The sequence below is a fragment of the Pseudonaja textilis genome, chromosome 6, assembly GCF_049901715.1.
Source record: "Pseudonaja textilis isolate UNSWEBS1 chromosome 6, rPseTex1.2, whole genome shotgun sequence".
Lineage (NCBI taxonomy): Eukaryota > Metazoa > Chordata > Lepidosauria > Squamata > Elapidae > Pseudonaja > Pseudonaja textilis.
The window spans coordinates 46,785,291-46,919,853 of record NC_141995.1 but is presented as its reverse complement, the minus strand read 5'-3'; the positions used below and the strand labels follow the sequence as shown (position 1 = coordinate 46,919,853).

The 134,563-nt window shown below is 41.8% G+C and overlaps 1 protein-coding gene across 2 annotated transcripts; it reads left to right on the top strand.

Moving 5' to 3' along the window:
• The first annotated feature begins 17,743 nt into the window (after nucleotides 1-17,743).
• Nucleotides 17,744-56,940, top strand: DHX15 (DEAH-box helicase 15). 2 transcript variants are annotated; one of them, XM_026699760.2, is made up of 14 exons: nucleotides 17,744-17,910; nucleotides 25,305-25,647; nucleotides 28,466-28,659; nucleotides 29,314-29,473; nucleotides 30,765-30,983; nucleotides 35,450-35,617; nucleotides 38,450-38,536; nucleotides 39,666-39,815; nucleotides 41,684-41,792; nucleotides 45,476-45,667; nucleotides 48,945-49,067; nucleotides 50,820-51,010; nucleotides 53,933-54,102; nucleotides 56,355-56,940. In XM_026699760.2, the coding sequence occupies exons 1-14, from the start codon at nucleotides 17,840-17,842 to the stop codon at nucleotides 56,470-56,472; spliced, it is 2,295 nt and encodes a 764-aa protein (XP_026555545.1). In that variant the 5' UTR covers nucleotides 17,744-17,839; the 3' UTR covers nucleotides 56,473-56,940. The 2 variants fall into 2 exon arrangements, with proteins under 2 accessions (XP_026555545.1, XP_087792631.1); XM_087936505.1 differs by lacking the exon at nucleotides 17,744-17,910 and adding an exon at nucleotides 18,130-18,303.
• Nucleotides 56,941-134,563: the final 77,623 nt, after the last annotated feature.

Genomic DNA, 134,563 nt, shown 5'->3' with positions numbered 1-134,563 from the left:
GCCTCTCTGTTAACCCTTATTACATTCTTGGCAGGACTAGACTTCCCATCTCTAGAACTTCTCTGGAGTTGCTTGGTTGTCCATAAGAGGCAGAAAGAAAAAACTTTACCTTCTAGATATATTTGTTGTTGTTGTTGTTGTTGTTGTTGTTGAAGATCAAAAATAAGGTTTTGATGGCAAAAACCTCAAAGCTTCAAGATGACACATTTCACCCATTGGATATTATGGAGAGCAATTGCCTCCCGCTGCACAAACAGTGTATTTTGTATTCTTACAATAAAGTATCTTCGGTCCTTACATAATCAGAAAAGTAGAATAGACCTTTCATAATAAAGAGAAGAGCAAAATGCTAAACCAGGACATTTTAACAATTCTGGGCAGGACAGATAACTCTGAAATCCAATAAACAATTTCATTTTATACATTTATTGGTAGTGTACGACAAACATTTATCTAGACTTGGTATTTACACTGCCCGACATTTCGGCACTAAGCATATTCCAGCATGCCATTTTCATTCACTTCCTGTCGGAAAAAGAGCCATAGCAAGAACATAATGTTTTTGCAGAGTGGAATGAAATGAAGTTATCTAGAAACTAAAACTGCTTTTCTTGCTACTTCTGCTATGATAGAGGTTTTTCGACACCCACATTTTCACACCAGACAATGAAAAGAGATAAAGAACAATGAGGACAACCACAAATTAGCTCCTTGTCTTTCTCAAATCCATCAGGGACACAACAACACCCCTCATTAGTAAATCCCCAGGCTTAATTAAGACTGGATAAAAGCAGCAATCCAACAAATATGTGAATCATCGAGGATGAATTTATATAGCATAAAAGGTAAAAGTAACCCTCCTTGCACATCTGTCTAGTCATTTCTGGCTCTAGGGGGCAGTGCTCATCTCTGTTACAAAGCCAAAGAAGAGACAGGATACTGTCTCTAGCTCTGTTCTCAGAGGGAGAGACAGAGAGAGAAAGAGAGACTTTTGGCTTCATGCAAGGAAAGCAGCAGAAGCAGCAGAAGTCTTTCTTTCTTTCTTTCCCCCAAACTCCACCAGGAATGAGTAGAATGAGCTGAATAGCAGAATGAGCTGGCACAATCTCTTGGAGCAGGAGGCCTTGCAGGGTCCCAAAGACTTATTTCTGGCAGAATTTGGGGGAGAGAAAGAAAGACTTTTGCTGCTTTCCTTGCGTGAAGCCAAAAGCAGAAGAAGAAAGAAGTGGAAAGAAGCAGCCCGGAGGCTAGGCCAGGCGTGTTAGGGTAAGTGGGGCAAGTTGTCCCCCTTCCACCCTTTCCCCACTCCCCTCCCTAACTCGTGATGTTCACAATGCAAGCCTTGTGTTCCCATGGACCATGTGGGCGGTGCAGCCTTGTGTTCCCGCGCTGCCTGGATTAATTGCTTTGTGGGTGACATTTCTCTGTGGACCACCAACATTTTCTCATGGACCACCAGTGGTCCCTGGACTACTGGTTCACTGACCATTGATCTAGTCCAACCCCCTGCCCAAGCAGGAGACCCTACCCCATTTCTGACAATGGGCAGTCCAGTCTCTTCTTGGAAGCCTCCAGTGATGAAGCTCCCACAACTTCCGAGGTTAACTTCTGTTCCATCCGTTGATGGTTCTCACTGTTAGATAAAAATCTCCTTATTTCCAGGTTGAATCTCTCCTTGATCAGTTGCCATCCATTCTTCCTTGTCTGGCCTTCGGGTGCTTTGGAAAACAGACAATAAGCAGGCACAGGTTTTTTTTTCCAGCAAACAAATCTGTGCTTTGCATACTTAGTGGGGGGAAAAGTCTTATTTGTTTATGACAGCAGTTGTTGGATGTGTTTAGAGAGTGAGCTGGCCAGAGGGTTTGTTGATCCCCATCACAAACAGACCCATTCCACCCACAATGTGACAAGAAGATTGTCTTCCAGTTTTCTGGCAGCTTTCCAGACCCTTCCAGATGTTTGATTCTTGCACAATGAAAACAAATGTTTGCACAGAACTGAAGAGAAATTTTCTTAGAATGGCAAGTGGAGGAAAAACGAATAATTGGGGAACCGGAGCGGTGCTAGGCTTCCAAAGAAGAAAGCATGAAGCACAAAACCGACACCTGACCTTAAGCGAAAATTCTGAGGTGATGCATTTTTCACCTTGTAATTTCTTTTCCACCCCCTTGAGCCAACTTGCAAGGGACTGTTACATCTTTTGACTGGATTTTTTATTTTAAAAAAACCAGGCTTCCAAACAAATGTGAAGGTCACGGCCATCCATCCATTTGACTCTCCTAGGCAAAACACTTCAGAAACTTCAGTTGATCCAGGATTAACTCATCAGCTGATTAACTAGGATTAATTATGTCTTGTCGTAAGGTTCCCGCTACTTGGTCCCAATCCACTGGCTGGATGAGAGAAGGGAATGAAAGGCAGTCTTTGGCTTATGGCAGCAATTGAGCCCAAAACTCTGGTTGCTAAGTGAGATGTTTGTCCGGAGAGTTTCATCCTTGTTGTGGTCCACCAGCAGCCTGTGGAACTGGCAGTGGAGTCAGACAGTGGGGAGGAACATGGGCCAGTCCGGGAGTCTGGGGAGGACTTGGACGAGATCCCTGCCTCCAACACAGAGATGGTGTCATGTCCCTGTTGGAATTTGATTCTGAGGGGGAGGTTGAGCAGCTGACAGGGAGTTGAAGGCTCCGGTGCTGTGGAGGAAACTGGGGTAAGGCACAGTCCGGCTGGGCATTCAGAGGAAGACCCAGGCCCATCCCTTCTTCATCCTAGGGCATGCAGGGAGTAATGGAGAAGGAAGAAACGTGAATGGCATGGTCCACGGGGGAGGAAAGGGCCCTGATTCCCTTCATGGGCTGCAGCTGGGAACACAGTGTTTAAAAAGGACATTTGCGCACAGCTCCTTGCTGGAAGCAAAGCATGAATTATCTTGGTTTGTTAAGTCTTACCTGGGTTCTGGTGTCCTCCCAACTGTGTGTGCCTCGTTATCTTTTGAATTTGGGCAATTCCTTATCCTGCCCTGTCTCGTTAATTGCTGCAGTGGTGGTTTGTATTGGTTTTTATTTATAATTTATAAGTACTTTGGGTTCAGACTGAATTTTTTCCCTTTAAAAACTGTTCTTGGGAGAGTTTTCTTTTCTCCAGCCAAAGATAACTGGATATTGGGGGCCAAATTGGAGGTATTAAAGGGACTTTACCTACTTTGGTGACTTTGTTGCTTTTGTGCCATGCCCCTTTGGGGCATCACAGACGGGGCCAGGGCCATCTGGGACTTATGTGCTGACTCTGGAGCCTCCAGAATCTGACAGCAGTGAGGCCGAGGAACAGGGGGATCCTGTGCCCAGTGTGGGCCCACATGAGAGTTGGGACAAGCCGATTTGCTGCCAGCTGATCGTCAGAGTTAGGAGTTCGTCCAAACTGGTCCAAAGTGGTAGAATCCCACCCCAAGCCTAGGACTGTCTTGGCTTTTTTGGCAGCTGCCGTACGTGGCTGGTTCCTATTGAAGTGACTATCTACTAGGTACCATTTATGCTATACCAGGAGAGAAGACCAGGACACATACAACTACCCACTACTTCCTGTTCCTTTGCCATGATTGTGAGTTGCGGTGATCGTATTTGAAGACAACACCAGGTCCAATAGGAATCTTGGAGTCTGAACTTGAAAACTCTCCTGGCTTCACAGTTTTTTCCCCAACGCCATCACACTACTAAACAAGTAATTCCCTCAACACTGTTCAACTATTACAAAGTCTTCATTACTATTACTGTTAATCTTCTCATCCCTCCTTATCGCCCATCCCCTCCCACTTCTGACTGTATGACCGTAACTTTGTCACTTGTATCCTTACGATTTATACTGATTGTTTCCTAGTATGATTTGATTGCTTATTGTACCCTATAACTATCGTTAAGTGTTGTACCTTATGATTCTTGACTCTTGACAAATGTATCTTTTCTTTTTATGTACACTGAGAGCATTTGCACCAAGACAAATTCCTTGTGTGTCCAACCACACTTGGCCAATAAAGAATTCTATTTATCTTCTATATATCTATCTTCACGGGAAGGTCAGAACCAACCTGTTGAAGCTGGAATGCCTCGGAGGGAGAAAAAAAGGAATTGCTAACCCAAGTTGAATGCTAGCTGACCAAATGGCATTGGATAGCATATCCCAAATAAATGGAGACAGCAAAAAGGAAGCCAGGAGCGTGTCAGGAGGGGCAGGGGGAGAAAATACAAATCCTGCGATCTATCTGTATTTCCTTACAACCACTTGACGAGGGCTAGGTTGCATCAAGGACAAGAACAGTTGACCTTTATAGAGGGTGGTGGGAAGTTTTTGCAGGTGTCGGCAGGTAGCTTTGTCCTTTGTTAGCATTTCTGGAAGGAAATATCCAGGAGAGAAACATTTTGCACAACCATGGATTTTGGAGGGCGGTAGGGGGGAAAAACGGAGGGCGGGAATTCCAGGACCACAAGAGAGAGAAGGGAGGTGTGGGAGAATAGTAGAACAAAAAGTGGGTGTTTGGAGGGAGGGGGAAAAAATCAGCCAGATTCCTTTCGCTCTTCCTGTGCTTCTGGTGGTTGCTAGCTAAGCTTGGCTTTCTAACCATGGAAACGAGTGCCAGAGCAGGCTGGGTAGCAACCTGGCGTAGAAAATCGCGGTCCCGTTCCTAGAATTTAATCAGAGTGAGATGCATCTCTCTGTTGAGGGCAATAAAGAGCGTTCAGGATTAACTTTCAGGGTAATTAACACGGGGTCTATACTAGAGTACAGAATAACAGAGTTGGAAGAGACCTTGGATGTCTTCTAGTCCAACCCCCTTTTCAAAGAGGAAACTATGTACCATTTCAGACAAGGGGCTGTCCAGTCTCTTTTTGAAAACCTCCAGTGATGGAGCATCCACAACTTCTGGAGGGAAATAGTTCCAATGAATTGTTCCAATTGATTAATTGACAGGATTTCTCCCCCTTCATTCTAGCCTGAATCTCCCTTTAATGATCTACCATCTGTCCTGCCCTTGAGTGCTTTAGAGAATAAGTGGACCCCCTCTTCTCTGTGAGTGTAAGAGCCAGAGTTGTGTGTATGTGTGTGTGTGTGTGTGTGTGTTTTGTGTCAACCTGTCAAACCCACTTGATCAAAGTTTTAAACTCCTTTTTATATATATAAAACATGGCTACTATCTCATCCTCTTCAGCTATGATTCATAACCGGTTTTGTTCAGAGTATTGCAGCGTAAATTCAGCACCAGAAAAGTAAACACAGGTAACTGAGGCTTCATTTGACGTCTTTATAAACACATAAAGTAGATTTTACAATACTAGGCATAGATTTCTCCAACGTGGAGCAAACTCAAACAGAAACAGAGATGTTACAGGTTCAGAGCAGAACAGCAAGTCAACTTCAGCAGACCTCAGTTTCACTTTAGTTCAGCAGGCAAGCAAGACACACAGCAGAGGAGAGAAGCAGTTTCATTTTCAATAGACAGACTCAGAGACTCAACATAGCTTCAAAGCTGCCAGAGCTTAATATAGAACCACATCCAGGCTACCTCTAGTTTCAGTTTCCAAACAGTCTTCATTGGCTGACTTAGTTACCGTGCTCTATTCCAGTTCATGAATATACTCTGACAAGTTTTTTCCTTCTCTAGAACTCCCTTGTGTATACATACAAACCTTATTATGTAGTTCTATAGGAATGTTCAGGTTGGGCCAATATTTTTTATGCAGCAGCTGAAAATGATCTCAATGTCAAAATAAAAAAGTTGATCAACTTTTGGACAGCTTATCATCTGTCAATCTGAATGCCCCAGGAGTGGTTTTGAGAAAATATAGAATTGTCACTGTTAGGAATATGAGTCACCTAACAGCTATTTGGGTTAGAAATATATAAACCAGGATAAACATTTTAAAACTGTATCTTTAAGAAAATGCAAAACTGTAATTAGGTGTGGTTTCTCAAACCACCATAAGATGGAGCCAGGGTTGTTTTAGTCTTAGCCTTAGTCTCAGAAGAGAGTGTGAGTGTATCTCTGTTTCCTTTTGTTGGAAAGTATTGCCGTTCCTTCATTTCTTCTAATTGACTGATATTACTGGATTTAATGTAAGTCTGTTACTGAACTGTTTTTTGGCACTGGACTTTGATATTTGGATTATCCCTGGATTGAAAAAGCTGACTGATTTAACTGTGAATGACTTTGGACTGCCTATTTTTGTCTTTACTGAACGTTTCTGGAAGTAAAAACCTACATTTACTGTACAGTATATCTGTGTGCTGTATGTGTATTATTCAAACACTACTCTCTATACGTCTCCCTGTATGCACTCTTTCTCCTAACGGGGAATTACCTCAATACTGGTTATGGGCCCAGGCCATACCAGGCTCAGATAACTGAAAGTTAGTGTGAATACACAGTACTGTATACAGACAGCTGTTTACTGTTTAATTGTGGTTTACTATCCTGATAAAGATGGCACAAGTCACTTCAACAAGTCTATCACTGATAACCTGGTTGCACGGAACAAACTATGTTTCCTGGTCTATGAAATGCAGTCTACTTCTGCGTAAAGAAGGTTTATGGAATGTAGTTCAAGACCCACCAGACGTAAATGCTTGGGATCCAGAAAATGAGGATGATGCCAAGAAGCTTGCTGACTTTAAACAGAACAACAAACGAGCTCTTTGTATAATTGGACTAACACTGAGTGATCAGCAGCTAGTCCATATTCATGGAGAAGAGTCTGCTGCTTAGTGTTGGGAGAATTTGAAGAGGATTTATGTTCGTGACAGTGTAGGTGCACACATACATCTTACACGTAAACTGGGGGCATATCCAATGCTTTGAAGTTGAGAGGGAATGAGTCTCAAGAAGGAGGGAACTTGGGTGACGAGATGAAACTATATATAAAGTATATTTTGGAACTCAAAGTTGTGGCTTTTTATTCGAACCTGCTTGTTGAGGTTCTAAAAGGTCGCCAGCACTTTGCAAACTGTCTATTATTTCTTTTTAATAAATTATTTTTGTTTTCCAATGATCCAAGTTTCTTTTGTTGGCTTTGGGTTATTTGCAACACCATCACGCTTGGATAGCATGACATGATGAATGAAGAAAGGCCGCTCCCTTTATTCCCCAGAAGGCAGCCCTGTTGATCTGTGAAGCAAGGACCATTTGGGGTGAAAACCCTCATTCTGCAGAGAGCTATCTCTATCAATGCAGCAGATGATAAATGCAAAGTGGTGTGACTAACCGACTGTATGTTTTATTCACAATAAAAAAAAAATACTGCCTTTGATGATGCTAATAGATCGTTTAAAAATGAACCATTTTGAAAAGCTGAAGCTTTAATACACAGATACAAAATGATGCCTTCAAAATGATATAAATCACAGAGAGGCAATAACACAATTAATTTTCATGCCTGTCTTTGTGACTTACTTAGTCAGGCCACCAATACTAATCTTGCTGGGTAATTAAAAGAGAGTAAATACCATTTGCCCAGCCATTTGTTGCAGATGCTGAACAAATTCTGGGCTTTTGTCAATAAGAATTCCTTGGTTGTATACAAGCTCAATGGCAGTAACTGGGAAAGGGATCTTGGAATCCTAGTGGATAACCACTTAAATATGAGCCAGCTGTGTGTGACGGCAACCAAAAAAGCCAACACAGTTCTAGGCTGCATAAACAGAAGATATAGAATCAAGATCATGTGAAGTGTTAATACCACTTTATAATGCCTTGGTAAGGCCACACTTGGAATAGTGCATCCAGTTTTGATCGTCATGATGTAAAAAAGATGTTGAGACTCTAGAAAGCGTGCAGAGAAGAATAACCAGGAGGATTAGGCTAAAACATATGAATGGTTGAGGGAATTGGGTATGTCTAGACTAATGAAGAGAAGAACTAGGGGTGACATGATAATGCTGTTCCAATATCTAAAGGGTTGCCACAAAGGAGAGGGGGTCAAGCTATTCTCCAAAGCACCTGAAGGCAGGAGAAGAAGCAATGGGTGGAACCCAAGGAGACAAGCAATCTAGTGTTGAAAGATGTCAAAATGCCTTTCTTTCGAGGATTCGATTTTCCCGCTGAGAGAGCTCCAGCGCAAGGACAACTGCTTGAAAGCTGGATCTTTTTATTTTTCAGGTGGAGAACAGTGAGAAGTCTGCGTTCCTGGGCTAGCTAGCTTCTTATGGTAAGTCCCTAGTTTTTTATACCATTTTCTCCCTTTGTAAGCTGATTTTGTGTGAGTGTTTGTATTTGTGCCTAATGTTTCAAATCCTGTTTGAGTTTGTCTTTATTTCTGCCGGAGGGCAAACTCCACGGAGTGGCCAGATTGTATTATTGGTTTTCTGTAATCTCTTTTAGCTTTAAGATAGTTTTTCATATTTGTTCTGTGGCAATCTCCTGTCTGTCCCTTTTGTAATTTATATTTTGTGTCTTTGGTTTGTTTGTTTTGCTTATTTGGTATGACCTGTGTTTGTAAGGGTTTTCTAAATTATCTTTTGTTTCCTTTTCCTATTTGTCTAGTTTTCTTAATTACTTAGGCTTTTGTCTATAGGGATTCTTTAATACTTTTTATTTGATTCCTTTTCCTTTGTAAGTTTGTTTTCTGGCTGACCTGATGTTCCTCTTGGGCTTTTCCTGTTTTTTGTGACACAACTGCCTTCGTGAAATTCCCTTTCCACACTAGAATGAAGGAGAACTTTCCTGACAGTGAGAAAAATTAGCCAGTGGAAGGACTTGCCTCTAGAGGTTGTGGGTACACCCCCACTGGATTGGACAGCTTTTGGACAGTGGCTGTCCAATGGATATTTGGGGGGTTGCCAGAAAGAAGAGGGGGGTCAAGCTGTTCTCCATAGGACCTGAAGGCAGGGACAAGCAATGGATAAAAACAAATCAAGGAAAGGAACAACCTAGAATTATGGAGAAATTTCCTGACAGTGAGAAGAATTAACCAGTGGATTGGTTGCCCTCCAGAAGTTGTAAATGCTATAACACTGGATGTTTTGAAGAAGAGATTGGACAACCATTTGTCTGGAATGGGATAGGGTTTCCTGCTGAGCAGGGGGTTGGACTAGAAGACCTCAAGGTCCCTTCCAACTCTGTTATTGTTATTCTTAAGCAGTTCCATAATTAATCTTACTCGTTGGTTCTTCATACGTATTATGATGCCAGGGGAATGAATTCAGGTGTGTTTTTGTTGTTGTTGCCATTGTTAAGCTTTTGTTTAATTTAATTTGTTTAATTCAACGGGGCTTCCAAGTGACTATCCCAAATTGGCAAGCATATTGCCTGTTCTACTGGTAATCAGATGGTAGCAGAATACTTTGGCTGTCCGTTCTCTAATTACTCACAGCTTATTTAGACTCTGGTTAAAGGGTGACAAGAGATACAAAATTGTTGTGGGGATTGGAGAAGAGAAATTATTTTGCATCGGATACGGCATTCATTCCTTCTTGGTCTAGAATTACATCAGTTCCTTCTCCCTTCCTGATGAGCTTCTGTTTGGATGGGATGGAATATTGTCTTTTTCATGATGACCCTGGAAACTGACATTTTAGGGGGTTGGACTAGAAGACCTTCAAGGTCCCTTTCAGCTCTATTCTAATTGATCAGTGTGATATGAGAGGGGGTGGAGAGAGTATTTTCTCTCTTTGTGTATGTATTTGTGTTTGTGCGCACATGCTCTTGCATGCCATTTGTTTTGGCCTGCTGGTTGTTGTTTCTAAACAATGAATCTGCTTATTTGAGTACCGACTCTGTGTGATGCTAAGAAGTTAATTTAAAGTTATGCAGCTAGCCTTTGGAAAAACAATGTCTGTTAAATTTCACAGGTCCGAAACCATGCATTCGTATCCAATTTCTATTGCATCTGCAAATAAATGTGCACCATATAAAAGTATATGGTGGTAGCACCGCGTAACTGTTGGAAAGACAAACACCACTAACTGTTAGGAAATGCAAATTTCAGGATGCAGCCTTTAATATGTGGTCAGAATGGGAGCTGCAAAGAAGCAGTTAATCATCTCTTGTTTTGTGATTACTTACTTGAAATTCCAGCCTTTGCTGGCACATTTCATTCCTTGTAATTAGTTGAGGCACAGAATTATAGAGGTCATGTTAAGACTTGTTGGAAGAAAAATCCAGTCTGGTTCCAAGCCAGGAGAAAGATGCTGGAAATAAAATAACTGCAGGAAAGAAAGTATCTGTTTATTTGGCAGTCTTATGATTCAGTGGGGGAACCAGATTCATTTAACCAACACATTACTAACTTAAGAATTGCAGCCATTTAATCATTTAACCACAGTGTCCGGAAATTGGGCAAAACTCACTTAATGCATGTCTCATTTGGTAGCAGAAGTTTTGTGCTCAATCGTGGTTGTAAGTCGAGGATTAACTGTACGTAGCTGTTCTATCTGCTGCCTGCTACAGAGACACCGATGCCACAGAAAACTTAAAAATCAACTAGTAGCTAATGTTGCCTGTTGGGAAAATGTTTCTTATGTTTTCTCCTCTCTTTTCTGCCTTCCTCCTTCCTTCCCCATATATTACTGCCTGCTTAGTTTTCTAACTCAGTTTTCTTGGCATCTTGATTTGGGTTTCCTTTCCTCGTTGTTCTCCACACAGTCCATAAAGCCTTGTACAAATACAATGCATATTTGGCAGCTTTCAGGGAGAGTTTCATCCACATCAAAGGGCTAAAGAGCGTACCAAGCAGCACAGGTGCAGCATGAGAAAATACCACCTGCCAGCATCTCCGAGGAGGGTGATTCGTTTGTGCCCCATTGGAACAGAATGTTAAAAATGTTTGCACCAAGACAAATTCCTTGTGTCCAGTCAAACTTGGCCAATAAAGAATTCTATTCTATTCTATTCTATTCTATTCTATTCTATTCTATTCTATTCTATTCTATTCTATTCTATTCTATTCTATTCTATTCTATTATTTCTATTCTACTCTACCCTATTCTTTTACCTGCATAAGAACAAAGAAAAACAACTGTGATGGAGGAATGGGGTTTGTCCAGTCTAGTGAAAAAGACTAGGGGTGACACGATAGCTGTGTTCCAATATCTCAGGGGCTGCACCAAAGAAGAGGGAGTCAAGCTATTCTCCAAAGCACCATAAGGCAGGACAAGAAGCAACGGGTGGAAACTAATCAAGGAGATTTTCAGATTAATATCCTTTGGTGTAGTTGTCCTGAGTTAACTGTTTTTTAAAAAAAAAAATTGTCTGAATGATTGACATGACTCAAGGAGAGAACCAGCTGAGAACTAAGGAGGAATTTCCTGACAGTGAGAAAAATTAATCAGTGGAACAGCATTCCCGCCAGAAATTGTATGAGGGAAGCCAGATAGGATTCCCTGATGCAGGTATTTAAAAAATAGAATAGAATAGAATTCTTTATTGGCCAAGTGTGATTGGACATACAAGGAATTGGTCTTGGTGCAAATGCTCTCAGTGTACATAAAAGATACATTCGTCAAGCGTCAAGAACCATCAGGTACAACACTTAATGATAGTCAAAGCAGAGGTGGTATTCAGCAAGTTCTGACCAGTTCTGGAGAACTGGAAGCGGAAATTTTGAGTAGTTTGGAGAACTGGTAAATGCCACCTCTGACTGGAGATTTTACAGTAACCATCCCCTGCCACACCCACCAAGCCACACCCACAGAACTGGTAGTAAAAAAATTTGTATCCCACCACTGAGTCAAAGGGTACAATAAGCAATCAAATCATACTAGGAAACAGTCAATATAGATCGTAAAGATACAAGTGACGAAGTTACAATCATACAGTCACAAGTGGGAGGGGATGAATGATAAGGAATGATGATAAGGTTAATAGTAACAGTAGTGCAGACTTAGTAAATAGTTTGACAGTGTTGAAGGAATCAATTGTTTAGCAGAGCGATGGTGGAAAAAACTGTTCTTGTGTCTAGTGGTACTGGTGTGCAGTACTCTAAAAAGGGGCTTTGATCTTATAGTCACTGTGATGCCATCTTGACATTTTTTGAATCCCCTTGTCCTTCTGCAGATCCCCCCACTGTTCTAATTATTCCTCTGAGGCTCTGTGGGGGTTTGGAAGGGCTGAAGGGTTGCACATGTAGTGAGGGGAGAGGGGGGGAAGGGCAGAAGGGGGGAACTTGCCTCATGTGCCTGGCCTGGCCACTGGGCTGCTTCTTTCCACTTCTTCTGCTTTTGGCTGCATGCAAGGAAAGCAGCCAGTCTTTCTTTCTCTCCCCAAAACTCCGCCAGAAATGAGTCTTTAGGACCCTGCAAGGGCTCCTGCTCCAAGAGGCTGTGCTGGCAAAGACTCATTTCTGGTGGAGTTTGGGGGAGAGAAAGAAAGACTTTTGCTGCTTCTACTGTTTTCCTTGCATGAAGCCAAAAGTCTCTCTCTCTCTCTCTCTCTCTCTCTCTCCCTGAGAACGGAGCTGAAGACGGTATCCTGTGATCCCAAATCATTGGTAGGAAAATGGGGGGGAGGATTTTCCTGGAGACTTTTGGGGGGATTTTCCAAGGGTCTCTGGTCTTCATGATTTAAAATGATGAGTTTGGTGGTCCCTGAGGTCCAAAAGGTTGGCAACCCCTGCACTAGATGACCTCCAAGGTCCCACCCAGTTCTGCTTATGGGGTTTTCATTTGAAAGCGGGAGCAGAAAGGGCAAGAATCCATCTGCTGCAACCAATGGGAGGTTTGCTGGAGGTTTGCATCTTTGGCTTCTTTTGAGGGTCTCTGTCACAAATGATTACCCATCCACCCCCAATTATTGGCCATCCCTGGCATGGGTTACTCCTCTGGGTTTTGCTTGCAAGCAGAACAAGGAACTCCCCACCCCACTTGGCTCAGAGCATGCCTTCTAAGAGAGGGCCGGTTTCGGGGAGACGCAATTCAGTGACTGCAGCGGGGCCGAGGAACACCACCCACCGCCTCCCCTCCCCCTCCGGAGCAGCCAGAGAAAGCCCCTCCCCCCCTTTTTGCGCAGCTCGGAACCCTTCCGCGGGGGGGCGGAGTTTCCCGCCGGACGCGTCCTGGGAAAGGACCCGGCCCGCTCTTTACTTCTCTCCCCCCCCGCCCCCCCCCGCGCGGCGCTCCCGGTGGCGTCCGCAGCTTCCTTCCGGCCGCCATTTTAGCTGCTCGCTTGCTGTCTGGGTGGGTATCGCCGCCGCTTCCTCCGACAGCTGAGGGGATTTTTTTTCTGACTCCCAGGCCGGTCGAGGCGGGAAATAGCCCCGAAAGAGGAAGAGGGCGAGGAGGGGAGTCAGGCCGGCGCTGGTTTCGTTCGGAGGGGCCGAGCAGGAGCTCCAGCGGCGGCTCAACCAGGGCCAAATTTGGGGGATGGGGGAGGAGGAGGAGGGCAGCTCCCCTTCGGTTCTTGGCGCAGCCTTCAGAGAGGGAAGAAGGGCTCCCCCGTGGGGTCCCTTTTGCCCCGCCTGACCCTCTCCTATGGGTCGTCGTCTGTATCTTTCACTTTCACTGGAAGGGAAGGTGGAATGGAAGAGGATTTACAAAAAGAATAGAATTAAAGCAAAATTAGAATGGAATAGAAAAAAAATAATTGGAATAGAATAGAAAAATAGTTAAATAGAGAAATAATTAGAATAGAATGCAAAAATGATCAGAATGGAATAGGATATGGAATAGGATATAAACATAATTAGAATAGAAAAATAATTGGATTGAATAAACTATGGAATAGAAAAATAATTAGAATAGAATAGAAAAATAGTTAAATAGAGAAATAATTAGAATAGAAAAGAAAAATGATTGGAATAGCATAGAAAAATAATTAGAGTAGAAAAATAATTGGAATGGAATAGAATATGAAATAGAAAAATAATTGGAATAGAAAAATAATTGGAATGGAATAGAATAACTATTGTCACTGAATGTACACTAATCGGCATGAAATGAAATTTTGTTGCCTACAGCTACGAAAGTTGGTGTCAACATGCTGGAAGGGTTGCTATGCTGGCAAAACATTTGAAGCCTCTTTTCTGTCAGAAGATGGGCCACATTTTTAACTTGGACTCTTAAAGCCCTGAATGTAGTAAGGTCTCAAAATATTCTTTTCTGTAGGGGTTTGTAAATCCAGCTTAGTGAGGGCATTGATGTGGCATCCTTTCACAGCCTTTGTCGGAGGAATTGGTAATAAACTACTGTTTGGTATATTGCTTGGACTTGTTAAAGAGGAAGTTACCCTGTTGGTTTGTGTGAGTAAAGCAAAGATGAGAATGGTTCTGGCTTCAGATACCTTTAAATGTTAGGGTGCAGTGGCTTCCCTGAAAGCGAAAAGTTTCTTTTTCTAAATTTTAGTTTGAAAGAGTGAGGCAGTTGTAATAAAGTACTATCTGGGTCTTTACCCGGGCCTTTGGGGAGGGAAGTAAGACCCTCTTTAATTATTAGGTTTACTACCTTTTCTACACACATACACCCGCTGAATTTTGTTACAAGGTTCTTGGATTGTTGGGAGTCATCCAGGGTTGCTGAGAACCTATCAGCATGCAACTTTCATAAATTATTGGCTGTTCACAACAATGTAAAATCACAGCTGCCAGTTCTTTAGTGTTGGCCTTCATAAACATTGACTTCTTCCCAACAACTTAGTATGTCATAATGTATCAGTGTAGTAGATGTGTGGTCTTTTGTAATTGATAGGTGGAAATTTTTCCTCCCCATCCCCAAGAGAATTCCAATTCACTGTAAAATAGTTTGGAAGTAACCAGCATAAATAGCATCTACCATCTTTAATACACATCAAGACAAACTCCTTGTGTGTCCAATCACACTTGGCCAATAAAGAATTCTATTCTAGTCTAACCCTGTGGTATTCAAACTCTTCCCTGTGGCTCTCTAAAAATTATCCAGAGATTTTAACTTGACAGTTTTCTGTGCATGTTGTATGAAATGTATTATAACCTTAATTGTAACATTTTGCTCAAGTAAAATATATTACATGAAATATACTATTTCCACACTGATTTTTCACATTGAGAAGCGCTCCTCTGGTGTCTCAAATGTGAGAACTTCCACCATAATCCGTAGAGGAGACACTTTGCTTTTTATGTATGACTTTTACACGTTCTTGTAAACAAGGGAACAAATGAAAATGGCTCAGACATAAATATCGGTATCTCTTCAGCAATTAACTGACATTATGAATGTTAGCGATCTTCCAAGCAGAATAGTATTGCAACTGTCTTGAATCTCATTAATCACTCAGCCTGTTGGAATGGAGAAAAGTACTCATATTTTTTTTCATTGTCTGTAGCATAGTGAATATGGAAAAATAAAGAAAATCAGAGTATTGTCTGAGAAGGAAAGAAAGAAAGTATTAGTCAAGCATGGTGACAGTAAAGGCTACAAGGAGAGGTGGTATTGGTGCATTAAATGAGCAGGTGGCATGGAGGGGTGCTTTCTGAGGCTCTCATATCCTACATGTCGGCTGCAAGCAACCACATCTGCCAGCGCATAGTCCAACAAGCTTAGCTTGTTCTGCTAAGGAAAGGGGTTGGTTAAGGAGAAGAACCCCTTCAGTGAAAGAAGACCAGCTTTTATCTGGGCTATCAGACTCCTGAATACAATATAACATCAGAGCTAAGCAGTATGATAGACTCGCAGGGCCAGTGCTAAATGCAACCTGTTCACATTGGTGCAATATAATGTAACATTACACACATACACATCTAGAGGGTTGTGTGTCTTGTTATGATTTACCGGGTAAGGGATTTTCTTAGAGTTATTGAGCCATATGTGTCGGGAGGGTGCACCAAGGGAGGATCAGCCAATCTCATTGTACACAGGTTGTAAATCTATATATGTATAAAACAGACCCCTCAGGCATCATCACAAAATCTCCAGAACCATAAAGCTTACAAACTTGAAATTTGGCATTATATTCCTCTTGGCTTCTAGGGGCTCACTAAGAAAGGATTTTTTGAAATGACTATCAGAACTATTAGTATTTCCTATTATTATTATCATTATTATTATCATTATTATTAACAACAACACGCTCTGATGCTAAAGAGTTCTATTCCCCCTCCCCACCTACAAAGAAATCTCTTCCAAATGCAAAACACAAGCAGAGGAGAGGAGTTTCAGTTTTAGTTTCACAGCACCAAGCAGCTTTAGTACAGAACAGTTGAGCTAGGCCATGCCCAGGCTCCTTGCTATCCTTGCTCACACAGCAAATGCTGTTTCAGTTTCCAAACAGCCCTCCACTCTCGCACATTGACAGGAAGCTTGCCAAATGAATACCAATGGATGCTGGTAGACAGAGGCAGAATTCCTCCTTATTTTCCTCCCAAAAACTAAGCCCGACCACATAGTTTCCTAGCGAAGCACAGGTATAGAGCTACAGCTGTGAAAAAGTCTTGCATAGCAGGCTGTACAGTATTCCAAATGGACCAACAAACAGTGGGCCAAGGTCATCTTCAGTGATGAGCAATTTCTACTTGACTGGGAATCAATGCAATAAGTATGTCAGAGGATTTCTAGCTGAAGAATTTAGACCGTACTGCCTGAATCTATCTGTGAAGCATCCATTGCACGTGATGATCTGGGGCTATATCGCTGCTTCTGGTATTGGTCAGATACAAATCGTGCAGGGAATCATGAATTCCAAGCAGTATGCTGAAGTCCTGGAAAAGACCATGCTTCCTTCAGCTCAGCAACTTGTAGAGAAGGACTTTTACTTCCAGGATGACAATGCTCCTTGTCATCGAGCCAAGTCCATCCAGCAGTGGATGAAGAAGCATGGTGTTTGACTCCTGGATTGGCCAGCTCAAAGCCCAGATTTGACTCCAATTGAGAATTTGTGGGACAAGATTGGTTACGAAATAAGCAAGAAGCATCCGAAGATCCACGTGCAAAGGCTTATACAATCTATGCGGAAGGGATGCCGCCTGGGAATAACCAATAAAGGCTGGCCAATTTCATATTAGTAACCATGTTTGCTTACCTAAATGGCCCTTTTCAGGGCCACAAACAATAAAAATGTTAACAAAACACTAGCATCGACCTTAGTAATTGCAACACGTATGCCACTGGGTATGCATGAGTTAATCTGTTTTCATAGTCATCGTAAGCATGCATTGTAAGCATGCATTGTAAGCATGCATTGTAAGCATGCATTAAAATTCACAATCCCCATCGAAACAGCACGAAATTGCAAAAAGCTTATGCTTTTCACTTAAAAACCACCAGTATTTATTTAAATATAACTATTTGCATAGCAGTTAGCATAAAATATCATAAAATCAATGTCCTATCCAAAAAATGTCATAAACCGCAAACAATAAAGCTTGCAAGACTTTTTCACACAGCTGTAGTTGACAATAAAGGGTTGAAATTGCAAATTTGAACATTTGAATGGACCTAGAGCAGTGGTTCCCAACCTTTTTTTCGCCCCGCACCCCTAAAGAAATTTCACTCGAACCTCGCACCCCCTGAAATAAATAAAAAATAAAAATGCCAACATATAGCCAATATCCTATTATTTACCTGGACTTTTCTCGCACCCCCTGGAATATCGTCTCGCACCCCAGGTTGGGAACCCCTGACCTAGAAAAGAGCAAAGAGAGGGGGAAAAAAGTCTTGCCAGCTGCCCCAAAAGCAGCCCGGAACCTTCGCGCGGGGGTGCAGATTTCCCTCACCGGACGCTTCTTGGGGACGGACCCGGCCCGCTTTTCTTTGTTTCCCCCCTCCCTTTCACTCTCTTTTCTACCGCGCGCGGCGCTTCCGGTGACGGCGTCGGCTTCCTTCCGGCCGCCATTTTATCTGCTTGCTCGCTCACTCGCTCGCTCTCCGGCTGGCAGGGTCGGCGTCTCCCGCCGCCATGTCCAAGCGCCACCGACTTGACCTCGGCGACGACTACGGCTCCAGCAAGAAGCGCGCCGCCTCCGACGGGTGAGGGGAGGTCGGAGTGGGGAAGGGAGGAGGGAGACCGAGCGTCCTCCCCTTTTGGCGCGGGACCGTGTTTGTTTGTGTGTGTAAGGGGGGAGGGCAATCAGCGTCAGGGCCTGCGGAGGGAGGGAGGGGCTCCCAACGCGCCTTTGAGGCCCTCCCGAAGAGGAAGAGGAGGAGGGGGAGGAGCAGGAGGAAGAGGAAGGGGTGGGGGGCGGGAGCGGGGACAGCCTTTTAGGCAAGGCCGGGCTGGCGGCCATTCCCAGTCCGCGCACGTGCTCGCCCGCCGTGATCTCGGGCCTTTGGAGGCTCCTCCTTTGGGTTGAGAGGTCTTCTATCGGTCCCCATGGGGCAAGCCTATGCTGTCTATCATGATGCCCCTATGATGCCTTTAAGGTGCCTTTATATAGTGTCTTTTAAATGCCTTTAAAGTGCCTTTATAGTGCCTTTTTATTTCCTTTATAGTGTATTTATACACTGTCTTTTTAATGCCTTTATAGTGTTTTTATAATGTCTTTATATAGTGGCTTTTTCATGCCTTTATAGTGTTTTTATAATGTCTTTATATAGTGGCTTTTTAATGCCTTTACGGTGCCTTTATATAGTGGCTTTTTAATATCTTTATATAATGTCTTTATTTCCTTTGTGCTGTCTTTATATGGTGGCTTTTTAATGTCTTTATAATGTCTTTATATAGTGTTTTTAATACCTTTGTAATGTCTTCATGATGTCCTTGTAATGTCTTTATAATGTCCTTATAATAGCACTTACACATATACTGCTTCATAATGCTTTACAGCACTGTGAAGCAGTATGTAAGTCTAAGTGCTATTGCTTTACAGCAGGAAAGGAGGAAAGGTAGGAAGGGGGAGGGTGGAAATTGAAATGATAGGGTAGGGAGAGAGGAGGAAATGAATAGGAAAGAAGGAGAAGGAAGGAAAATAGCAATAGCATTTAGACTTATATATCGCTTCACGCCGCTTTATAGCACTTTCTAGGCTATTTACAGAGTCACCCTCTTGCCCCCAACAATCTGGCTCATCATTTTACCAACCTCAGAAGGGATGGAGGGCTGAGTCAGTCTTGAGCTGGTCAAGAATGAACTGCTGGCAGTAGGCAGAGTTAGCCTGCAGTGCTGCATTCTGACCACTGGGAAGGAAGGACTAGCAATAGCTTATATGCCACTTTACAGTGCTTTACAGCCCTCCCTAAGCAGTTTACAGCCAGCTAATTGCCCCCAACAGTCTGTTTTTTTTTTTTTTTACTGATCTCGGAAGGCTTGAGTCAACATCGGGCTGGTCAGGATCGAATTGCTGGCAGTGGGCAGTGAATTAGACTGCAATGCTGCTTTCTAACCATTGCATCACCAGGGCTCTTGCATACTTATAATGTTTTGGTCTGCCAGAGATACAGAAATCCACGGTCCACAGCATGGTCTGACTTGTTAAGACCAGCCTTGGAATATAGCATCCAGATTTGGTCTCAGCATATTATACCAAAAATGTTGAGACTCTGGAAAGAGCGCAGAGAAGAGTAGCAAGGAAGATCATTGGGCTAGAGCAGGGGTGTCCAACCTTGGCAACTTTAAGGTGTGTGGACTTCAATTCCCAGAATTCCCCAGCCAGCATGGACACCCCTGGGCTAGAGGCTAAAACATACAAAGAATGGTTTCAGGAATTGGGTATGGCCAGTCTAGAGAAAAGAAGGACTAGGGGTGACATATTTTCCAGTATTTCAGGGGCTGTCATGAAGAAGAGGGGCGGGTCAAGCTATTCTCCAAAGCACCTGAAGGCAGGACAAGAAGCAACAGATGGAAACTAGTCAAGAAGAGAAGCAACCTGGAACTAAGGAGAAATTTCTTGACAGAACAATTGATCAGTGGAAGGACTTGCCTCCAGAAATTGTGGATGCTCTAACACTGGATGTTTTTAAAGATTGGGCAACCATTTGAAATGGTATAGAGCAAGGGGTTGGACTAGAAAACCTCCTAGGTCCCTTCCAATTCAGTTATTTTAAGTTTTTAAAAACATTTTGTGTAGGGGGTTTGTAGACCAAGACGGGGAGAAAGTAATTTTTTAAAAAAAACAACAACCCTATAATACCACGTATGGAAATCATTGCCACCAGACAAAATAACTTCAAATGAAAAAGTTGGAAAGGTGAAGACAGTGGCTGCAGTAGCTGCAAATAAGGTCCATAGTCTGTGTTTGTTTATGCTGCCCATCCCACCACAATGCCACTCTATAGTTTACACAGTTAATGGTAAACATGACTTGAGAAAGATTGTTCAAAATGAAAAGCCAATCATCCTTTAGTGAGGGAAGTGTTCACTTTGCATAGCCAGGTTTGTATTGGGTACAAATTTGTAGGCCTTGGTTTATAGTAGTAGCTAATAATTTATTAAACTCATATGCTGCTTAACTCTTGTTGTCTCTGAGTGGTTCCCAACAATAGAAGCTTTCAATAAAATGAGATGAAAGATGGCAGGTGATGAGGCCACCCAAGGCCAGGGCTGAAGAGCCAAATAATACTCCAAAGGTGCTTTTTCCAAAAGTCAACTGGACTTTAATTTTTGTTTCAAAACATTCCACTTCTCATTCAAGAAGTTTCAATTGGAAACAAAAAATACATTTTCAAAGGGGGAAAACAAAGTACAGTTGCCTTTTGGAAAAAGCATCCTTGGGATAAGCAGGACCTGGATGATTGAAAAACTCCACAGACATTTATCCAAATGGTACATTGCCACAACTCCACTTTGGTGATACAATAAGACAGGGGTCTTCAAACTTGACAGCTTTAAGACTTGTGGACTTCAACTCCCAGAATTCTTCCTCTAGTCATGTTAGCTCAGGAATTCTGGGGGTTGAAGCCCACAAGTCTTAAACTTGCCAAGTTTGAAGACCCTTGCGATAAGATAACATTAAATTTGGTCAAACTTACTTTTGAAAATGTCCAGATAGTCCTGTTCCACAAGTTAAATGTATAACTCGGGCCCATTTAACCACTTGTAAGTCAGGTTTCCGAACTTTATTTTGTGTTTCCATGGAAGTTTTGTTGCAGGGAGTTTTGTGTTTCTTTCAACACATTTCCACTTGCAGAGCTAGTTAAATTTCAGATCCACAAAAAAGATTAGTTGATGAGGAGCAGCAAGAGAAATTTCTGGCATCCCTGATAACTTGTCTTCAGCTTTTATTCTTTCATACAATTGCAAAGAAAAGCGTAAATAATTTGCAATATTGACAATATTGTCAGCAGGATTTGTTTTGTTATTTTAGGGCCAATTTTCTAACTATTGGAATTCCTCAATGATTTTTTTTTTAAATGGTGAACAGAAAAGTTGGTACTTGGTTAAAACTTTAGTACTTTCCAAGGATAATGGCATCCTGTGCCAAAACAGCTTTTTTTCTTGTGTCAGTTGTTATAATTTTGGTCTTAATTGGATTTAACTTTTTATTCTTACTTATTTTTATTTTTGCTTTTTGCATTCTTAAAAGTTGATTTTTGTTAAGATGGATGTATCTTTTCCCAGTGCACCTTTTAATAAGGTATTCATCCAAAAACTCAGCTGAGGAAAGTTAATGAATGTGATGCCCTATCACTTTTAGTTTATTCTTTGGTTAGTGATTAGTATATGCAGGTTTAATAGGAACCTTGGCCTCATAAAAATACTGTAGATAAAAGAGAATCTGAGCAGGTTAATATTTTCTTCTTTATATGGTCCTTGTGTTTTTTTCCAGTTACAAATTTCAAAAGCTGCTTGCTTTGAATTCTATTGTGGCAGTCAATACAGATTTTTTGTGGTCATTTAATGATTTTAAAAAATAAGCCACTGAGGCGTGAGCAACCCTATCCCCTACTCCCAATATAACAATTACAACCCTACATTTTAATTAAGGCAGAATATTACTCCCTTTCTGAAATTAGAGGGAACACTTGTGGATTGACTTTCCCCCTTGGATTAACTTTTTTGTGTGTGTAGAAGAAAAGCTTCCTGCTCCAGAATCAAAAGATGAAGCAACACATTTTGTAATTTCTATTAACGGCCCTTGGTTATTATGCAGTCTGTTGATATTTGATCCTGGTGACTAGGATGCCGGTTTGTGTAGCAGTTCGTATCAGGATATTTAAAGTCGTGGGTTCTGGGAATCAAACACTCTGAACCTTCTGGTCTGCCTGATACAAGAGGTATAGTGTTCAGCACAACTGGTTTTGCAGTCTGCCCTCTCAAATACCATAAGTGATGAAAATGTTGTCTATGGAAGTTCTCAGTCATACAGATCATAGTTGTCCCAAAGGTGCTTTTTTTCAAGAGGCACCTGGATTTTCTTGTTTTTTCTTTTGAAGATGTTTCTCTTCTCCTCCAAGAAGCTTCTTCAGCTCTGGCTTGCTTTGGAGGTTTACTGTGTCCTAGGGTCTGGGGGGCTCCTGGTCCTGGTCTCCTTTTCTGAAATCCTCCCTCCCAGGTGTTTGTCCCAAATTTATAGTTATCAGCGAGGCGGTGGCCCATCCGTGAGGTTGTCTCAAGGCCTCAGGCACTGCTTTTCTTTTCCTTTTTTTGAAGATGTTCCTCTTCTCAAATTCTGTGGTGGGGAATGGAAGAATTTATATTCCTTGCAGACAGCTGGTCATTTGAGGCCACCTCCAAGTGGCCTCAAAAACTCTTTAAAAGGATGTAAATGACCAGCTGCCTGCAAGGAGTATAAACCCTTCCATTCCCCACCATCCAGTCAGAGCTGAAGAAACTTCTTGGATGAGAAGCGAAACATCTTCAAAGAAAACAAGGAAATCCACTTGCTTCCTGAAAAAGCACCTTTGGGTTTGTTGATTTCTTCTCTGGTGTTTGAATTAGGCAGGGAATTGATGTAGCTCATTCTCCCCAGATATTTACAGCTCATTCTAGCATGCTTTTAAATACTATTTTATCATGTCCTGTTACTTTCTTATGGTTTAAACTTAAGCCTGTAAGTATTTGTACAGAGCTCTGGACATTTAAACAAGTGGTAATGAAATGGAAATAGGGAAAATTATATACCTAGCTTTTTAAAATTAAAACTCTTAAATATTTCCCCCTTTGTGGTTGTGAATTCCACCCACATCCTTTCTTGTTTCAACTGTTTTTATGACTGAATGTAGTTTTATAGTCTTGAACCCCCAAAATAAATTTTGCCCATGCAGTTATATACTTTTTTTGGTTAGGAAATAGCATTATCATTATTGTTCTATAATATTCTAGAGGTTCAGTCACTGCAGTTTTATCTACTTTTGGTTGTGCCTCATATTTCTGTTTATACCAACACTTAAGGCAGATTACCATATGACCTTTATTGGATCACCAATAACAACAATAAGATCCTAGGCACTAAATGGGATTTTTTTTTAAATTTCAGAGAGGAAGTTTGGTTAAAAAAAATCCCAGTTAATTAAATCTCCATTAATTTAAATTGAATAAAAATCAGAAGATGAACATATTATTCAATGCTTTTATTTATACCTGTATAGCTACCCACCTGTGCAAGTTACGGCTCCAATAAAAACACCAATTCTTCTCATAACTTAATTTATAATTTAGCATTCTTGCTCCAAAGTATCATTGTTTAAAACTGTATATTAATAATAAATCTTTGAATGCTATATTAATATAAATACTTACTACAGAAAAGGAGGAAGATACATAAGTAATATCCCAGTTTGAAAATAGGTTAAAATTTGGGTCTGTTATATACAGTGATGTTTTCAACTTTGGAATTAATGGGAACATCTGTCAAATATGTTGTTCATGTTTGATATTTTGGACAGATTTATGTTCCTGGGGTACTTGGAAAATATCCCATCAATCTTCTCTTGTCACAGCCAGCAGAAACATTCCTTTCTCTATCATTTCCCCTGTTGTTTCATTTTATATAATTCAACTTGGTGGGCTGAAAAAAAAATGCTTTAAAGGATTTCTGATATGAGAAAAGCCACCAAGGAAGTACATTGGGGGGGAAAAGGAAGCTGCAGTACAGAAATATTTCCCCTGAGCAACATCTGTGTAGGATATTCAACATATGTTTATTGCATTTGCCTCGTTCCATTAATGGTTGAATTTGCAGTTTGGAGGCTGATACTCTGATGGCCTTGGCTTGGTTTGGCTTTGTACCTTGAATAAACTTAAACAGACCACAGATCTGGTACTCTGTGAACATAGCTTGTGATTGAAATGTGTAAAAGCATAGTTACACCATCATTGCTTAAGACAGCACACGAGTATCTTCAGTCACCAAGTTTAACAAGCTTTGGTAAAGTTATATGTTGCATACAGAAGGAGAATGATGTATAATCTTTATTATCTATATATATAAAAGAGAAATACCACTCAGCTTCATCTCAAAATCTCCAGAACCCTAAAGCCTACAAACTTGACATTTGGCACGTATGTTCCTCTTGGCTTCTAGGGGCTCACTAAGAAAGGATTTTTCCAAATGACCACCAGAGCATTAGTATTTCATATATTATTAACACGCTCTGATGCTAAAGAGTTCTACTCCCCCTCCCCACCTGGAAAGAAATCTGTTGCAAATGCAAAACACAAGCAGAGAGGAGTTTTAGTTTCAACAGTTGAGCTAAGCCATGCCCAGGTTCCTTGCTGTCTCCTTCTTGCTCACACAGCAAATACTCTTTAAGTTTCCAAACAGCCCTCAACTCTCTTACACACTGACAGGACACTAGCCAGATGAATACTGATGGATGCTGATAGGCAGAGGCACACTTTTTCCCCCCTTACTTTCCTCTCCCAAAACTAAGCCTGATCACATAGTTTTACAGTGAAGTACAGGTATAGAGCTAGTATATATTAATAGTAAAGTTGTTCCCTTTTCCCTCATTTGGATGCAGGAGTGAGTGCCTGCATGACCCAAGTTCTTGGCTTATGATCCCAGCCAATGCAAATATAATGGCAAATTGATAAAATTCTGTTACAATAGCTCATTTGGTATGCATGCTCTTGCTAAATAATCAAAAAAATGAATCAAAAAATTGGATGGGGGGTTTCAGTTGGAGGATCTCTTGATCAGTGTGTCAGTTTAAAACCAGAAGTACATCCCAACACTTATTTTACAAAGATTGTAGCTAAGCTACCGGATTTTCTGTCCCCGAAAATCCTTAATTGGAGAACGTGATTGATGACACCCAGCTTGTGAATGTGCTTAATTGGAGAATCTGATTTATGACACACCCAGGGGAGGAGGGGGGAAACAGGGTCACAGGTGACTGTAAATTATGTATGCCAGAGTTGGCTTCATATAGGTCAATGTTGAACACGTTGGTCCTAATAAATCTTTTGGTTTCTTTTGAAGCTTGGCTCGAGGGCAATCGCTGGAATCCTGACACTGTATGTTTTTCTCCTGAAAACCATTTAGGAAGGACCGGGATCGTGACCGGGATCGTGATGATCGTTCCAAAGACCGGGACAGGGATCGAGAAAGAGACCGTGAACGGGAAAGAGATAAGGACAAAGATTTGCGTCCTTCAGCCAACTCGGCTCTCCTCGCCGGAGTTGGGTTGCCCCCTTTGAAACCCACCATATTTCCACAGGGTATCAACCCATTCACAAACCTGCCACACACACCTCGCTATTATGAAATCTTAAAGAAACGCCTACTGCTCCCAGTGTGGGAATACAAGGAAAGATTTACCGACATCCTCATCCGAAATCAGTCCTTTGTGCTGGTTGGTGAGACCGGTTCTGGTAAAACCACGCAGGTGGGTTTTGGTGCAGCCGTTCTTAATTTTTGCAAACCCTCGTGCGCACCCGTATGCGGCGCTCCGCGCTCCGTTTGAATGTCTCTGGAATTATTCAGCCTGCTATTAGCAATATTTCCGGGTCCTTAAAGTAATCCATTGTGCACTGACACATCTCAAGACTTAGCCTTTTGAGCAAGATCTCTTAAATGAACCTTTTCAGTTGTTTAATGACTAGAAAATGATGCAATGAGTTTTCGCTATCTCTTCCCTCTTTCCCCCCACTCGCCCTCCAACTCTGGCATTTTGTCTCCATCTTCAGGGTCTCTTCTGTTTTCCTAAAAGGTTCAGTGCAATTTGAACTTCTGCTAATCTATAAAGATCTGCTGTTCTGGTTTCTTGCAAAAGTTAGGCTGATCATGTAGCAAAATGAATGATAAAGTGGTCCGTTCCCCCCTGACTACTGACTGGCTTAAAAATAAAACCAGAATGCCATTGCTCGCATTCTTAAATCTAAAAAAATCTTGTATAAAACTGTTGGATATGAGTCCTCAGAGCAGAGTTAACGTTACTGAGATAACATTGCCCTGAAAAATCTCCATACAAGAAATATGGGCGTTCTGGGATTTCCAAAAGCAAGTAAAACACGGTGAATATTGCTCAGAGAGAGATCATCATAGACATGAAATATTGAAGTGCCTTTGCAATAGTACGTGCCTGACTGGTCTCTCCTCATGACATCAGTTTTAGTATTCTCAATCCCGCAGGTGTCAGAGGGATTGTTGACGATAAGTGCCATGTTTGGACCTTTTCTTAAGGGAAGAACTTCAACATACCTCTTTTTTTTTTTTTTTTGCATTGTATGAAAAAAGAACTCTTTGGGAAAGGAAAGATTACAGCACAGTGAGTGGTGAGGTGGCGTAGAAGTGCAGCTCTTGCCTCGCAATCAGGAGCGTGTGTATTTAATCCTAAGTAGAGGCAGATATTTCTCTCTTTGGGCACTGCGCTGACCCAAAGGGGCGTGACACAAAGGCAACACAGTCAGATAATTAGGAGGGGTCCCTTTATTAGCTCCAACTTCAACCCCAGTGTCCTGGTTACCTTCTGGGCTGGAGAAAATCTCTCCCAGGAACACCCTTTGGCTGCAGAGAATCAAGTCCAAAACGTGGTCAACAAAAACTATAAGTCCAATCAAGGCAAAATGCAGCAATTAGTCTGGCAGGGTAAGAAAAGGAATTCCAGATGTGAAGGCATGGCAATAACTCAACATGGTTGGGAAGACACCAGGAACACAAGATAAACTCAAGTTTGTTTCCAGCAGACCCTGCTCTCAGCTTGCATCTCTTTTAAACTCTCATTCCCAGGTGTGGCTAAAGAAGGGAATCAGGGCCCTTTCCTCCCTCATAAGCCATGCAACTCATGTTGCTCCCTTCTCCATTCCTCCCTGCGTGCCCTAGGATGAAGAGGGGGTGGCCCTGGGTCTTCCTCTGAACCCCCTCTCCCTTGTTCTACCTCTCCCCTGCTCTGCCCAGCCAGACTTTGCCCTTCCCCAGACTCCTCCACAGCCAACGGAGCCACAGTCCCGCTCCCTGTCAGCTGTTCATCTTCCTCCACAGATTCAGACTCCGACAGGGGCATGACAGGCACAATGAGAATATATATTGCTGCGAACGCTGTATTGGCAACAGGAAGGGCATCTGGCCAGGAAATGCTCAGCTCCATTCAGGTGCCCCGACTGCACCCCGAGGCAATGGATTACGGGGTCATTAAAAGACAAGAAAAATAAAGATTACAGCGCAATAATACATCCCATTCCAAATGACAGCGAACACTTGCATTACCTCTAAGCCTAAAACAGGTTCTCCTTGACTTAACCGGGTTTTTTTTAGTGGCCATTCACACAACGGCACTGAAAAAAAATGACTTATGAACGTTTTTCACACTTAACGACCTTTGCAGCATCCCCGGGGTCCCATGAGCAAAACCTGGGGGCTTGGCGAGTGACTCGTATTTATGACGGTGTCCCCCTCTCTGCGACCCTCTTGCAAGCAAAAAATTAACGGGGAGGCCAGATTCATTTTGCATCCAAAGTTCACACCTGCAGTGATTTACTTACCAAATGTGGCAAGGAAGGGTGTAAAATGGGGCAAAGCTCACTTAAGAAGATAACATAAATTTTGGGCTCGCTTGTGGTCCTAAGTTAAGGACTACCTAGATTTAGCTTTGAATTCCGTAATTTGATTGTATTCTCTACGTATGCTATTGGCAAATGTCGACTAGTCTTTTTGGATGAAGAATGGTGTCTGTCTTAATACTGGATGGTTGTGCTACTCTATAAGGCGGTTGTTTTTTTGGTTTTTTTGCAAGTTTATTTACGGAGGCTTTATAACATTTATGAAGGCTTTCTTTTTTTAGGCTAATGGAATTGCAAACCCTTGTTACTCAGGCTCCGTGACCACAGCACTTTGAACAATAACTTACATGTGTGTGGCAGATTAAATATTTATCGTTAGTTATTAAAGATGGGGTTAAATGGATCACGTCTAAACCTTTATTACAGTTGTATATTCATAGTCCGCCTACTGGCACCTTTTAAATGTGCTTTTTAATTTGTCGTCTTCCTTCATTGCTTAGCTCGGTTGCTTTTAACTTACTAATAGTGTAAATAAAACTGACCTCAGGTGACGTCTTCTCATAGGTCTTTCTGGAGCACAGCCTTTGTTCTTCCCACCCGTTGTTTGATTGGAGCAGATCTGTTTGCCTTTTACTTCAAAGCCAGCCCTAACATCTTCCTAAGCCTCTGTAATAACTGGGACTCCTTTCTCTCGCTCCCTGTTAGATCCCTCAGTGGTGCGTGGACTACATGCGGTCGCTGCCAGGGCCAAAGAGAGGCGTTGCTTGTACACAGCCGAGGAGAGTAGCTGCAATGAGTGTGGCCCAGCGAGTTGCTGACGAAATGGATGTGATGTTGGGTCAAGAGGTCGGTTATTCTATTCGATTTGAAGACTGCAGCAGCGCCAAAACGATTTTGAAGTAAGTATGTACCTGGATGTGTTTGAGCGGTGCCTAGAGGGGGAGCTCTCGCCTCACAGTCAGGAGGCTATGAGTTCGATTCTCAGTAGAGGCAGGTATTTCTCTCTCTCGGCACGATGAGAATGTATCTGATGGGAAAAAACACTCCGCACTGGTGACAGGAAGGGCATCCGGCTATTAAAACACTCTGCTAGCTCCTTTCAGTTGCCCAGACTCCACCCCGCAAGGGATTATGGGGTCATTAAAAGAGGATGGTGATGATCGAAGCTTCACTCTCTCTCATCTGCTCCTCTGAATATTAATTGCCTGCAATACAGATAGTCCTTGAATTATGGCCACTACTGAGCCCAAAGTTTATGTTGCTAAGTGAGACATTTGCTAAGTGGCCTTTGCCTCCTTTTACGACCTTTCTTGCCACAGTTGTGAATTGAGTCCACTCAAGTATCTGCTGAACAAAACTCCACATGGGCGACAGGAAAGGCATCCGGCCATTAGAACACTCTGCTAGCTCCTTTCAGTTGCCCAGACTCCACCCCGCAAGGGATTATGGGGTCATTAAAAGAGGTTGATGATGATATACCTTGAAAATGAAAGTGAAATGAGAGAAGCAAACATTACTAGCTCTGCAATTCATCTACTGGTTTCCCACTCAAGGTATATGACCGATGGTATGTTACTGCGTGAAGCGATGAACGACCCTCTGCTCGAACGTTACGGGGTAATCATTCTTGATGAGGCCCACGAAAGAACGCTGGCTACGGATATTTTGATGGGTGTTCTGAAGGAGGTGGTGAGGCAGAGGTCTGATTTAAAGGTCAGTGGAATATATCAAGCCGGAGGTTTTTTTTGGGGGGGTGTTCGATGCAGAAAAAAGAAAAATGTGTTTTGTTTCAAGTCTGAAACAAGTTATTGGGTTGAGAAAAAATTGGCTGCTGAGACCCCTTTGATTGCGGCTGGATGGTTCTGACTCCCAAAGTCATTTAACAGAATCACAGAGGTGGAAGGGACCTTGGAAGTCTCCTAGTCCAGGGATCACCAACCTTTTAGACCTCAGGGACCACCAAACTCGTAATTTTAAATCCCGCGGACCAGAGACCCTGGGAAAATCCCAAAAAAAAAGTCTGCAGGAAAATTCCCTACCCCGGTTTCCTACCAATCGATCCTTCTTTATTTGGGATGGCTGGATACCGTCTCCAGCTCCATTCTCAAGGGGAGAGAGAAAAAGAGACTTGGCTTCATGCAAGGAAAGCAGCAGAAGCTGCAGAAGTCTTTCTTTCTCTCCCCCAAACTCCACCAGAAATGAGTCTTTGCTGGCACAACCTCTCGGAGCAGGAGGCCTTGCAGGCTCCCAAAGACTCCTTTGTGGTGGAGTTTGGGCGGGAGAAAGAAAGACTTTTGCTGCTTTCCTTGCATGCAGCCAAAAGCAGAAGAAGAAAGAAGCGGAAAGAAGCAGCCCGGTGGCCAGGCCAGGCGCGTGGGGCGCATGGAGCAAGTTTCCTCCCTCCACCCTTCCCCCCTCCCCTCCCTACCTCACATTGTTCGCAATGCAAGCAATGCAAGCCTTGTGTTCCCATGGGCCATGTGGGCAGCGCAGCCTGAATTAATTGCTTTGGGGGTGGCCTTTCTCTGTGGGCCACCAAAATTTTCTCATGGACCGCCAGTAGTCCCCAGCCACTGTTCTAGTCCACTGACTGGTTAGTGACTGGAGGGTGGTACGATGGCCTAGAGAGGAAACTCTCGCCTCACAATCAGAAGGCTGTGAATTCAGTTCTAAGTAGAGATGGGTATTTCTGTCTGCACACTGAGAATATATCTGCTGAACAAAACTCCGCATTGGTGACAGGAAAGGCATCCGGCCAGTAAACACTTTGCTAGCTCCATTCAACTGCCCAGACTCCACCCCACAAGGGATTATGGGGTTATTAAAAGAGGATAATGATGATGATCGGTTAGTGACTGAAATTCCGGTCCTAATTGCAATTGCGAGTCAGTTACCGGCAGAACCAGATTTCATTTTTTTTTATGTTGTACTTCTGAAATTTACGACTCTGTTCCATGAGGTCCAACTTTCCATTCTTCCTGTCTTTTTATGTTTTTGTTTTAAGGTGATAGTTATGAGCGCTACTCTAGACGCTGGCAAGTTTCAGATTTATTTCGATAACTGTCCTCTCCTCACGATTCCTGGTCGTACACATCCGGTGGAGATTTTTTATACTCCAGAACCAGAAAGGGATTACCTCGAAGCGGCCATTCGTACAGTAATACAGATCCATATGTGTGAGGAAGAGGAAGGAGACCTCCTCCTTTTCCTTACTGGACAAGAGGTATTCCACGCTTTGTGTGTGTCTCAAATTTTGTATGTTTTGTATGTTCTACCCTTAAGATATTTTCCTTCTTCATCCAGATGATTTCACCTTTCAGGGCAAAAGTTGGCATGTTAAGAGAAAGTTGGCAGTGATTTTAAGTTTTTTAGATTTGAAAAGGTAGTAAAGAGTTAAGTCAGACCTATAAAAAACAACTGTAAAGATCAGAAAATGCAAGAAAACATGTTAGATTTTCAGCATCTACCGTTGAAGTATTTTAAAAAATATTTTTTTTGAAGATCTTAAGATGACCCTTTAATTGCCCTGGAATCAAATAGAGCTTTATAGCTAAAGATGAGATTCTGAATTGTGCTGAGAAACAAATTGAAAGAGATCACTTTTTAACAAATGTTAACAGGCGTGTATCATTCTGAAAATACCTCTGAATACAAAATAACTTTGGGAAGTTTCAAAAACGAATACTGGTTTTCAGGAAACCAATCTATAAATGTATTTCAAACTCTGAGACCTTTTCCTTTGCCATTTTGATTTAATTATAGTTCTTTTTCATTTTGTTCTCACCGGTATAAGCAACTTAATTCTTGAGGTTAAGTCAATTCTTGAGGTTAAACAAGCAGAAGGCATGGATATATTGCTAGTCTTAGGGGCCAGGTACAAAGATTTATCACAGTGCTTTTGAACAGGACTGTCAAGTTTCCCTTTGCTCATCCTACACCCAGTGAAAGCTTTTGGATCAATTTGGCTTAGATCATTGCTTGAAACAATATGTTAAAAAACCACCAGTTTTGATGTTGGACAAACTGGTATTTCTTTTTCTTGCATAAACTGAAGCAGATTTATTTAAACTCCCACCTTGTGAGTACTCTGTGTGTGTGTGTGTGTGTGTGTGTATGTGTGTGTGTGTGTGTGTGTGTATGTTTTCTGAGGTTCTCTGGGTATTTGTATGTGGATCTTTGGTTGTTCGGGTTTTCTCCCGCGTAAGATTCGAAGTATCTAGGCAACGTTTCGATGAAGTCTCATTCATCATCTTCAGGCTTCTGTCTCCGGCTCTGTGCTTCTCAGAGTGATGTGAGATTGCAGCTGCTTCTTCCTTTTAACTGCTAGTGGGGGTGGGACTTGATTGGGTGGGGGCTTGGCTGTGTTCTGATTGGGTGGGGGTGTGTTCTCATTGGTAGGGGGTTTGGCTGTGTTCTGATTGGTTGGAGGCGTGTTCTGTTCAGGTGGGGACTTGGTTGTGCTCAGGTTAGTCTTAGTTGCTGGGGGATTTGAGTTGGTGAGCTGTGATCTTGCTGTTTGGCTTCGAGTTCGTGGTCGTGCTGCATCTTCATAGAAAAACGCCCACACAGCATGAACAAACGAGATGACACCTCCCGCCTTCCAGCCATTTGGAAACCCGCCCTCATGAACAGACGAGTACCTAACATGAAGAATGACACCAGACCCACACCCATGAGAGCCACACAAGATGCCACCACCACACTTCCATGTAGAAAACAGACTCACACCCACTCAGAAGATGAGACACGACCATGGACCAGAAGCTGCACTGCAGCTGCATCACTACCCACTTCAAACCCCTCCGAGCCATACATGAAGCAAACCGACACCCACTATGAAGATGCAGCACGACCACGAACTTGAAGCCAAACAGCAAGATCACAGCTCACCAACTCAAATCCCCCAGCAACTAAGACTAACCTGAGCACAACCAAGTCCCCACTTGAACAGAACACGCCCAACCAATCAGAACACGCCAACCCCCAACCAATCAGAACACAGCCAAACCCCTACCAATGAGAACACACCCCACCCAATCAGAACACAGCCAAGCCCCCACCCAATCAAGTCCCACCCCACTAGCAGTTAAAAGGAAGAAGCAGCTGCAATCTCACATTACTCTGAGAAGCACAGAGCCGGAGACAGAAGTCTGAAGATGATGAATGAGACTTCATCGAAACGTTGCCTAGATACTTCGAATCTTACGCGGGAGAAAACCCGAACAACAAAGATCCACATATATATATATATATATATATATATATATATATATATATATATATATATATATATATATATATATAAATATAATAAATAAATACATTCCAGGGACAGTGGTTTAAACCCGTTGTTTAAAATACCTTATGATTTATGAAATCTGTATACTATTTTATTATTAGTTTATAATATAAAACATAAAAGCAAATAATAGGAAGAATAGGGAAGGGAAAAGGGAAGAGAAGAATAGAAGAAGAAAGAAAAGGCATTGGCTTCCAAATCTCTTTTGTGCAGTAGAGTAAGATAATAACATCAAACCTCAGCATTTTACTTTTACACTATAGTATAAACTACCCATTTCTATAACAACAGATCTGAAGAAGATGACCAGGGCCACCGTTAAGGAGGCTGAGATTTTGGAGGAACAAATTATCTGTATGCCTTAAATACGACTTTGTAGGAAACAGTGAAATATGTAATAATATCTGCAGCATAGGAATTTAGATTTAATTTTCACTTATCGAAGATTAGAGCCATCCTTGAGTTCCGAAGCAAGGCTTGGTGCCTGATCTAAGTGCTTCAGTCCTGGGCAATGGACAGTGATAAAATTTGCTGGTTCTCTGAAACATATACTGGGATTAGGCTGGCTTTCTTTGTGTTTATCTATCTTTAAATACAGAAAATAAATGTTTCTTGGGTTAAAATTCCAAATGTTGCATGAAGCACTGCTCTCGGTTTGCCAACCAAATATCATTCTGTTGTCATAGTGATGGATTAGTTTATTACAAAGGCCCTCTTCTGTTATTGTTAGTGATTTCTAAAATTCTGCCGTTGAGAATCTTATTTCAGGTTTTTACAAAACCATCTGTTTGTAGTGATGGGTTTGAAGTAAGGAAGGGAAGAAAGTTTTTTTTCTTTTTCTTTTCAGTTTTCAAGGGTTGCCTCCAGAAGTGGTGGGTGCTTCATCCCTGGAGGTTTTCAAGAAGAGATTGAACAGCAATTTGTCCAGAACGGCATGGGGTTGGACTAGCAGACCTCCAGGGACCCTTCCAACTCTTGTTATTCTGTAGTTCTGTAATGTTATCCTTGGGAGTTGGACTAGAAGACCTCCAAAGCCTCTTCTGATTCCCTTTTGTTCCAGCGTAGTTGGTTTTATAAAGTTGGAATGTTTGGTCCATTTGCCAGCTTACAAGCCGAACATGTGAGACTGGATGTGGACATGCTTTGCGTGCATGAAATACCTTGAGGCTAGCTCGACCTACGTACAACACCTGTACGGTTTCAAATATAGCTACTTGTAGGTTTGCTAGCGTTCTTTCCACCCCTGGCACACTGGGTGGAAAGTACAAAGCTACTCACAGAGCACGGAAATACAGCGAAGCAAAACAGCTGCCTTCCATTCTCCTTAGGGAATGAACCCTTCAGGTGACTTTGCTTCCCAGCGAAACAAGCATCTCAAGTCCCATCAGGATTGCTTAGCTGAGTGATAAAGAGCTGAGTGACTCTTCTAGAGTGCTTTGGTGGCTTGTGTGAAGTTACAACTTGTTGTTTCATCGGCAGTTTTCCTCCTTTCCTCCTTCCTTCCTCCTCCCTCCCACCTTTCCTCCTTCCTTCCTTCCTTCCCTCCCTCCCTCCTTCCTTCCCTCAATATCATTAAGTTTTGAGACAATTCTGTATGGGAAATGCTTCACAGTTCTTATCTCTGACTTATCTTTATTTTTCTCTAATGTAGATAGTTCCATTCTACTGCTATTCAGCTAATTCATCCATTTAATGCACATTATTTGGAAATAGTACAAGAACTCTTGTTAAATAGGTGAAACTGCCTGTTGAAATTGTTTCTTAGGTGTCTTAAGAATAATTGAAGTGGCATGTGTTTTGAGATTCAGATTACTTGGAGCCCTTAACTTGGAAAGATGCATAATATTTTCTTGTGAAACTCAATGCGTTTGCTGTATGTCCTCGTTAATTTAGAGGCGGAGAGGCCTTCTTTTTGGAACAAACTGTTTATACTCTGAAGGTGCATGTTCTCGATTTGGTGCAATAAAGCAAATTTCCCCTATAATTGCATTAGTGATACGTGACATTAAAGCTTAATTGGCTTATTTAAAATATCGTGCACATTAATTTCCTTCAGATTGTGAAAATGGAAAAGGTCACGAGTGCAGTTTAATATTCCTGGGTGAGAGATTTCAAGTTTAGTACAATTTGTAGAGAATTAATTAGGAAATATGACTTAAAAGAAAGAAGGGCATTGAATACAAACAAGGCAGTTACGTTCCCCAATTTAAAAACAGAAACCTCTTGGACTGTTAAAAATCCCATTGGAAATTCAGCCAGCGTACCAAGAAGTTCTGAGGCATCCTGTTTTGCAAGAGGGCTGCTTTAAAGAAATAATAATAATTGCATAGCAATTAGGTTTATTTTATTTACTTTTTTAAAAGTACGTTTTCATGGTCTGTCCTGCGTAGGAGATAGATGAAGCCTGCAAGAGGATAAAGCGTGAAATCGATGATCTGGGCCCGGAGGTTGGTGACATTAAGATCATTCCGTTATATTCCACACTTCCACCTCAACAACAGCAGAGGATTTTCGAGCCCCCGCCTCCCAAAAAGCCAAATGGTGCAATAGGACGAAAGGTAGGTTCACTAAGGCTTTATTTTGGCGTCCCTGAGTTTAGCACTGCGCTTCAATAAGACTTTGCAATAAAAATGCATAGAGTGTGCCATAAGATAGTTTCCTTCTTTACCGATGTTCCAACGGTGCCTTTTTCAAGAGGCAACTGGACTTTCTTGTTTTTTTTTTCTTTTGAAGACATTTCACTTCTCATTCAAGAAGCTTCTTTAGCTCTGATTGGATAGTGGGAAAGGGAAGGATTTATACTCCTTGCAGACAGCTGGTCATTTGCATCCTTTTTAAAGGGTTGTTGAGGCCACTTGGAGGTTTGTCTTTGTCCTCAGGATCACCTGAGCGGTGCAAATGGGCGTGAAACCTTTTTGGAACTGTTGAAAAGGCTGTTGTAAACTGGAGATAGGCAGGTGATAGCAATAGCACTTAGACTTATATACTGCTTTATAGTGCTTCAGAGTCCTCTCTAAGCGGTCTACAGAGTCAGCCTCTTGTTCCCAACAATTTGGGTCCTCGTTTTACCCACCTCAGAAGGATGGAAGGCTGAGTCAACCTGGAGCCCTGGTGAGATTCGATGTGCCAAATTGCAGACAGCTGGCTGCAGCAAAAGTAGCCTGCATTGCTGCACTCTAACCATTGCGCCACCGAGGCTCACTGATGTCGTATCCCTCTCTCTCTCTGTTGAGAGAGGCCTGTTCAGTTTTGACCTAGAAGGCCTCTTTGACCCCTCTTCCCAACCTCTCTGTCCAAAATGTGGACTTTGCTTCATCTTTCAAATGCAGATAGACCACTGGTGGGTTTGTTCTCCTATGTTGCGCCATGCGTTTGTAAAGTTTTACTTCCCCAGCGTACTGATCTGTACACGTCTCCTTGCATTGTACCGTGTTGTTGTACAGCCATGACCTGGATGACTGAGAAACTCCATAGATGTCCCGTGCAGAGTTTATTCCTTAGCTATAACCTGCTGTGTGTGCACAGTGGGGTGTACATTATACTGATGACACTGTGCTCTGACAGAGGACATTGCTTTTCTGCATCTAGGGAAATAAGCCTCTGTTATGTCATGAGATGGTTGGCCATATATTTGAAGTTGACGAAGCTAGGGCAGTAGTAAGTTGTTATTAACCTGTTATGAACTCATGGTAGTTTTCCATTTTTTCCTCAAATTAGAAATGCTGGCGCTGTTTGGTTCAGCATATGAACGTTGGAGGTAATAATAGATGAATTTGTTGTCTTGGATGCCTTGGTGCTTTTCTGGAAAACGTTTCTTGTGGTTGCGTATGCTTAGGAAGTTCTTGCAGAATATAAGTAGCTGACACCATCCATTAGTATGCTAATGACCTTGCTTCCTTCTAATAGGAAGAAAACAACCTGCAAAAGCTTTATTTTTTCAAGGTCCTATGAATCCTGTAAGTTAGGCATTCTTTCCACCAGATACAATTGTGCTTGGCACACAACCCGAGTTTGTGTTGGACTGTTTTGCAGCGTATCAAATTTAAGGTGTTTGCAGCTCTCCATTATGGGGAATTGGGTAGGTTAGATCACAAGTTAAGCTATGCTGTCTCTTTGTTTCGGAGGAGTGAATCATTTAATTCCATACCAGTACAGCATCGTTCAGGTGGAGCCCAGGTGTGTTACAAGCCAGGCTCAAAAGTCCTTACATTGTCGAGCCCGGAAGTCAGGAAGCAAGTTAGCCGAGAAGAGGTTTCCCATCAGCCATGCTTGACTGGCAATTTCAAGGTTGTTTATTGAAATGCAGGTCTTGTGGGACAACCTTAAAAATAATCCTAAAGTGCAGCTGGCCTGGAATATTGTCTTCTCTTTCCCCCCACTCCCACCCCGCAGGATTTACATCGAGAATTTCTATGCTGTAGGCTGAGTTTTTGGATACAATCTGGAAACTTTGTAAGAATCTAGAACCTGTTGTGGCCGGCCAGTGGACCTGGTGGCAGACTCGGACAGTAAGGAGGTTGGGGAGGAACAAGGGCCAGTCCTGGAGTCTGGGGAAGGCTCTGATGAATGCTCTGCGTCGGAGGCAGAGATGGGGCCAGGGCTGTCCGACAATTATCAGCTGCTTTCAGAGTCAGTGGGGCAGAAAAACAGCTGGAGCCTGTTCCCAATACTCGCATGCGCAGAGCTTCCAGGAGAAGAGAACAGATAAGGAACAAGGTTCGACTCGGGAGCAAAGGCACAGGTGGACGGTGAATGGCCCCTCCCAGAGGGAATAAAGAGGAGCGAAAGGGGACTGGTGTTTGTAGGAGACAATTAGTTTGTTTAATTAGTGTGAAGATTTGTTTGTGACTGTCAGAGACTCCTTGCCAAGTATTTCCTTGAACAGCGTTACACTTGGAAGCTATTGGCCTGGCAACTCTCCCAGCCTGATAAAGGTCTGTGGTTGTAATTCACCTTTGAAAGACTGTTTGCCGCGACTTTGCTGGATGTGAATGAGAGGAATTCACATTAGCCTAATAAAAAGGGGTTTTATGGGCGGGATCTTAATTAGGGCTTATTTGGGGCGTAGGGCTCATTGGGCGCACATGTAAAAATGAAGTTAGGACTTACTTTCAAGATAGGTTGCATGTTTGGGGAAACGGTAGAAATATGAGGTATTTTGAATGTGGTATGATGGGTGTAGGAATATCTGGCAATAGGAGAAAACATTGTAAGATTTCTCTTTAATCTGCTCTTTGGTTATTCTATCATTTTTTTTCCTGCCTGGTCTGATGGACATCCCATGCATGGAAATTGCTCCTGACTTTCATAAAGTCATTTTTATGTGCTAGCAACATTTAACGTTTTTGTGTAACACAGGCAGCAGAAAACCCTTCTGTATTTTTCAACAGGTTGTCGTATCAACTAACATTGCCGAGACATCATTAACAATAGACGGTGTTGTTTTCGTCATTGATCCTGGCTTTGCGAAACAAAAGGTGAACAAAGAGTTTTATTTATATAGATGTACAACTCCCACCTGGTAGACACGCATGCACGCACGCACGCACACACACACCCTTTAAGATGATGTAAATTTTCCATTCTGTTTGTTTTGCTGATTAATGGACTTATTATCTGGATCAATGGGTACATCATTTGGATCTACCAAAGGAACAAAGGGTTTACTTCCCAAGTGTATATAAAAACTCCCTTGATTCAATATGCGGCGTTAAAACACGTCTAATATAATGAGCAATACAGGACACAAAACAGGTGGACACCAATGTCCACAAGTACCCGAGCAATACAATTGTGAGTTAAATGCTGCCAAAATTTTAAAAAACATCAGTGCTGGAAGTGGGCGGGGCTTGTGGGGAAGAGGAGGAGGACTGTGGGGTCCTTGGTGCTCTCGGAGCTTGCTTGTTTTCTGGCAGACGTTTCATGACCCTAACTAGGTAATATCATCAGTGCTAGCTGCTGATGTTACCTGCTGGTAGTTCGTGTCTGTCAGGGTATATTCATGGACTGGAATAGAGCATGGTAACAAGGTCAGCCAATGAATAGGCATAGCAACTAAGTCAGCCAATGAGGACTGTTTGGAAACTGACACCAGAGGTAGCCTAGGCGTGGCTCCATATATTAAGCTCTGCAGCTATGTTGAGTCTCTGAGTCTGTCTATTGAAGATGAAACTGCTTCTCTCCTCTGCTGTGTGTCTTGCTGGCCTGCTGAACTAAAGTGAAACTGAGGTCTGCTGAAGTTGACTTGCTGTTCTGCTCTGAACCTGTAACATGTCTACTTCTGTTTGAATTTGCTTCACATTGGAGAAATCTAGAACTGGTATTGTAAAATTTAATTTATAATGTTTATAAGTCGCAGCCGTCTGTGTTTACTTTTTCTGGCATTGAATTTACACTGCAAAACTCTGAACAGTGTCACCATAGTGACTAGCACTGATGATGTTACCTAGTTTGGTCATGAAACGTCTGCAAGAAAACAGGCTCAGAGAGCACCAAGGATCCCACATTTCACCCCTGAGCTGCAAATATTCTCCTTTAAGAGTGGAAAAAAATAACATGAACATTTTATTTATTTATTTTTAAATTTGACTCTTCTGCCCTCCCCAGGTCTACAATCCACGAATCAGGGTGGAATCTCTGTTGGTGACTGCAATCAGCAAAGCTTCCGCTCAACAGAGAGCTGGCCGCGCAGGTCGTACTCGCCCCGGGAAATGTTTCCGGCTATACACAGAGAAGGCGTACAAAACCGAGATGCAGGTTTGTAAAAATGGCAGTTCATTAGCTTTGGATCCTAAGCGATTGCGGGCGCTGAATTTGGGTCTGTGAAAATGCAGGTAATTGCTGAATTTTGTGGGGGAAAAAAGCCTCATTTCTGAATCAATACATACATTGATTGGGAAAAATGAAAATGTTGGAAGCAAGGAAGAAGTCGCAGGACGTTTAAAGCTTGCAAATCCAACCCCTTCACATCTTATGAAGGAAAACATGAGCTACTCATAATTGAAATGCAATACAAAGCAATCCATACAGAGAGAAGTCTACCACACAACGCATTTGTGACAAGCTAGAGAGTAGGGATACTCAAATTGTTCCTGTTCTGTCCTAGGCTTCCCCAAAAAGCACTAAGCATACTCTTTGTCCCGGCAAAACCCCTTTTATTAAACGAATATGAATTTCTTCCATTCACATTCAGCCAAAGGTCTGGCAAAGAGTCTTTCAAGGGTATAATTAGGAGCTCAAACCTTATCTATCTTGGAAAGCTGCCCGGTAAATATTTCCAAACACAGTGCTGACAAGGAAGGGCTTAGCACAGAGTCTCTAGGATGCACAGACAGATCTTCACAATGATGGAACAAATGAACGAATTGTTTCCTGCAAAAGCCCCCTCCCCTTTTGCTCCTCTTTTAATCTATATGGGAGGGGCCATTTCCTGTCCACCTGAGCCTATACTTCTGAGTTGACCCTTGTTCCTTAACTGTTCCCTTCTTCTGGCCCCTCTATACATGCACACACTGGGAACAGGCTCCAGCTGTTCTTCTTCCCCACTGATCTCCGGCTCCAAAGGCAGCTGATAACTGTCGGACGGCCGTGGCCCCATCTTTGCCTCTGACACAGAGTCCTCGTCCGAGCGTTCCCCAGACTTCAGGACTGGCCCATGTTCCTCCCCAACCTCCTCACTGTCCGAGTCTGCCACCAGCTGCTCCAGCCGCCGGTGGGCCACAACAGTTCCATGTTAACAGTTACTTTGGGATTGTCCTGCCCTGAACTTAAGCATGTATGTTTGTTATGTATACAGGTAGTCCTCAACTAACAACCGTTCATTAACTGACTGTCCAAAGTTATACTGCACAAGAAGAAAGGGACTTAGCACCATTTTTCACACTTACGACCACCGCAGCATCCCCAGGGTCACATGATCAAAACTGAAAAGTTTGACAACTGACTCATATTTATGATGGTTGCTGTGTCCTGGGGTCACGTGATCATCTGTTGTGACCCTTCTGATGAGCGACGTCAACGGGGAAGCCCCATTCACTTAACAACCATGTTATTATAAGTTAACTGCAGTGATTCACTTAATAAACATGGTGAGAGAAGTCGTAAAATGGGGCAAAACTCACTTAACCAATGTCTCACTTAATAACATACATTTTGGGCTCGATTGTGGTCAGAAGTTGAAGACTACAGGTATATTTTTTTTTCATTCCCAGCCATAATTTATCTTCTTGTCTAGGAAACAATGTGACACAATCAAAGAGCGAGCAGTTTAATATGCTGCATTTTTTAATATTCTTATTCATGTACCATGTTTGCTTCTCTGGTGTCAAAAAAAGATTGATTTGCTTCCACTCTGGTTTTTTATGGTGATGAGTTTGCTTTCATAATTTCATAATGCCGAACAATTGTAGATATAAACATATTTGCATTAAAATGGCTACTACTGTTACCCAGCAAGGTAGCATTTTTCAGTAAATAGCTACTATTTAAACATGAAACAGGCTTTTACAATTCCATTTGGGTTAACTGCTTTCTATCAGTCCTGTATGTTTTAATGAAAAAAATACCAAAACAGAAACTGAATTTCTGTTCTTCTAAAATATGTAAAATGTTTTTTTTTTTTTCAGGACAATACCTATCCTGAGATTCTGAGATCCAACTTGGGTTCTGTGGTCTTACAGCTGAAGAAACTTGGTATAGATGATTTAGTTCACTTCGATTTTATGGACCCACCAGGTATGTTTTTAAGAATTTCTATAATAGAATGGAATGGAATATAGAATGGAATGGAATATAGAATAGAATAGAATAGAATAGAATAGAATAGAATAGAATAGAATTCTTTATTGGCCAAGTGTGGTTGGAGACACAAGGAATTTGTCTTGGTGCAAATGTTCTCAGTGTACATAAAAGAAAAGATGCATTTGTCAAGAATCAAATTACAATTGTGGACATAATGTTAAGCGTTAGCAAGATACATTTGTTCCTTTTCGTATCATGAGTTAAATGTGTGTTCCCTGAATGTGAACATAACCAAATTCATTGTAGTGTAAAAAAAGGCCATCAGTCAGTGCCAAAAGTCTTTTTAAAAAAGATACACTTTATTATTTTTTAAAAAAACTATTTGCTATACACTTTGAATGGAGAGCTCTTTGATAGCAAAGTATGTTAAATTCATTGAGCAGTTGTTACAAGAATACCATGTTTCCCTGAAAGAATACCATGTTTCCCTGAAAATAAATATATTTTGCCACCAAAAAAGGCACCAGGTCTTCTTTTCGGGCGATGTCAGCCACTGACTAACCTCATGCGTGCGTCGTCCCCCCTGGCCTCCTTTTTGCTGTCAGAGGCCTTCAGGGACTTCTGTGGCTGGCAAGGCTTTCCTGAAGGCCTCTGCAGTGAATAAGAGAGCTCTGGATCAATCCTGAGCTTTTGTTCTCAGATCCAGAGGCCTTCAGGAAAGCCTGGCCAGCCTTGCTGGCTGCAGAAGAAATGGACCGGCCAGGCAGGTGTCCAGGTGTGTGAGGCCTGGCTACAATTATCCAAAGGGAAGTAGTAGGGCAGCACCAACCCCCCATCCTCACGCTAGTTTAATTTTTACCTGTCCACTCTGGAGTAAACAGGATCTTAGTTAGGGCTTATTCTGGGGCTAGGGCTGAGACTGGGCACACATGTAAAAACCAAGCTAGGACTTACTTTCAGCATAGGTTGTATTTTTGGGGAAAGAGGGTAATATTTAATATGAAATTAATCATCAACTCATATGTGTCATAAAGAATGTTCTACAAACCAGGGCTTGTTTATTAGATGTGGATTTAAGTTTTGTTCCTGGAATTTGAAACTGCAGGAAACAGAGCCAAAAAGGACCAGCTTTCATATACTAAGTTGTATGGATGCAAGTTCTCTTTCTGATGACTCCTGTCTGTGGAAAGATAACTGAAGACATTAAGTCTTAACGCATACAATATTTCACATTTTTTTCTAGCAGCCTTTCCCAGCGTAATGGCTTCTGATTAGAAATTTGGGGGAATCTGGGTAGATTTGTCAAAATGCATCCGGAAGGGCCCGTGCTGGGGAGGAAAGACTTGGTCCCCACAAGACAGTGTTACATATTGGGGGGAGGAGGGGGGAACCAGGTTTATCTTAATACGCTCTGTGCCAGTTGTGCTTCTAACATCTTTTGTGCTCAGTTACTTTATCCGAGGCCAGGAAAATTGATTTAAGGTCAGAGTTATGAAATTACAGGCCTTTTTTTGGCAGTAAATTTCAAACACGTTGAATAAATCCATAGGTTTACAACAGATTTACTGTACTACGGATGAAAATATGCCTAGAGGGGAAAAAAAATTTAAATGAAGTTGTCCGTCCAAGTCTTTGGACATGGTTTTCTGTTAAATTGCCAAACATATAGATGATTTAGCCATTTTTTTTCTGCTTTCCTTTTTTTTTTTCTAAAAAAATGTAAATTTGTATGCTTTAGTTGCCCAGGTAGAGTTGCAAGAATTGACCTCTTTGCTTCGTCTCTTTCACTGCCAAAAATCCAGCCAGGCACTTGGGCAGATGATTTTATTTTTCCTGCACTTCACTGCCCATGGGGAGGAATTAAAACTCTTTTAACAGGGTTACAACGTGGAGCAAAGTTTGAGCTGGGCCCAAAGGCAGAGAGCTAAAACGGCAGGACTTCAGCAAGAAGGGGAGGGGAGGTCAGCCAACAAGAGAATCCATACATCTTCATGGGCATCCAAAGGGTATACAGGTAGTCCTTGACTTACAACAGTTCATTTAGTGACCATTCAAAGTTACAATGGCAGCGGGGGAAAAGGGACATACGACCATTTTTCACACTTAATGACCGTTGCAGTGTCCTGATGGTCAAGTGATCAAAATTCAGACGCTTGGCAGTCGGCTCATATTTACGATGGTCGTAGTGTCGTGTGTCTCTGTGTGTGAAAGTGATCCCTTTTGCGACCTTTTGGCAAGCAAAGTCAACGGGAAAGCCAGATTTGCTTAACGATGGGGTTACTAGTTTCAACACCTGCAGCGCTTCACTCAGTTGTGGCAAGTGAAGCAAAACTCGCTTAACAACAGAGCTTTTGGGCTCAACGGTGGTTGTAAGTCAAGAAATACCTGCATTTCCCCCAAGGAGTGGGTCCCAGAGTCAGAAAGCCCTGGCAACTGAGCAGCTGGGGGCTGGCTGGCTTGATACCTGAAAACAAAAGGAGAAGAGACTGAAAAACGGAAGAGAAGTGACCTAATCATGAAGTAGTAGCCGGGTGTCTAGGACTCCTATAATAATGCCTTGCCATCATTTTAATTTGGATGTAGGAATAATAGTAGTTCCAAGAGCTTTCAGATCTGCATCAGTGGTGTTCACTATAATGTTTTAATAATAACTGGAACGCTGAGAACCTGTCCTAGCCTAGGAAAATGTATTCATCTCAAACCTACTGGAATAAACTTTTTCTTTTTAATTTACAAGCTGGGAGAAATCCCAAAGGTGCTTTTTTTTTCAAGAGGCAACTGGACTTGTCCAGAGCTCTGTACAAATACTTACAGGCTTAAGTTTAAACCATAAGAACGTAAGAGGACATGATAAAATAGTATTTAAAAGCATGTTAGAATGAGCTGTAAGTATCTGGGGAGAATGAGCTACATCAATTCCCTGCCTAATGCAAACACCAGAGAAGAAATCAACAAACCCAAAGGTGCTTGGAAGCAAGTGGATTTCCTTGTTTTCTTTGAAGATGTTTCACTTCTCATCCAAGAAGCTTCTTCGGCTCTGACTGGATGGTGGGGAATGGAAAGATTTATACTCCTTGCAGGCAGCTGGTCATTTGCATCCTTTTTAGGGAGCTGTTGACACCACTTTGAGGTTTGTCTGTGTCCTCAGGGGTCACCTGAGTGGTGCAAAGGGGTGTGGAGCCTTTTTGGAACTGCTGAAAGGACCATGTTGTGGTCTCCACACCCATTTGTACTACTCAGGTGTTCCTGAGGAAACAGACAAACCTCCAAGTGGCCTCAGTGGCTCTCTGAAAAGGATGCAAATGACCAGCTGTCTGCAAGGAGTATCAACCCTTCCATTTCCCACCATCCAGCCAGAGCCGAAGAAGCGTCTTGGATGAGAAGCGAAACGTCTTCAAAGGAAAAACAAGAAAGTCCAGTTGCCTCTTTGCCACCATGACCTGGATGGCTTTGGGACAACCATGAGCTGAATCTCCATAGACATTAAGCTGGAAGAACCCCTATAAAGCTGTCGGTCTGTGGCCAACTCTCTGGGATTGCGCACCTACTCCTAAGCCCCAACACTCTTAATGGCTACTTATCGCCGAATTAATTTGCGTGCCATTCGTTTTGCATTTCGTCAGCCCGGGACTGGCCTTGCTCACCAGTGCTCTGCTTGTGTATTGTGTCTTTTGCAGCTCCAGAGACCTTGATGCGAGCCTTAGAGCTTCTCAATTACTTAGCCGCTTTAAACGATGACGGAGACTTGACTGAACTGGGCTCCATGATGGCCGAGTTTCCCCTTGACCCACAGCTGGCTAAAATGGTTATTGCAAGTTGCGACTACAACTGTTCTAATGAGATTCTATCTATTACTGCCATGCTGTCAGGTAATAGCAGGGACAGAGATGCCAATCAAAACCCAGCTCTCCAATTAGGGGAAGCTTGTAATATTCCTGCAACAGGACTACTTACGGTCTTTAAAAAAAAACTTGATTTGTGCCGATCAGACGTACTCTGTAGTAGGCTTCACAGTGGAGTAAAAAAAATGCGTAAAAAAGAAATCAACGTTGAAGCTACAGAAGTCATTGTGTGTGAAAAAAAAGGGCAACCTAACTTGTTTCACGTCCAGAAAAAAAAATTAACTGCTAAGGATTGCAAAATCATAGGAAAACACTTCTTATTCCTTAGAAACTGTAGCACTTAAGCCCGTTTCTTGTTATGAAAGTGAACAAAATAGCAATAATAATAATAACAACTGGCTTTGTTTTCCGGTCCTATAAATTTGCGATAGCCTGCATTTATAAAGATACGAAAGAGAGTCCTCACAAGGTTACATAAAGTTGGGAAAAAAACACTCATTGTTTAAAGGGAACGTTGGAAGGAAAGACGGCAGCTTTAATATCACTGCATACTATTTTTTTAAATTGATTTTACAAAAATAGAAGCCAATACAATTGGGAGATGGGAAAAAAAATTGGTTTGAACCACAGTCTTTGGTGATCGTGGATGGTTTTTTTCCAAGCTAGCAGTGCCCAGATGGTTCCTAGAGCCCGACCGTGTGAATTTTAAAATTTAAATATATACATTAAAAGAGTTTATACGCCGTGCACTGCTTTGAAAACTGAGTTCCCAGGGAAGCTGCTGTTTCAGATATCCAAGCCCTAAAGACTTGTTGATCGTGAAGAATTAAAATGTGGTTCTTTGAGGTCCTGGCCTAAACTTTTAATTGTCCCTTTCTTGGAGAAAAAACAGTTCGATACCAGGAAAAAAATGATGTGCTTAAAGCCTCCTTAATGAATTGAATATCATTTAAATATTTGTGTGGGGCAATGGGGATATTACCAGTTAAGGAGTGCCAGAGGATATATATATATATATATATATATATATATATATGAATATATATATATATATATATATATATGAATATATATATATTTGGAGTGGGTGGGGTGTCTCAAAATGTGCACCTTTGTGGTAGAGCATAAGATAAGGTAAAGGGTTTTTTGGGTGAGACAAGCGATCACATTATTGCAGGGTAATTTTTTTTTCTTTTTCTTTTCCTCTAAAAACTATCTACAATGTTTTATTGCCGAATTTTGACACTTCAGACTCAGAGCAGATGGGCAGGGCAGAATCTCATTGTCTTGAGTAAATTGTCGCCTTATTTGCGGAGGTGGTGGTAGGTTGATACCTGCCTTTTCATGCAATCCTACTACAGGAACTGAATTCTTAAATGAAATGGCTGTGTTTGATTCCCTCTAATTGCATATGTCAGTGAGTATTTTGACTTAAAAGCCACTTCAGTAAACGTGCAAAATGTTTATACGCACATAATGTACATATATGATGAATTTTTGGTTCTTCAAGTTAAGGATGTAGCATATTTACGGGGTCATTGTCTCCTTGGACATAGTTGAGGAGCAGTTCTCACTATACTGGTTTCCAGAAAGTGTCACTGACTTCTCCCCCTCTCCCCACCAAACACACACACACACCAGTAAAACACCATCAGATTGAATGAAAAGAAAATGAGAGCCATCTAATTAAGAGGTTCAGAATACCGTCTTCCCAGAAGTAATTGATTAAATTGAGACCTTCACTATGGGAAGAGTTGAGATGGAAATCTTGAAACACTCTTAAAAAGGCCTAAACAATAGGAAAAAAAAGTGAAGGAGACGCAGTAATTTGCTGACCAAAACTGTCTAAATTGAAACAATCCCATTCTCCACCTCCAAACGTCCACTAAATGGTAGTAACAAATTAGTACTGCTCTTCATTATTCAATTTGCAGTATAAACATGATGTACTTAATGGTAGTTTTTGTGCTTCAATATTGATGGTTTTCGGTAGCCTTAATTCCACACAATTCCATATGTTTTCAGTTTCTGGATGTTGAACTTCAATGGGTTTTTTTGTAGAAACGTTTCTCTTGACACTTCTACTTCTTAATTAAAAAAAAAAAGTGCTATAAGCAGTAGGCCTTTTGCAATATTGCTGTTGGCATATTGGCAGTTTGTTCATAGTCTTCAATTTCTGTACTTATTTTTCAGCCTTTCCCCAGCGTTCCTAAAAGGCCAATCTAAAAATTTGTGCAAAATTATTTAACATTTGAAACAAATGTTTGAACTTGGGTTCGGATCAAGATCCAAATTTCAAGGCATTTGAGGAACAGTGTTTTTATTTTTTTTAAAAAAAACCTGTTCTATCCAAGGCAATTAATTGTATTTAAACACCTATATAAACCAATGGGGAATTTTACAGGATCTTTCACCGAAAAGATCCAGCTTTTCCTACGTAAAAGTCATTTAAAAGAAAGAAAGAAAGAAAGAAAGAAAGAAAAAAGAAAAACAGACTTTCAAAGTTTTGAACGAACTTGCTTTGTGGGATATTGACCTCTACTCTTCACAATGAAAACACGGTTCATGTACCTTCAAAATGATAAGCAGGGCATTCAATAAAGAGAAGGCTCCGTGTAAAGAGATTGAGCCTCAGCCCACAACTATATTTGTTAACCTCTGATAAAGCTGTTGGGAGTCTCCCTTCCACCACTGCCGCTGTGATGCCACCATGGGGCCACCTCTCGTTCACCCAAGTGCTTTGGCCCACCAGTGCTGATAGCGATGCTTGCTGCCGGCGACGGAGCTATAATGCAAGGCCTTTAACCCTTGGTCAGTAGAGGGGATGTTTGCTTAACTGTTTTTAGGGGGGGCTTGTTTCCTCGAAGGCTCTCCGCCCCCCCCCCACCCCCAGGTTGCTCTTGACCCATGGATTATGTCCATGGGGAGGCTTGGTCTCCACATGCAGACGGCAGAGCTATCAGCATTTGGTTTCTTGCCCTGGTCACGCCACTCTTCCAAGGTTGATGGCCTTCAGGATAGATTCATTTTTTCTTTCTTTCTTTTTTTTTTCCGTTTCGGATGCCTACTTCTAGTCCAAATAATCTGGCCTTCTTGTAGCTTTGAAACCCCCTCTTGTCTTGCAGATGTGGTTAGGTGTTGATGTCCCAAATCAAGGTAGTAGGCAGCCCAAGATGCAGTTGGAGGCCATCCTGCCCTGCCCTATGCTCTGTGAACTGACCTAGCTAGGCCTTGTACCTCTGTCTGTGAATGCGTGACTCATCGATATGGGCGTTTGTGTTGGGCCCATACCAACCTTGTTTAGTCCCACAGTGTTTTGTTCGCCCCACGGAAGCCAAGAAAGCTGCAGATGAGGCCAAGATGAGATTCGCCCACATAGACGGAGATCATTTGACGTTGCTGAACGTGTACCACGCTTTCAAACAGAGTGAGTAGAACCCGGGGGAACCCCTGTGTCAGCTGTGGAAGCCATATTTGGGACCAGATGTTTCCACGCTGCCACATCTGAGCCTGGGAAAGTGGGAGGGGGGAAATAAATTGGAGTATATCTAGTTAGACATAATAACATTCTTTTTCTGATTCAAGGTCAGGCTGTGTGGCGCATAAGTGAGGGGAAGTCTCGAGTTGGGATGGATGGTGCTTGGGCCATGTGATGTGATGAAGGGTGGCAGGGGATGGATTTTGTAGTTTTTACTTATTGTAAGGAAGCCCAGAACTTTTAGATTCGGGATTCCACAGTTGTGCCAGATACTATTCAAATAAAAAGGAGTCTTTGAGAAGATTCTGTCCTGGAGTTATTGGGCGGAATAGAGGGTTGCTGGAACGCTGTAACCACATTCTTGGCGCCAGTTGGGTTGGCCGTCGCTATTCCAACCAGAGAACTATGTCGCCCTGGAGCTGGCCGGCCCCTTTCGTGGCGATTTTCACCTACTTTGTATGTTGCAGGGTTTTTGCATGTGTTGTGTAGTTTTAGGTAGCTTATAACTGAGGTTTGCAGCCTGCTGTTAAACTTTTGATTGTGGTCTTGACTCTGGTCAGGTTGCTAAATTTAGTTTTAATCACCGTGACTATTCTGATCCAAATAAAACCCACAAAAAAGTTCTTTCCTATCAGGATTGGGAATCTGTAACGGAAATGGGGAAAATACCATCTTTAGAAATGCCATTAAGGAAGAATGATCCTCAGCTATGGGTAAATGCTGGCTAGAAAGAAAAAGGCAGTCTTATTTGCACATTAATGTGGAAAAAAGGAGGGTTTCATAAATCAGTCAGCATAGAGCTGGAAGGGATCTTGAGGTCTTCTAGTCCAGCCCCCTGCTCAAGCAGAAGACCCCTAGACCATCCATTTCAGACAAATGGCTCTCCAGTCTCTTCTTAAAAACTTCCAGTATTGGAGAACCTACAACTTCTGGAGGCAAGTTGTTCCACTGATTAATTGTTTTCACTGTCAGGAAATTCCTCCTTAGTTCTAGGTTGCTTCTCTCCTTGATGAGTTTCCACCCATTGCTTCTTGTCCTGCCTTCAGGGGCTTTGGAGAATAGCTTGACTCCCTCTTCTTTGGGGCAGCCCCTGGGATATTGGAAGACTGCTATCATGTCCCCTCTGGTCCTTCTTTTCTCTAGAGCCTAGAAATAATTCAGTCTGATTAAATGTATACTTATATATTGCCGAATGAATTTTGTAAAATAATAATTAGTCATCAAAAGAAACTAGGTTATATAGTTTCTTGATATTCTTAAAACAACATTGTTGATGAGGGGAATTGATCCCAGGTCTGTGAAGTCAAGAGAATCCGCTAATGTTTAATTGGCTAGAATTTTACAGAATGCATAAGACAGATTTTATTTTACATACCAACCCATAATCACTTCCTTCAGTTTGCTTGATTCTCCCTTGTTGCTTCTGTTGTCCTGGCTTCCTTTGGGGGGGCGGGGGGGGGTGTTAAACAATTTGGGGTTTATTTCCTTGGTGTTGCAGCAAACATCGCATTTGAATATTTTTATTTTTACTTTAAAAAAAATCACTGAAAAGGCCGTCATTCAAGAATTTAATTGGTTGACTTGATTTGGCCATCCGGCTAGTTCTCTGATTGTGCATTTGTTTTTTGTTTTTTTTAAATTCTGCATAAAATACCGAGTTTTAGATGATTCATGGCTTTTTTTTGTTGTTAAATGTTGCAGATCATGAATCGGTTCAGTGGTGCTATGACAACTTCATTAACTACAGGTCTTTGATGTCAGCGGACAACGTACGCCAACAGCTGTCACGAATCATGGACAGGTTTAATTTGCCCCGTAGAAGCACAGACTTCACAAGCAGGGACTACTACATCAACATACGAAAGGCATTGGTCACCGGTTATTTCATGCAGGTATGTCCCCAAAATAAAGGAAGTCTTTATATAATTGTCTGTTTCTTAACTCTTCTGTTGTGTTAAATACGGTGTGAGTTAATGCTCATTTTACAGTGTAAATTAATCTTGCTGATTTCAGGGCAGCAAGCAGAAATGGCTTTCCTCCTGAAGGAATAATCTGAGATCCAAAATGTGAAGAATTCTAGAAGTTGAATTTGTAGCTCTGCTAGCTTTTGTTAGTCCCCTTAATGAAATATTTCTGATATGCATATGCTAGCTACCTCTATTTGTTTATTTAGTAGCTATATACCCATGCTTCGCTACGAAACTATGTGATTGAGCTTAGTTTTTGGGGAGGAAAATAAGCGGGAAAAATTCTGCCTCTGCTTACCAGCATCCATTGGTATTCATCCGGCTAGCAACCTGTCAGTGTGTGAGAATTGAGGGCTTGCTGTGTGAGCAAGAAGGAGACAGCAAGGAGCCTGGGCATGGCTTAGCTCAACTGTTCTGTACTAAAGCTGCTTGGTGCTCTGAACCTGGACCTGAAACTCTACTCCTCTGCTTGTGTTTTGCATTTGGAACAGATTTCTTTCCAGGTGGGGAGAGGGAGTAGAACTCTTTAGCATCAGAGCGTGTTGTTTAATAATAATAATAATAATAATAATAATAATAATAATAATAATAATAATAATAATAATAATAATAATGGAAATACTCTAAATGCTCTGATGGTTATTTGGAAAAATTCTTTCTTAGTGAGCCCTTAGAAGCCAAGAGGAACATTTGTACCAAATTTCAAGTATGTAGGCTTTATGGTTCTGGAGATTTTGGGATGATGCGTGAGGGGTATTTCGCTTTTATACACTGCTCAAAAAAATAAAGGGAACACTTAAACAACACAATGTAACTCCAAGTCAATCACACTTCTGTGAAATCATACTGTCCACTTAGGTAGCAACACTGATTGACAATCAATTTCACATGCTGTTGTGCAAATGGAATAGACAACAGGTGGAAAGCATAGGCAGTTAGCAAGACATCCCCCAATAAAGGAGTGGTTCTGCAGATGGTGACCACAGACCACTTCTCAGTTCCTATGCTTTCTGGCTGATGGTTTGGTTACTTTTGAATGCTGGCGGTGCTTTCACTCTAGTGGTAGCATGAGACGGAGTCTATAACCCACACAAGTGGCTCAGGTAGTGCAGCTCATCCAGGATGGAACATCAGTGCGAGCTGTGGCAAGAAGGTTTACTGTGTCTGTCAATGTAGTGTCCAGAGCATGGAGGCGCTACCAGGAGACAGGCCAGTACATCAGGAGACGTGTAGGAGGGCAACAACCCAGCGTCAGGACCGCTACCTTGGTAGTGCAAAGAGGGACAGAAGAAGCACCGGCAGAGCCCTGCAAAATGACCTCCAGCAGACCACAAATGTGCATGTGGCTGCTCCAACGGTCAGAAACAGACTCCATGAGGGTGGTATGAGGCCCAACATCCACAGGTGGGGGTTGTGCTTACAGCCCAACACTGTGCAGGACGTTTGGCATTTGCCAGAGAACACCAAGATTGGCAAATTCGCCACTGGTGTCCTGTGCTCTTCACAGATGAAAGCAGGTTCACGCTGAGCACATGAGACAGACGTGACAGGGTCTGGAGACGCCATGGAGAACGTTCTGCTGCCTGCAATATCCTCCAGCATGACCAGTTTGGCAGTGGGTCAGTAATGGTGTGGGGTGGCATTACTTTAGGGGGCCGCACAGCCCTCCATGTGCTCGCCAGAGGTAGCCTGACTGCCTCAGACCCCTTGTGAGACCATATGCTGGTGCGGTTGGCCCTGGGTTCCTCCTAATGCAAGATAATGACTTCATGTGGCTGGAGTATGTCAGCAGTTTCTGCAAGATGAAGGCATTGATGCTATGGACTGGCCCGCCCGTTCCCCAGACCTGAATCCAATTGAGCACATCTGGGACATCATGTCTCGCTCCATCCACCAACGCCATGTTGCACCACAGACTGTCCAGGAGTTGGGTGATGCTTTAGTCCAGGTGTGGGAGGAGATCCCTCAGAAGACCATCCACGACCTCATCAGGAGCATGCCCGGGCGTTGTAGGGAGGTCATACAGGCACGTGGAGGCCACACACACTACTGAGCCTCATTTTGACTTGTTTTAAGGACATTACATCAAAGTTGGATCAGCCCGTAGTGTTTTTTTCCACTTTAATTTTGAGTGTAACTCCAAATCCAGACCTCCATGGGTTGCTAAATTTGATTTCCATTGATAATTTTTGGATGATTTTGTTGTCAGCACATTCAACTATGTAATGAACAAAGTATTTAATAAGAATATTTCATTCATTCAGATCTAGGATGTCTTATTTTTGTGTTCCCTTTATTTTTTTGAGCAGTGTATTTATAGATTCAGCTTGCAGGGCTGTCCAGCTCACAGAACCAGGTTGGATTGGCTTACCTACAATTTTGGAAATTATCATAGCTCCAAACCTTGACAACCAAGGACCCTAGTCAATATACCTCGAAAGATTTAATATTCTTGCCTAGCTCCATCCGGCCAGCCAGGTGCTCAGTGCCTCTACATTTTAGAAAAGGAGAGCAAGAGAGAAGGCATTGGATCTGATCAGATATTTGATTGAAGAGACTCCCTTGCAAGAAAACAGCTGCCTGTGTCCAGAATTAAATTCAAACCCATGTAAAACGGAAAGTTTTTGCGGTCAAGCGGAGGTTAGGGACATAAAAAATGGGATACTTACGCATCGTAGAATGTTCTGCTTGAGAATTACATTCTCCAGTTCTGGTTTTTCATTCCTGCTGACAGATTCCTTACCACAAGAGACTTCTAGGAGCAGAGAAATCATTTGTAGCCTAAGCGTGACCATTGTTAATGCATATCTTGGCTTGAGAAAATGACCTGTCGCCTCGTTCTCGCAGGTGGCCCATTTGGAGCGGACAGGACATTACCTGACAGTGAAAGATAACCAGGTCGTGCAGCTGCATCCCTCAACGGTCCTTGATCACAAACCAGAATGGGTGCTCTACAATGAATTTGTTCTTACCACAAAGAACTATATTCGCACTTGTACAGATATCAAGCCAGAATGGTAAGCCTGTTTTTCTTCAAAGCTGGGTTTTGTTTTGTTTTTTAAACACAATCCCCAGTTTACAGGGAAGTGCCTACATTTTGGTGAAAGTTGGGGTGGTAGTGGTTTTTTTTAGGCACTTGAAAACTACATTCTATTTAAAACTTTAGGAAACTTGGAAAAGGAGTGAAAATTTGCCTGATCTCAAAGTTGTTTTTTCCTTTGATTCAAACGGCAGCAATGTGGCTAAAGCCACTGGGGATGACGGATCACCTGAATGCTGCAAAGAGAAATGGGTGTCATGCCCCTGTCGGAATCTGATTCGGAGAGTGATGCCGAGCAGCTGACAGGGAATGGGAGTGTGGCTCCGTTGGCTGGGGAAGAAACTGAGGAAGGGCAAAGTCCGGCTGGACAGAGCAGGAAAGGGGTAGAGCAAGGGAGAGGGAATTCGGAGGAAGATCCAGGCCCACCCCACCCCCACCCCCCTTCATCCTAGGACACGCAGGGAAGAACGGAGAAGTAATGTGGGTTGGGGGGCTTACAGGGGAGGAAAGGGCCCTGATTCCCTTCATTAGCTGCAGCTCGGAACACAGTGTTTAAAAAGGGAAGATGCGCATAGCAAAGTTGTTGGGAGCAAATCATGAATTATCTGGTATCGTTGAGGCTTATTTGGGTTCCTGGCATCTTCCCAACTCTGTGTCTTTTGCTGGGCTTTCAAGTCTGCAATTCCTTCTAACCTGGACATTGGGGGCAAAGTTGGAGGTATTAAAGTGACTCTTCTTACTTATTTGACTGTGTTGCCTTTGTGCCATGCCCCTTTGGGTCATCACAATGGGGTTCTGCTTTCTCTGTAAGCAGAGAAAATAAAATTTAAAACACCAGCTGTTACGAATAGCCAATATTTCAAAGAGCGCTGTTTTCAGTAACGTTTGGGTTCTGAAACGGGATTTTAAGAAGCAAAAGAATTTGGCTGAGGTCTAAAAGCCGAAAATGGCAGTGATAATAATGGTATTTTGTTATTTGGAGCTCAAAGATTTTATGGGCATTTTCCTTCAGAACTACTGATTTCCTGATCTCGTCTGATTTTTCTTCCTTTACTTAGATCAGGGATGTCAAACTGGATTTCTTCGAGGGCTGGATCAGCATTGTAGTTTTCCAGGGGGGAACAGGGATGGCGGGGTGGAGATGGGACAGATGTTTCCTGCAGCACCCTGTTGTCCAAAACGGGGCGTGGCGGGTGATGGTGGCACATGCCCCGTTTTCAACTTGAATGGCCTCCTGCAGCACTCTGCTGGCCAAAAATGGGCCGTGCTCCACCGGACAAAGTTGTAATTAAGGAAAATTTGGGACTGTGCTGAAACGGATAGATTAACTTTAAAATTTAAAGACAAAGATGATTCAGAATACTATTGTCAGGATCTGGCAGTTACCTCCCATTCAAATCATGAGTCTCGAGCCAAACTTCCAAAACTTGAAAAAAGATTTATTGGGAGTTAACATGTCCGGCACTGCCTCGGTGTAGCCGACTCTGAGACACATAATTCATTATCACCCTTGATCCTGGTTTTCCCCCACCCCCTGGAGGGAAGAGTCATCAATCAGGCTCTCCAGTTATATTTGCGGGGCAGAAATTTCAGTCACCTAATTACTATCTTTGAAAACATTTATGGAATGCACTTTCGGTTTTGCAAGCTGCTGCATTGCTCCCCTCCCTTTCTGTTGGCAGCTCTAAAAAGACCATAGAAATATTTTATGAGTTTACAGCTAATGGACATGGAATAAATTTTATGAATGGATAGAGAAAAGACATAGAAATTTGAGAAAGTAAGATTGTGATGGTTAATATTATATGTATTGAAAATAAAGAGGTAGATAAATATAAAAGTAGGCTTTGATAAAAATGTATCTAGCGAAAGAAGAAAACTAAGTCAGCTTTTTTGGTTATGTTATTAGTATTGTTATTATACCGTTACTGTTCCTAATGATTTGTATGTTGAGATTTATTACCAATGTATGTTGGTCAGGTTCTATTTGTAAATAATGCTCTGTCGATGCACTCTTACTCAAAAATGTTTATAAATAAAAACGAATAAAAATAAAATTTAAAAACAAAACGGGCCACAACGGGGTCTCCGCGTAGCCTGTTTCCGGCCTCCAGGGTGCTGCTGGAGGCCAGGGATGCTGAAAACGGGCTGCACGAGAGCTGTTGCTATTGACCGTGTTCCATTTGGCTGTTTTGCTTACCTGACAGACTCTCCCCTTTTCTTTGGCAGGTTGGTGAAAATTGCTCCCCAATATTACGACATGAGCAACTTCCCTCAATGCGAAGCAAAGAGGCAGCTGGACCGCATCATCGTCAAACTTCAGTCCAAGGAATACTCCCAGTACTGATTTTGCCTTTTTTTTGAGTCGAACTTGCTCAGAGAACAGCTGAAAAACGATAAGACAGGAGTTTCTTCAGTTCCAGATTGTGCTCTTTGCCTTTGATTCGGGAGCTTTTTAATTTTTTCCTTTACAGTAAATATTCCATTTTGATTTCATACATTAAAAAAAAAGATGTATGCCTCTTTTTATTGTGTTCACACTGTAACTCATACGACGGGGGCAAACGCTGATCAATGTTTTGCAGTTTATTAAAAATAGTTTCTCTCTATAACAATGTTGTAAGCATTGCTTTAGAAATGGTTGAAAAAAAAAAATGCTTCTGAAATGTGATTATCAACCATGGCATGCATGATCGTTGTAATTGTTGACATTCCTTTTAGAAGTTGTGAAATGTTACAACGTGCTTATGTAGACGCGACCTTCAGCTTCACTACAGAAGTGTACTGACTTCAATAAAGTCTATTTATACTAAAATCTTGGCAGTTTATTGCTCCTGGTCCCTTAATAGAGAAATAACGGTGGACTGAGTTAACCTGATGTATTAATTGGATTGCCTGCTCTACAGCATTTCTGCTCATGTGTTCAGATGTTTGGATAATGTTGGGTGAAGATTAGACTGACGTGGTAAATTAATGAATATTCAGGACCGTATTATAGGCAACATATCGCAGTTTTTTTGAAAAAAAAAAAGTAGATCCCCATCTTCATGTATACTGAATGGAGAGACCTATAGCTGAGAAAATGCATGTGTCAACTAAAAAGATACCCTTGGTCTTTTTAGCTGCCAGCAGAAAGGGAGTGGGAGAAAACAGTGCATTCCTTAAGTGCCTAGATAATTGCCCTGGCAGCCCAAAGGTGTTGGAGCGCAAGAATATTACTGGAGAGCACTCTTGGCTATGGATGTGTCCCATTGGAGAATACATCAGGGCATGGGGGGAAGGCCAGGGTCAAGGGGGAAATGAATGATGTATTTTAGTATCGGCTGCATCCAGCTAACTCCAGCATGGCCACTTCTAATAAAGGGGTTTAGGATAGCTCCCTCCATTGTACACACTCTTTTTGTCTACCAGGTTGTTACAAGCGGTTCCTTCCCAGGGCCCTTGAGATATCCTATACCTTGCTGAATTTTGCAATAGAAAGCATTCTTCCTAAGAGTTTTTATTTGTTTGCTTTGCAAAGAGTTCCCCCCCCCCCCACTTTTCTATTTTCAAAGGAGACCAGTTTGGACTACACTGATCTATATTGTTTATTTCCATTATTTTATACACATTTTTTTTGGAGGTGACTTTTGTCTATGCTGGTTTACCACTGAAAATTATCTTGCTCAGAAATAACCAATAAACCATTTTAGCCATTTGCTCTCATTAGACTTCATGCTAAAAAAACCTACTATTTTTGTCTGCTTCAGCCACATTTCTGGCCAACCAATCATATTTTTTAGCTGAGTTGATAATTTCTCACTTTACACTGATACGTGGACATTATAATTTTCCATGGAAACTTAAACCACTTTCTTTCAATATCAATATTCACGTAGTCTGAAGTGCCACGACTTTTAAGTTTCTTTAAAAGCAAAACAATGACAACAAAAATACCGGCCTTTGGATGTTAAAGTGTTTTCTGGCATGTTAAAATCTCGTGCCAAAATTAATACATTTACCCTAGTTATTTTTAGATTGTTGTCACAAAGCCTAATGAGGAAGGTTTAATGGAATTGTCTAGGACTATCTTAGTCAGCAACTATGATCTAACGAAATATTTTTGCCAGTGCTGGGAATTCTTTTGTAGAAAAGAAAAATAAAAGTGTGAAGGAAAAGGACTCAGCCCCCTATTTTTCTAACCCACTGATTACCAACATTCTTACTACAGCTAGTCCTTGTTTAGCGATGGTTTGCAATTACAATGGTGATGAAAAAGTAACTGGACACCAAGCCCTTGTGTGTACAAACTTCGTAGGCCTGTAAAGCAAAGGAAAGCTGAAATAAGGTCATTGTGACACTCAGCAGCCACTTGACTTAGCAACGGAGACGTCCTTCCCAATAGTGCTCAGTAAAGTTGTCGGTGATGTTAGGAGAAATTTCCACTGCTGTAACTTTTGATTTTAATATTGTAGGAAAACATAATTAAATGTTAATGTGCCCCATTAAGTAGAGTTGGGGATTTCGGAAAATAACTTCGTTTTCATAACTGTAATTCTCTATATGAAAAACAAGAGCAGTGTCTATGGAGATTCTCCGTCATTCAAGTCATGGTTGTCCCAAAGGTGCTTTTGTTTTTTTTTCCAAGAAGCAACTGGGCTTTCTGGTTTTGCTTTGAAGATGTTGTTGAGGCCACCTGGAGGTTTATCTGTGCCGTCAGTGTCACTTGAGTGGTGCAAATGGGCGTGGAGAGTGGTGACTTCAAGTTACAATAAATTTAATGCATGTGCTCTAAATAGCAAATGCCTTTCCATCTTCCCCCAGTCAATAAAACATTCCACAGAATTCTGCATGATGTTGCAAAATATATATCGCCGATTTTTTTTATCATCCCTTAAAAGTTGAATAACTACAACCTCCTAATAAAGCAACTTGTCCCAAGATTTCAAAAGCCCACCCACAGCCTGTCCCTTCTCTGTAATTTTTAATTTTACACTGAAAACTTCATACTGTGTTTCCCTGAAAATTGCCAGCTGCAGAAGAAATGGGCCGGCAAGGCAAGTGTCGGGATGTGCAAGGCCTGGCTACAACTGTCCAAAGGTAAGTAGTAGGGCAGCTTCATTCCCCCATCCCCACCCTAGCTTAATTTTTACCTATGTACTCTGGAGTGGGTGGGATCTTAATTAGGGCTTTTGGGGGGTAGGGCTTATATTGGGCACATGTGTACAAATCAAACTAGGGCTTACTTTCAGGGTAGGCTATATTTTTGGAGAAAAGTTATGCTAATGCTTAAATGTCTTTACAAATGAAGTACAATTTATTGGCGAGGCTTCTGTAAAAATAAGCTATATGCTCCAAATCCAGGTAAACTCAATATTATTGCCATCCTCAGCAAACTCGTTTCTGAGTGATAAGACAATCTTTCCCAACCAATAAAGGGACGTTCGTGTTAGTGCAAACTTGAAATTTGAAACATAGCTGAACTGGAGTTAAACTGACATTCTGGAATAAAAGGCCGTGTTACAAATACTTGCAAAACTGATCTTGCTGGCATCCGTTGAGGATTAGTTTAATAATAAAGTTTGAAAGTCTCCTTCGAGATGAGCTTGACCCCCTCTGACTGAGGTGATAAAAGTTACGGTGTTTCCTTGGCACAAATGCAGAACAATTTGCTGCTGCCAACTCCTGGGAGTTTTTTTTTTTTTTTAAACTTTCTAGATTACAGTCCTAAAATTTTCTGGTAGATTTCCTTTCCAAGTATTAATCAGGCCTGAGTTTCCAAGCTTGAACAAGGTCAGTCAGATACTGTTACTGGCAGGAAATCATTCTAATTCATTAGGTAGGTAATATTTGTATGAATTTCTGACACCTCATGAATGTTCACAAATCACATTTCTATTTTTCAAGATGAAGTGGGAGCTTATAGGTACTTTTATAGCCTCTCTTGAGATGTTTATGGAGTTGTCAATATTTTTTCACTCTCCTAAAGGAGTTACTAGTAAAGCATGAATCCAAAGGTGAGGGCGGGGAGAGTTGAATCTCAAAAAAACATCCAGGGTATTTTGAGAAAAGCTGGATTAAATAAAATCTGCTCTTTCCTTGGGAAAGGTGTAGAATTCACCTAAGCTACATTGAAGAATCCATTTGTTGATGTTGGATTTTTACAAACAAACCCACAAACCAACTTTATTAAAAGAAACAAGGGGAATTTATATTGCTAAAATTAAATTAGAAGGTATACTTTTTCTATCCTTGAAAACGTTCACTGCCCTGTAACAAACCCAGGGGAAAACCACGACCTGTGTGATTTTGATCTTCGTAGGTATAGATATATCCTAGCATCTAAATCTCTTTTCCAAGGCCTTCATGGCTACTCTATCTAAAGTATTAGTCTGCAAAATCTTTCTTGATTGTAATAGAAGCTATCTACCAGAGCCATCTCCAATCTTGTCAAGCGTGCCAGCCTGGTGGGGTGGGGGAGGTGAACAGGGCCACACAAGTTAGCAGGTCAATTTGCACATAGCATTCGCATGAGTTCTGACCGGCCACGCGCGCGGCCTGGTTGCGAATAGGCCATGACTCAGCCGTGGACCATGGCCTGGAGTGTCTGCCTTGGAAGCCATATTTGACTTGGAAGCTTCGAGGCTGTCACATTCAGTGCCTGGGAATTTGGGAGGGGGGATTCCGTAGAGAGGTGGAAGATTTAGACACAACATCCTTTCTCAGAGAGTCAAGGACATGTTGCCCTGCACCTGGAGGAGAGTGATTGGAGGGATGTCTCCAGTTGGGACGAAGATTTGATTGGGCCATGTGGTGGACGGATGGACGCAGGGGATGGTCTTTGAATTTCTATTGAGAAGAGAAAATCTGGAACTCTCAGATTTGGGTTTTCCCAGATGTGCCAATATGACAACTCTAATAAAATGGACCTTTGAGGAAATGCTTGTCTTGGAGTTTATCGGTTTGGAGTTGGTTAGTTGGAATGCTGACACGGGGATTAAGAACCCCTGTAATCCGGGGGTGTCCAACTCAATTTCATTGAGGGCTGCATCATGGCTGTGGTTGATCTCAGGGAGTGTGGCAGGCATGACTGACTGGGGTGGTGTGTGTGTGTGGCCAGCTTGACACTACTCCCCAAACTGCTGGCACGTTTCCTCTTCTCATTGGGTAGACCGGGCTGAAGTGACACGGGCCAGCCCCTTACATTTTCCAGGACGGCTCTGTGGGCCGGTTCTGACCACATCATGTGGGCCAGATGCAGCCCACTAGTTTTGTGTTTGACAACCCTGCTCTAATCAAAGGGCCAAAGGTGGAACAAGTCCAAGTAAGCTAGCACCAAGGCTCACAGTGAACAGAACTGACAAATAGCTTTTGCCCCACAACCCTGCTTGGACAGGTAGGGAACGAAGAAAGTTTGAGGATTCCCAGGAATAAAATAGACCGATGATAGACAGACAGACAGATCAGCAGGAGGCAGTAGACAACTGGCTTCATTTTATTTGGGATTCTCCGGATGTAGACTGACCGTTTTATTGTAGATACCAGTCTAAAGAGAGAGCTGACAGCAGCACCTGGACAGCTCCTAAACCTACTGCATGATCCAAAAGCCTCTGACTCTGAAAAGTGCAATGGTCCTTAGAGTTTTGGTAGAGAGTTTGAATCCTGTGGCTCCCTTTTAAAGAGTCTCAAAGAGGATAAAACCATTGCTTCCTGGTGTTGAGGTAAAAAGGCCACTGTAGGTATACCGTATGGAGAAAAACCTCACCTGCTTCCCAGAGTAGCGGTGGAAGTTATATAAAACCCTACACACGAGGGTGTGATGTAACACAACATCTGTCTGACAGCTGAAGGGACTCAGGGTTTCTCAAACTCAGCAAGACCTCAAGACTTCAACTCGCAGGATTCCCCAGCCAACATGACGACTGCAAGAAGCAAAACAATTAAGTGTATTTTATGTCTCTTTCTGGGAAAATTAAAAGGGGTATATCCAACTTAAGAGAATGAGGCAGATGCATTGTTATTTTTTTTTCTCAAAAGACTTGATTAATGTTTAAGGCCTTGGTCAGTTTCCATAACCGTAAATCCTTTACCGTATACATACAGGTAGTCCTTCACTTGTGGCTGCAACCGAGCCCAAAATTCCTGTTGCTAAGTGAGATAGGTGTTGAGTTTTGCCCCATTTTATGACCTTTCTTGCGACAGTTGTTACGTGAATCATTGCAGTTGTTAGTCACATGGTTGTTAAGCGAATCTGGTTTCTGCTTGGCAGAAAGTCACAAAAGGGGATGGCACAGTCCCGAGACACCGATCGTCATAAATACGAGTCAGTTGCCAAGCATCCGAATTTTGACCACGGGGAATGCTGCCACAGTCTGGAAAACAGCCATCACCTTTTTCAGTGCCGTTGTAACTTCGAACAGTCACTAAATGGAACTGTTGTAACCTGTACTCATGAACTTATGTATATTGACGTCATTAACGATTTTAGTCTTCTACTCCGAGACATGAAATGAAATTGTAAAACAATACTGCAATTTTTGATGCCGTTATTTACATGCAAACCAAAGAGTATCATTCCGAGTTAAATTGTGTACAAAACTTCGAGTTCTAAGAAGGAAATGTTTTTGCGCTGCAACAGTTCTGCTGTTAACTTGGAACAGTCGCTAAAGAGATAGTCATAAATCAGGAACTTCCTAGTGAGAGATTCCAAGCAGGAATTGCCTCAGCAGGATAAAGCTGAATCAATATAGGATGCTACAGTGGAAAGGGAGAAGGAGAGCTTAAAAAGCTCTCTTTATTCCTCTCCTGTTTTTTTTCTCTTTACTATCTTTTCTCTCTCTTTTCTTTTTTCCTCTTTTCTTTCCTCAATCTTTTTTATCTTTTCTTTTCCTTTCCTTTCTTCTCTTTTCTTTAGCTTTTCTTTTTCTCTCTTCTTTCTTCTTTTCTTTTTCCTCTTTTCTCTCATTTTTCCTCTTCTTTCCTCTACCTTTCTTATCTCTTGTTTTTCTTTTCTCTCGAGTTTTCTTTTTCTCTTCTTTTTCCTCTTTTCCTCTCTCTTTTCTGTTTTCTCTTTTCTTTTCCCTATCTTTTTTCTCTTTTCTCTATCTTCTTTTCTCTCTTTTCCTTTTCTCTCTTCTCTCTCTTTTCTTTTTTCTTCTTGTCTTTTCTCTCTTCTTATTCTCTTCTCTTTTCTCTCCCTTTTCTTTTCTTCTCTTTTCTATTTCTCTATCTTCACTTTTTTCTCTTTTCCCTATCTTTCCTTTTCTCTCTTCTCCGACTTTCCCTCCGTCTCTTTTTCTTCTTCCCCCTTTCGGCTAAGAGGGGTCGCCCGCTCCTCCACCTGGCCCGTCCCTTGCCCTCCTCGCCAGGCCGCCCGGCGTGCGGGAGGGGGGGGGAGCTTTCGCACTCTGTGCATGGTCAAGGGCGGCAGGCGAGGCGGCGGCGGCGGCAGCGGCGGCGGCAGCGGGCCGGTCGGGAGCGCGCCCACGTGACGCCGGCGGGGCTGCCGGCTGAGCGAGCGCGGCGGCTGAGGAACCGGCGGCTGTGGCGGCGGCATGGCCGGCTGTGGGCGCTCCGAAGACGCCACCCCCGCCGCGTGCCCCGGCCCCTGCTGCCGCCCCTGGGAAGCCCCGTCCTCCCGCCAGGTAAGGCGCCGCCGCGCGCAGGACGTCCCGCGCTCCCGCCGCCGCCACGGGCTTTCCCGCGCCTTTCCGAGCGGCGCCTCAGGGAGGGAGGCGGGGGGGGGCGGCTGCCCCTCGCGCCTTCTTCTTCCCCTTCTCGGACTCCAGGGGGGCGGGCGGAGCGATGGATAATGGAAGGAAGGAGATGGGAGGAAGGAAGGGAGGAGAGAAGGGAGGAAGAAGAAGGAAGGGAGGGAGGAAGGAAGGAAGGAAGGAAGCGTAATGGAAGGAAGGAAGAATGTGGGAAGGAAGGATGGATGGATGGATACTGGAAGGAGATGGGACGAACGAGGGAGAGAGAAAGGGAGGGAGGGAGGGAGGGAGGAGAGAAGGAGAGAGATGGGAGGAAGGAAGGAAGAGAGGATGGATAGATGGAAGGAGATGGGAGGGAGGAAGGAAAGAAGGAAGGAAGGAAGGAAGGAGAGAAGGAAAGAAATGGGAGGAAGGAAGAATGTGGGAAGGAAGGATGGATGGATACTGGAAAGAAGGAGATGGGAGGAAGGAAGGAGAGAGAAGGGGAGAGAAAGAAGGGAGGGAAGGAAGAAGGAAGGGAGATATGGAAAGGTTGGTGGAAGGAAGGAAGAATAATGGAATGAAAGATGGGAGGAAGGAAGAATGAGGGAAGGAAGGAAGAGTGGGCGGATGGATGGATGGATACTGGAAGGAAGGAGATGGGAGGAAGGAAGGGAGGAGAGAAGGGAGGAAGAAGAAGGAAGGGAGGGAGGAAGGAAGGAAGGAAGCGTAATGGAAGGAAGGAAGGATGGATGGATGGATACTGGAAGGAGATGGGACGAACGAGGGAGAGAGAAAGGGAGGGAGGGAGGGAGGGAGGAGAGAAGGAGAGAGATGGGAGGAAGGAAGGAAGAGAGGATGGATAGATGGAAGGAGATGGGAGGGAGGAAGGAAAGAAGGAAGGAAGGAGAGAAGGAAAGAAATGGGAGGAAGGAAGAATGTGGGAAGGAAGGATGGATGGATACTGGAAAGAAGGAGATGGGAGGAAGGAAGGAGAGAGGAAAGGAAGGAAAGACAGAAGGAAGGAGATAAGGAAAGAGATGGGAGGAAGGAAGGGAGGAAGAACGGGAAGGAAGGATGGATGGATACTGGAAGGAAGGAGATGGGAGGGAGGAAGGAGAGAGAAGGAGAGAGAAAGAAGGGAGGGAAGGAAGAAGGAAGGGAGATATGGAAAGGTTGGTGGAAGGAAGGAAGAATAATGGAATGAAAGATGGGAGGAAGGAAGAATGAGGGAAGGAAGGAAGAGTGGGTGGATGGATGGATGGATGGATACTGGAAGGAAGGAGATGGGAGGAAGGAAGGAGAGAAGGAAAGAAGGGAGGGATGGAGAGAGAAAGAGGGAAGGAAGGAAGGAGATGGAAAAGAAGGGAGGCAGGCAGGCAGGATGGATGGATGGATAATGGTAGGAAGGGGAAGGGAGGGAGGGAGGAGAGAGAAGGAGAGAGAAGGGAGGAAAGATGAGAGGGAGGAAGAATGAGGAAGGAAGGGAGGAAAGGAAGGAAGGAGAGAAGGAAGGAGATGGGAATGAAGGGAGGGAAGAAGGCAGGAAGGAAGAAAGAATGAGGGAAGGAAGGAGGGAGAGAAGGAAGGATGGATAATGGGAGGGAGAGATGGGTGGAAGGAAGAGAAGAGGTGGAAGGAAGGAAGGAAGGAAGGAAGGAGCCTCTGCCTCAGGGCTTAGAAGTCACTCATTTGGGAAAGAGCCAGCACCTCCCTCCCTCAAATATGGGACAGAGGGGAAGAAGAGGCACCTGAGGGAGGGAGGAGCCTCCGTCCTTCAGGTATCTCAGCAGGAAGAGGAGGAGGAGGAGAAGGAGGAGGCATTTTCCATCCGGTCTTTTTTTTCTTCAGAGAAGTGTGACCTCCACTGCCCCCCCCCCCAGCCCCAAATCGCCCAACTTCCCTTCTGATTTCACCTCTCCGGGGAAAACCTTCCTCCAGGCAGCCTTTCCCTCCCCCTTCCTCCCCTTCCCATCCCTCCTTCCCAAATTCCTGAAGGTTTACCTTTCGGTGGGCACAGCTGGGTGTGTGTGTGTGTGTGTGTGTGTGTGTGTGTGTGTTTGTGTGTCAAGTTACCTGGTATTTAGTATTTATTTGATTTGTCAATCGCTTACAAGATACAGGTATAAGAATAAATATAGTTTAGAATACATGAGATAGATACTTCTAAGAAAAATTTAAAAAAAACCCCAGTAGAACAGGGACGGTAGTCACGATTGGTGCGCTTATGCACGCTACCTGCCTCCTTAACTTCGGTGCCTGTGCAATGCAGCGGGTGCCTTCCAGGATCCCCCATCAAAAATCTTCTTTATTATTCTATTCTATTTTATTTTTATTATTATTTTTAATTCTTGAGGTATCTGAAAAGACTTTTCCTAAGCAAGAGGGGGGAGAAAGTGCAAATCAGATTTGGGTGGGGTTTGACGTTGCAGAGGATGAGCTGCCCAAACACCTTTGGGATCGAATGGCAACTATCGCGGTGGGCTTTTGCTGCCCCCACTGCTTGCTTGGTGAAACTCTACAAGCGGTTGTGTGTGTGTGTGTGTGTGTGTGTGTGTAAAAATAGTAAAGATTTGCTTTAGGAGGTGGGGTGGGCTTGTCTCGTGTCGGAAAAAGAGGAGTTGGTGGTGGAATAACGGTGCCTAATGAAGAAGGGGAGAAGCTCCAGCTGGCAGAATTGGCAGACTGACTTTGGAGGAAGAGGAGGAGAGAAGGAGTAAGAGGAAAAAGAAGAAGGATGGGAAGGAGAGGAGGTGGGGAAAGAAGGAGAAAGGGAAGGGAAGGGGAGGAGAGGAGAGGAGGAGAAAGGTGAGGAAAAGAAGGAGGAAGAGAAAAGGGATGGGAAGGAGAGAAGAAAGGAGGAAAAGGTGGGAAGGGAAGGAGAGGAGGAAGAGGAGAGAAGGAGAAAGAGAAAGAAAAAGAAGGATCAGAAAGAGGAGAAGAGAGGAGAGGTAGAGAAGGAAAGAGAAAAAGAAGGATGGGAAGGCGAGGAGAAAGGAGAAAACAGGAAAGATGGGAAGGAGAGGAGGAGGAGAAAGGAGGAGAAAGGAAGGGTGGGAAGGAGAGGAGAAGAAAGGAGGAGGAAGAAGAAAGTGTGGTGGGCAGGATCTCCAGTTTCTTTTTCTTCCTCCGCCTCGCTTCTCTGGAGCGCAGAGCAGTGCTGAGCTCATGGAAAACCTCCCTTCAGTAGCTCCTTTTTTCCAGGAAACTAAGCTCCCCCAAACTAGCAGTTGCCCGTTTAAGGTTACACCTCCCTCCCAGCTGGGGATCAAGATGTCATCCATCTCCTCTGCCTCCTTCCTGCTCCTTCCCTCCCTCCAGGAGTTGATTTTACAGCAGGGAGATCACTGGATGTTAACAGCAAGAGAAAGGAAGAGGAAGGGGGGGAGAGAGGGAGAGACAGCGGGGGAGGGGGAGAGAGAGGGAGAAGGAAGGAGAGAGAAAGGGAAAGAGGGAGCGGCAGAGAGAGAGAGAGAGAGAGAGAGACAGACAATCAGACACTAAGAGCACTATTGATGATGCCCTGTGGAGTCCTGACAACTATGTTAGTTGCACCTTCTGCATAAGTATTAAACTCTTCAGAGTATCTCTGGGTAGGAGGAAATATTTATTAGCACCCAGTGAGGGAGGTGGCTGGCTGGGTGTCGTAGAGAGAGCGTGATGGATGACTTTGCAAACCTAGGGTGGGCAGTGAAGAGGGGGTCCCCCTTAAGAGATGCTCCTTTATCTCCTCCTACCTCTGGCTAACATGAAAAGAAAACGTGCTCAACGTACATTGCAATCTAGCTGATATAATAGTAGTAGTAGTAGTAGTAGTAATAATAATAATAATAATAGCAGCAGCAGCAGCTTTAGGAAAGACGGTGGCGTGTTTTTCATGGCAAATATAAGAAAAGGAGCAAGATGGGACAAACAGTCAGGATAAAGGTGGAGAAAATAACTCCCGTAGTAGGAATTAGGGAGAAGACAATTCCTATTTTTTTTTCCTTATCTATGCAGCAACTTCTGTACTGTCTGATGAATCTCTTCACCCACTGATTTTTGTTTTAACAATATCAAGTTTTAAGTCAAGATTCTTTTAATTAAAAACGGTTTCAGTAAATAATTTTGAACTTGGGTACCGATGCACATAATATAGTTTTGCAAATCATCTTTTGATAGTAACATTGTATTCTAATTGGGAAAATGATAAATCTGCCCACTTCAGCGTCAACCTGTTTTATTTCTATCGAGAGTCAAAATGATAGCGTAGAAGGATGTTTTATTTTTAGCAGGTCTATAAACCTTTGGAAAGTTTACATTTTGCTTAAATAAACGCAGGAGGTTAATGTTAGCACACACCCCAAAAAATGCAAGCTTTTTTGTTTTTCCTTTTCATAAACTATCCCAATTATCTTTTTTTATTTTTAGAAATTGCAGCTAACACAATCTAAAAAGAGGCATTAAAATAATAAGTTATCTTAATTAGAACACAATTTCCCAACTGCATTGTCAGAATAAAAGAACCAACTTAATTATCAATAAATTAAAGCAAGTAGTATTTTCAAGCAGCTGTTTGTGTAAACTTGTTTTCATTTGCTGTGAAGGTTAGTTCTCACATGTTTAACAGAAAACAACCTGTTTGTAGATCAGTCCAGATGAAACCGTGTCTTCTTCCCAAAAGAAGAACCAAACCATCTTCTTCTGCTTCTGCACTGCATGGTCATGTAGAGTGGGAAGGGGAAAGGTGCATGGAATTTAAACCATGTTTGTTATGGATACTTATGATACTAAGCTGGCAGGAATAGGCAACACCCAAGAAGACAGGCTCAAGATCCAGATGGATCTTGACAGACTAGAACACTGGGCCCTATCTAACAAAATGAAATTCAACGTAGAGGAAAGTAAAGTCCTACACTTAGGCAAGAAAAACCAAAAGGATACCTATAGACTGGGTGAAACCAGGCTCAATAGCAGTAACTGTGAGAGGGATCTCGGAGTCTTAGTGTACAACCAGCTAAATAGGAGCCAGCCATGTGCAGCAGAAGCCAAAAAAGCCAATGCAATCCTAAGTTGCATTAACAGAGGGATACAATCGAGATCAAGTAAAGTACTAATACCACTCTATAAAGCCTTAGTAAGGCCACACCTAGAGTACTGCATCCAGATTTGGTCACCACACTATAAAAAAGAGGTTAAGACTCTAGAAAGAATCCCAACCAGGGTGATGAGGGGACTGGAGACTAAAACATGAGATGAACAGTTGCAGGAAATGGGCCTGGCTAGTCTAGTGAAGAGAAGGACCAGGGGAGATGTGATAGCAGTGTTCCAATATTTGAGGGGCTGCCACAGAGAGGAGGAGGGGGTCAAGCTTATTTCCAAGGCCAGACAAGGAATAATGGATGGAAACTAAACAAGGAGAGATTCAACCTGGAAATAAGGAGAAACTTTCTGACAGTGAGAACAATCAACCCATGGAACAGAAGTTGCCCTCGGAAGTTGTGGGAGCACCAACACTTGAGACTTTCAAGAAGAGATTGGACTGCCATTTGTCAGAAATGGTGTAGGGTCTCCCGCTTGGGTGGGGGGGGTTGGACTAGATGACCTACAAGGTCCCTTCCAACTCTGATTATCTGTTATAACTGTTATGGAGCTTCCATTTGATACAAGGTCAGTCACTGGAATTCTCTAGTAGTGGTTTCTGAGTTTTTTCACAATAAATGTATAATGTTTGTGGATTCTTGTGTGCCTGTTTTGGCAGTCTGTTGGGTTAAGCTTGACACACTAGTTACTATAAATCGAGACAACTGTATGATATAAAAATAAATAAGCAAAAGCCTTGAAGCGCAATTTAAGATGATACATTTCTTTCTTACAAAGGTTTTGTGTTCCTTCTTGCCTTAGGCTTCAGGACATATACACTTTGCTATTTTTGATGATGCATCGGTTGCAATATCTTACGTTGGTATCCTGCTTATATTAATAATCGATTACTGTGGAGAAAGTAGTTTGGCATACCATGCTTAACCAAGTCCTTTGCATAGATCCGAGGTGCATATCCCTTCTGATCTTAAAGATAAGCAGATCCACGTGGCAGGAGGTGATTCTGTCCCAACCCCGTTAAGGTCATAATAATCTGTTTTTTAATTGCATCGGTAGATCCATGCAGCCAATGCAGTGATACAGGACATATATAATCCCCAAATTTTGCATCAATCAGAATTGTACTGGCAGGATTCTGGCCTATTTAATATTATCGGTGGTAGCCCTATGTAAACCATATTACAGATGGCCAAACCTGTGCTACTTTGGTAAATGAAAACAAAAGCGTATAGGCAAGATACATTCTAAATTTGCTGGTCTTACCATCTCCTTAGAAAATAGCAATCGAATGCTTATTACTTATTTGCAATTGGAAATGAAAGATTGGCTATTTTTAAGCAATGGTTTAGCATAATATATAGCCCTGACTTAAGTTTGAGACAGGTTGCATTATTTTATTTCGCTTGTTGCAATCCCGGAAACTTATGTCTAAATATGGGGGAGGGGGGAAGGTATTTGCTGCAATCTTAAAGGAGGGAAATCCTCACATTTCAATATATCACACAAAGCCTTATAAAAGGGGTCCAGAAAATAAGGTTTCTGTTCCTAAATCAATACAAGTACTCTGTGAACATCTAATGCCAAATAAAAGCAGCCTTTTTAAATATCAATAGAAGTTCAGATACAGCTTACTAAACATTTCCTGGCAGAGCAGGGAACACAATAAAATTGTACATAAACAAAACACTGCTCACTTAATAACAAACGTTAACTAAGACTTGCAAATTCATTAGCAGAATTTTTCCCCTCCCCTAAATTTGAGTACTAATGCTGCAGAATTTAACTTTTGAATCTCCACGTACATAGGCATAGAATATCTCAATCAGAATAGAGCTGGAAGGGACCTTGGAGGTCTTCTAGTCCAACCCCCTTCTCAAACAAGAGACCTTTAGGGAATTCTATTTGATAAAGCAAAACCAGGGTTAATTTTAATGCAGTTTTAAATCTTGGATAATTCTGAAAAGTCTAGTTTTGAAGTTATAGGCAGTCTTCGCTTAACGGCAACAATTTGAGACCAGAATGGCTACAGCCGTGATGGCAAACCAATGGCATGCATGCCACATGTGGCACGCAGAGCCACGTGTGCTGGCATGCGAGCTGCAGGCAAACTTACTTCACTGCGCATGTGCATGCCTCACAGCTTTTCGGCCTGTTTGAGGCCTTTTTTGGTCTCCCAAAGGCTTGAGGAAGGCTTCTGCAGGCTTTGCAGTCCAAAAACTAGGCCCGTTTTGTCACTTCCCATTTTTCCGAAAATACCAGAAGTGACGAAACAGGGCTAGTTTTCAGCCTGCAGAAGCCTGCAGAGGCCTTCCTGAAGCCTCTGTGAGGCCAAGAAAGGCCTCAAACCAGCTGAAAATCAGCTGTGAGGCACGGTGCAGGTAAGGGGGCGGCAGGGGTGGGTGGGGATTGTGCACGGATGCATAGGGAGCGTGGGTGGGCATGTATTGCCTTCTAGGTACTGGCACGCAAATGCGAGCGTGCAAGCATCCGCACAATTTTTGGCACAGGAGGCCCAAAAAGTTAGCCACCACTGGTCTAGAGTCATAAGGTGTCTTCATGGCTTAAGTGACGTTAACCCAGCATTCACTTGGGCTGTCATGAATCAAGGATCAGGTGACCTCCAAGCAGGCTGGCAGGCAGGTAAAGGTGTGAAGGCAAATAATCTATCACCACTGTAACTTTGAATGGTGCTGAATTAGTGGTCATTAAACGAGGGACTGCCGGTGCATCTTGAAATGGGCTCAGTCAGATTCCTTGGACAGAGAAGTAGGGGTGTCCTACTTAGAACTCAGATTTGCAGTTTAGCAACACGCAGCTCTGTATGCAGGGAACCCCAAATTTCTTACTGTCCTAAATACTAATTTTTTGCTCCTCTGCTCAGTAAACTCACACACCTGTTTCAACCTTGAAAATTCTGCCCAAAGCCAATTTGCCATATGGAAACTCAATTCTCATTGTATATATTGGAGGTGGTGACCCTTGGAGAGCTGCATGCAACAAGATTTCATTTTAATGTATGGAAAATACTGTATATTCAAAGTGACAATAAAGCTATTCTATTCCTATTCCTATCCTATCCTGTCCTGTCCTGTCCTGTCCTGTCCTGTCCTGTCCCATCCCATCCCATCCCATTCCATTCCATTCCTATTCTACTCTACCCTACTCTATTCCTATTCTGTTCTGTTCTGCTCTGTTCTACTCTACTATTCTACTTACTCTCTACTCCTACTCTACTCTGCTCTACCCCTATTCTACTCCTATTTTGTTCTATTCTACTCTGTTCCTATTATATTCTATTCTCTTTTACTCCTATTCTACTCCTACTCTACTTCTATTCTGTTCAGCTCTGCTGTACTCTACTATTCTACTCTACTCTATTCCTATTCTACTCCTATTCTTTCTATTCTATTCTACTCTACTCTACTCTACTCCTACTCTACTATTCTGTTCTGTTCTGTTCTGCTGTACTCTACTATTCTACTCTACTCTATTCCTATTCTACTCCTATTCTTTCTATTCTACTCTACTCTACTCTACTCCTACTCTACTATTCTGTTCTGTTCTGTTCTGCTGTACTCTACTATTCTACTCTACTCTCTACTCTACTCCTATTCTATTCTATTCTATTCTATTCTATTCTATTCTATTCTATTCTACTCTACTCTACTCTACTCTACTCTACTCTCCATTCTATTCTATTCTGTTTTATTTACTCTACTCTACTCATATTCTGCTCTACTCCTATTCTATCCTATCCTATCCTATTCTATGAGGTCTGATTGGCTTTAGTGTTATTTTGTTGTAGGCAGAAAAAAACATTTTAAAAATGGCTTCTACTATCCTTTCTAAAAGGTTCAAAGGGCATCTGAATTCCTTTCATAATTTTTCATTTTTTAAAAGATATTAGTTTTGCTGTTCTGATACTGCTTTTGGGGTGGCATATAATATATAAAAGCAATTCCTATGTACTTCAATGCATACATTAATAAATTTCTTTACTGTCTGTCTCATTACTTTATATTACTTTACTTTACTTACTTTACTGTCTCATTCCTGGTTTTTTATCTCTGACCAGATAGAAGAAAAACATGCAAAGATAACTTGAAAATTCTTTTCAAGAATTTATAAAGGTTTTAAAACTGATAGGATGCAAACTTGCCTAGATAATAGAAATTTTATAGCGAGATTTTTTTTTTAGTTCTGCACCTCCATTAAAAGCTTTTTGCAATGTTACTTTTTGTTGACATTTGCAGTGTTGTGTTTTTCTTTTATTTTTTGTTTATTTCAATACAGGCCCTCATGTTCTTAGAGCTTTATTAGCCTGCATATCTGGAGTTAATCTGTTTTTTTCTCCCATAGCAGATCAATAGTTGAGGAAGCTAGAAACTGCAAAAAGCTTCTGTTCCTAATAGCTCAGGCAAGCTTCTTATTTTCTCAGAAAAGTAGCTGTTTACACTCACTGCATATTATTTAAACGATCCATTATTTAGTGCTCAGGCTTAATACAGAAAACAGATCCAAGGCCCTGAAGATTCAAACAAAGTAAGGGGATACCTTGCAAGATTATTTCAGTTCAAAATCAAAGCTTCAAAGAATGAAAATGTGAAAACAGCCCCTGTTCACCATCAATACATGAATATCTCCAAATTGTTGGAAGTGTAAAGATGTATCAGGCACATTTTTCACATGTGGTGGACTTGCAGTGCTGCAAAAAAAAAAATACTGGAGACTGATTCAAACATGGATAGAACAAATGGTGGGAGAGTATATTCAATTTAAACTGGAATTTTTTCCTCCTTGGAATAATATTCAGAAAAATTAAAGAAGGAAACAATGTATCTAATAGTACATGTATTGATGGAGGCTAGAATAACATATGCACAATACTGGAAAAATGAAACCATACCTCCAGAAATAGAAATAATAAGAAAAATTATGGCATGTGCAGAATTAGATAGGTTACCTTTTGTCATGCTCTTGTTAGAGTCAGACTCTGAGGGAGAGGAGGAACGGCCGATAGGGAGTAGAGGTGTGGCTCTGGAGTTGTGGAAGAGGCTGGGGAAGGGCAGAGGCCGTTTGGACAGTCGAGGAAGAACCAGGCCCCTCCCCTCTTCATCCTAGGACCATAGGGAGGAACAGGAGAAGGAAACAACTTGGCTTACGAGAGAGGAAACGGCCATGATCCCCCTTATTGGTGGCAGCTGAGGAAAACAATATATAAGAGAGACAGTTAAAACAGCATTGCCAGAAGCAAAGTGTGTTTTATTTTGGGCTGAAGTTATCTTGGTTGGCATCCTTCCAACAGACTGTGCTTTGCTATCTTCTTGAGATAATTACTTATCCTGGTCCGTTGTGGAAATTCCTTCACTGTAGTTTATTTTAGTTTTCTATTTCACCTCTATCTACTCATTAAGTTTGGGCTGTATTGCTTTCTTTTGAAGACTATTTTTGAATAAGTTTAATCTCCAACTGAGAATGATTGAACAGTGGGGCCAAGTTGGAGGCATTAAAGGACATTTATTTACATTTGGGATTTTGTTACGTTTTTTGTTATACTCTGGGTCATCACAACTTTAGAAATAAAAGACAAAGGAGAGTCTAAATATTATAAAACATGGAATAATTTTTATCAATGGTCATATAGGAAGACAAGATTGAAATATTAGTAGTTATGATTAGAATAATTAGTAATTAATATATCAAATGAGATTATAAATGATGAAGTAAAATGTATATGTGCATAGCAAGGCGAAGTTGGATGTATTGTGTTGTATTCTCATAATTAAAATTAAAAAATAAATTTAAAAAAAATACACAAATGTCTTTTCTTGTAATAAGAACGTTCAAGCCAGCCTATAATGGCCCATAATAATATACACCTATTCCTTGATTTATGACCGTAACGAGAGCATATGCACCGGAGACAAATTTCCTTGTGTGTCCAATCATACTTGGCCAAAAAAAGAAATCTAATGGAGCCCAAAATTGACGTTGATAAGTGAGACACTTGTTCAGCGGGCTTTGCCCCTTCAGGCCACTTGGAGGTTTATCTATGTCCTTGGGGTGCTTTTTTTCAAGAGGTAACTGGACTTTCTGTTTTTTTCTTTGAAGAGGTTTCGCTTCCAACCAAAGAAGCTTCTTCAGCTCTGACAGAATAGTGGGGAATGGAAGGATTGATACTCCTTGCAGACAGCTAGTCATTTGCATCCTTTCTAGAGGGTCGTTGAGGCCACTTGGAGGTTTATCTGTGTCCTCAGGGTCACCTGAGTAGTGCTCCTGGCTCCTGTAGTCTGCAATTTTTTTCTCCGGAAATCCATTCCTACTCCTTTTCTCTACTTTTAGCTGTACAATTTGGGATGATCGCCCTTTGAATGGTGTGGGAGTAGGAATGGATTTCCAGAGAAAAAAATTGCAGACTGCAGGAACCAGGAGCCCCACTCAGGTAACCCTGAGGACACAGATAAACCTCCAAGTGGCCTCACCAGCTCTCTAAAAACAATGCAAATGACCAGCTGTCTGCAAGGAGTAGAATTCCTTCCATTCCCCACCATCCAGTCAGAGCTGAAGAAGCTTCTTGGAGGAGAAGAGAAACGTCTTCAAAAACCAAGAAAATCCACTTGCCTCTTGAAAAAAAAACACCTTGGGGACAACCAGGACCTGGATGACTGAGAATCTCTACAAACTTATGAAATTTTAGAGTGTTGGAGGACTTCCTGTTGGACTCTAGGAGGCAGCCTTGTTGCATTGCTTCAGGATCCAGCAATGCCTTCTCAAGACTGGATTCTCGCAGTAAAACCTCTGCTTGTTAGTGTTTGCCCTGCCCTCCAGCACTAAGGAAGATAAATTCTTTTTCCCTGCGACAATCCTTCAGGTGTTAAGAGAAGGCTACCCTGGTCTCACCTGCGAAGAATAGCATGCAGACATTCGTGTCCCCAAACAAAACACATCTGGCATAACCACAATCCGTTGTTTTTATATTTATTCACAAATAGTTTTAACTCCTCGTAACCACATTGCCTACCCCGACCTTACTGTCTGCTCGGTGTTTGACCCCTTCCCTGGGTGTTACATTTATTTATTTCCATTGTATTTTGGTTTTATCTCATTCACCAATCAACCTTTGGCTCCGTGTCCTGTAAATTTAAATGGGTTGGTGTATGCCTGTTCTCCTATGCTTTCTCTAAATCAACCCAACATACAAGAAGCTTCCTGTATTTTTGAATGAGTAAAGAATGCAAAAGGATTATACTCCAAAATATGTAAGTACTAGCTTGATACCCATGCTTCGCTACGAAATTATGTGATCAGACATACGTTTTTGGAGATGAAAATAAGGGGGGGAGGAGAATGCTGCCTCTGCCTACCAGCATCCATCAGGATTCATCTGGCTGGCGTCCTGTCAGTGTGTGAGGGAGTTGAGGGCTGTTTAGAAACAGAAAGAGTATTTGCTGTGTGAGCAAGAAGGAGACAGCAACGAGCCTGGGTGTGGCTTAGCTCAACTGCAATTGGAACAGATTTCTTTTCAGGTGGGGAGTGAAAGAGTTGAAGGCTGTTTGGAAACTGAAACAGTGTGATGACCCTGTTTGTTTTGGGTGGGATACAAAACAAACACAGTCACAGAAAACAGGTGAAGCCCCTTTTATTCCTTCACTTTGCTTCCAAGCTCCGAATATCTTTGATGGAAGGCAAAAAAACCCTGCCCACACAGTTACACGAAGAAGGAAAAAAGCAACACAAACCAGGCAAGATAAGGGCTGGAGGACATCCACAGATAACAGAACACACACTGGGAAGGATGCCAAACTCAGAGAGGAACTATAAACTAGAGATATTTACATGCTTTGTTTCCAGCGTTTGCCAATACACAGGTCCAAACTCTTATTCAGTTGTCACAGCTGCAGACCGTGAAGAGGATAAGGCCCTCTCCTCCCAGGAGACCATGTCTCTCCCTTATCCTCTCCTCCCTGCATGCCCTAGGATGGAGAGGGGATGGGCCTGGGTCCTCCTCTGACTGCTCAGCTGGCCTCTGCCCTTCCCCAGCCTCCTCCACAACCTCCGGAGCCCCACTTCCACTTCCTGTCCTGTTCCTCCTCTCCCTCAGAGTCAGTCTCCACCAGGAGCATGACAAACAGTATTTGCTTGTGAGCAAGAAGGAGACAGCAAGGAGCCTGGCGTGGCTTAGCTCAACTGTAGATTTCTTTCCAGGTGGGGAGGGAGAGTAGAACTCCTTAGCATCAGAGCATGTTAATAATAATAATATAGGAAATACTCTAAATGCTCTGATGGTCATTTCGATAAATCCTTTCTTAGTGAGCCCCTAGAAACCAAGATGAACATATGTGCAAATGTTCAAGTTTGTAGGCTTTACGGTTCTGGAGATTTTGTGATGATGTGTGAGGGGTATTTCGCTTTTATATATATTATACATCCTATTTACAGATGTGTATTTTGTGAGGAATAGGGAATCAGTTTGTTTTGGTCATTATAAAAATTGAATATATATGCATTTCATTTAAACTGAGCATTGATATTAAGTACTGTAAGAGGTCCACTTTTGTTTGATCAGGCTTGAAAGCTATAGAATGGCTTCAGATGAAAATAAAATTGCAGTTTTTAGCGCAGTTTAGAGGAACCAGACACCAGTTCTCCGAAATAGAAAGATATTATCCATGGTTTACAGGCAGAGTTGAAGTAGAGTGATCTATGATTTTGCTACTACACCTAATCGGAGGCTGTTATTGGTTTTCATTATTGCAGCTAGAGAGACGAAATGCAGCAATTCTAGAAACAGGAGCCCTTTCAGGGCTGCAAATCTATATTTGATGCTAAGGCGCAGAGTACCCCAGGGGCAGAAAGAAGAGATATACAGTAAATCATAAATACACGATTTATAGTTCAATAGTTAAAAATTCAAGAATGAAAAGTAGGCTTGCAAATTGCAGGTTTCCTCTCGATCCCAATCAAAAGAGTCTTTGCTGCGTTGAAAGATGAATGGAACTGAGCAATCCATGGAAAGTTCGACTCGAAATCTTTTCTAGGCCTCCAACGTCTCACTCTTGTCTACAGGATTATAGCTGAAATAAAAGAGTTCCAGCAGGTGTCTACGTAGCTTCTCAGTCCTCCAGGTCATGGTTGTCCCAAAGGTGCTTTTTCAAGAGGCAACTGGACTTTCTTGGTTTTTCCTTGAAGATGTTCCAGATGACCGCAAGGTATATAAATCCTTCCATCCTCCACCATTCAGTCAGAACCGAAGAAGCTTCTTGGATGAGAAGCGAAATGTCTTCGAGGAAAAACCAAGAAAGTCCAGTCAGAACTGAAGAAGCTTCTTGGATGAGAAGTGAAACGTCTTTGAGGAAAAACAAAGAAAGTCCAGTCAGAATCGAAGAAGCTTCTTGGATGAGAAGCGAAATGTCTTCAAGGGGAAAAAAATTCTCTTTCCCCTTCTCGAAAGTAGAGATCCTTGACATCTGACTCATATTTCAGGGTTCATGTGGTCACCTTGTGGGGGTCAACTTATTTTCCAAAGCCCCTGAAGGCAGGACAAGAAACAATGGATGGAAACTAATCCAGGAGAGAAGCAACCTGGAATTAAGGAGAAACTTCCAATTAACCAGTGGAACAGAAACTGCCTCCAGAAGTTGTGAATTCTCCAACACTGAAAGTTTTTAAGAAGAAACTGGACAGGCGCTTGCCTGGAATGATTATAGGATCTCCTGCTTGACCAGAGGGTTGGACTAGAAGACCGCAAGGTCCCTTCCAGCTCTATTCTGATTGATCGATTGATTGACCTTCTGGCAAGCAAAGTCAATGGGGAAACATTTTACAACTATTACTAAGTTTACAATTGCAGTGGTTCACTTAACAATTGTGGCAAGGGAGGTCATAAAATGGGGCAACCCGCCCCCTCTTAACAAGTGTCCTGCTTAGCAACCAAAATTTGGGGCGCAACGGTGGTCTTAAGGCAAGGACTACCTTTACTGAATTTTCAGGCTTATCTATATATAAAGCAAAATACCCCTCGCGCATCATCACAAAATCTCCAGAACAAACTTGAAATTTGGCACGTAGGTTCCTCTTGGCCTCTACGGGTTCACTAAGAAAGGATTTTTCCAAATGACCATCAGAGCATTAGTATTTCCTATATTATTATTATTATTATTATTATTATTATTATTATTATTATTATTATTATTATTATTATTATTATTAACACGCTCTGATGCTAAGGAGTTCTCTTCCCCCTCCCCACCTGAAAAAAAAATCTCTTCTAAATGCAAAACACAAGCAGAGGAGAGGAGTTTCAGTTCCAGTTTCACAGCAGCAAGCAGCTTTAGTACAGAACAGTTGAGCTAAGCCACGCCCAGGCTCCTTGCTGTCTCTTTCTTTCTCACACTGCAACTACTGTTTCAGTTTCCAAACAGCCCTCGACTTTCTCGCACTCTGACAGGATGCTAGCCAGATGAATACCGATGGATGCTGGTAAGCAGAGGCAGAATTTTTTTCTCCTTATTTTCCTCCCCCAAAACTAAGTCCGACCACATAGTTTCATAGTGAAGTACAGGTATATATATCCTTACACATATGCATTAAGAATGAAATCAGTTACCTATATCATAATACATGGGAATGCTTGTGTACAACACACTTACTAAATCTCTTGAAGGAAGGAAGAACGTGCATTTCAATTTCACCCAGACTCAATTATCTAGCCACAATTTATTCCCAACAATCTTGAATTGCACTTCGTAATAAATCACTTCTCACCCATTACTATGAAAATAATGGGCCACTATATATGAAGTATAGGATTGAATGCCAGGCAGGCACAACCAATTTCAAATGGTTTTTCCAGCTCACTATATAGTGTAGCAGCAGATCGCTCCTTACTGGGAGGAGTTAACATAAAATTATGCTTTTGTGTTAACAAAAGTGCAATATGTCAGCCTGGAGATTGGCTTTAATAATACAGAATCTCTAATGAGCGATGCAGTAAAATTACAGAAAGCCTATTTACATTTTGCTGTTGATAACAAATAGCAACAAATTCTCTCAAACAGTATTGTCCAATACAAAGTTAAATACAAAGGGATCCAGAATTCCTGCTTGCTTTGGGATTTTTGGTTGCTGAGATCCTTATGAGATTTTTTTTACAAAGGGTCCAAAAAAAATTGAATCTTGAATCTCTCCTAGAAATGCAAATTTCTTTTTTGTCTCCCCCACTTAAGTTTTTGGAAGTACCGGTCATTTTACACATGGAGGAATTAATTGTGAGTTCATACTTAAATACTTAAAAAAAATATTATTGAAAACAAGAATAACATTAATTGCTAAGTATATTGGCTAACATTTGGTCTTGGAATCTAGTTTCATTAAATCAGGATGGGCTAGCTTTGGTTTTTCTCTCTCCTTATTATATATGAATACTCTGTATTAATTCCAGTTTTAACCTGGGGATTAAAGACCTCACTATTGTGTTACCAAAATTGTTGTTAGAAACAGATCTTGGGTTTTTTTTTTGAATTTTTTATTTTATTTTAAACCACAAACATAAACAAACACGAAACATACAACATTAAATAAAATCTTTCCATTATACAGTGTGTCAGTTGGTACATATCTCTTGTGTACAATATCAACAGTCATTCCATCCTGTTTTTATATTACATATCATATTGTATATAACTACTATTCACTTAGTATTGTATTATTATCAAATGGTTATCAGACTCAATTCAAAAAACAGATCTTGTTTTCATTTGGCACAGAGCCTGTTTTTTTTTTTTTTAAACACGTCACTCTTCCATTACAAACAGGTTTTTTTTGTCTCTTGCTGAATCAAAATACTGGCAGCACTTGACTTAAAATAACCACAATTGTGCAGAAAACTACCGTCGCTAAGTGAAACAAACTTTTAAGTGAGTTTTGCCCCATTTTACGACTTTTCCAGCCGTTGTGGTTAAGTGAATCATTCTATTTCATTAAGTGAGTCACACGGTCATTAAGTGAACCCGGGCTTCCCCTGTTGACTTTTTTTGCCAGAAGGTTGCCAAAGGGAATCTCGGCATGACCCTGGGACACTGCGTGCGTCATAAATACGAGTCATTGGCCAAGCATCTGAATTTCGATCATGTGATTGTGGGAATGCTGCAATGGTTGTGAGCATGTAGAAAATGGTCCCAAGTCACTTTTTTCAGTGCGGTTGTAACTTTGAATGGTCACTAAAGCGAATTGTTGTAAGTCAAGGACTCTCTGTATTCATACAAGAAGCAAGAGATTCCTAGCCTAGCAGAAGGTTTCTGTCAACTCATAAAATATTTCTATGGTCTTTTTAGAGCTGCCAAAAGAAAGGGAGGGGGAGCAGTGCGGCAGCTTGCAAATTGAAAGCGCATTCCACAAATGTTTTCAAAGATAGTAACTAGGTGACTGAAGTTTCTGCCGTGCAAAATTCTAACTGGAGAGCATGATTGATGACTCTGGGCTATGGAGGTGTCTCATTGGAGAATATGAATTATGATACCCCCAGGGTGTGGAGAGAAAACCAGGGTCAAGGGTGACAATGAATGACGTGTCTCAGAGTCGGCTGCATCCAGGTAGTGCTGGCATGTTAACTCCCAATAAATCCTTTTTAAGATTTGGAAGTTTGGCTCGAGACTCATGATTTAAATGCCAGAATCCTGACAGCTAGCTGTTAACTAAACATTGGCAGTGATTCACTGAACAGCCATTGCAAGGAAGGTCATAAAATGGGGCAAAACTCACTTAATAAATGCTTTGCTTAGCTACAGACAATTTTTTTTCTGCTCGCTTTTGGTCCCAGGGCTCCCTGTTTTGGTGGCGATGGATTTCAGTCATGTGAGACCCAGTATTCTCTTCCTGCCTAAGCAGGGGGTTGGAATAGAAGACTGCCAAGGTCCCTTTATTTATTTATTTTTATTTAATTTAATTTATTTTGTTTGTCAAGTGCGTATGAGAAAACAAGTATAAGTATGGACACAACATATATACATAATAAATGAGTACGAATAAACGGGAACCATAGGACAGGGACGGTAGGCACGCTGGTGTGCTTATGCATGCCCCTTTACGGACCTCTTAGGAAGGGAGTGAGGTCTACTGTGGACAGTTTAAGATTAAAGGAGTGGGGGGTTAGAGGATGTAACAACAGAGTCAGGGAGTGAGTTCCAGGCATTGACCACTCAGTTGCTGAAGTCGCATTTTGGAGCAATTTACTTTGAGTTTGTATCTATTGTTTGCCCGTGTGTTATTGCGGTTGAAGCTGAAGTAGTTGTTGACAGGCAGGACGTTGTAGCAGACAATTTTGTGTACTGAGCTTAGGTCAGACTGTAGGTTGCATAGTTCTAGGTTGTCTAAGTCCAAAATTTCAAGCCTGGTGGTGTAAGGTATTGTGAGTGGAGGAGTGGAGGACTCTTCTTGTGAAATATTTCTGGACTCGCTCAATCGTGTTAATGTCCGTTATACAGTGTGGATTCCAGGCAGATGAACTATATTCAAGAATTGGTCTGGCAAAGTTTTGTATGCCCTGGTGTGATGACCCAGAATGTAACACAAATGTAACAAAACCCAAAACATAAATAATTGTCTTTTAATGCCTCCAACTTGGCCCCACTGTTCAATAATTCTCAGTTGGAGATAAAACTCATTCAAAAATAGTCTTCAAAAGAAAGCAATACAGTCCAAACTTAATGAGCAGACAGAGGTGAAATAAAAACCCCAAACAAACTACAATGAAGGAAACTCCACAACGGACCAGGATAAGTAATTACCAACTTCAAGGAGATAACAAGGCACAGTCTGTTGGAAGGACTACAACCAAGATAACTTCAGCCCAAAATAAAACACACTTTGCTTCTGGCAACGCTGTGTTGTAATCGTCTCTCTTTATATACTATTCTCCCCAGCTGCAACCAATGAGGGGGATCATGGCTGCTTCCTCTCTCACAAGCCAGGTTGTTTCCTTCACCATTCCTCCCTGTGTGTCCTAGGATGAAGAGGGGATGGGCCTGGTTCTTCCTCTGACTGCCCAGCAGGCCTCTGCCCTTCCCCATCCTCCACCACAACCTCCAGAGCCACACTTCCACTCCCTGTCAGCTGTTCCTCCTCTCCCTCAGAGTCTGACTCTAACAAGGGCATGACACCTGGTTTGCAGTACAGTTTGCAGTATCTTCCAACTCTGTTCTTCTATTCTAAGTCTTTGCCTTGGCTCAGGAATGTGGACAAAAGGAGTCTGCCTCCCTGGCAGCTCATTTTCTCCTCTGAAATGGAAATTTCTCACAAATCGAGTGTGAAAGTTCAGAGATATGTGTGTTTGTGTGAGCCGTAAAAAACTCCAGTGTTGCTATGTGGGGATATCTGTTTGCGCCGGTGATGGATGGACTCACACAACACATGGCTCAGCTGTATCAAAGCCCCACAGAGCCAGACGTACAGATTTATGGCTTTATTATTCAACATATTCCTGGAAAAATAAATATAGCTGATGCCTTAATATGTCTTCCATTACCTGATTTGCAATCTGATTAATTGGTAGAGGGGCACGTTGGTTGGGCTGTTGATTAATCTATTTTTATTTGTTCATTATTTTGGTTGATTCTGAGGTATTTTCCTTACAAGAACGCTTTGCTTTCAAGATTTTGGCTCACAAGATTTTGACGGACGTATTGTTTGACCCCAAAATGACACAACTGGTTCCTCCTTTGCGGTGACAAATCTAGGCACAGTGGTTAAGCGAATTGTTGCCACGGTTAAATGAATAACACGGTTGTTAAGTGAATCTGTCTTCCCCCTTGACTTTTTGAAGGTTGCAAAGGGGGATCATGTGACCCCAGGACACTGCGTCATAAATATGAATCAGTTGCCAATTGTCTGAATTCTGACCACGAAGGTTCTAGAAATGGATGGAAGGGAGAGAATTCCTCCGCAGACACTAGCCATTTCTAAGGAAGGTTCTAGAAATGGGCCAAAGGGAGAGACTTACTGTAGAGATAGTAACCATTTCTGAGGAAGGTTCTAGAAATGGTCTGAAGGGAGAGAATTCCTCCGCAGACACTAGCCATTTCTAAGGAAGGTTCTAGAAATGGTCTGAAGGGAGAGACTTACTGTAGAGATAGTAACCATTTCTGAGGAAGGTTCTAAAAATGGTCTGAAGGGAGAGAATTCCTCCGCAGATACTAGCCATTTCTAAGGAAGGTTCTAGAAATGGGCTGAAGAGAGAGAATTCCTCCTGAGATACTATCCATTTCTAAGGAAGGTGCTAGAAACGGACTGAAGGGAGAGAACTCCACAGATGTAAGAAGGCTAAGGACAAAATACAGTTCACAAAACATGAGTAGGTCCAAAATGTCCTCCATTTGGTTTCTAATTGTGTTAAACACCAAGAGAAACATGAACACTGCTTATGGATTCATCTAAAGAGCTGGTTAGAACATCTGTAAGAGAAGAAAAATGGCTTAAAGCATGTGTACTTTAATCAGATGTATTTATTTTTCCCTTCCTATCTCAAAGATAATATTTTTGGCAAAAGCCCTTTTGACGTTATGCAAATTATAGCTTTAGAAAATTAATATTTACTTTTTTTGGTATTGATCTTCCTCCCGCAGAAATACAAAAAGCAAATTTCAGTACCAATGATTATCAGTTGGCTTCCTAATTAGGAATCCCAACTTTTCTTTTTGTGATTGTCTCTGTTCCCTCCCTTTATTTATTCAATTTTATGATTTATTTGCAAGAGCAGTTTCAGTTCCCAATGTTAACAATGAATGATGATGATTTTCTGCTTCTGTTTACAGCATAAATTAGCATTTTCCTCCCCCCCCCCCATTTTCTATTACAGCTTTTCAGTAAGGAATTATAATGCGTAATTTGCTGCAAATAGATGTTATGATCTTGCTGGTTGAGAACAGGCCCATAAACTTGTAGAAGTGATAAAAATGGAATCAATTATTTCTCAGATGGAAGCTGTTTACAACCTTTCCACGGAAACTTGCCACTGATAGCACTTGTGACAAATAATTAAATTTCCTAAAAACAACATTCATGGAATTGTATTTGTATTTTAAAAGCAGCTCATAAGAGTCTACGATCCTTCCCTTCCTTATGAAGCAGCGGAACGAACACCAATAACCCTGTTGCATCAATAAGTTATCTTTTGTTTTCTTATTGTCTATTTATTTAAAAGCCACTTGGAAAATAATGATGAATAATCCAGGACTTAACAATAGTTACTAACAAAATGAATCACGCTGGGATATTAGCTTAGAAAGACTCCCGAGGAATGAAATATTAAAATATACGCGCTCTGGAAGCCATTCACATACCATAACTTCTCATTGCTTCTTACTAGAGGTTGTTAATTAAAATTTACAGTATATTCTGGTATATCTCAGGGTTTTTGGATTTGTTTTCCAGAAACTGTATAGGAATTTTGCAATTTTGCCAATTGTTTTTTAAGGAACGGTATCTTTTACTGCATATAATTTTGAGAAAAAAGCCACAGGAGTGGGTGGTTTATAAAAGCTGATTTAAGAGAATAGATGCTATGTTTGGACTTACTCATGGTTTGAAGAAATGTTGTGAGATGAAGTCTGAACACCTTGCGCAGCCCTATCCTATGATATCACCATTGAAATAATAAGAGTTTTAAATTTATAAGCCACCCACTCCTGTGGCTTTTTGTAGTTTGCGTGGAATTGGGGTTCTTCTCTGAGTTAGTTAAGAGATTCCTTCTAGAGATGCTTGGCACTTTAAATTTTCTTGAGAACACACACACACACACACACACACACACACATACACACACACACACACACACACAAAATTAATGAGGAGACCATGTACTTTTGCAATAGACATGGCCAATTCCAGAGCCCTTGTTTGTCTGTTGCTGGAATTCAGCAGTTCATTAAAGTGCCATTAATGACCACATCAAAGGGTCAAAATTGCTGTGTTTTGCTTGCCAAACGTAACAGGTCGGCTTCTAAGTGAAAGATTGCAAAAGTTGCAATTTGGCTACTGCTAGCGATGGTGAAATAACTATATGTTTTTCTCTCTCTTTCTGCGTGCCAAACAGAAGGGTGTAGTTATTGTCGCAAGCTTGCTTCAGTGTTTGAAATGCCCATTTCCATAATTGTCAGTGTGTCTTCTTTCCTCCAAGCAAAACCTGTGTTCGGTGTGTTTTCTGTGTGGTGTGGGATGCTATGCAAACAAAGGGATTGTATGCCTTTGGGTAAACTGAGGCATAACTTAAAACTTGCAGGGGTCACGTTCCCTCTGACGTTGCATCAGTAAGCTGTGACAATTGTGTGTGTGTATGCATGTGTGTGTCAGTTGTGTAAAGGAATGCCAGTGATTAATTTTATCCCTCTATTGCAGGGGTCTTCAAACTTGACAGTTTTAAAACTTGCGGACTTCAACTCCCAGAATTCCTCTTCCGGTCATTTTAGCTCAGGAATTCTGGGAGTTGAAGACAACAAGTCTTAAACTTGCCAAGTTTGGAGACCTCTCCTCTATTGTATCTTCTGGTTACATTGGTGTATATAAGGGCTCTCCAAACCTGGCAACTTTAAGAGTTGTGGACTTCAACTCTCAGAATTCACCAGCCAGCTGTGGTTGAGGAATTCTGAGAGTTAAAGTCCACAAGTCTTAAAAGTTGCCAAGTTTGGAGAGCCCTGGCGTATACCATTGCATCCTTTCCTTTCCTGCTGCATATTCTTTCACGTATTTGATTGCATTTACAGATAATGGAGAACAAATGCTAAGAATTCCTTTACAAGCTATTCTTTGGTCTGGCTAAAACAGCTGTTCAAAGGTTCTTCCAATTTCTGCTTAGGCTAGACCTTACCTGGCACCTGCAGATGAAGAAAACCGCATAGAAAGCCTTGCTTGAGAACACACAGTTAAAGTACTGTTGAGAATAGCTTTAAATAGCATTTTATAATTTTAGAGTTCGTTATCAAGGTGTTTTATAGGTTCCGTTGCTCACTTCCCAGAAATACTTTCTAGCAATCCTGCTGGGAAACTGCTAACCCAGCTGACAATATGTATTTATCTTATCCTTCCGTTCTTCCATCTTTAACTCAGGCAAACTTTACCAAATAGGATGGTGTTTTAACATTTCAGTAAAGTTGTCCCTGATAGAAACAGTTTTCTCCTTACTACAGGTAGTTCTCGGCTTACAACAGTTTTTTTTTTTTTGGCGACCATCTAAATCAGGGGTCGCCAACCTTTTTGGACCTCAGGGACCACCAAACTCATAACTTTAAATCCCGTGGACCAGAGACCCTGTGAAAATTCCCAAAAAAGTCTGCAGGAAAATTCCCCACCTTGTTTTCCTACCGATCGATCATTCTTTATTTGGGATTGCAGGATACTGTCTCCAGCTCTGTTCTCAGGGAGAGAGAGAGAGACAGAGACTTTTGACTTTGTGCAAGGAAAGCAGCAGAAGTCTTTCTCTCCCCCAAACTCTGTTAGAAATGAGTCTTTGCTGGTGCAGCCTCTTGGAGCAGGAGGCGTTGCAGGGTCCCAAAGACTCCTTTCTGGCGGAGTTTGGGGGAGAGAAAGAAAGACTTTTGCTGCTTTCCTTGCGTGCAGCCAAAAGCAGAAGAAGAAAGAAGCAGAAAGAAGCAGCCTGATGGCCAGGCCAGGTGTATGAGTCGAGGGGGGCAAGTTCCCCCCTCCGCCCTTTCCCCCCTCCCCTTACTACCTCAAGTTGTTCGCAATGCAAGCGATGCAAGCCTTGTGTTCTCATGGGCCATGTGGCCTTGCGCAGCCTGGATTAATTGCTTTGGGGTGTGCTTTGGGGGTGACATTTCTCTGCAGACCACCAAAATTTTCTTACGGACCACCAGTGGTCCCCGTCCCACTGGTTGGCAACCACTGAACTAGATGGCTGCAAATATTTAGGTCACATGTTGCATTTGAGTGAACGTGTAAGTGAACAGAAATGGGATGCAATCTCTACGCAACAAAAGGTTAACATCTTTCTGGAAATTGGAATCCATGCAGATTCAGAATAAGAAAACAGTGAATATGACAGATTGCTAATAAATCCCCAACAGGTGATTGACCTGTTAGCCTACAATTAGCCAGGTAAAACCAATTCCACAGGGGCTAAAAATTCTTGGCCTTTTGAATCTCTCCAAATGGGATGGCTTTTTTTCTATTTGTAAAAAAAACCCAAAAAATCCCACAGATCTCTTTCAGCAGCTGTTTTGGCACTTGAAAATGGAGATAATTCCCTCTTCCAAAGAAGAGAAAGCTACAAAAAGATTCTTTTTAAATGCTTACAGCAGTTTTTATAGTGAGAAAAAAATGGTGAAGAAGAGGAAAAGGAATGGTTGAAGAAGCCAAGACAGGGCCTGGAAGATTAAGCACTAATCAAGAAGTGGCCGGGTCTCTAAAACAGAACTGTTGTATCACTTCAAGTGTCAGCTTAGAATAGAATAGAATAACAGAGTTGGAAGGGACCTTGGAGGTCTTCTAGTCCAACTCCCTGCCTAGGCAGGAAACCCTACATCACTTCAGACAAATTGGTTATCCAACATCTTCTTAAAAACTTCCAGTGTTGGAGCATTTACAACTTCTGGAGGCAAGTTGTTCCACTGGCTAATTGTTCCAACTGTCAGGAAATTTCTTCTTAGTTCCAGGTTGCTTCACTCCTTGATTAGTTTCCACCCTTTGCTTCTTGTCCTGCCCTCAGGTACTTTGGAGAATAGCTTGACTCCCTCTTCTTTGGGGCAGCCCTTGAGATATTGGAAGACTCTTTTATCATGTCTCCCCTAGTCCTTCTTTTCATTAAATTAGACATACCCAACTCCAGCAACCGTTCTTCATACATTTTAGCCTCCAGTCCCCTAATTCTCTTTGTTGCTGTTCTCTGCACTCTTTCTAGAGTCTCAACATCTTTTTTTTTACATTGTGGCGACCAAAACTGGATGCAGTATACCAAGTGTGGCCTTACCAAGGCCTTATAAAATGGTATAAACATTTCACGTGATCTTGATTCTATCCCTCTGTTTATGCAGCCTAGAATTGTGTTGGGTTTTTTTTGGCAGCTGCTACACACAGCTGGCTCATATTTAAATGATTGTCCACTAGGACTCCAAGATCCTTCTCACAGTTACTACTATTGAGCAAGGTGCCACCTATACTATACCCGTGCATTTTATTTTTCTTGCCTAAACGTAGAACCTTACTTTTTTCAGCATTGAATTTCATTTTGTTAGATAGCACCCAATGTTCCCACTTAATTGTGGAGAGCAGTTCAAAAGGATTTATCTCACCTGCTATTCATTTGGATCAAAGGACTAGCCTTGGAAAAAGTTGGCTCTTCTACACAGAATAGAATAGAATAGAATAGAATAGAATAGAATAGAATAGAATAGAATAGAATACTTTATTGGCCAAGTGTGATTGGACACACAAGGAATTTGTCTTGGTGCAAATGCTCTCAGTATACATAAAAGAAAAGATATGTTCATCAAGAGTCAAGAAGCATAAGGTACAACACTTAGAGATAGTCATAGGGTACAATAGTCCATTCTCTTTATATTCTGTTCAAGTTTAAGATTTTCTCAGGCCAAACACCAATAATACTTACCTGGAGCTGCAAGTATTATTAAGGAGAATGCTTAAATTGTTAATGTTCTTCTAACGCAATGCCTGCTAGTCGTATTCAGATTACAACTGGCACAATTCTATGATATTGTTGTTAGATTTATAGCCTGCCTCTACTTTAGTACAACTCAAGGCGATATACACAATGCTCTCACATCATCACCAACAATCACCTGAAGTGGATTGTGTTGGATTTGAGAGAGAATTATTGGCTTGAGTCACCCAGCTAGCTTTCTTGGCTAAGGCAGGACTAGAACTCACGCCTTCCTGGCTTCTAGGAGACAATTGTTTAAAACATTCCATTTTCCACTGGTTTGGAAAAACTGGCATCTTGTTCTTTTGAGAAATAGACTAGGCTGATTTTTTAAAAAAAATTAATTTAATTTATTTTTTATTATAAATTTTTATTGGTTTTTAAAACAAACATAAACAAACAAAACATAAAAACATCAGGCCATCTTCCATATATGTATATACAGTATGCCGGTTGGTTTACAAATTGTTTTGTGCTTCCATTTCGTAGTCTTCAATTACAATTACATTGTATATGATCTCGTATTTTCAATCCAATATTAAATACATTGGTATCATTATTAATCAATCATTTGACTATACTTTTATTCATTCATGCTTTAGGAAATAATCATATTTTACTTAATTTGTTTTGTGACAATTCATATTATCATCCCAAATCTAAAATCATTTTGTAGATATAATAAGGAAAGAATACATTTTTATATATTTAGTATTTTCTAAAAGTCTACATATTTCATTACTATACTTTATTGTCTAACCATTGATAGAATAGATCCCAAACTTTATAAAATTGTTTATCATCCTGTTCTCTAATTTCAAATGTCAATCTGCTCATTTCAGCACATTCCAATATTTTCTTAATGATTTCCTCCTGTGATGGTATTTTCTCATTTTTCCAGTTTTTAGCAAATACAATCCTAGCCGCTGTTAATACATTTACAATCAGGAATTTCAAGTCTTTACTATATATTTCAGGTAAAATTCCCAATAAAAATATCTCTGGTTTTAAATCTATATGTTTTTTTGTCATTTTTTCCAACCACGTGTGGATTTTAGTCCAGTATTTTTTAGCATCCGCACAAGTCCACCACATATGGTAATATGAGCCAGGTGTCTGATGACATTTCCAACATTTTTTTGGATTTATTCTTGAACATTCTTGCTATTCTTGTCGGGGGAAAATGCCACCTGTAAAATATCTTATACAAATTTTCTTTATATGCTGTTGACATTGTCATTTTATAATTTTGAGACCGCAATTTTTGCCATTTCTCTAGATCAATCCCATATCCAAAATGAAGGTCTCAGGCATATAGAATGCAAGATTATTTGTGCTTTGCGGAATATGTAGAGATGACCTCATCTCTAAAATCATTGGTTTAATGTACCACTTCTCAGGTTCCTTCTTCTATCCTTGATTTGCCTGATTATCTTTGGAAAACACCTCATGACACACCCTAGGGTCTTCCCACCAAACTTCCATTTCATTTCAAACAGAACACTTTTAACGTACAGGAATGTTTCCGTTTGACAGGCAGTACTGCAGACTTTATTTTGGATATCTTTCAGCGTATTCCCCTCAAAAGGCACTACGCTGCCCGGTGATGCATTTCTCTCTATGGGGACATGGTGACTCATTTCCACCCATTAGATGCTTGGAACAGTTCCAGTATCCAACACTAATACCATTATGTGATAATGACCAGCGGTATCCATCGCCTTAAAATAGCATGCGATCTTGCTATCCGTTTATTTCTTCCAGCATTTGTATGTGCTGTTGCAAGATTACAGCCTCAGTGTTCAGATCCTCAGCAAGGCATTGTTGAATTCAGCTTTCCTATTTCTAGGCCAGATCCCGTCACATTCACACATCGTGTTTTCTGATTGAACTCCCGTTTTTCAGGGGAGTGCATAAAAAAGAGAGGGAGGGAGGGAGAAAAAAAAAGAGAGAGAGATATGTTTGGCCCTTGGGATATTGGGAAAACCACCCAATTTTATGGACCTTTTGATGAAAAAAAAAAGAGAAAAAAAGGAATCTGCAATTTATGGGTTTAAGGATGTGAAAGGTTAGCTTACATGAAAAAGGGATTCAAATATTTTTACCACCAGTTTGGTGGGCATGGCTTGGTGGGCAGGCTTTGTGTGCGTGCACACACTTTGCGTGCATGCGTGTGCCAAACGTGCACTTCGCACAAGCGTAGAGGCGGTCTAACTCACCTCCTGAAAACCTGCACGATCCTGGTCGCTTCAGCAACTGCGCTTCAAAAGCACACTCTTCTGTGCCGCGCAAAGCAGCTGCACTTCAAATTCAGAGGATAAAAGGTGAGTATGGGAGCCTGGGAGCCTGGGCAGGCGGGTGGGCCTGACAGCAGAGCGGTGGAGAGAACCGGTTCAGTCTCCGCTGCTCATCGTGGCTACCAGCTGGGCTGAACCGGGCTGAACTGGTAGAATACCACCACTGATTCAGTAGCTACTCTGGCTTTCTCTACGGCCAAGTCCCCCTGGTTTGTCTCTACAGACTGAGCTGTTTCTGGCAAGGCTTTGATTCTTTTGCCCTGGGTAGACCTTTGCAGTCCTTCCAATTTTGCTTCTGTAAATACTTTAGTTTGTATTCTAAATGGATATTGATCGGTTCGTCTCCATTCTCTTATTCTTAATTCTGGATGTTCTTTTTACAGAAGGAGTACATTCTTTTCAAATATCCTTTTGTCACTGGATTTGATTTGTAATAAGCTTCAAATATTTGTCAGGGCTAAAAAAAAAAAAAAACCTTTTTCTTCCAGTAGCTCTGCAGCTGCTGGGCTTGGTTGCTCAGCCAACAGTCCCGAGTTCTATAAACCTGTCAGAGCGTTTGCAGCGTGACTACCATTATGAGACAACCAGGAGGAAAACACAGAACACATACTTAGACTTTTAACAGTGGTGGTTTTTATACAACAGTTATATACAGACATATATATGTGGTAGGCAAAATACCTTGCAAGCAATCTTTCTTCTTCTTAACTCTACACAGAGAACTCTGCAATGGATACCAGACACAAGGAGAGAGAACATGCCCTCTAATGGCTGCCCTTCTATAAACGCCTCTTAAAGGGATAGAACCATTCCCAGCTGCAGCAGCACGGGCGCCTCAGGAGTAAGGCTGCAAGGTGATGGCCCCTCTCTTAAGAGATAAAAGCCAGCTGAGAAACCAGAGTTTTTTTGCAGGAAGCAAAGAAGTTTTTGCACTCAAGCCTTGTGGACATTTGGAGTATCTTGGTTGGTGTTTGGAGAATCTTTGTGTTTGAAATATTTCTTAGTAACTTTATCTGGTGTTCTTGGCAGCCTTGCACCACCTTGGCAAGGCTCGTTCTCATCTTTTAACCGGGAAGGAATTCATAAAGAATCAGTAAAAGGTTTTGCTGTTACCTCCGTTTCGTGTTGGTTTCCTTGGAACAAGGTTTGAGTCAGAACAACAAGTAAGCAAACATCTTAACTCTACACCCAGAGAACCCTGCAATGAATACTGGACACAAGGAGAGAGAAAACACGCCCTCCAATGGCTGCAATATATCAACACCTCTTAAAGGGATCTTTACTCCCCAATCTTAAAGGAAAATACCCATGCTATGCTGATTCATTCTTATTGCATCATCCTATATTACATCAGCTTCACTGCTGGTTGGTTCTTAAATCCCAAGACCTTAACAAAGCCATTTGTCTCCAGGTGTCCAGAAACTTTGACCTGGGATGGGTTTCTGTTGATTTCATTATTCTTGTGAATGCAAGAGAAGTCATAAAATGGGGCAAACCCCACCTAATAACCCAGCATTGGAAATTCTGGCCACAATTGTGCTTGTCAGTCAAAGGCTTACCTGTATATACAGATAGACATCAACTTACGATGGTTCATTTAGGGACTGTTCAAAGTTACAACGGCCCTGAAAAAAGTTATGTATTTTTCACTCAACCGTTACAGCATCCCCACAGGGTCACAGGATCCAAATTCAGACAACAGACTTGTACTTACAACGATTGCAGTGTCCCGGTGGGTCACGTGACCTGCTTTTGTGACCTTCCGACAAGCGACTTCGATGGAGAATCCAGATTCACTTAACAATGGTGTTACTAATTTAACAACCTCAGCGATTCCCTTAAAAACTGGGGCAAGAAAGGTCATAAAATGAGACAAAATTCACTTAAAAAAATGTCTCCCTTAGTAACATATTTTTGAGGCTCCATTGTGATCGTAAGTGGAGGACTAGTTGCATGTGTTTGTGTATAAACATATATTTGTCTATTGTTTGTGAATCCCTCTTTCTCTATCTCTTTGTCTGAATGTGTTTATCTATATACATTTTTTTGTATTATAAATAGGTTGGTATATGTATGTTTTTCTTATTAGTTTATGTTAATTTTCGCAATATTGTTACTGAACTTTTAAAATCTAATTTTATTTTATTGCTCTTTTAATACCTGTACACAGCCTGGAGAGCCTGCAGGAATTAAGGCAGTAGATAGTTTGCATAAATTAACATTAAAATGGGTACTTTCAATCAGAATACAGGTGGAAGGGGCCTTAGAGATTTCCTAGTCCAACCCTCTGCTCAAGCAGAAGACCCTAGACTATTTCAGACAACTGGCCAGTCTCTTCTTGAAAGCCTCCAGTGATGGAGCACCTACAACATCTGAAGGCAACTTCTGTTCCACTGGTTAATTGTCCTCCCTGCTAGGAAGTTTCCCCTTAATTCCAGGGTGCTTCTCTCCTTGATTAATTTCCATCCATTGTTTCTCATTTTTCTCCTGATGCTTTGGAAAATAAATTGACCCCCCTCTTCTTTGGGGCAGCCCCTCAAATACTGGGAGACTGCTATCATGTCTCCCCAGTCCTTCTTATATCTAAACTGGCCAAGCCCAAATCCTGCAACCGTTCTTCATATGTTTTAGTCTCTGGGCCTTTAATCATCTTAGTTCCTCATTTTGTGGTTGTGTGTCCATCATTGCAACCATGTAAGAAACAGATAAGTCTCCCACCATGGCCATTTTGTGAGAATGCGATATCTTTTAGGTTGCCAGAACTTTCAAGATATATATTCCTCCATGTTTTGGGAAAGGACATATAGAAGATGACCAGGCTGAGCCCAAGGGAGAAGACAAGTATGTCATAAACCTCGAGTCTCTTCTTGCCCACAAGAGATCTAAGTCCAGCCCACTGTCAACTCGTAAAGCATTCCTATGTCTGTTTTCGAGTTGTCATAAGCGGAGGGGGGAGGAACCAGAAGTACATTCCACACATATCTTACGAAGATTGTAGCTAAGCTACCGGATCTTCTGCCTGTAAAAATCCTTCATTGGAGAATGTGATTGATGATGTCCAGCCCATGAGCATGCTTTGTTGGAGAATCTGATTGATGACACACCCAGGGGGGAGGAGGGAAATGGTTACAGGTGGCCATAAATCACATGTATCAAAGTTGGTTTCAACTGGGATAATGCCGACATGTTGCTCCTAATAAATCTTTTGGATTCTTTTGAAGCTTGGCTTGAGGCTCATGATTTAATTAGGATAATTGCCAGAACCCTGACAGCCACCTTGAATTCTACTGACTCTTATCTACCAAAATTCTCTTTGTCCATTAGTAGTTAACACAAAACGTAGAACAATAGATTTGGAAGGGAGCTCAGAGGTCTTCTCCAACTCCCCTGCTCAAACATTTCAGACAAGTGGTTGTCCAGTGTCTTCTTGAAGACCCACAGAGATGGGGCACCGGCAACTTCTGAAGGCAACTTCTGTTCCATTGGTTCAGATTCTTGTAGAGAGTTTTAGCAGACAATAAACCTTTGTTCGTTTGAACTGCCTGGACTCCTGATTTTTGGCCAGTGGTGGGATGCTGCCAGTGTAACCACCAGTTTGGTAATTGCGCGCGCACCAAATGCATGCTGTGTGCGTGTGAATAGCTTTCTGAAAACACTTACCTGCTACGATTCTACTGGGGAGTAACACAGCTGAGGAGTGGCGATCCTACTGCAGAGTAGGAATCAGCTGAGAGGATATAGGTAAGTACAAGGCAGGGGTGAATGGGCAGGCCCACATGATCATCGGCGTGAATCGGTTTGCTGCCAGCTGATTGTCAGAGCTAGGGGTTCACCCGAACCAGTCCGAACTGGTCAAATCTCAACCCCGTTTTCGGTGCTTGACAGGAGAAGGGTTGAAGTTCCATGTCTACCTCTCCAACTTAGGCTGCAGATTTCCAGCGATGGCAAACCTTCTTCTCACCCTGGACTGAAATCAAGCAGCATCAACATTTGAGGTGGCCCCTGGAAGAACATATAAATCTTGTAATTGTTGTGGCCTGCCAGCAGCCAGCAGAGCTGGCAGCAGACTCAGACAGTGAGGAGGTTGGGGAGGAACATAGGCCAGTCCTGGAGTCTGGGGAAAGCTCTGACAAGGGCTCTGCATTGGAGGCAGAGATGGGGCCAGGGCTGTCCAACAGTTATCAGCTGCCTTCGGAGTCAGAGATCAGTGGGGAAGAAGAACAGCTGGAGCCTGTTCCCAGTGTGCACATGCACAGAGCTGCCAGAAGAAGGGAACAGTTAAGGAACAAGGGTTGACTTGGGAGTAAAGGCTCAGGTGGACGGTGAATGCCCCCTCCGATAGGGAATAAAGAGGAGCGAAAGGGGCGTGGAGTTTGCAGGAGACAATTAGTTCAATTCATTCCGGGTGAAGATCTGTTCCTGACTTCTTGCCAAGTAATTGCTGCTACAGCATGGCATTTGGAAGCTATTGGCCTGGCAACTCTCCCAGCCTGATAAAGGTCTGTAGTTGTAAAATCTCTTGAAAGACTGTTGGCTGGGACTTTGTTGGAGAGGAATTCACTTTAACTTAAATAAAAGGGCTTTTACCAGGACAAGGAGTCGGCTCCATGATCTTGGGAAGGTCTAGGTTAGAACAGTAATTACTTTGAAGGTTCTTTCTTTTCTTCCTTTTCCCTTTAACCCCTAGTGACTCCGCCACAAACTTCACATGGGGACCTGGCCCGACCGCAGTCCTGAAGTGGACTCTTGCTTGGAAGTTGGCCGAAACTACTGAGCTGGAAGGGAAAGGGTTTCATATTCCCTCGCTAGGCCAGCTGCTTCCTTGAATATAGCCAAGAGGCGTTGATAGAGTTGAGTGGTGTTTTCAGAAGAGAGGCAACAGCAGACTGAAAAGGAATCCCCTGGACACGAATTCCATCGGAGCAGGACAGCAATTAACAGTCCTGTCTCTCGTCAAAGAGGAGAGGATTAATGGTCTGGCCATTACTGCTGGAACAGGGAGAGGCAGAGCAGCCTCATTAGACCGAACTGGGTAGCTTTGCATTATTTTGCTCCTCAGGCTTGGCACAAGGGGGCGATTTTAATAACCAGAAGGTAGGTTTCCCTTCTCTCAGGGGCCCAAAATTAAAATGAGAGGCGCCTCCAAGATGGAAGGGACGTTTCTGTCTTCATCCCCTCCCCCAGTGAGATATTCAATAGCCTTGTGTGAGCCACATTCCTCCCTGGGAAAGCGTAGGGGGCTGAGTTGACTCCAATTATTTCGTCCGTGCCTTGTTTTTCTAATAAAAAACTTTGTACAAATCACAAAGCGGATGCTTTACCCCAGCTGAAAAGATAAGCATTGTTTTAAAATTTCAGCTGCGGAAATTGACTTATGTATGGCTTCTTCCTTTTTTTTTTTTGCTAAGAAATAATAAAATAATTACCTGCTCTGCCTTGCTTCTCAGTTCTGTTCTGTTCTGTTCTGTTCTGTTCTACCCTACGCTATCCTACCCTACCCTACTCTGCTCTACTCTATTCTATTCTTTATCCCAATATTTTGTTCTGTTCTGTTCTGCTTTGCTCTATTTTTCCATTTCTATTCTATTCTATTCTGTTCTATTCTAAATCCCATTATTCTACTCTGTTCTATTCTGTTCTGTTCTGTTCTATTCTATTCTACATCCCATTATTCTATTCTATTCTATTCTGTTCTGTTCTATTCTATTCTATTCTATTCTATTCTATTCTATTCTATTCTATTCTATTCTATTCTATTCTATGCTGTGCTGTGCTGTGCTGTGCTATGCTATGCTATTCTACTCTACTCTACTCTACACTTCTATTCTATTCTATTCTATTCTATTCTATTCTATTCTATTCTATTCTATTCTATTCTATTCTATTCTAAATCCCATTATTCTACTCTGTTCTATTCTGTTCTGTTCTGTTCTATTCTATATCCCATTATTCTATTCTATTCTATTCTATTCTATTCTATTCTATTCTATTCTTTATTCCAATATTCCTCTCCTCTCCCTCCCTCCCTCCCTCCCTCCCCCCGTCTCTCTCTTGCATACACACATATACATAACACACACACATATATACACTGGTATTATTATGGTAGTATGTTTTATTAAGGAAGAAAATTTTGCCTTTTCTGCTTTAACTTCAAAATTGCCTTCATAATTATATGAAGGTTGGCATGGTGATTTTTTTTTTTTTTACAAAAAGAATCAGATAATCTCTGATATTCTTCTGGAGGAGGTTTTCATCAAGAACAAATCATAGGTCCTAAATGATGACACAATAATTTGTGTCAAGACTTTCTTGAGAAGCTTCATCTCCTTCTGTGGCTCTTCCTGGGTTTATTCCTGGTGCCATCACCCAGGGTTTGATGTCCCAGAACATCAACCTCAATCTTTGAAGGCAACTTCTGTTCCACTGGTGGATTGTTCTCACTGTTAGGAAATTTCTCCTCAGTTCTAGGTTGCTTCTTCCCTCGGTTAGTTTCCATCTGTTGCTTCTTGTCCTGCTTTTTGGTGCTTTGGAAAATAGTTTGGCCTCCTCATCTTGGTAGGAACTCCTCAAGTATTGGACTTCTTCTAAATCTTCCAGGTGGATAATGTTATGATAGGAGAATAACATCCTTGCACTTCACTTCAGACAGAAAAGCTACGTTATCTTAATGCATTTTTCCCCAGGAAAAGCAGAGAGAGAGATTCAACACACACACACACACAAAGGAATATTTCACACGTGGTTGGGCCGATACTTCTACTTGAGCTCTTTCAATTTTGGTTTCTTAATATAGTATTTTCCTGTTAAGATACTTTATTTCACCAAAGGGACTCAGTTTTCAGATCATTTTAGAGATTTCTAGTGGGCTATTCAGCTTGGATTGCCCACGTTTCAAATACTAGCAGGATTTAAGTCAATTTTGATAAACCCTTTGCTCCGTTTATCAGCAGGAAATTGATCAAGAGTTGAAAAACTGATTTTAGGAATCAATTGGACTTCGTATTAGTCCAGGGAAGCTTAGATATTAAGGAGTATTGAACTCCAGTTAATGCTATGGTATTATGTTGTTAAGGTTCTATTTGTGAAAAATCAAAACATGGTGATTTCTTTTTTGCTTGATACTCATAATGACACTCTTACTAAAATTCTTTTCCTGTTTCAAATTATTTCAAAGTATTGCCTATATATATAAAAATTGTAGAATGTAACAAACCACACAATACAAGTGGATTTACAGTATGTACCAAATCATCATTAGTTGCATATTAGTTTAATAATAATAATAATAATAATAATAATAATAATAATAATAATAATAATTTGCCTATTCCAGGTCTTGATAGGTAGACAAAAATGCCAAACCCAGTCTGAACATCTGGCTGACTGTGCGATGATTAATAATAATAGCAATAGTAATAATAATAATATACTCATTATTTGCAATTGTATAATGGGTACAAGTTTAGTTGATGTATTGTGTTATTAAGTTTCATAACAATACTTTGTGGCAAGTTTAACAGATTATAACATTAATCCATAGATAATACTGCATTCCAGTCAAAGATTTTCTAAATTGTGCTGCAAAGGTTATCCATCAAATTGATAGTTATTATCATCTCCTGATTTGTTATTCATTTTAGTTGAACTTTTTGATTCAAGGATATTCAAGCTTTGATTATTAGTTCAAGTGGGAATGTATTGTCTGTTATTGACTATAAAAAGGTGCAGGTAAGAATTTGATCCAATTTTTGCTTTTGGCTGTTAGACGTAGCTTTTAGCAAAAAAATAAAAATAAAATAAAATATTGGAAATATTGGAAAATCAAAGTACTTCTTTCTATAGGTCAGAGTTATTTTAAAATAGAAAACAGCGTTGGCTAAAAATTTTATGCTAGGGCTGTGAATTTGGAAGGCTCCTTTAATTAAGGATTGTTTGCTTAGTTTTGGCCTGCATTTCTAACAAAGGTATTCTTAATAGATGGTTTATATCTGTTCAAATGGGCACTGGATATGGATGCTTGCAGTTTTTTTTAAATTTCTCCTTAAGATTAGAGATGCCATCATAGTTTGTCAAGTTTGTGTCCCTGACCACATGAGTATAAAATGTGTGTCTTATGTCTAATCCGTCTTGATTCTTTTCAACTCTTACATAAATGTCTCTGGATACTATTTTTGAGGGTGTGTTTTGGAATCAGTGACAACTCCTAGCGATTAAATCATGGAACATTGAACATAGAATAATAGTGTTGGAAGGAACTTGGAGGTCTTTTACTCCTTTCCATGGCAGGACATCCTACACCATTCCAGACAAATGGATGTCCAGTCTCTTAAAAATGTCCAGTGATGGAGCACCCACTGTTGTGGCCTGCCAGCGGCCAGCAGAGCTGGCGGCAGACTCGGACAGTGAGGAGGTTGGGGAGGAACATGGGCCAGTCCGGGAGTCTGGGGAAGGCTCTGACGAGGGCTCTATGTCGGAGGCAGAGATGGGGCCAGGGCCATCTGACAGTTATCAGCTGCCTTTGGAGTCGGAGATCAGTGGGGAAGAAGAACAGCTGGAGCCTGTTCCCTTTGTGCACATGCGTAGAGCTGCCAGAAGAAGGGAACAACTAAGGAACAGGAGTTGACTCCGGAGTAAAGGCACAGGTGGACGGTGAATGGCACCTCCCATAGGGAATAAAGAGAGCGAAAGGGGAGTGGGGTTTGCAGGAGACATTTAATTATTAATTCATTTAATTATTAATTATTAATTTAATTATTAATTCATTTAATTAGTGTGAAGATTTGTTCAGTCTCTCTCAGAGACTCCTTGCCAAGTATTTCCTTGTACAGGTCTGTGGTTGCAATTCACCTTTGAAAGACTGTTTGCCGGGACTTCCCGTTCCCCTTCCCCTTCCATTCCCTCCCTCCCTTCCCTTCTTTTTCCTCTTTCTCTTTCTCTTCCTCTTCCCCTCCTCTCCTTTTCCCCCTTTCCCTTCCCTTCTCTCCACTCTACTCCACTCCATTTTGAGAGCGATTTGTTCTCGTCTTCCTAGGGCTGAGAGACAGTGGTTGGTTTAAAGTCTCAGGTGACTTCATCATGAGCCTTGGTGGTGCAGTGGTTAGAAAACAGTACTGCAAGCTACTCCTACTGCAATTTGGCAGATCGAATCCCACCAGGCTCAAAGTTGACTCAGCCTTTCCTCCTTCCCAGGTGGATAAAATGAGGACCCAGATTGTTGGGGGCCAGAGGCTGACTCTGTAAACTGCTTTGCGTGGGCTGTAAAGCACTATAAAGTGGTATATAAGTCTAAGTGCTATTGCTATTGCTATTATCTAAGAACTCAACATCCTGTGTCCATCCACATAGTTTGATCTTTAAATATGCTATTTTTTAAAAAAGAATTCTTCATCACTAGTTTTTATTTTCCATGTTTTATATAAAGCGATGTTTTGCTAAAATTGAAATGTTTCCTTCAAGCTGTTCGCTTAAGTTGGTCGTGATATCTCCCTGTGCTTCTTCTGGTGCTATTGCTTGAGGTTAGCATTTTCCAAATAATTAGAGAGAGAGAGCCTTTGGGGGGGAAGAACACTAGAAAAAGTAAAGGAGGTGCATGCTGTTTCACACCATAGTAATTTGGTGATTGTAGGAAAATAATATTACTGACCGAGTAGTAAAATAACAGACTGCGCTTGAGTTGTCCCTTGGTCATCATAAGTCGATAATGAGTGAAGATATATTATTGTTATTATAAATGGTCTTTGGATTGTTTTCAGCTGCCTACGTTATTTAATGGTTACTCATATCCTCTGCAAAAGATTACAGGATTTGACAGGACAATTTTGTATACGTGCGTGCGTGAAGCAACAAATGATGTCCTGTACAGCTTCACAACGGTTTCTTAAAGAAGATGTACACAGACACAACATTGCTCTCTTTATAGGGTCCAAACGGTATTAATAAGAAAAATGCTTCTTGTTTTTTTATGTGTTAGAGAAATAGAACAGAGTAGATCAGAAAATAGAATAGAATAGAATATAACAGAAGAGAACCGTGATGGTGAACCTATGGCATGCATGCTGGAAGTAGCATGCAGAGCCATTTCTGCCACCATGCGAGCTGTCGCCTGGAACAGACCCATTGTGCATGTGTGCGCGCCCCCAACAGCCAGCTGATTGTCAGCTATCTGCCGCGCATTAGAAAATTATTATCCATGTAAGGAATATTGTAAATTTTGATTGTAATAGCACAGAGACATATGTACCCAGATGACACACTGTTTAATGTCATACGTTCAAGTTTAAAAAATAAAAAATTTTATAACGTTTTTTATTTTTTAAACTTGATAAAGTGTTTTGATAAACTTTATAAAGTTGATAAACTTGATAAACTTTATAAAGTTTTTTATTTTTTAAACTTGAACATATGACATTAAACAGTGTGTCATCTGGGTACAAATATCTCTGTGCTATTACAATCAAAATTTACAATATTCGTTACATGGATAATAATTTTCTAATGCGTGGCAGATAGCTGACTCTATCTATCTATCTATCTATCTATCTATCTATCTATCTATCTATCTATCTTTATATTTATATAGTTTTATATATATAGTTTTATATAGATAGATTCTGCCGAAACATTGCTACAACTTTAAAAGCACAACTATAATGAAGTGGGAAAATACCTGAACAAAGCTGAATATTGTATATATATATGTATATATACCGTGTTTCTCCAATACGACCTCCCCCAATAGGAAGACCCAGCATGTTTTCTAGGCATAAAATGAAATTAAGCCCCTCCCCCCAAATTTAGGCCTATTTTAAAACATGCAAAATGAGGGGAAGGGCGGGGGGACTTGCCGTTAGGAGTGCCCCACGGGCAGCAATTCCTCGCCACCAGCTGCTCCTAATGGGCGATCATGGCAGAGCGCGGAGAGCTCCCTTCTCCTACCAAGCACCTTTGCGGCAGATCCAAGACCTTCAGCACCCGCCGCTGTTGATTTCCCTTCTGCCTATTCCGCTGCCGCGTTTGGAGCTGCCACTTCCACGTTTGGAGCACCACTGCTGTTTGGAGCACCGCTGCCGTTTGGAGCTGCCGCTTCTGCATTTGGAGCTGCCGCTGCATTTGGAGCTGCTGCTTCCATGTTTGGAGCGCTGCCTCTGTTTGGAGCACTGCTGCTGTTTGGAGCTCCTGCTTATGCATTTGGAGCTGCTGCCGCATTTGGAGCTGCTGCTTCTGCGTTTGAAACCCCACCGCTGTTTGGAGCAATGCCGCTGTTTGGAGTTGCCATGTTCACATTTGGAGCTGCTGCCGCTTTTGGAGATGCCGCTTCCGCGTTTGGAGCACTGCCGCTGTTTGGAGCACCACTGCCATTTGGAGTGCCTCTGCCACTCCAAACACGGCGGCAGCTCCAAATGTGGAAGTGGCAGCTCCAAACATGACAGTGGTGCTCCAAATGGCGGCGGCACTCCAAACACGGAAGTGGCAGCTCCAAACGTGGTGGCGGAATGGGCAGAAGGGAAAGCAACAGCGGCGGGTGCCAAAGGTCTTGGGTCTGCAGCAAAGGTGTTTGGTGGGAGTAGGGAGCTCTCTGTGCTTCACCAGGATCACCCATTAGGACTGGCTGGTGGCGAGGCTGCCCGCGGGGTGCTCTAGATGAGGATGCAAGGGGGGGAATTAAGTCACCCCCCAAAAGATGGCCTAGCTATTTTTTCGGGGCTCAAAAAAAATATAAGACCCGTCCTTATTTTATGAGAAACATGGTGTGTGTGTATATATCTATCTATCTATCTATCTATCTATCTATCTATCTATCTATCTATCTTTGGTTATTCGGGTTTTCTCCCACGTAAAATTGGAAGTATCTAGGCAACGTTTCAATGAAGTCTCATTCATCAACTTCAGGCTTGTGTCTTCAGCTCTGTGCTTCTCAGAGCTGAATCTCTTCTGCCATCAGAGCTCAATCTCTTCTGCCATCATCAGGCTTCTGTATAGTGTTCATCGATGAACACTATACAGAAGCCTGATGATGGCAGATGAGATTCTGCCGAAACGTTGCTACAACTTTAAAAGCACAACTACTATGACGTGGGAAAATACCCGAGCGAAGCTGAATGCCATATATATATATATATATATATATATATATATATATATATATATATATATATATATATATATATATGTATATATATATATATAAAGGTGGTAGTTTGTGGAGAGTTTTTAACCCTGCAAATTGAGACTTTATTGCAACCATTCATTTGTTTATTTGTCTGAATTTAAAAGTCACTCAATTTCAATAGGCTTATATTTTTCCTCTCCTCTCCTCTCCTCTCCTCTCCTCTCCTCTCCTCTCCTCTCCTCTCTATATAATTATATTTGTGTTACAGTCCTCAATCTTGGTTAATAGACACTTTTTTTTCCTGGTGGCGGAGAGAAATTGGACAGAAAATGTCAAACGCACTACAATTCACGGTGCTGCCATCTTGCGAGAATATTAATTGAGCGATGGTTGGATTTATTTATTTTGCAGCTAAGGACATAATCCCAGGACTGTTTTTAATGGATCTGTTAATTGGTAAGCGGAATTATAATTATAGACATAATCATGGAAATTTATAATCTTGCCTTATTTACATGATGTCAAGAAATTAATCTACAGAGATCATATATTAAACTCTATGTTTGTTATAGGGAATCTCTGCTAATTAAAAGAAAACCTGAATTAGCTATGAGATGGACTCAACTGCCTTATGCGTTCTGCATTCCTATTCAGCGGGGTGTCAAGAGTTCACCTTTTGAGTGGTTATTGATCTGGATTCAAACACTTCATTAATCTAAACACCCGTTATATAGATTTTTTCCTCCCAATGTGATTTTGAAAAGGTTGAAAACAGTATTGAGGGATAATAGCCAAATTAGCTTTTTATAGTATCTCCCTTGGGAGATCAGACGTTTGCAATGGGAATAGGGGTGAGGCAGACAAAAAAAAAGTGATTATTGATGGACTCTTTCCCCCATTTGTATTCCATTAGGCTGAAGAGTTTGGAAGACATTTTGAACACTTGGGGAATGAACGGGTAGATTAAAAACAAACCAAAACCAAAGACGTTATAAGCAGTGGTGGGATCCAACTTTGTAACAATCGGTTCAATGAGCGCTTGCACACAGCGTTTGAAAACCGCCTATTTTCGGCTCTAAAACTTACCTTCTGCTGCAGCCCCGGTGAGTAAAACAGCTGATGTGCGGTGAATCATCTGGGCTGCAAAAGACGGAAATATAGGCAAGACTGGGGTGGGTGGGTGGGGCCAACTAATCTCCAGAATTACCGGTTCGCTCAAACCGGTCTGAACCGGCTGAATCCCACCCCTGGTTATAAGCTATCTGATTTGGAATTGTGCCTGGAAAGGCATGTGATTTAGAGGCTGAATGTGGTAGAGTTTAGATCTAGCTTGGCAAAAGCCAAACCAATAGGTGATTGCAGAGAGTTAAGGGTTGTCTTGTCTGTAGAGAATCTCAGTCATTCAACTCATATCCTGTGATATAACCTGGATGGTATGACCCAATATGAACTCTCATATCCTGGACATAAACTCTTTCAATTCCTTCCCTCAAGGTGACGTTATAGGGCATTGCATGCCAAAGTATCTAGACCAGGGGTGGGCAACTATGGCCCTTTTATGAATTATGGACTTCAACTCCCAAAATTCCTGAGCTAGCATGGCTTGCTCAGGAATTCTGGGAGTTGAAGTCCATAATTCATAAAAGGGCCATAGTTGCCCACCCCTGATCTAGACCTAAAGATAGTTTTTTCCCCCCATGCCATTCATCTCTGCTGAACACCTAATTCCTACCACACTTGTCTATGCCCTAGGATGTCAAATCATCTGGTAGGGCTGTATTATTTATTTATTTGGAAATTTTATATTGCCGCCTACTTGCACATGGCAACTCAAGGAGGCTTACAGGACATAAAAAACACAATAAAAATAAAATAAAAAATAACCCCCCACACAATAATACATAGTCATTTAATGGACTCCATCCCAATCTGGGTTCCCCAGGACCGCTGGCAGAATTACATCTTCAAGGCCTTCCAAAAGAGTGCCCTAACCAACAAACTAACACTAGCATGGATGATGTTCCCCTAGTTGGGTCGTGAAACGTCTGCAAGAAAATAAGCAAGCTCAGAGAGCACCAAGCACCTCATAGTCCTCCTCCTCCTCCTCCTCCTCCTCCTCCTCCTCCTCCTCCTCCTCCTCCTCCTCCTCCTCCTCCTCCTCCTCCTCCTGTTAACTAGTTAAGTCATGAAACGTCTGCAAGAAAATCACCAAGCTTAGAGAGCACCAAGGACCCTCATTTTCAACCCTGAGCTACAAATATTCTCTTTTTATTGCTAATGTATATAGTCAAAGAATGCTCACGGCACCTCTAGGCGGCTAACACACAATAAAAACAGAATGCAGAAAAATAAAATAGATTAAATAAAAATAATAACCCCCCTCCCCCCAGCTACAATGCACACTCATACCAGCCATTGAATGGGCTCCATCGTGCTCAGTGTCAGAGTCTTAATTTCTGGAGGGAGGATGTTCCAGACGGAGGGGGCCACCACGGAGAAGGCCCTTCTTCTGGGGCCCACCAGATGGACCTCCTAAAGGGATAGTACCCCCGACATTCCTCACCTCCCCACTCTAGTAGGGTTGGGTAGATGTGGTGGGCAAGAGACGGTCCCTCAGATAACCTGGCCCCAAGCCATTACAGGTTATCTTTCTCATCTTTTCTATTACCTACTGTACTCCTTCATCATCTTGTGACTATCGCTTTGTCGTTTGTAATCTTACGATGTACCTTGATTGCTTTCATTTGGTATCCTAGGGCTGTCACTGAGGGTGGTGACATCTTATGACTTATGTTGATTGTATTTGATCGTTATGATTGGGATTTATCACTTGCTGCTTGTATTTACACTGAGAGCTTCAGCACCGAAGACAAATTCCTTGCATGTCCAATCACACTTGGCCGAAAAAAAATTCTATACAGGTTGTCCTCAACTTACAAAAGTTCATTTAGGGACCATTCAAAGTTAAAATGTGACTTATGACCGTTTTTCACACAACTGTTGCAGCATTCCCAAGATTGTGTGATCAAAATTCAGACGCTTGACCACTGACTCATATTTATGACAGTCGCATGTCCTGGGGAGGGTCACGTGATCCCGTTTTGTGACCTTCTGACAAGAGAAGTCAATTCGCTTCACAACAGCTTACTCACTTATCTGCTGCCATGATCCACTTAACTGTGGCAAGAAAAGTCGTAAAATAGGGCAAAAATCACTTCACAAATGTCTCACTTAACAGTGGAAATTTGGGGCTCAATTGTGGTCATCAGTCAAGGACTACCTGCATTCTATTCTAGAGTTGTCTCAAAGGTGCTTCTTTCAAAAGGCAACTGGACTGTTCTTTCCTTGAGAAGAATGAAGGAGGAGGAGGAGGAGGAGGAGGAGGAGGAGGAGGAGGAGAGAGGAATAGGAGAAGAGGAGGAGGAGAAGAGAAGAAGAGAAGAGAAGAGAAGAAGAAAAGAAGAGGAGAAGAAGAGGAGGAGAAGAGGAGGAGAAGAGAGGAGGGGGAAAAAAGGAGAAGAAAAGGAGGAGGAGGAGAAGAGGAGGTGGAGGAGGAGAAGTTGTTTTTGCTTCTTTAAATTTCAGTCTTTCTTTGTTTCCATCCCCCCTTTTCAGCCACAATCTGGTTGACCTGTTTGCGTTCTGCAGTTTAACCTGTCCACCCTCCACTACTGGAAGGAAGCAAGGAAGATTTCATTATATCAGAGAGGTAGATTAAAGACTAATTAACAGAAATGTGGGACTGATGAATGGTAGGTGAACTCTCACCTAATGACAGCAATTAAAGTACTTCAGTATTTCAGCATTGAAGAGGCCTGGCTCCCATAGGACCGCATTGCCAGTTTACAGAGCTGCTGGTGCAATTGCACAATGGGGTTTAACCACATAAGACAGGGGTGTCAAACTCAAGGCCTGCAGGCCAGATCTGGCCCCCGAGGTGCTTAGATCTGGCTATGCGGGGCCTCCCTGGAAACAGCAAAGAACCAGCATGCAGTGCCTCTGCTCAGGAGGTCGATGCATGTGGCACTCCCTGTTGTGGCCTGCCACCAGCTAGCGAAGCTGGCAGCAGAATCAGACAGTGAGGAGGTTGGGGAGGAACCTGGGCCAGTCCTGGAGGCTGAGGAAGCTTGGACAAGGGCTCTGCGTCAGAGGCAGAGATGGGGCCAGGCCAGGCTGTCAGTCAGCAGCTGCCTTCGGAGTCAGACAGCAGTGAAGCAGTGGAGCAGCTGGAGCCAGTTCCCAGCCTGTGCGTGCGCAGAGCCGCCAAAAAGAATGAACAATTACAAACTCAGGGTCAACGTGGGAGCAAAGCCACAGGTGGACAATGAATGGCCCCTCCCATAGGGATTAAAAGAGCAAAAGGGGAGGGGGACTTTTGCAGGAAACAATTTGTTCATTGCAGCAGTGTGAAGATCTGTCTGTGCATCTCAGAGACTCTGTGCCGAGCCCTTCCTTGTCAGCACTGCGTTTGGAAATATTTACTTGGCAGTTCTTCAAGCTAGATAAGGTCTGTGCTCCTCTTGAAAGACTGTTTGCCAGGCCTTTGGCTGAAAGTGAAAGCAGGAAAGTCACCTTCCTTTAATAAAAGGGGTTTTACCGGGACAAAGAGTCTGCTTAGTGCTTTTTGGGGAAGCTGAGGTCAGAACACTCCCAAGTTCTGTTTTAGCTGGTGGAACGTTTGGGGCACCACAGGTGCCCCCTGACATGAGTGTCATTGAGGTCACACAACCTTGATGCGGCTTTCAATGAAATTGAGTTTGTCACCCCTGACATAAGATCAGCACAAACTGAATTTTGCTTCATTTGTGTTTGGCTTGGTTATGATTCACCCTGTTGCAAAACCCCAGCAGTTACGTTTCTTATGCAAAGGTTATTTGTAATGCTCGGGTTCTTAAAAGAATTTTAAAAAAGATGCTATTTTTTTACAAAAATCCCCAAGGCACTTTGCATTTTATTTAAGCCTCGGAGTGTCTCCCTAGAAAAATTCCAGACAAGATGGTTGTGTTGGTTGCCACAAATCCAGATCCAGCCAAAGTAGCAGGGCTGCAGCTGACAAACACACAATGCTACTGAAAAAGGGAAAAATAAGATATAAATAAATTGCTATTCTTGACTTTTGTCCTCTGGGACCTGCTGAAGACCCAGGAAAAGGAGAGGGATAACCTCTGGTTTTGTAGAATGAGACACCAGCACCAGACATCTAACTGTATTGGAGCCCGGTGTTGTGGCCCGCCAGTGGCCAGCAGAGTTGGCGGCAGACTCATTCAGTGAGGAGGTTGGGGAAGAACATGGGCCAGTCCTGGAGGCTGAGGAAGGCTCTTGACGAGGGCTCTGCGTCAGAAGCAGAGATGGGGCCAGAGCCGTCTGACAGTTATCAGCTACCTTCAGAGTCGGAGATCAGTGGGGCAGAAAAACAGCTGGAGCCTGTTCCCAATGTGCACATGCACAGAGCTGCCAGATGAAGGGAACAGTTAAGGAACAAGGTCAACTCAGGAGTAAAGCCAAAGGTGGACAGTGAATGGCCCCTCCCATAGAGAATAAAGAGGAGGGAAAGGGGAGTGGAGTTTGCAGGAGACAATTAGTTCAGTTCATGAGGGTGAAGATCAGTTTTTTTCCTGACTTCTTGCCAAGTAACTGTTGGCCGGGACTTTGCTGGAGAGGAATTCCCTTTAACTTAAATAAAGGGTTTTTTATTGAGATGAGGGGTCTGCTTTATGATCTTGGGAAGCCTAGGTCAGAACACCCATCAGCCTGGATTGCAACCTGTAATAAGTCTGTTCCTTTCAGCTCTTCATCCTGTCAGTGAATGTTTTCATCCATCCCCGAGCATCCCAGGTTTGATATTGGCCTTGTGAGACTGGCTCTGCTTTCTGGAGCTTTGGTAAATTTATGGAGCTTCTGTGTTCCTTCCTTCGGTGTGATGGACGGTTATCGCTGCCTTCCTGACATTCCTTTTCTTTTGCTTTATTCCTATTTGATTTCCTTTGGCTTGCAAAGCACTGTTGGCTCGTCTCAAACTGCATAAAATGTTGCTGTTCTCCAAATTCGCATTAAATTGGCTCCTTTTGGGAGGACCGAATTGGACTACGGAAGTCCGAGGAGCTGAGTTGTTTTGGAAATCCACTGTGCATGTACACTGTAAACAAGGCATTTTGCAAACCTTAACTGACCAAATTCTTATAATTCATTGATTGTTGTTTGGAACTTAGAATTATTGATTGTAACTATGATTTGTGATACATTATTACTTGCTGTGCATGTGTGTACACTGTGAGCTTTTGCGCCGGCAACAATTCCTTGTGTATTCAATCACACTTGGCCAATAAAGAATTCTATTCTATTCTACTGTATGTTCTGTTCGGTTCAGTTCTGTTCCATTCCATTCTTCATTCCTCCGTTCTGTTTCATTCCGTTTCATTATTCTGTTCTAATTCCAATTCCAATTCCAATTCCTATTCCAATTCCAATTCCAATTCCAATTCTAATTCTACTCTATTCTACTCTACTCTACCCTATTCTTTCCCATTCCCACTCCACTCCATTCCAATTCCAATTCTAATTCTATTCTAAGTCTGCTCTACTCTACCCTACTCTACCCTACTTTACTCTATCCTATTCTTTTTTCATTTACACTCCACTCCATTCCAATTCTAATTCTATTCTAAGTCTACTCTACTCTACCCTACTCTACTTACTCTACTCTATCCCATTCTTTTCCATTTCCACTCCACTCCACTCCACTCCATTCCAATTCCAATTCCAATTCCAATTCCAATTCCAATTCCAATTCTAATTCTAATTCTAATTCTAATTCTAATTCTATTCTAAGTCTACTCTACTCTACTCTACTCTACTCTACTCTACTCTACTCTACTCTACCCTACTTCACTCTGTCCTATTCTTTTCTATTTCCACTCCACTCCACTCCATTTCAATTCCAATTCCAATTCCAATTCCAATTCTAATTCTAATTCTAATTCTAATTATATTCTTACTCTACTCAACTTTACTCTACTCTACATACTCTACTTTATCCTATTATTTCCATCCCCACTCCACTCCACTCCACTCCATTCCATTCCATTCCATTTTCTGAAAAAGTGACCAAATTTTTGGCCACAGTTTTGGTCGTACTACCTGCATCTATCCTCGAAGTATCTACATTTTTGAATAGAGAAGGTCTGCTTGCAGATTACTGCTGGCCGGCCTGAAATAAGCCTCTGTTTTTCCCCTTCTCTTGCTAGCTGAAAAATAACCCCGGATTTCAGCTTTTGATTTCCAGAGTGGCTCTTTTTTTTTTTTCTTTTTTTCAGAGCAGTGACATTTTATATTTCCATAGCTTCAGAACTGGTTCAAGTATCGAAAGGGGTTAGAAAGCTCAATTAACCTTTTGAGCAATTAAAAAAGATGCCTCCAAATAATTGGCTGGCAAGGTTTGGTGACGATTTGAACATAAATAATGTGTAGCTGTCAGATACGGTTTTAGAAATGGAGAGTATTGTATAGACCATGCTGTTGTAAACAGGCAAGCTTCATTTCTTTTTCAGGCCCATCCCTAGAGATTTGTGAACTGGGGTGTATAAATATAAAAAAATAATTCAGAAGGAGGCAGAGATTAATTTAGGAGTTTAGGGATGTTGTTAATTAGCCTTAGAGCAGTGATGGTGCTTTTTGTTGTGGTGTGCCAATAGCGTGCACATATGCTGTCCCGTGGTGGGATTCAATTTTTTTAACTAGCGGTTTGGTGGGTGTAGCTTGGTGGGCCTTGCAGGGGAAGGATATTGTAAAATCTCCAGTCAGAGGTGGTATTTGCCGGTTCTCCGAACTACTCAAAATTCCTGCTACTGGTTCTCCAGAACTGGTTGGAACCTGCTGAATACCCACCTCTGGTGCCGTCACCCACAATAAAATGTGCCCCCACCCCTGCGCATGGACATGCAACACCCTCCATCCCTTACTTGAACTGTGTATGCGCCTCCCAGTGGATTTTTGGCCCGGAAATACCAGAAGTGCTGAAATGGGTCTGTTTTTCGGCCTCCAAAGGCTGCAGAGGCTTTCCTCGAGCCTCCAGGAGGGCAAAAATGGCCTCCCACGGGCTCCAGAGGCCCTTCAGAGGCTGAAAATGGGCACTTCCAATGTTTCCAGAAGACCCATTTTTTGACCTCCTGAGGCTGCAGAGGCTTCCCTTGAGCCTCCGGGGTGTGTGTGTGAAAACGGCCTCAAAAGGGCTGAAAATCACCTGGGAGGTGCGTGCATGTGCAGTGCAGTTAAGTTTGGTTGGGGCTTGCATGTCCACACAAATGGCTCTGCATGCCACCTGCGGCACGCGTGCCATAGGTTCGCCATCACAGCCCTAGAGCAATACCTTTGTGGTTGTTGTACACAGAAGATATGTAAATTTGATGGACTATAGAACTGAGGGAGGAAGGGAAGCATTTGAATCACCACCAGAGGTGTTATTTATTCAGTTCGGACTGGTTCTGGAGGACCGGTAGCGAAAAATTTGACTGGTTCGGAGAACCGGCAAATACCACCTCTGGCTGGCCCCACCCACCCGCCCCTGCTCTTACCTCTCCTATATTCTGTTGTTTATTACCTCAGCTGATTCACGAGGCAGAGCAGATTGCCGACCTCAGCTGAGCTAAAAAACAGCACAGCTCATCAGCGTTGATACAGAGAGCAGGGTTTGAGCCCTGTGCATGCGTGCACAAAGCAAGCTCTCCAAACTGGTAGGAAAAATTTCTGAAACCCACCACTGGTCACCACCTGCTGATGGAAATTTCACTCCACTATATAACACTGGCTTGGAAAAAGAGCTTTAATGCCATAAGCTGACATGCCTCTTCCTAAAGTCTTGTCTTTGAACAAGCCACTTGCCTGAAGAAACCCTTGGCAAAACCTTTGTGTGTAAATCTGCTTCTTCTTCTTCTTCTTCTTTTAAATATACTGTTTGGTTGGGTAAGTCTCTAAGTGTTTAATGGCTCAATTTAATGTCTGTTCACTCAGGTCCCCCTAAATTCTATGGGACTTGTTAATTCCAAGGTACAGGGTGAAAATAATTCCAAGCATCTTTGCGTAGACGTAAATCTAACATGAACAGCATGATCCAGCCCCCATTCTGCTCCGAGAAAATCCCCATAAACTGAAAAGTGTTTCCTCAGTTACAATCCTGCAGTCTTGTGAGAACAAATACCATCAAATGCACAGAGGGGAATACTTTTGATCTTTTAAAGGACTGAAAATAAATACGTTCCATCCAGATTTCTATGGAGGTTCTCACCCATCCAGGCCCCACAGGTGCTTTTTATAAAGAGGGACTTGGACTTTTTTGTTTTTATTTTTGCTTCTCATCCAAGAAGCTTCTTCAACTCTGACTGGATGGTGGGGAATGGAAGAATTTATACTCCTTGCAGACAGCTGGTCATTTGCATCCTTTTAGAGGGTCATTGAGGCCACTTGGAGGCTTATCTGTGTCCTCCTGAGTGGTGCTCCTGGTTCCTGTTGTCTGCAATTTTTTCTCTAGAAATCCATTCCTACTCCCACATCATTCAAAGGGTGTTTGTCCTAAACTGTATAGCTAAAAGTCTATAGAGATTCTTCGTCATCCAGAACATGGAATCCTAGGCTCCCAAAGGTGCTTTTTTTAAAAGAGGCAACTGGACTTTCTGGTTTTTCTTTGAAGATGTTTCACTTCTCATCCAAGAAGCTTCTTCAGCTCTGACTGGATGGTGGAGAATGGAAGGATTTATAATCCTTGCAGATAGCTGGTCATTTGCAACCTTTTAGGTTGGAGGTTTGTCTGTTTCCCTGGGGTGCTTTTTTCAAGAGGCAACTGGACTTTCTGGTTTTTCTCTGAAGACATTTCATTTCTCCTCCAAGGAGCTTCTTCAGCTCTGACTGGATCATGGGGAAGGGAAGGATATATACTCCTTGCAGTCATCTGATCATTTGCGTCCTTTTAGAGGGTCGTTGAGGCCACTTGGAGGCTTGCAGCATCCCCATGGTCATGTGATTTACATTCGCATACTTGACAGTTGGCTCACATTTATGGCGACCGCAGGGGACCGCGATCCCCTTTTGTGACCTTCTGACAAGCAAAGTCAATGGGGAAGCCAGGTTCCACTTAACAACCGTGTTATTTGCTTAACAACTTCAGTGATTCGCTGAACAAACGTGGTAAGAAAAGTCGCAAAATGGGGCAAAGCTCCCTTAACAAATTTCTCACTTAACAAACATACATTTCGAGCTCCATGGTGGTCTTAAGTTAAGGGCTACCTGTGTGTTTGTTCCTTTAAAGGGTGTAATTGTGCTTTCCAACAGTTTCCTTTGAAGTGCTGTTGAGAAAGTGTGAAGGGTTGCAAAGGATCTGGAAAGGGGCTGAGGAGCTGGAAGGATCTTGTAATTAATTGTCACTTTCGTAGTCTCTTCCCTACCCCGACTGTACAATTCTTTAATTATTAGGACAACACTCATTTTCCATTTTCCCTCTCTTTGCACAGCTTTTGTATTATTATTTTTTTTATAAGATGTGCTTAGTTTCTCTCTCTCTCTCTCTCTCTCTCTCTCTTTGGTGTATTGGAATGCTAGGCATCAGTAACAGGAGCAGAATAAATCTAAATTTATGCATGTTTTATTTCAACTCTTAGTGTTCAATTACTCAATTCAGTTACTCTGGTTTAAATAAATGAGTATTTTTTTTTTCTCACACTGGGGCTAATCAAGTTTGATTCTGCAGGAGATCAATGTCCTGTTTGTAATCTTGACCTGCGGGGCTGCCCTGGCCTGTGGGGCTGCCCTGGAAACAGTGAAGGACTGGCCCCCACGGGCTCCATTTTCGCTGGCAGATGGAATATAAAATCAGCGCCCCATAATCCCTTCCATATAAGTAATAAAGGTTTTATTCTGGCTCATATACTGCGATGGCTTTGTAGATCAGGACCTACATACCTATAATTTGCTACTGTGAAGTTAATTTTGGGCTGGAGGGATGAATAAGGCTGACATTCAACAGGGTAGGATTTGAAGAAATAACCAAGAAATGTTATGTTGGATGCATCTCTATAGTTGACACTGTACTTCCTCAAAATTCCACCAACTCTAGTACCTGATCAGACATTTTATTTATTTTTACTGACTGATCGCTGAATTTATCTCACTTTTCCATTTATCACGGCACTCAAGAGGCTTGCCACAATTTTAAAAATGCAAAGTACAAAAACCTAATGAATTTTGAGGCAATCAAAAATCAAGTGAACATTAAATTGAAATAATTCATAATTAAATGATGTTTGAACTGCTGTACTGTCTTCCTAAGTACTTGGATGATAGAGCCAAACTTTTCCCCGAAGAAGTACATTTTTATAGCTTCATATAAAGAATAAATTCTTCACCATTAATAAAGTGAGGGAGGGAGGGATGGATAGATAGATAGATAAATAGATAGATGATTGATAATGATGGATGGATGATGACTGATAATGATTGATGGATGGGTGGATATAGATGATAGATAGATGATATAGATAGATAGATGGTTGATAATGATGAATGGATGACTGATAATCGGGGTGGGATTCAAATTCTTTAACAACCGGTTCTGTGGCCGTGGCTTAGGTGGTGGGCATGGCTTGGTGGTGATGTGACTGGGTGGACTTGGCTTGGTGGTCATATTATTGGCTGGATGTGGCCAACTCAGTATCACTCACACTGAGGCACGCATCTCCTCGCCTGGCCTCTCATGACTGTGGGGATGATGTCGTAAGTGTGAAAAATGGTCATAAGTCACTTTTTTCAGTGCCATTGTAACTTTGAATGGTCACTCCACACAAGCAAAGTACCAGAAAAGGAGGGGGGAAAAACTCCAGAGAAGTCCCAGAGACAGGAAGTCTAGTATTGCCAAGAACGTAATAAGGATTAACAGAGAGGCAGTTTCTGTAAGCAACACCAGAATGTTTCCTTCCTGCCTTCCTTACAGGATTAGGCCGGTAATTTCTTCTAACAACCAGTTCTCCTAACTGCTTAGAATGTTAACAACAGGTTCTAGTGAATAGGTGCGAAGTGGTAGAATCCCACCCCTGCTGATGAAGATAGATGAAAGATAGATAGATAGATGATATAGACAGGTAGGTAAGTAGGTAGGTAGGATAGACAGACAGATAGACAGACAGATAATAACCAGGAACTAAAAGAAAAATAAATCCACAAGTCTTAAAGTTACCAAGGTTGGAGATCGCTGTTCTAAACCAAGAATCCCTTGTCTTGAAATGGAGTTGACTTCCTCAAACTCAATGGCAAAAGAGCATTTCAGGAAAAATCCACAGTAATGTAATTTCCCCCAAATGTCTTTCTTTTCTTTCTTTCTTTTTTTTACAGTAGTCAAAATGATTGACTATAATTCAATAATAAATTACAGTAAACCAATGCTTCTCGACCTTGGCAACTTTAAGATGCCTGCTCCATGCTGCCTGGGGAATTCTGGGAGTGGAAGTCCAATCTTTGGCATCTTAAAATTGCCAAAGTTGAGAAACATTACAGTAAACTGTAATAATTTGGTGTAAGAGTGAAAGATAATAATCCAAAGACCAAACTCAACTCTAGGGACTTTTGTTTCTCTCACTCTTTCTCTTTGGGACTTTCCTTCTTTTGGACTAATCCTTTTTATTAGTTTATAATAGAAAATAGAAAAACACAAAAGCAAATAATTGGAAGGATAGGGGAGGGAAGAAAGAAGGGAAAAGTAGGGGGGAAAGGGGAAAAAAGAAGGCATTGACTTCTGACTCCCTTTGGTGCAGTAGAACCAGATAATAACATCAAACCTCAACTTTCTATTTTTACATAATAGGATAAGCCAGCCATTTCTATAACAACAGATCTATGTAATTTAGTAAATCCAAAATCAGAGTTTCATTTTTTTTCCACCTCGAGCACAAAGTCCAGAAGCGGTTTCCAAGGAGAAACAGAAGTAATGGTGGTGGTTTTTCCCTCCTTGAACCGAAGCAGTCAATTCTGCAATCTCTGCAAACTCCCATCAAGTTTTGCAACCATTCATCCATTGTGGGGTTCAGATTTTTTAACAACTGGTTTTATAGGCATGGCTAGGTGGGTGTGGCTAAGTGGGCATGGCTAGGTGGGCTTGTGACTGGGTTTGATGTTATTTACTTATTCTACTGCACCAAAGGGAGTCGGAAGCCAATGCCTTCTTTTTTCCCCTTTCCCTCCTACTTTTCCTTTCGTTTTTCCCTCCTCTGTCTTTCTGATTATTTGTTTTTGTGTTATGTCATATTGAGTGGAAGGTCTACCTTACTATGAATTGTAATTGTAAAAATTATATTATATTCTATCTATCAAACCCAATTCACATGATAGATAGATCGATTGCATGTGAATTGGGTTTTCAATTTACTAGTTTCAGTTCTTACAAAAGAAGGCACCCATGGCAAGACGCTTCTACATTGTTGATTTTTTAATTATAAGGCTGCCTAATTATCATGCAACTTGTGTCAAGAAAATTGTGTGAATATGACAGCATCATTTAAAGAAGCTAGGCTACTCAATGGTGATGCCAGAAGGCACTTACCTGATTACTGGGATGGAAGGGGGGAGAGAGGGACATCAACTTTTTCCAGGAAGCTGTGGAGGTGATGATGTGGCCGGGTCCAAGCCTTAAGTAACTTTGGTGACTGATGGTATCGATGAATATTCATTCACCAAGGCACATGTGGAATGTGACACACGTGAGTTTGGAAAAGCTTCAAAGAAAGTTGAATAGAGAATACCAAAGTAGGTTCTTTTCAAAGAAGTGAATTGAAGAAGACTGGAAGTTGATGACTCCATGATACGTTGAAGATCCAAATCCAAAGAAAAGATTGAAGGTGTGCACAGAAATCATACGGCGAAGACTTAGATTTCCGGAATAACTTTATTGCCACTTTAAATGTACACTAATCTGCGTACATTAAAATGAAATTTCGTTGCATACAGCTCTCAAAGGGTCACCACCTCCAATATGCACGCCATAAACCTGACTAAATAAATAAATGCAAAATTATGCTAATAATAATAATAATAATAATAATAATAATAATAATAATGCGAGAAGACCCTGAGGAATTCTATATTAAATTGCCAGAGTTCCTCAACTTAACAGCGGTTCATTTCGTGACTGTTCAAAATTATCATACAGACTGCAACAAACAGATTTCGTATAATCAGTTTACATAAAGGAAAACCTGAAATTTAGAGTAGTCGGTAAGAAATATATCTATATATGTAAAAATAAAATGCCACTCACGCATCATCACAAAATCTCCAGAACCGTAAAGCCTACAAACTTGAAATTGGGCCCGTTTGTTCCTCTTGGCTTCTAGGTGCTCACTAAGAAAGGATTTTTCGAAACGACCATCATAGCATTAGTATTTCCTGTATATTATTATTATTAACATGCTCTGATGCTAAGGAGTTCTACTCCCCCGCCCCACCTGAAAAGAAATCTCTTCCAAATGCAAAACACAAGCAGAGGAGAGGAGTTTCAGTTTCAGTTTTAGTTTCACAGCACTGAGCAGCTTTAGTACAGAACAGTTGAGCTAAGCCATGCTCAGACTCCTTGCTGTCTCCTTGCAAATACTGTTATAGTTTCCAAACAGCCCTTGACTGTCTCACACACTGACAGGACACTAGCCAGATGAATACCGATGGATGCTGGTAGGTAGAGTCACAATTTTTTCCCTTTATTTTCCTCCTCAAAAACTAAGCCTGACCACATTAATCATTAAAATGAAAAGAGAAAGAAAGTTAAGATCCGTAGGAAAAAAAAGCTGTCCAATCACTAATCATAAGCTTCCAGAGGTAATATTTATTTAAAAAATGCTTTACAAACCCTATTCTTCTAAATTTGCCACAAATGTGCCAAAAATTGTAAATCTATTAAGCTGAAGGAAGTCCTATCCTAGTGAAGAGCTAGTTGTCCGATTGCAAAAGGCTTCAAAGCATTCAGATACAGGTTCCCTCCCCCAATAAATATTATGAGAAAAGAACAATTTACAGGTTTCCTTACAGAACTGGAAAACCCGAGCATCTTGTTAAATTCAAAAGTGAGGCTCTGAATCTTACATTCCACTTTTTTCCTCACAAAGGAGGAGAATATGACAATTTTCACATTTGTGTGTGAACATTGTTTTTTGGTCGTTTTTACAGAAGATGGGAAAAAATGGAATAGGATGTGTGAAGATCAATTCCTAAAGATAATATCCGTAGGACTAAAGATGTACAAATAAATCTATCCATATGCCACACAAATAGCCTGATGTATTCCCCATTATTGGCACGCTTATTCTCTTGTAAATTTCTAGACTAGCCCAAGCCCAAATCGTCCAACTGTTCTTCATATGTTTTAGCCTACCAGGCCCTTAAATCATCTTAGCTTCTCTTCTCTGCACTTTTTCCCAAGTCTCATCATCATTTTTGTAATGTGGGGATCAAAACTGGATGCAGAGTTCCAGGTGTGGCCTTACTAAGGCTTTACAAAATATTAGTAATACTTCACATGGGGTCAGAGCGTTTGCAGAGTGACTCCTATTATGGGACAATCCAGGAGCAAAACACAGCACACAGAGACTTAAATATTTAACAGTGGTTTATATATAGACATATAGGTGGTAGGCAAATACCGTCTTAACTCTACACAGAAAAACTCTGCTCTGGATACAGGGCACAAGGAAGGAGAACACGCCCTTCTAATGGCTGCCTTTATATAAACACCTCTTAAAGGAATAGAACCCACCTCCAGTCTTAAAGGGAATTACCCAGGCTATGCGGATTCATTCTTATTGCATCAGTCACATCTGGTAAGCTTTACTGCTATTCGGCTCTTAAATCCTAAGACCTTAACACATGGTTTTGATTCATTGCCTCTGTTTATACAACTAAGGATTGTATTAGCTTTTATTGGCTACTACCGCACACGGCTGGCTCATATTTAAGTGATTGTCCACTAGGACTCCAAGGTCTTTCTCACAGTTACTCTTTTTGAGCCAGGTTTTGCTTAATCTGTATTTATACCATTGGTTTTTCCTGCCCTGGTGTAAAACCTTATTTTTCTCCACATCAAATGTCATGTTGTTGGAGAGGGCCCATTGTTCAAGTCTGTCAAGATCTTTTTGGACCCCGAGCTTGTCTTCTGGGGTGTTGGCTATTCCTGCCAGCTTGGTGTTATCTGCAAATTTGATGAGTTCCCCTTCTATTCCCTCATCTAAGTCATTTATGAAGATATTGAAGTACTGGGCCTAAGACAGATCCTTGTGGTACCCCACTGCTTACTTCCCTCCATGTAGATGTGGTACCATTAAGGACTATTCATCGAGTATGGTTTGTCAGCCAGCTACAAATCCATCTGCTGTCCAGCACACATTTCTCTATCTTGTCAAGAAGTAGGCTGTGGTCTACTTTGTTGAATACTTCTCTTTTTCTTGTATGCATCTCCTCAAAAGACCAAAAAGTACACTCTAGAATATCTTGTCTTCCTACTGAATTTTGGCATCATGATCTTGAAGGTATCTTAAAAATGGGGCATGGATTAGTTCAACCTCCAGTTTGTTCACTCTTCCTTTTGCAAGAAATTACAACTTGTTGGGTCAGACCCACAACACAAATAGAGTAGTGGAAACGGGGTTGAGAATGTGAACTGCCTGGTTTTGTCCGCTGGATTTTGATGAAAAAGACACCTGTAGGTGTAAGAATGAGCTACCGAAGAATCTTTCCCGATAAATCCATTCAGTTCTTCAACAGGGTCTTCGGAATGGGGCAGTTGAATGCCAGTTGGGCAAAAAGATAGGTGGATTTTGAAAGAAAAAAAAAGGACAGGGGGAAGGAAAATTGAGTTTGTTGCATGCAACTTTCAGGTTAGAAAGAGTTCAGCTAGAGACATTTTTTAGACATTTGTGACATTGTGGTTCTACTGTATGATCAAATCATACACTTCAGAGGCTGATATAATTGAGTGCAAAGGTGAACTCCTTGAGGGAATCCAATTTTTTTTATTAAAAAAACCATGTTTTCTTTTCTTTTTATGCGGCTACTTATTTGAGAGAAAAAAAATAACACGCCATCTGAGGAATAGGTTCTAACACAATCAGTTTGCAAGATCCAGGGTGGATTCAATGTGTTAATACTGGGTGACTTTTGTTTGATTCACTCAAAGAGGTGGTATTCAGCAGATTCTGACCAGTTCTGAAGAACCGGTAGCATAAATTTTGAGTGGTTTAGAGAACCAGCAAATCCCACCTCTGACTGGCCCCGCCCCCATCTATTCTCTGCCTCCCATTGAGTCCCAGCTGATCGGCTGGGTCTCCTTTGGTTGCCCTGCACAGGAGAAAGGAGCTGGAAAGCAGGTTAGTGGGGTGGGGAGGGAATGGAGTATCCTTCCCCTGCCATGCTCCCCAAGCCACGCCCACTAAGCCACACCACACCCACAGAACCGGTAGTAAAACATTTTGAACCCCACCACTGATTCACTCGGTATTGAGCTATTAACGTTGGATGCAAAATTAGGATCCGTGAGCTCAAGGGTGGGATTCAACCGGGATAACAACCGGTTCGGTGAGCGGCGCTCTGTGCCACGCGAATCAGCTGTGCCACAAAACATGGTAATATAGAACAGACTAGGGCAGGGGTGGGTGGGCAGGGCCAACTAATAACCGGAACAACCGGTTCGTCCAAACTGGTCGAAACCGGCTGGATCCCATCCTTGCATAAGCTGGAAGAACATGGGATGGGAGGCAATTGGCAGTTGCATGGCGTTTTCCGCTGTTTGTTAGAGCAGCTGCGCAGTTCTGTCAAGGATGACGGACGGTTTTCCCCTTTTAGTGCAACGTTATCCCAAACTTATTGCAGGTTTTCCTCGACTTCATTCGGTGACTATTAAAACTTACAATGGCACTGAAAAATGTGACTTGGGGCCGTTTTTCACCCTTAACAACCATTGCAGAATCTCAAAATTCAGAGGCATTGCAACTGGTCCGTATTTATGACGGTCGCCGTGTCTTCCGAGGTGTTACACGATCCCTTTTTTGTGACCTCTCGACAAGCAAAGTCAGTGGGGAAGCGGGATTCACTGAATAACTGTGCGACTCACTTGCTGTTCTGACCCAAACCTTGTTCCAAGGAAACAAAACATGAAACGGAGGTAACAGCAAAACCTTTTGATGATTCTTTACTAATTCCGTTCCTTCCCAGTTAAGAGGCTATTTCAAACTAATTGTCTCTGATAAGAGCGAGCGTTGCCAAGGTTGTGCAAGGCTGCCAAGAACACTAGGAATATTTCAAACACAGAGTCTCCAAACACAAACTGAGAGAGTCTGAATGTCCACAAGGCTTGAGTGCAAAAACTTCTTTGCTTCCTGAAAAGAACTCCAGTTTCTCAGCTGGCTTTTATCTCTTAAGGGAGGGGCCATTACCTTGCAGCCTTACTCCTGAGTCACCCGTGTTGCTGCAGCTGCTCTTTCCTTTGAGCAGCCCTGCACACATGTGCACTGGGCACAGGCTCCTCGGAGGCTTCTTCATCACTGCTGCCAGCCTCCACAATCTCCGAAGGCAGCATTCCACTCCCTGATGGTCCTGGCCCCATCCCTGCCTTACACGCAGGCCCATCATCTGAGTCCTCGCTCTCTAAGATCTCAGCCATCTGCAACTGCTGCCGGCGAACCACAACAAGCAGGGGGTTGGACTAGAGAACCTCCAAGGTCCCTTCCGTCGCTGTTCCTCTGTTCTGCCCCCTTTTCCAATGAAGTCAGAAGGCACCCTTTTCTTAAATTTGTTCGCCCCCTGGTCTTCAGCTGTGTGGTCAGGTGAAATCTTTCATTTAGCACACATCACCTGTTATTCCATTTTCCTCTTCAAATTCAGCAGAAGCAGCCCATGAGGCATTTAATAAGGAACATGTCCCGTGAAGTAAGGTCATAATTGACTAATTTTTCCGTATAATAGAGACCTTGAGAATCTCATGTTTACAAAGAGGAAAAAAAAATCATAACTGCGTCATTCCTTTCTTCCAGGACGCTCCTCCCTTCTCTTTTGCTTGATGTGCTTCCTTTTCCATTTTCAAGCTACAGAACGGATACCGCTGTACATGCCTGTTAGATTTTAAGTATCACACTTTAAGCTTCTAATTAAGAAATTAATTAAAATACTACACAGTTTACTGCACAGTCTGTCAAGAGTATGGCAGTTTACAAGATTTTTCATCTTAGATGTACTATAAACAATATATATATATATATATATATATATATATATATATATATATATATGTTTTCTTAAGAAGAAAATGCATATATATACACACACACACACACACACACACACACACACACACACACACACATTCCTATTCAAGCTGATATTTAGAGTCCTCCTTCAGGAACCTGTCTCAAAATTATTGGGGAGCGTGAGTTATGAAATAATTGTTTGAGCAGGAAACACGGGGATTAGAAATTTCAAGCACGGAAGACTGACATTGAATCTGATAGGAGTACAGCAAATGCCTAAAGACCAAATAAGATTTAACAGTGTGATAAGCTAAATTGCATACAAGTTACAGTGATTTTCTTTGAGGAAATCTTAAAACAGAAGATTTGCTAGAGGGCAATTCCTCAAAACTTTGAAAAACAACTTAAACTTGGGGTTTTTTTCCCCCCCTTTTGGTGTTCCGTTAGATGATTAATGAAGGTAGAACATGGAATCCTAGGGTCCCAAAGATGCATTTTTCAAGAAGCAACTGGACTTTTTTGTTTTTTCTTTTGAAGATGTTTTGCTTCTCCTCCAAGAAGCTTCTTCAGCTCTGACTGGATGATGGGGAATGGAAGGATTTATATTCCTTGCAGTCAGATGGTTATTTGCATCCTTTTAGAGAGTCGTTGAGGCCACTTGGAGATTTATCTGTGTCCTTGGAGTGCTTTTTTCAACTGGACTTTCTGGTTTTTCTTTGAAGATGTTTTGCTTCTCATCCAAGAAGCTTCTTCAGCTCTGACTGAATGATGGGGAATTGGAAGGATATATACTCCTTGCAGACAGCTGGTCATTTGCATTCTTTTTAGAGAAAGGACGTCCACTTGGAGGTTTATCTGTGTCCTCAAGGTCACCTAACTGATGCAAAAGGATGTGGAGTCTGCTTGGAACTGCTGAAAGGACACCCATTTGCACCACTCAGATGACCCTGAGGGCACAGAGATAAACCTCCAAGTGGACGTCCTTTCTCTAAAAAGAATGCAAATGACCAGCTGTCCGCAAGGAATATAAATCCTTCCAATTCCCCATCATTCAGTCAGAGCTGAAGAAGCTTCTTGGATGAGAAGCAAAACATCTTCAAAGAAAAACCAGAAAGTCCAGTTGCCTCTTGAAAAAAAGGCACTCCAAAGAAAACAGATAAACCTCCAAGTGGCGTCAACGGCTCTGAATTAGAATGCAAATGACCAGCTGGCTTTAAGAAGCATAGTTGCCACCTGAAAAAGGACCTTGGAGACATCCATGATCCCATATCATCTTTATTACTCTTCTCTGCTCTCTTTCTAGAGCCTCAACATCTTTTTTTTTTTTTGCATTGTGATGACCAACACTGGATGTGGTCTCACCAGTGCAGTATAAAGCAGTACAACTTTGAAACTATCCATAATCCCTCATCCCGGATCCTTCTCTCTGAAAAGTTAGACCCACCTAGCTCTCTCCACCTTTAAGCCTCCAGGCCTCTTGTCATCTTTGATGCTCTTCTCTAAGTGAGACATTTGTTAAGTGAATTTTGCTCCGTTTCATGACTTTCTGTAAAAAGTGAATCACGGTAGAAATTTTGACCTCCTTGGCGGTCGGAAATTGAGGACTGCCTGTACAGAGTTAGTCCTTGACTTACAATGGTTCATTTAGTGACCTTCAAAGTTACAACAGCCCTGACTTAAGACCATTTCTCACACTTACGACCATTGCAGCTTCCCCCATGGTCAAAACTGAAATGTTTGGCAACTGACTCATATTTATGTCACGGGGTCCCAGGGTCATTGGATCACTTTTTCTGAGCTTCTGACAGGCGAAAATCAATGGGGAAGCCAGATTCACTTAACAACCATGTTCCTAACTTAACAACTGCAGTGATTCACTTAACAATGATGGCAAGAAAAGTCATAAAATGGACCAAATATCACTTAAAAATTTATCGCATAGTGTTGTGGTTCACCGGCAGATAGTACAGATGGTAGCCGAATCGGACACTCAGGAAGAACGGGGACAAGTCCGGAAGTCTGGAGAGAACTCAGACAAGGGTCCTGTATCTGATGCAGGGATGGGGCCAGGACCATCTGGGAGTGGGGTGCTGCCTCCGGAGCCTTCAGAGTCTGGCAGCAGCGAGGCAGAGGAACAGGGGGAGCCTGTTCCCACTGTGCATGTGCGCAGGGCAGCTAGAAGGAGAGAGCAGCCGAAACAAAAGGGGCAACTTGGGAGTAAGGCTGGGAGGTGATTGCCCCTCCCATAAGGGATAAAAGTCAGACCCAAATGATGAAACCTTTGCAGGAAGCAAAGTAGTTCGATCAGTTCCGAGTCATCCTTGAAGCTCTTTGTACTTTGGTTGGTTTTTCTTGTACTTTGGTTGGTTTCTGTTCTAGTTAATTTGATACTTCTGTTTTTGGCAGCACTCCACAGAACTGAAAGGCGGGTGCTTATCTCGGGGGACTGTTTGAGATTAATTCCAGTTGGGAATGAAAACAATTCCCAGTGTTGCAATAAAAGTAGGTTTTGTTTTTAAAACAAGTTTGTGCATCATTACGGTTTATAAAGCCTGGGTCAGAACACATAGCAACATAAAGATTGGAGTCCATTGTGTTTCATAAGTCGAGGATTACCTGAAATTACCTAAGGTGCATTATGTCAAATGTATTATTGCAAACATATTATATGCATATTGCATATTTATTACCGTGATGATGAATAAATTGTCCCTTCTGTGTTTGAAGCTACCAGGACAATTTCCCTTGGAGAAGAATGCAAGATTTATATAATCACGAAGGAAGTCAAGCAAAATTTGGGAGTCCTGGCTTCTGGATTTTCGATCTATATTTATTAATTACAAATAAACCACTGAGCCATGGATTACTTCATCACTGCTATGGACTCCTTTTATTTCTCCTCTGAAACCGTGATTTCCTAAGAAAGAATGAAATGTCAGCGAGCAGTGAATTATATAGAGATGTATTTTTACTGCTAGATGATAATTTCCTGTTATAGGTTTATGCCCAGAAGTTGCTTCTTTAGAGAAAGTTGATGTAGTGCCTCAAGAGCCAGGCTTGTTTGGAGGAATGGAAGTGCTTGGAAAAAGAACTATGGGATTCAATTTTCTGCACTGGGGAAAATGTCCCTCTTTGCCTACTCTGTTGTAGCCCGCCAGCAGCCATCAGAGCTGGTGGCAGACTCGGACAGTGAGGAGGTTGGGGAGGAACATGGGCCAGTCCTGGAGTCTGAGGAAGGCTCTGACAAGGGATCTGCGTTGGAGGCAGAAATGGGGACAGGGTCGTCCGACAGTTATCAGCTGCCTTCAGAGTCGGTGATAAGTGAGGAAGAAGAACAGCTGGAACCTGTTCCCAGTGTGCGCATGCACAGAGCTGCCAGAAGAAGGGAACAGCTAAGGATCAAGGGTCGACTTGGGAGTAAAGCCACAGGTGGACGGTGAATGTCCCTTCCCATAGGGAATAAAGAGGAGCGAAAGAGAAGTGGGGTTTGCAGGAGACAATTAGTTTATTTAATGAGGGTGAATGTTCCTGACTCCTTGCCAAGCAATTGCTGCTACAGCGTGGCATTTTGAAGCCATCAGCCTAGCAGCTCCCCAAATTTTTCTTCCTTGTAATTCTGCTGCAGAATTTATTTAGAATCTATTTAGCTTTTATATCTAAGAAATGGATGCAATCCGCAAAATATCTAAATACAATAATATAGATATAGATAGATAGAGCTTCTGCAGTGGCTAATATGCTAAGCTGCAGTTGGTTTATTTGAATTGAATTGCAAATTAAACTGTACAATTGCTTTAGTGCACAATTTCTTTTTTAAAAATTGCGTACTTCACATTTACAGGGAACAAAGTAATACGCTTAATTGTCTAAATCTCATTTACCATTACTACCAGTATGGCATGTATTGCATAGTTGAGTAGAGTTATGGAAATGAACCTGGAATATAAAACAACATCGCTGTCCAACTGATTTGCTCGCAAATATATTGGGAATAGAAGTCCCTATGTTTGTTTCACAAACTGCAAGCCCTGGGTTCGAGTCGGGCATCTTTTCTCATTGGTCTGAAGTGCACTTAGGGAAAGAATTCACAAGAGATCATTTCACTGCTTCTTTGCTTGAGAGGATGAATAAATCAGGACTTGGGGGAAGTTGCTGGGATGGAGAACCAGAAGAGCAGAATAACAGAGCTGAAAGGGACTTTGGAGGCCTTCTAGTCCAACCCCCTGCCTAGGCAGGAAACCCTACATCACTTCGGACGAATGGTTATCCAACATCTTTTTAAAAACTTCCAGTGTTGGAGCATTTACAACTTCTGGATGCCAGTTGTTCCACTGATTAATTGTTCTAACAGTCAGGAAATTCCTCCTTAGTTCTAAGTTGCTTCTCTCCTTGATTAGTTTCCATCCATTGCTTCTCATTTTACGTTTTGGTGCTTTGGAAAATAGCTTGACTCCCTCTTCTTTGGGGCAGCCCCTGGGATATTGGAAGACTGCTATCATGTCACCCCATGTCCTTCTTTTCATTAAACTAGACATACCCAATTCCTGCAACCGTTCATCATATGTTTCAGCCTCCAGAAGCACTTATTCTTTTGAATTGGTGACTGTCCTTATGCCTGCCAGGAGTGGAAATCTGTTCTTTTAAATATACTTTCCCCCTCCAATTCCAATAATTTAGAAAGGATAAGAAAGCAAAGACGCAGTAATTCACTTAAAATCCACTGTTATATTATTTCTGAATTCTCCTCCTCCCATGTGATCTTGAGTATATCAGAAATAAGAGCTTTCTCTCAAGTGAAAAAAGAAAAAAAAACTAGAAAGAAGCTGTTGCAATTCATTTTCCAACACCCCCATTATTTTATATTTCTACACCAGGGTTTCTCAAACTTGGAAATGGCAGGACGTCAACTCCCACAATTCCCTCAGCCATCGTGGCTCGCTGGGGAATTGTGGGAGTTTAAGTCCACCCAACTTCGGGTGGCCAAAATTGGCAATCTAGATGCTCCAAAACATGATTTCACTTGTGTCTGCTTCTCCATTTAACATATTGGATAGAAAAGGTTTCAGATTTTTTTTTCCTTTTGGGACTAATGGAAAAAAGAACGGGAGAAAAAAAAATGGAACTTTTGACACTATACATGTTGACAGCAGCAAGACTATTGTATGCTCAAAAATGGAAGGACACTTCGATTCCTACCACAGACGAATGGCTGCAGAAGTTGATGGAGTTGGCTGAAAATGGCAACATTGACCACTTTGATTAAAGAAAAGAACATAAGCAGTTAAGTTTCCACATGGAAACGGGTGGGATTCTACCAGTTCGGACCGGTTCAGGCGAACTGGATGTTAAAGTTACAGCTGGTTTGCCGAACCGGTATTTCACCTGACCGGCTGGCCCCTCCCCTGCCAGGAGTCTCCCTGCGGCCCATTTTCGATGGAGGTAAGTGCAGGGTATGCGCGGAGGCTGTGGAAGGGGGAAAAACGGGCCTTCTGGAAGTCTGGAAATGGCCCTGTTTCTGGCTTCCAGAGGGCCTCCAGAGACCCAGGGAGGCCATTTTTGTTCTCCCAGAGGCTCAAGGGAGGACTCTGGACCCTTAGGAGGGCGAAAAATGGCCTTCCTGGAAAAACCGGAAGTGGCCAAACGGGCCTATTTCCGGTTTCCGGTGGGCCTCCAGAGGCTGGGGAGGCTGCTTTCAACCTCCCAGAGGCCCAGGACCCTTGGGAAGGTGAAAATGGCCTCCCCCAGGCTCTGGAGGCCCCCCAGAAGCCAGAAACAGGAAGTTCTGGTAGGTCTCACCCACATGGCCAGGCCTACCCAGCAATTGGGCAGTGAACCGGTTGCTTGGATGTTTGAATTCCACCCCTGCATGGAAACTGCTTCTGAACTTGGTGCTTGATGTGAAAAAGAATGTAACTTTGACTTTGGGTTTTATCAATTAGATTGATAGATCTTTATAAAAATGGCTTGTTCATGTTATTGTGGAAAAACCAAAAACTCTGATTTGATGCTAATGCCCTATTTTACTGCAACAGAGAGATTCTTTTTCTTTTTCTTCCAACCCTTCCTCACTTCTCTTTCTTCTTTTCCCTCCTTGCTCACTGCTCTTCTATTTACCCTTGTATTTTGTATTTTATAATAACTTAATAAAAATGTTTTTTAAGAAAAGAAAAGAAAAAAGGTTTCATAACTGGCAGGCTGGATGTAGCTTTGGTGTTTTTAATGTACATTTTTAATATACGAAAATGGTACAAGATCAACAGGGAAGCTTAATTGCAGATGGTCAATTGATAGTTTGCCATGCCTTAACTTTGAATTGTTAATGTGTGAAAGAAGGCCATTAAGCTAAACTCTTTGGGCTCATGCAGAATCATCTCCTGATTATTAGGTCAGAATAATCTTATTGAAAGTCATTGAAACTGGAAAGATTTAAGAGCCATGGTTGAGGTGTAGAAATGTGTCCTTTGTAAAGGAAAAATAATAATGTGATGACCCAGGGTGGGATACAAAATAAACATAGTCACAAAAATAGGTGAAGTCCCTTTTATTCCTTCACTTTGCTTCAAAGCTCCAAATATCCTTGATTGGAGACAAAAAACTCCCCCACAAGCAGTTACGAAAAGGAGGAAATGCCGTTTAAACTAAAAATGCCTATAAATCATAAGAGTTAAAACAACACAAACCACATTGAAGCAATTAAGGGAATCAGGCAAGATAAGGGCTTGAAGACGTCCACAGACGCCAAACTCAGAGAGGAACGACAGACTAGAGATATTTCCATGCTTTGTTTCCAGCACTGGCCCATACGCATGTCCATCCTTTTAACCAGTTCCTACAGCTGCAGCCCATGAAGGGGATCAAGGCCCTTTCCTCCCCTGTAGACCACCCCATTCACATCTCTTCATTATCCTCTCCTCCCTGCATGCCCTAGGATGGATAGGGGATGGGCCTGGGTCTTCCTCTGACTGCCCAGCCTCCTCCACAACCTCTGGAGCCACACTTCCACTTCCTGTTGGCTGTTCCTCCTCTCCCTCGGAGTCAGACTCCAACAGAGGCATGACAAATACGTAGCCACTGCAAGGGAACTGCCATGCGAAATAATAGCTACGAAAGCTTTTCGTTTCTTCATCCTCTCAAATGATTGGTTTGTTAGGGGTGACGTGTTAGGGGTGTGTATGCAGGCACACGATCACCCACCAAACCGGTAGTGACTAAGGCAGGATCCCAGTACTGGTTTGTGGCTAGTTTGTTTACCCAGAGAGATCATTTCTCTATTTGTTCCCAACTATATCTTTATTTTAGTTCAACTTGAGACAAAGCAATGGAAGGAAAGCTAATTTACATTAATTATTTTCACATATAGCATGGAGCCAATGTTATCTAATTAAGGATAACATATGTTAAGGGCAGCTTCCGCTGGGAAGACATTAAATAACAGAATAAATATTTGCATGGTTTATGATAAACTGATGCTTTCTCCACTTTGAGTTTCTTTCTTGCCATGTTCATTTGGTTTGATTCATGAAGTGCAGTTTCTCAAGAATTATGAAAGTGCCTTTCCCCTTAAATCTAATCCAAGCAAAATGATTTATGTTGGAGAACGGCTTAATATTTAGTAACACATTTTTAAAATAATAGCCAAATCATTTTATTATTATCATTATGACAGCAGAATGTCTTGTTTAATATTAATCACGAGAGCTCACTCGAGGTTGAATTAAATTCCCATCGCAATTCATGAAGTATGAATCATTTCCAGACCTTTCCAAATATTTATAGAAAATGGGGTTTTAGCCTAACTGTTTGCTTTCAAAATGAACTAACCTCGTTTGGCAAATAGAAAGCAGAGAGATAGTTATAACTTTCAAGACTTTAGGGGAATTTCAAGTTTCTCTACAGAATTATGTGACTGAAAGGAAGCTTTGACCCAACGATCCATTTATTATAATCTAGTTTTCAGCAATTGCATCTACATCATCTTTTGTAGATCTTCAACCCAGTTTTCTTTGGGGAAAAATGAAATACAGTACGCAGTATTACAATAAACATTTATCAATAACTTTTCCATGTTACTGAAGAAGGAATTTTCATTTTTTTAAAGACAGAAAATCTTTTTGTTAAATTTTTTTCCCATATTCCTCAATCAAAAGGCAGAAAAATGATTGCATTAGAGTGATCTATTTCCACTCTACATATCCTTTCATGTGGTCACAACAATGAACTTGGGACTGATTACTATGGGGTTGGCTCAAGAAATGAGTGTTCAAGTACTCATTAAAATCAATTGCCAATAAAGTAAGGTACTCCAATCCCTAAATTAACTGAACTTAATCTGCATTTTAATCTGTTTATCCCTGGATGTGTTGGGTTTTTGTTTGGGGTTGGTTTGCTTGTTTTAATTTTGCAAGCTGCCTAGAGTCACTTGTGTGAGAGATGGGTAGCTGCATAAATCATAAGAAAACACTTAGAAGTATTTACTCACTCCTCATGGTGTTAAGGACCAGTCATTGCCAGACATTGCCATATTCAGAAACTTGCAACTCCTTCAACAATGAAGAAGGAGATGGAGGAAATCTCCTCCTCCTCCTCCTCCTCCACCTCCATCTTTTTCCTCTTCCTTCTCTTCTCCTCTTTCTCCTTCTCCTTCTCCTTCTCCTTCTCCTTCTCCTTCTCCTTCTCCTTCTCCTTCTCCTTCTCCTTCTCCTTCTTCTTCTTCTTCTTCTTCTTCTCCTCCTCCTCCTCCTCCTCTTCCTCCTCCCCCTCCCACTCCCCCTCCCCTACCCCTTTCCCTCCTCCTTCTCCTTCTATTTCTTCCTCTTCCTCTTCCCCTCCTCCTTTTATCCCTTCCCCTCCTCCTTCCTCCCCCTCCTCTCCCCCTGCATTTTTTTCTGCTTTGGGGGTCAACTAGTGCCATCTTTTGTGATCAAATGTAGCACCTGCCTCCGACGGGGCCTTTATTGTATCTCACCATCTTTGTTTCGCCCTTGATAGATGAGGAAGAAGGAAGTTGGAATAAAACTAGAGAGAAAATTACCAAAACCGAATGGGGAGAGTCTCATCCTCTCCTTAAAGACAGGGAAGAACATCAGAACTAGAGGATGGGATAGATATGCATTTAATGTCACCAGTGACACTTTTTAATTAAAGCCTTGAGTTACACCACCTTCCCAGAGCAAGTTTCTGTGATGAAAACTTCAGCCCCCACCCTGATCCCAAGTGTTTACTGGCAGAGCAAATGTTTTTCTTTCTTTTTCATTTTTTTAAAGCTAACTTATTTAATCTCTATGGTAGTATTTAGTCAGCAGGGATAAAAACCTTGGGAGATAGTTATTCAGAAAATAAACGTGGATTCTGACACCGTTGCTGGTTTCATTGCTGTAAAATGATTCTTAGAAAAGAAGTTAGGAAGGAAAATCCAGGGCACCGTGGAAATAGATGCACTCTAAACGTTGGAAGATTGGGTTTTTTATTTTAAAAAAAAAAGTTCTTCCCCCAGGCATTATATAGAGAGACTATTCCAACCATACCGACTTTCTAACTTAGCTTTTTGGAAAAGTTTTTATTATTATTATTATTGCTGTTCAGAAAACCTAGTGCTCACTTCACAGCCCTTTAAAAGAGAAGATAATGATTTTGGTACCTCAAGTTTTATTGCTCTATTTAAGAGCCATTTAATAATAATAAAAATATTTGCAGCCATAATTGCCCTCGGAATCTCATGCACTGGGGTTTAATCACCATGGCTATTAATAATCAAATGGACCGACGGTTAAAATGGAAGTGACCGTCATTATTGATAAATTTGGGCAAACGACGGTGGGCATAGCTTAGATTTTAGAGATCCCATTGCCAAATCTATCGTGCAACTCTCAGAAGGAACAGAATGCTGAAGAGTTTTAGAATAGCAAAGCGTAGGGGTGGAATTGTGTGCTGCAAAAATAAAAAAATAAAAATAAATTGTGCGTTCCTGAAAAAAGTACAAATTCCAAAAATTGCTGCAATCAATTTGGTATTGACTATAAAATGATAATGACCGGTATATCATGCCAGTCCACCAAATTGCTTCTTTAATGGTGCAGAATAGAGGGGAGATCAGTCAGTGTCCTACTTTGAATCTTGATTCTGATATAACCATGAAAGGGTGAAAGCTGGAATCACTGGTAGTTACTTTCCAGGTGAATAACTTATTATTATCTTTAATGGCTCTGGAAACTTCTGGCCTATTGAAGTGTAGATTTTAGATACGGCTACGGGTAATGTAGGCCAGGGTTATTAAAGCCTCTTGATCTCTTTTAACCGTTTTCTGCTGTTTCTGCTTATTCTGGCCCCGTTTTGCTAGTGAGCTGGACTTGATGTTGTCAGATGTTTAATAACTGAACATCTAGCTTTTTTTTAATGGCCGAACTGAGCCATGTGGTCCTTGCTCTGATCTGGATATAACTCTGATTCTATTCTGATTCTGATTCTGATTCTATTCTATTCTATTCTATTCTATTCTATTCTATTCTATTCTAATTCCGATTCCATTCTATTCCATTCCATTCCATTCTATTCCATTTCGTTCTGTTCCATTCCATGCCATGCCATACCATTCCATTCTAATTCTAATTCTAATTCTAATTCTAATTCTAATTCTAATTCTAATTCCTATTCCATTCCATTCCATTATTATTCGATTCGATTCTGATTCTGATTCTGATTCTGATTCTGATTCCATTCCATTCTATTCTTTCTATTCCATTCCATTCCATTCCTAATTCTAATTCCAATTCCAGTTCTAATTCCATTCCGTTCTATTCTTTCCATTCCATTCCATTCCATTCCATATTCTAATTCTAACTCCAACTCCAACTCCAACTCCAACTCCTATTCCATTCCATTCCTATTCCTATTCCTGTTCTATTCTGTTCTGTTTTGTTCTGTTCAGAAGTTGTGGTTGCTCCATCACTGGAGGTTTTGAAGAAGAGATTGGACAACGATTTGTTATAGGGTTTCCTGCCTAGAAGACCTTCAAGTCTCACTCAGCCCTATGATTCTATAATTCTGTGATCCTGCAATAATGTGATCGTAATTTGGCTTCCAGCAAGAAAAGTCAGTGAGGAAATCTGGGTTCACTTACTGACCAAGGAAAAAATGGTCATAAAATCAGGTCCAGTTGCATGAACATTTGCTTAATGACTGCATCCCTTCTAATGCTGGTCTGTGGCCATAATAAAAATTGATTGATTGCGTTATTTAGTGGCCAAAATTCTGGTTCCAATTTGCAGTTGTAAGTTGAAGATTACCTGTAACTGACATTTTTACAAACTAATTTTAGTACATTTAAATACTTATAAAATACACAATCATTGTAAT

Excerpts from the sequence above, each read along its gene's own strand:
- DHX15 (XM_026699760.2), top strand. The coding sequence starts at position 17,840 with ATGTCCAAGCGCCACCGACTTGACCTCGGCGACGACTACGGCTCCAGC. Across the intron at positions 45,668-48,944 it reads TATTACTGCCATGCTGTCAG|TCCCACAGTGTTTTGTTCGC; the intron begins GTAATAGCAGGG and ends AACCTTGTTTAG. Across the intron at positions 51,011-53,932 it reads TCACCGGTTATTTCATGCAG|GTGGCCCATTTGGAGCGGAC; the intron begins GTATGTCCCCAA and ends TCGTTCTCGCAG.